The 139,029-nt window shown below is 31.4% G+C and overlaps 4 protein-coding genes across 16 annotated transcripts in view; 2 read left to right on the top strand and 2 right to left on the bottom strand.

The window, feature by feature from the left end:
• Positions 1 to 46,444: 46,444 nt before the first annotated feature.
• Positions 46,445 to 78,806, bottom strand: LOC139088449 (serine/threonine-protein phosphatase 2B catalytic subunit 2-like). Of its 5 annotated transcripts, none has more exons than XM_070637673.1 (11): positions 78,431 to 78,806; positions 73,036 to 73,571; positions 71,815 to 72,143; positions 71,618 to 71,729; positions 70,486 to 70,849; positions 70,315 to 70,408; positions 69,695 to 69,902; positions 64,394 to 64,426; positions 52,975 to 53,059; positions 52,608 to 52,705; positions 46,445 to 52,484 (listed from the first exon to the last, which is right to left on the bottom strand). In XM_070637673.1, the coding sequence occupies exons 2-11, from the start codon at positions 73,133 to 73,135 to the stop codon at positions 52,303 to 52,305; spliced, it is 1,605 nt and encodes a 534-aa protein (XP_070493774.1). In that variant the 5' UTR covers positions 73,136 to 73,571; positions 78,431 to 78,806; the 3' UTR covers positions 46,445 to 52,302. The 5 variants fall into 5 exon arrangements, with proteins under 5 accessions (XP_070493774.1, XP_070493776.1, XP_070493775.1 ...); XM_070637675.1 differs by having other exon boundaries at positions 52,975 to 53,050; XM_070637674.1 differs by lacking the exon at positions 78,431 to 78,806 and adding an exon at positions 77,461 to 77,640.
• Positions 78,807 to 79,448: 642 nt separating this feature from the next.
• On the top strand, positions 79,449 to 81,447 carry LOC139088453 (uncharacterized). Its single transcript, XM_070637686.1, has 3 exons — positions 79,449 to 79,592; positions 79,812 to 79,892; positions 80,016 to 81,447. Exons 1-3 carry the CDS (start codon positions 79,568 to 79,570, stop codon positions 80,498 to 80,500), a joined length of 591 nt encoding a protein of 196 aa, XP_070493787.1. The 5' UTR covers positions 79,449 to 79,567; the 3' UTR covers positions 80,501 to 81,447.
• Positions 81,448 to 83,369: 1,922 nt separating this feature from the next.
• tmod (tropomodulin) lies at positions 83,370 to 125,762 on the bottom strand. 9 transcript variants are annotated; one of them, XR_011544221.1, is made up of 10 exons: positions 125,180 to 125,762; positions 101,545 to 101,697; positions 100,760 to 101,074; positions 100,054 to 100,251; positions 99,567 to 99,818; positions 98,758 to 98,905; positions 97,340 to 97,387; positions 88,151 to 88,417; positions 86,564 to 86,933; positions 83,370 to 85,096 (listed from the first exon to the last, which is right to left on the bottom strand). XR_011544221.1 is itself a non-coding variant. In XM_070637630.1 (8 exons), the coding sequence occupies exons 1-8, from the start codon at positions 125,261 to 125,263 to the stop codon at positions 88,561 to 88,563; spliced, it is 1,218 nt and encodes a 405-aa protein (XP_070493731.1). In that variant the 5' UTR covers positions 125,264 to 125,762; the 3' UTR covers positions 88,546 to 88,560. The 9 variants fall into 9 exon arrangements, 2 of the variants coding, with proteins under 2 accessions (XP_070493731.1, XP_070493730.1); XR_011544218.1 differs by lacking the exon at positions 97,340 to 97,387 and adding an exon at positions 92,779 to 92,879; XR_011544220.1 differs by lacking the exons at positions 83,370 to 85,096; positions 86,564 to 86,933; positions 88,151 to 88,417; positions 125,180 to 125,762 and adding exons at positions 88,441 to 88,580; positions 110,315 to 110,625; positions 110,836 to 111,158 and having other exon boundaries at positions 96,931 to 97,387.
• A 7,547-nt stretch (positions 125,763 to 133,309) lies between these two features.
• The window catches only part of jdp (DnaJ domain-containing protein), a 19,572-nt gene continuing 13,852 nt past the window's right edge, over positions 133,310 to 139,029 (top strand). Inside the window, exon 1 of the mRNA XM_070637824.1 lies at positions 133,310 to 133,778. Within this exon, the coding sequence (XP_070493925.1) occupies positions 133,692 to 133,778 (87 nt within the window). The 5' untranslated portion in view covers positions 133,310 to 133,691. The remainder of the gene's footprint in view (positions 133,779 to 139,029) is intronic.

The raw sequence follows: 139,029 nt of genomic DNA, 5'->3' as shown, positions 1-139,029 counted from the left end.
AGTTCTTCTTGTTGTTTATCCTTTTTCCCAAAGATTCATCTAAATTTTTTTGTAAGCGAACACACAGTGGATGAGAGTAGTATGGCATCGAGAAATGATGATGGCAGAAAAGGGAGCACAAAAAATTTATTTCATTTTTCGATAGCACAAATAAACATTTTTCCTTTATGCTTATTTTTATGCTCAATTTTTGTGTAAACTTATATGCTGTTTGTCAGGTTGTCCCTTTAAGATTCTGTTTGTACGGTCAATTAGCATTCAATTGACTGAAATACGAACAAAATGCTTTTCATTTTCATCAATTGATGGGGTTTGTTGGCTTATTTATTGAGGATGTTGGCAGACAGTTAGGCAGACGGAAAAGTTTTTACAATGACCTGAGGCTGTATACAATTTGGAAGAGTCCATTTGATGACCCTTCAAATGATTTTATAATTTTTATATGGAGCCACTTGTATTGAGGCTGTTTGTGAAGGTTGTCTGTTAAATAATGGAGTTTCTTTGGCTAAGTCTATACAGGGGGGTAGCTGGACACATTCAGCCTGTGCACATGGTTGCCCCACTCCCCCTGCTCCCCTTGAATACGTTCTTGAATAGCCGTTTAGATACGCTATTTTAAGTAATAAGCCAGTAGTGGACAACTTCTGTGCCTCGGCACATTAGTGTACTGCTACAAATTTTTCGAAATCCAATGAACCGTATGCCATTTTTTGGTCGTGGTCAAGATGAGTCACCAAAACTTAAAGGTTGGCCATCACTGTAACAAGACAACAACCCCAAATGTGTCCATGCACAGCATTTTATAGCCAATTATTCCTCATCTCGCATTTACTCATTCATGATGCTACAAATATGATGAAGCACATAGACACATTTTAAGATCCTATATCATCAATTTTTCTCAAATCGAATGAGAAATCCCATAATATTTCACTCGTATAGTACGCAGGTGTACATTATATCATAAAAATGCGCTCAACTCATTCATTTATGAATACTTTAATATTCCTTGAACATTTATGCTGGCTTATTTTGCAGAAGCACCACGTACGTACATATTTATATTGTATATATGTCGAAAAAAAAGAAAATAACATAAAACCGAATGTGGCAGGTTTATGAGCATTCGAATATCAATGCGACGAACAGCAAAAAGGAGAAAGGAAGAAAGTGCCTGCTGCTATTCTTATCATTCTCCTCTCATCACCATGAATGAATGAATGAATGAGTAAATGGATAGATAGAAAATAGATGAGTATATCTATTTATCCATTACCACCTCACTCAATGAGTAGGATGTCATTCCCATCCCAACTCCCAACACTCTCTGAGTGTGTAATTGTTTTTTCTGTTCTGTTCCTTCTCCAAATGTTTATGATGCAGCTTATTATTTCATTTTGAACAATTTTTTTTTGCTTCGCATCGTCGTTGTCGTCGTCGTCATTCAGATCGCTTGGTTGTTTATAAATTTATTTCCACAAATAATTTTTATTTTTCTTCCTACTTCAAACAGCTCAAAAAAAAGGAGGAGGGTGGGTAGGATAGGGTGAGTGAAATTTATTGAAAACTCTTTCACTACGTGAGATGAATAAAATTATGAAAGAAAATGCTTATGAAGCAGCAAGCAACGGCAGTAGCATAAACACAAGTTGACAAAGGATGGTGTGAGTTTACGCGCGTGGGAAGTTGCTGATGATATTGGGCATGAGAAGTGGTGGTGGATAAAGTTTTAATGATCCTTTTAACATCATCGACGATATGAGATAGTGGAATGTATGCTGGAGCAAGCAAGCAAGCTTTATAACGTTCTTAACAAAAAAAAAAGAAAATATTTTCTGATAATGCGATGAAAAGAGATATGGAAGGCTTATGCACTATAATTTTTTATTAAGAAAATTCGAGAATTGGCAATAAATTGCTATAAATTGGAACTGAACACTACTTAAGTTACAGTCTGCAGCCTTTTTTATTACTAACATAGTGGACAAATGATCATTTAAAGTGGTTTTTGTGATAGTTTTATTGCAATTTGGTAGTTACAATTCGGTATCTTATGGCTACTGTGTGTTGAATTGTAATTTTCAATATTTGTTATTTAAGCACTAGATATCAGCGGATGTATTATGTTAGATGGTTTATTGGATGTTTAATAAATGCTATAGAATAGACAGCATGTGTGTGTTGGGAATATTGGAGATGACTTATTGAGTTTGTAAGTAAGGGAATGTGTCACTGTGAGAGTAAGGCTGCCAAGTGATGTTGCAACAGAGTAGATATTTTTGAGTATGGGTGTTGGTTCGATTCTCAGTAGAAGGTGATCTCTGAGGACTCACATATAATTCAAATATGGCATTTTACCATATAGTTGATTAGTCTCCAATAGCTCAGTGTAAGGAAAATTTAACCATACATCGTGGGACGTAGGTTTGAGTCCCAATCGGATCTACTATTCAAAATCAATATGTTGTCTGTTAGATCAACAACAGTACATGAATATCTCAAATATAGAAGGAAATACCAGAACCTAATTGTATTTCCACGTGGCTTTTAAATAGCTACTTACATGGACCATTGTGTCGCTCGAGATACTCTCATCACTCAAGTCCTTAATTCAATTAAATCCATCACTCCCGGATCTGAATTTTGTCAATAATAAGAGGAAATCACAACATTAAGCAAGATAAAAGCTGGCCTAAAAAATCCTTTGAAATCACAAAATAAGAGCTTCCATTTCCGAAAAAATAAGAAGCGCCGTACAACAAAGCATGAAATTTTTATCACAGCAAACATGAAACTTAAAGGAAGTTTTCCCTTCTTATTTCTGATCCTAACTGTTAAGTATCAACTTTGCTCTAACAACAATAAGTTTTCTTCACACAGCTACGAAATGTTTTAGAAGAAAAGTTTTACCTTTTCTTTGTACCTGCAGTGAGTGTGAGGAACTTATTATCGGGAATATTTTCAACTTCACATAATATTAAAGTGAGTAACTTTTGGTATATCTGCTTTAAAGTTTTGAATATCCAATATTCATAAATATCTAATAACCTCATTCCTCCTTTTTACATCTTCGCTTTCCATTTTTAAAGTCACCAATGTAATAAAATGGCAAATATAAATTCACAGTAAAAGGAATAAATAAATTCTGTAAGCATGCAGCATAAAAAAATATTTACAATGCATCCATTGGGAATATTTTTTGTGTATGCTGTATCCCTTTTGCTGTAACTCCCATGACTCTCTCTTTCCTCATGCTTTATAAATCAAGAGTAAGCTTTAATTTTAAAATTTTATTTCATCTTTTTTTCCCTTCAGTCTCGTGCCAAAAAAGCTCTCTGCGCTGCTTGTACATTATATTATTTCTCATTTTAACATCCATTTTACGAACAGCCTAGCGAGGAACTTTTCAGGATTTTAATTCTATTTTTTATGTAATAAAGAGAAATGAAATTCTTCCACTGGGAGCTTCCCGCGCTGTTTTCTTGACAGCATTTTGAGGAAGATCTGAGCTTTTGATATAGTTTTGTCTGTAGTTGACTGACATTTTGGATGAGGATGTTTAAAACTAAGTTACGTGAGTCTTGAGGGTAATTTTTACTGCTGATTACACATATCCTGAACAGTCCTAGCAGTCACTGTCCTGAACAGTACAGTTTATTTTCCAAGACCCCGCTATGATGCCGTATTAACGATAAAACTGAAGATTCAACGCAGCTCTGACACTAAGTCGATATGAAACTATTCTAAGGGTACTCTGTATCAACCCTATCCTGAAAAGACACTGAGTTGACCAATCTTATCCTGAGGATACCATCATATATTTTGACTTTTTGTCTATTAAGGTTGTATTTCATAATATTTCCCAATATCCCCATCAAAATCCAATGTCTTACTAAGATACCCCGACAAAAAAGCATATGAATTCCCGACCAAAGCCTATTCCATTCCTAACAAAAGCGCCTTCCACCACATTGAATGACCCACAAGTCATTCAAAATTCATTTCTTTTCTAAATTGTAAAATATTTCAAGCCATTTATTTACGTAATTTATAATGAGAAGTCCTCTTTAGAAAGTTGTAATATTCTCATAATATTCCATAAAATGAAAACAGCACAACAAGAACAAATAAACAAACGGAATACATAATACACAGTACAAAATGCAAATTAATATTCATTAACTTCTTCTTCTTTCTCTCTTTCCTTCATCTTTTTATTCTATTTTCAAAAAAAAAAAGCATACTTACTTGTAGCTTCATTCGTTAAATAATTCTCATGTTGCTCTTGTTGCTCCACTCCATGATGATCCATAATCGTAATGCTCCTTTGCTGAGTTTGAAGTGGAACATTATTAATTGTTGTCTGTTTGAGGATTAAATGAGAAAAAGAAGAAAGATGAAAAGGCGATAAAAAATGAATGGATGATGGGATTGTCCATAAATGACGTCCTACATGCATTGATCTTTCAAAACTACTAAAACATAGCCTAACCTAAGTCTGTACAAGAATCAGAGCTTGACGTCGACATGGAGCTTTTTCATACACAATTCGAGTCAACTTCGGGCTCTGCAATAAGCTACGTCATAGTTTGCAGACGAAAGACACAAGCCTGAAGTCTTGAACGAACTATAAGTCATTATCCAAAACTGTAGGCCTGTGCATCTAAAATTCAGGCTTGCATTTTGCAATGGACGTCATTACTGAACAAACCCCATGAAAACGTTGAATTTATAAATAAATTCTGTAAAGATTTTAAAGTTGAGCATATGCAGCACATTACTTTTCCTTTAATGATGCTTATCATGCTAATCTATATGAAAAGCATCAATAAAACTCATTTCAATGTAGACTTTATATTCATATTTTTAGAAGGTATCACCCTCTCGACATCAACATCCATAAAACTTTGAATGTCTAAACTTGTCAAAAAATTTAACACAAGTGACTGAGCGTCATGATATCTTTGGTATTTCTTGTCAAATTGATTTTCTCGGAATACTCAAATAACTGTCAAGCGAGTGACAGGATCTGAATGGCTGTCAAATAATATTCATAAAGTCAGCTATTGAATATTTTATCCCCTTTTAAATGAAAATCAATTTAATATCGATCCTTAAATGGATTCTCAAGAACTTCATTATCAAATGTAAATGAGACGATTAAGGCATAATTTAGTCATAAATTTCCAAGAATTAGAGAGGATTACAATCAATGAGAATATTGTGCAAATCATGTGGAAATTTGTTCCATTAAATTTAATTCCATTCTATAACAAGCATTGCTTCTGAGAATTATTCATAAAGTTAATTCAGCCATTCGTCACAGCAAAAGCAAATCACTGCGACTATCTATGAAACAATTTTTCATGCCTCGTATTTCCAGCCTTTGATTTTTCTCTCTCATTCGCAATAAAACTTTATTCACATATTACATTACATTATGACTATATGATACGTACGTAAGTACATAGAGCTTTTATGTTATGTCTACATGTAATGGATGACATGAATGGGTAAATGTACATTTATTTTGTTTCACTCATTTAAATGCGAACAAGTGCAGTATTTGCTTATTATTGCGGTGATTTATACAGCGCATTGCTCCTTTTATGGCTTTTGAGGTTGGCTTTTTTGTGTGTATGTACTTTTAAAAATCTGTGGGAATTGACCTTTTTGATGCTTTAGGGGTTATTTGTACTGTCTTTTGAGTATATGTATCCTAAATAGAAATGTGGAGCTTTTAATTTTTTAAACGGTAGGTATGCATATGCTGATTGAGATTTTAGCTGCTCTTTGAGCTTGTGCTTAATTGCCATATTAGCTTCTTATTTTGATTAGTTTGAAATAGACTAAAGATGCTATAAAATGACTCTACATTGAGTAAGATGACAGTTAGGGTGGTACCTTGTCAAAGCCATAGGCAGGAATTTAAAGGAAGGAAGGGGGATCAAGCACGCTGGGACATACCTTACAGAGTCTTCGAGACCTTTTCTGAAAAACCCCAACAAATTGAAGAATTTCTTTTCAAAAACGGAGGGAGGGGTAAGAGATGGGACCCCCAAAACCAAACCCCTCCTGAATACGTCCTTACAAGCACGTAACTCATCATCATCAATTTACCCCAATTGCCAATTCTGTATATATCTTAATATAAATCCAATCCAATTTAAAAAACCTATAAAAAAAACTTTTTATTTCATCAACTTCTATTGACTTTCCATTTGTAACTCCAACACAAGACAGAACAAAATCATTAAAAACTCATGTCCATCATATCATGCTCGAGTGAATTCGTTGAAAAAAGGCAAGCAACCGAGAGTCAACTTTTTTTTTTTAGTCAACTAATTTATTTCATTCATTTCGGGTATGTTTTATATTTATATTTAGGTATTTACTTTTTTTTGTATGGGCGCGACCTTTTATATATATGGACTAAAGTGAATGATCCTTTCTAGTTAATCAAAATTCACACACATAGAACAACTTACGATGTGTACATATTATTCTATTTTTTTGTGTGTACATTAAAGGGGAGCTATGTTAGACTATACTTTATATTTATTCATGTTTAATCAATATTTTATTACACTTTATGTCATCATATGTCTATAAAAATATGATAACATTAATGGGGGCTAGTCCTTTTGTTACGTAACGCTCTACGCACTAAGGCAGTGATAGACAAACTTTTATGTTTCGCGGCGTACCTTGATGGTAAGTCTCGACTGAAACCCCACATGACATACGATTTATGGCATTTGACCATGTGCCACGGCACATAGGTTGTCCACCACTGCACTAAGAACAAGCAGAGAGGGAGGGTTGAGAGATTATGTGACACTCTATACAACTGTTACCGAGAGTAGGTAGGAAGCATATGGTACTGTGGTTCATGCGTAACATAACAAGCAAACAACCCCCTAATCGTTATTATTAAGCATGAGGGAAATAAGATGTTAATAAAATTAAAATAGTAAATAATAATGGCAATAGCAATCATGTTAATAATTTTATTCAGTTCCCAATATGTGCATTTATTTGATGTTGTTAACACGAATGTTAATCAACATGTCAATGATAATGATGATGCTGATGAGAATGTATATATTTTTTTTTATATCCACACACAGACCGGAAATGGAAAATAAATGCGTCACATTCGTGAGGTCGTATGGTGCATTAATTTATTATGTTAATACGTTATGTCATATATGTGGAAAATGGCTATTTGAGAATGATCGAGGTAAAATCGATAACGAAATGAGACATTATCATAATAAGCAGGACGCAGGCAACTGTGAAGTAATAAATAAAGTTATGTGTCGTTAATAACCTTCTGTTGGCTATAAACTGTTCAAGTGATTAATTTATTGGAATGCTTTAGAATTTTTTGGTCTTTAAAAATTCAGCTGTAAACATCATTTGATGTATGAGTCCCCCTGGAGCTTAATTTGAGTCAGGAGTGTATCTAAATGGGAGTTTGGGATTAAAAAACTCGAATTTTTGACAAAATTCCTCAATTTGATATGAGATAAAGTAGACGTTGAGGACATAATGGCTTATAAGTATGAGTTTCTCATGACTACATCCCTGCCATCCTCACAAACTGTACATTAATATCTAACGACATTATTTCGCATCATAATTAAGATAATAAACATTTCTAATAGAATTGAATTCAAACTTCAAGCTTCACTGACTTTCCAACTAAAACATTTTGGATTTTGAATACCTAATGTGCCTAGAAACATTTATTGAGTATCAGGTAGATATAAAAAAAAATCAATATTCAATGCTTAAGGGCATGAAAATTTATAAAGAATAACAAATTATGTTGAGGTTAGAAAGGTTGAGATAAAGTTTTTTATGGAAATTTAGTTCAGAAACGCAATTTGATGTCATAATGGAAATTGATTCTGGGAATTGTGTTTACAGCTGCTGGATAGATATGAGGTTCTGTATTTATAAGGCTTTTTCTAAGATTTTACAGGACAAAAGTACGCTGCCCTCCAGCATAGCCCGAGTGGGACTCGAACTCGCGTCCTATGATTTGTGGTAGCATGTTCCTATCACTGAGCTACCGAGGAGCTGTTAGGGTGCGTAGCACAAAGCACACTTAAACCTTCATCCTCAATCTAGTGCTGATTTCACAGCTTTCATAATTGTATTGCACCACAGCACACATCCAACAATTGCCACGTGCAGGAAATGAATCTAGCTTTCAAACAGTAAACATCTCAAACTTGGACTTCCTAGAAGCCTGTTTTTGATATCAAAAATGCCATTCAAGTGAAAAATTCATGAAAATCTGACTCGACGTAGGCAGTTGTTCAGTTGTTGACATTTTTTCTAAAAACTGCAAAAAAGTATGTCTCTATTTAATGTGAGCAATTTTACACCAGACATGTTTTTTACATGAGACAGTCCTCTTTCTTATCCAAAATTCATTCGTGACTACCTAAATGGCATGCACTTTAAATCTAATTTCGATGTGACTTTACATGTCACAATATATACTACAACTATGTAACACACTTGTCATACATATCGCACATAAAAATTCAACTTATTCCTTTATGCATAAAACATGCAATCATGCAACATGTTATCAATTTAAAAAGTACTAAATTTATTATTCCAAATCATTAAAGTACAAGAAAATGCAATTAATTGTAAGGAATAAATGCAGATATGTAAATTTTTAAGCTACAAAAAAAATGCAATGAAAATTGCAAGTAAGCAGCAAGCGGCAGTAAATTAACTTAGCTTGAATTTATTAAGTCATAAGTTGATGTTTTCAGGAGAAATAGGAAAAAAAAGTGTAATTTATGGCTTTTCCAGCTATCGTGATACATAAAGTTATCCTCAAGACTGCTGTTGACAATTCTTACTGTATATTAGGACAAAGGTGTGAAAGGTGTTGTGTTTGTGCTGTGGTGTGGTCCAATGGAACGATAAGAGCTGTGTAGTGAGCACTGGATGGTGGTACAAGGTTTAAACCCGCCTTGTGCCACACTCCCTAACAACACTCGATAGCTCAGTTGTAAGAGCATGCGACCAGAAATTCTTGGATATAGGTCAGAGTCCCACTCGGGCTATGTTGAAAGGAAGTGTACTATTTGGTTCTCTAGAATCTTAGAAGTAGTAAGGTTCCGAACAAAAAACAGCTGTGACGACGGTCGACATAGAGAATGCTGAACAATGAGAGCTCGATATCAATTTCTAGTCACTATTCTGGTCAATCCAGCTCAACGTGTGCTAAAGATGCAAAAGTGATCAATCAGTGACCTTCTTCCACCCCCTCTCATAAGAGCATTACGTAATATCTTGGACTAAATCCCTTACAACCCATCAAACATGTATCCATAACAGTAACATAAGCACAAAACACCCAATGGAATTGAGAATCCGTGACACAATTTCAAGACAATGCCTAATTTAATCATAATAATAATATTCACCTGCCATCACTTATACTCATTAGCTTCCACCACTCTCATTTTCATAATTTTCACCCCCATTCGAATCCTGCCCCTTTTTTGCTCATTTATGTATATATCGTGCGTACATACATTTGTGCGTAACTTATGTATTCATACGACAATGCACATAATAATCATATCCACCAAATGTTCTCGCTTATTTGCTTTTTGCCAACATGAAATGGCTATTAAATATTTACTAATGCATTTTTCTAGCATGTATGTATGTATACACGCATGCATAGATATCCCTACGTAAATTTATGTCTTCAAAGAATTTTAATGGGAATCTGCTTATTCTTAATTATTATAAGATATAACAAAGCAAACATGATTAATGAAGGAATTATAAATTGATAATTGTGAGGATGTGTAATTAGACAGGAAACTTTGATAAGATTAAGAAGATCCACAAGTTTCTCATTTTAACGGCTTATATGAAATTTTAATTAAACCTCTTTGTCTTCTCTAATGCCTTATGAATTTATATTTCCCTATGGATTACTATTTTAGGATTTTCTGGTTTCTATTTCGATGGAAGATAATTCTGTTGCTGATGCTTATTTTTCGTCCTTTGTAGTTGGGGAGTCTATGGTTTGAAAAAATTTGTTTTGACAAGGATTGCTGTACAAATCATTTGTTATCCATGGCATGACGATTAAGGTTTTAACTTTTTCTTGTGTAATGCATGTTGATACACCATTAGACTGGGGCATAGCATGAGAGGATGATTTTTGGGATTTCCTTTGTATAAAACTCTAACAAATTGAACTAAACGAGGGTTATTAGGGGTTTGACCCCTAACCTCCTTCCCCTTGAACATAACATTACCATTAGACCTCTCATTCCTTACATCAGCAGATTCGCGATTATTAGTCCAAATATGCCATATTCATAATAGTCTCAATTATTCAAATAATGGACCCCCCTTAATATTAAATGAAATCTCATACAAATTTGCATTAACGATAACAGCTTCTCATGTATTTATGTTTTTTAAAAAAAAGAAACATTTTTTGTTTTTCTCATCCAGTGCTTGTTGTTCTTTAGGGTAGCATATTTCCTCTTCTCATTTCACAAACATAAAATTATTTGTTGAATTCAAATGATACCTTTACATAAAAAAAAGAAGGAAATGGAAATAAGAAAAACATTTTTTTTACATCGTCATGATTTTTCTGCTGTTTCCTTTGAGCTTTTTTTTTTTTTTTGCTTATGCCTACATGTCTCTCTTTTATTTATTATTGCCTTCATTTCAGCGTTCTTAGAAGAAAATTTGCTTTGCTCTTTTATTCTGTAAATATCAGCATATCGCATGCATATTAAATTAAAATTAATACATATTTCTGAATATTAAGGCTCATGAGAAAGTAAAAGGTTTTTTGCTTGATGGTATAAAATGGAAGGTAAAATGAGGGTTGAAAAGCATAAATAGATTATTAGTTTGAATTAATGATTATAATACGGTGATTGTTTATGAATATTTTAAGCCTTTTGAATTTAATGCCTACTTTTACTTTTAAGATCATTTTAATTTCTTAAGTAACGGTTTTTGGGGTTTTAAAGGGGATGAGTTGGAAGATTTTGAGATTTTTTAAATGTATTGTGATTTTTTGGTGTGTTTGTAAGGCACACAGTGTGGAAAATGACGAAAATACAGCACCAGACCAACGTGACTCTGGCTCAAAGCTAGATTCGTTGAAAATCGCTCACATACAAGTGTCAAGATGGTCTGGTCCCGGATTTTTGGGTTATTTTAATACCATGCGCTTTCCAGGTAGTGACTTCAATCCAGAACAGCACAACATACTCGCTAAAACACTGCTACTTCGACATATTAATGGTAATACACGAAGTTGCCTTAATGGTACCGTGACGGTTGATTTAAACCCATTTTTTATGGCAATATATGCAATTCATCGGATTAAGGCCCTCAGGACTGCAGCTTAAGATCAGCAAGTTCCACATTTTTATAATGTACCGCATTCACAATCATAAAATTTAGCATTATAGAAATGAATGCACAATAAACATGCAAAGATTTTGTTAATTAGTTTTAACAAAACACACATACAGCATGAAGCAAGCAGCTTAATTTTCCCCATTGCATACATCCTTACAAAAGCTGATGTTGAATCGCTAACAAAGTGGAAAGGACAAACTGTAAGACGTACTCGTGTAATAATTTTAATGGAAATTGTGCAGTCATAAAAGTAAGTTAAGCAATGAGAATGAATATTAAGTTCATATTGCCTTAACGAAAATTCTTTTAAAACATCAAAATTGAATTTTCCTCATTCTTCTTATTCAATTTGAAGTCGCAAAATTTGTTGTTGGTATGATCCGTACGTACAATATGAAAGTAATATACAGGTAAATAATGTACACATTGCTGCCTTTTTTTCCGTCCTCTCTTACTCTTTACGATGAGTTTATGAAAAAAAAAGCAGCAACAACATCAGGCACAGGATGAAATTGCTGAAAGATATGTATTTATATGCCAACATGTTTTTCTTTCTTATTCCATTTCATAATCAACGATGAGAAACAGCAACAACAGAAGCTTTTCATTTTTTTTTTGTTTAAAGCTGAGGCATTTAAAAAAAAGTTTTTGAGTATAACTTGTTCAGTTAGGAGGTGAAAAAATACAGTTGGAGAGAAAGAGAACGAACGTAACGGAATATTTTAAGCATGGCATGTAGAAACAAAAACCATTCTTGTTGAAGGCCTAAGGCGTATAATTTTCACATGAATTCGTTCGAAGTTAAATTATAACAATTTTTTTTTCTCTTTTTTCCTTCTTTTTCTCTTAGTTCCATGTTCCGAAAGAGGTTATGAACAGAGAAGAGGAGAGAGAACATGAGGACGTGAGGGTTTGGGTACTCAAGATTCCCGAAAGCGCATTTTTAAATGACTGAATTGAACCGTTGGAAATATTTCAAATTAACGGTAAAAAAATATTTGAAAAATAACGATTAAAAATTGTTCGATAATTAACGGTCAAAAAATATTTTGAAAAAACAACGGTCAATTTAAAATTGAAAAATAATGATCAATTTTGTATTGGAAAATAACGAACAAATCAACATTTGAAAATTGATTGGACAGACAGACAACTTATGAACAGAAAAGCCTACTCTCTTTCAATTGTTGCATTGTTTAAAATTATTAAGGTAGCGGTGAAGTTGTGTAATTAACAACAAGGAATATCGAGGAGAATTATTGTTCTATTTTTAGTTACTTTATGGATTCAATGAGATACTAACGATATATGTAGAAACATTTCATATGCAGATTTCTTTATGCTCGTTTACCTTTCCATATCATCTTCAACAAAAAAAGGGTCGATTCCCTCCTACCTTACCAGGAAAAAAAAAAAATAAAATTATTTTTTGTTTATCTTTTCATACATAATTTTCATTTCAAACGAGTCTCTGGTGACAACAGTAAAGAAAGAAATGAAACAGTAAGGAAAGGAAGACTTTTTTTTGTTGTATCCTAGAATGGCAATGGTTGTTATGTGAGGATAAACGAAAATGAGATGGAAAACATTTTCCTGTATTATACCCGAGGATATCTACGCAAGTGATGTTGTTTCTCGTTTAGAAATTGTTTACCGTACAATATTATTTTCAGACGATAATAGAAATATTAAGTGCTGCCGGGCAATTCTGCTTTTAAGAAAACAGTTATTGATTCTGTTAGAGCAACAGAATAAAAAAATATTTTCGTGTCTTTACTGTTGCTTATCATTTTAATTAGCTATTTAGAATATTCATTCCTCGCAGCTCATTTACTTTCAATTAGCTTAATTTTATAGACTCTGTAAAGTTTGGATAGTATTTATTTATATTGAGGTAGAAACTTTAAGGGCTTTTGTGGCTAACACACTTCGATGATTTTGGAATATACCATAAATTTAGGTGTCATCTGTGAAATTGAATCTTCTTGAACCCTTATAGAAAGAAGAGTCACAGACTGTCTTTTGCCTGTTCCTTAAGTGCAGTGTGTCGCTTGGGGTTAGATTAGTGGCTGGTTTCTTAACCTACCCGGAGGCATGACTATCCTAAGATGCTTCAACTATTCTATCATAGTTGACTAGGTTACCATACTCCACCCTAACCTAGGTACCCCAAGGCTGGCGTGATGTTAGGGTAGGTAGAGTATCCAAGGATATCCCTTCCAGCTCGGACAACCCGAGCAGAGGAGGATTAGGGTTTGCAGATTAGGCAAGAGACCCTATATTTGGCATGTAGGTGGAAATAATCATGTGCGAAACCATGACGAATGAAGGCTTCCACCGACATCTATAACTAGTGCAGTGGCGGGCAACCTGTGTGCTGAAGCATACTTGTTTTTTGGGTTGGGGTTTGTCAGGCTCAAACAGATTGCCCACCATTGAACCAATATCAAAGCTAAAGACTCTAGCATCACCGAGCCTTTGAGGTACTTAAACAAACCAACTTGTAAACAACCAACATCCACTAGCTATGATAAGCTATCCTTACATGCCATCAAATGCAAAATCAAGTCAACAAAGAAGAAAATTACCTTTTTAGACATTCATTGAATGTACACAAAACATTACCTGACTTAATAGTTCTCAACAGCATCATATAAAAAGTACCTGCTCTAGTCATAGTCATTCATCTTTATTTTTCATTTAGATATTCATAAGACGCGCTTAATTATTTTTTAATAGTGACTTATGACATTCATTATAATTCCTCACTCACTCATTCTCTCGCTTGATGCTGTGAAGTGGTGCTTGTAGTGTGAAAATACGACTGTGAATAAGACAAGAGCACTTAATGCAAGCTTGATGATTTTAAAAAGGGAATTTTTTTATATTCAAGATTAATTGAGATATATTCAGTTATTCAAGCTACTTTTTAATGTTGATGTTCAACTCATTCAGTCAACAACGTTATTAAGTCATTTAAATGTTTTCTTTTTTTATGCTTTGTTTTGTGCTTATGAATCATTTTTAGCTTGTACATAAATTATTCTAATTGTACGAGATATTGATTAAAAATGCTGCTTTTTTGTGCACATAGCTTGTTGTTATTATATTATTTTATTATTTTTCACGCACAAGTGGACTTGTTTAAACTTTTTTTAATGCTCAACAATTACGTAAACATAAAATTATCTGTTGTTTTAACATTTAAACTTTCGTTCGCTCAAGCTGTTATCAACAACTGCATCTTCCCACTTAGGGGTTATTTGTACTGTTGGGTATATCAACATACCCATAATATATTGACTTGTAAGATTCTTCTAGGTCGAATATCATTAATCGGTTGATTCAGTGTTGCTCAAACAATGTGTCGCGGCACTCTTTTGTGAAGTAGAACAAACTATTGACGACTTGGTGATTGTCGACTTGAAATTCTTCTAGTCAGATGCACAAATCGGTTAATTCAGTGTTGTTCAAACTGTGTGCTGCGGCACCCGAATTTCTCCAAGATTGTATGACAGGTTCGGTACGGTATAGGTCAACGGATAGTATGATACAAGGTGTACACATGGTATGGTAAAGAGGTATTTACTAGTCGTGGCGTACGGTACTCACCTTATAAAATGGGGTGTAATGAAGTGTATGCTTAGGGATCACAAAGTTTGTCATCTTTGCAACTTGTCACATAAGCTGTCTGACTCCCCACAATACTGTCTATATCAAATGCCTTTTTACATATATTCCATTTCCACCCTCATGATCTCTTGCCAATACATTGTCAACACATTGTAACTCAACATTCAAACTATCCCTAAAAAGATTAGTCATTATTCGGTACAGACTGAAAGCAATAATTTGCCCACTCGACAAAACCAGCAACATAATTTTCCTATTTTGTTTCTACTTGTTATGACTTGTTCTATATTTATTTTTTTCTAGTCTTCATGTTTTTCACTTGTACTTGTGCATGCACTATGGAATTATTCTCTCGAATTGTACATTCTAAAGTTTCTCACTTGATTAGCATAAAAAATGTTTTATTTAAAAATATCTCTTCACAAATGCAATAAATTTTGGAAAATTGGTAGTTATTGCTCCTTTTTGAATGAGCATTTTATGCTGTTGCAGTAGAACAACTCGAGTTTTTTTTAATTTAATTTGATGCATTAAGCTCTCTTAATTCTACATAAATTTGTTGAAGAACCATTGGGGAAATAATCAACAATGTTCTTATTCAGATGCTCGTGGCTTTTTTAATCAATTTCTAGCAAGCAGACTTAAAGTGTCCTAAATCATTTGCTCATTTAGGGGTCATTCACGAGTCCTGTTTGCCAAAAAATGGGATTTTTGACCCTCTGTTCCATCCTGTCAGGCAATTTGCATACTTTATGCTTCCTTACGCAGTGCCGCTCAAACTTTGTGCCGCGGCACACTAAGGTGTCACCAAACATGCCATGAATCTTATCTCGATTGCGGCTTCGGCAGAGGCTTACTACCAAGATGTGCAAAGTCGCAAAAAAGGTTACCCACCACTGCCTCAATAGAACCCCACAAAAAATTTCAATACTCAAGCATTTCCATTCTATTTCCGAAAGCTCTCACCTAAATCAATACGCATGAAATGTTCACAATCGTACATGTGACCATTCACATAAATTAAGGTCGAATGATTGTAATAAGGATGTAGTTACGGTAAATTAAGTCTTTAGTTTCGTTAATTGTCTACCGATTTTTGGTTACGTTACTTAATTTACCTTGAATTTTGTTGGATGCGTGTTTATTGAAATTTTGATGATGAACAATTATAAAGGTACGGGTCATTTACCTTCAAAATCGATAAATGTTGAATTATGTGTGGTTTTCAGATGATTAGTTCGGGTTTTATGGAAGGGAAATTAATTTTTGGTGTATTTATGTCATGAATTTAAAGTTTACAGCATTCGTATGTCTTTCATGTCCATTTGCTAGTTACAGGAACAATTCAAAACATTTCAATCAGAAAACATCATAAAGCTTCACATCAGTAATTCCAATGAAACATTAATCAGTTCAAGGAAATCTTCCTGTCTACATTAACTAATCAGCAGCTCATGTAAACATGAAATATTGATGAAATTTACTAAGAGTTTTATTCAAATCTGAATAATAAATACAGCATATGTAATAGGTGTAGTGTACAGTGTGAAAAATAACATACAGCCGATAGCTTACAATAATCGATCACCTAAAAGCCATGATTATAATTATTCCTAACATTTCCTGGTTAATCAATGAATAATTAGGAATGAATAAATAATGAAAAAAAAAAAAAATAAATAAAATTTGTAGGGAATATTCATCATGTGAATGCGCTTTGATGTTTTATGGATTAATGAATCAGGGGTGAAGTCAGGAACGGAAGCTCAAAACTTTTAGTTCGGGATTTTGAAGAATAAATGATTTTAAAAAATATTTATGGCCGACCGTAGCGAAACTGGCTCAAGCCCTTGAACCTCAACTCCCTCTCCTCCCCTCCCACTTCTTCCTGACTGCATTGAATAATGTTTTCTGAATTTTTATTGTTCATTTCTCGTTTTCCATTGCTCAATTTCACCACAATTGTCTAACAATTTCTCATTATGAATGCAATTACAGATTCAGCAGAAAAATGAACTCGTTCATGACTTTTTGTAATGTATTATTATAATTTGAGTTGTGCAGTTTGGGTGGATGTTGGTGTTTAATGGCTGTATTTTGCATATTTAGTGATTATAGGGAGTATTCAGGGGGTGGGTATAGGGGTCAAACCACTCTTTTTGTTATAAATAACTCCCATACCACCTTCCCCTTCAAATTCATTGCTTCATTTATAAGCGACTCAAGCAGTGCAACTCGAACCCCAGGCGACACTTGAGCAAATAGTGGAAGTAACATGGAAGCATCAATTTGGTTTACCGGATCCCTAAAAGCAACGTTTGTCTTGATATCAAATATAGTGCAATAATAACCTCCGGAAACAAGGCAATAAAGAAGTGATGGGCAATCCGTGAATGCACAACTAGAGCAATCTGGTCAGCCACCGTATGGGTAACCTGTCTGGATACACTTATGTGCCAAGAAAAATAAAAGGTTGTCCACCACTGCAATAAAGTGACAGAATATTTGTTCAACAACTCATAAATTCTCACTCTATAAATTACCATGCAATACTGCGCTATATCCACGAACTCAACTGCAATATCAATTTCAATTCAACTCTCCATTCGTCTCCAATTCACTCTTTATTTTCAGTCACAACTCTTTTGATTTAGTAGCATTCATTTATGAACTCATTTATTTGCTACAATTTTCCATACTTTTTATTTTATTTCCAGTTGCATGTTAAATTACCGCCATAAAAAATAAAGTCGTAAAATTTTTTTAATTCAATTTTTCCGAAAAAAAAAAAAAAAAATGAGAAATGGGAAAATGAAAGAAAACAAATAGAAATTGAGGAAAAGAAAGGAAGAATGCAACACATAAAGGGTAGAAAATTTACATTTTTTTATATATATATTTCAGAACTCTATTGAAATTCATAATAATAAAAGTAATGTTCTTTCACTCATGAAATGTAATAAAATATTTAACACAAAAATTTCTTCTATTTGACGTCATTAGCATTCACATCCCTCAAAAAAAAAGAAAGGAAAATAATAGAGTATAAAATGAAATTTCAGAAGTAAAAAAGCTTTTATTTACATTTTTTCTCTTTATTCTCTTTTGTATGCTGTGTGTTTTATGATAGAGAAGATCCATATTATGAGGCATAGAGGTATGATTGTGTATCTTTACGTGTTTCAAACAATTTTTTTTGTGTATCTTATGATCACCACAGGTTAGGTAAGTGATTAAGGCGCATTTTACTTTTGTGGTCATTCAGAAGTAATCCTAGGATGATATAGTGGTGAAAATCAAGCACTGGCAGAGACATACCCTGCATTGGCAGAAGAGGGGGTTGACCCTTAAACCTTCACCCCTGAACTACCCATGAAGTTAGTTTAAAGCCTGATTCAACTCTGAACTAGGGTTGGGCAAATATACGTATATATACGTATATATACGTATAAGAACAAAAAAATATACGTATATATACGTATATGTATACGTATACTGATTTTTCAAATCAGAAAAAATACGTTATTTATTTTGTTAAAAATGATCTTAACTGCTCAAATTAGAAGTCTAAAATGGTTATTACATTGTTTTCTCACATCCAGTAGCATTTAAATGTTCTTAAGTTATGATTTATGGTAAAAATTAATTAATTTTGTGAAAAAATAATTTTTGTCTGTTTACAAATTTCTGTTGTAAATTTGAATTTTTTCGACCGTTACAAAAATTTTACTTTTTGATAATTTTAAGCTTTCTATTAACATTTTATATGGAATACAACATTGTAACAGTTTAAATTTCATTGCTGTTCAATTTGTTACTAAAGTTATTGTTATAATTACCAATTTTTATGGCTTTTGATATGTAACGGAATTTTTTTGAAAAATCTGTATACGTATACATATACGTATATATACGTATAAAATATACGTATATTTGTATACGTATATATACGTATATGAATTTGCCCAACCCTACTCTGAACTGATACGTAGATTGATTTGTGTTTTCGAGACATACAAACTGTATCTAGCTGCATTGCATTACCATACCTTGGGTAATGCATCTGGAATGAGCATTCAAATATGAAAAGAAAATTGGAAGTGAAGGTAAGAAAGAGTCTCAGAATCCAACAAAAGGAACCATATTTGTCATGCATATATAGCAACAATGATTACAGCTTGAACATGTCAAATCAATTTTTCTAATGCAAAATTTTGACAAAATCAAGATCAAAGATTGAGCACAGATTCATGCTGTTTTTATAAAAGCTGTCTAGACTTTCGGTTTTACTGCTCATTTGAGCTTTATGCTAAACAAAAAAAAAAACTTTCCATTGATTTTACCCCAAATACGTCAAGTACATCCAAATTAAAGCATATGGCAGGGACAAAATGAATCTCCATCCACATTCAGGCATTATGTCAAAATACTCCCGAAAAAGGGTAAAGTTCTTGAACGATATGATTCTCATTCTCATACTCTATAAATTTTCCACAATATACATCCATATACATGCCATTGCCATCTATCCATCTAATAATTTAAACATATTCCCATAGCTATAAGAACATTTTCATGCTGTATGTGCATGGTTGTATGCTTTAAGGCACACAGTCTCTTTACCTTTTCACCATCACTTTCTCACTAACACATTCATTTCCACTTGCTTCTTTGTCTTTCCTCTCATTCTCTACATTTATTTTTCATTTAAGCAAATTTTCATGAAGCAAAGCACAGATTTAACCCTCATATTTAGGAACAAGAAATAAAAAAATTTTAGGCAACATCAAAATACACAAAGAGTATAAAGGAGAAAATAGTGAAAAAGGAGAGAGTACAAAGGATGATGGTGAAAATATATGAATATACACATATTTTTAGAGAAACTGTTAGCAAGTGGTTAGGGAGTAATTGTGCTCATTTTGGGTCATTTAATTTTTTTTTCTTTGCTTTGGTCTCTATGGCTTGTGATGTTTTTGTTGGATGTTGTATCATAGCTGTTAATTCTGATGTATTAGATGTTGGAAATAGAACTTTTTATTTGGTGATTTGTAGTGGACTGAAGTATGTAGGTCATTGGTGTAGTGGATCTTATTGCGTTGTGCTAAATGCTTTATTCGTACTCAATAGAACTGAGCTAATAAGGCTAGTTCGAATTCCATTATATTCTGTAGATCAAGATTTGAATCGGAGGTCTGATGAGAATGGTCATGTTATGAAGTGAAGCTTCCATGATGGCAACGTGACATTTACCAGAGGCGTATTCAGATCTTCAAAACTCAACCTCCCTTCCTTTTGAAAATTTCTGGTTACGCTATTGAGGCGGGAAAGGGAAAGAAATTGGTCAAAGATTATCGGAATTGGCACAAACCAGCCCCCCTCAGTTCTACCACCTTCCTCCATTACCACTATGGAATCCATCCATTACCACTATGGAATCCATCCTGTTGTTTACTTATTACGTTCGGTTTTAGAAGGGAGGGGGAAGTAGGGTCTGACGAGTGTTTCATTTCTTCAAAATGAAACAAGTCAAGCCTCAAATAATCAGCAATTCCTTATTTTTCTATACTTTTCACATTTTAGAATTCCTCAGTTAGATATCCTCCTTTTCGGAAATCCATTTTCCTCTCCAAAACAAAGCAAAGAATCTTTTTATATCAAAAAATGGAGCCTGAACAATAAAGCTTAGACTTATTTCCCGAGCGACAAATAATTGTTTCCATTACCCCCAATGCAATATCTAAGCTAATATTTTGATACCTTAAAATAGCATAGATTGGCATGCATGCATTCATTGTGTTTCTATAGCAACAACTTGATAGCCACAATTAATTCTCAGGAAAAACTCGGGAAAAGGAACAGCATCGAGAAACTCATTATGTGGAGAAGAAAAGAACACATTAGATTGAAATGAAGGAAAAAAGGAAAGTCAGTTTGGGGGTATTATATTGTTTTTGCATGGTTCTATTGCTATGTATGGCTTAAAAATCCCTATCGGAAGTTTCTTCTCCTTTCAAGTTTTTTTTTTTTTAATTTTTTATGAGAATGGAAAATTTTGTGCTTTGTTATAGAAAATTGGAATTTTTGTTGGGAACATTTTGGATCCCCTGAAGGGAATTTAGCTCTAAGAAGTTTTTAGATCTCATGAGAATCTAATTTGAAAGGGATGAAAAATTACAATTATTGCTTTGATGATAAATATATATATAAATTCGAATTATTTTGTGTTACTGCCTTCTCGGAAATTGCTTGCTGTTATATGAGCATATCATCAGATTAGAGATGAAATTCCTTTTTGAATGATGTTATTCTCGGCCAATAATTAACAAAAGTTTTGGATCTTTTCTTCGGAAGCTTTTTTGGAAATGGAAACAAATTTGATTAATAATGACAAGGATGATGTGCTGTGATTTATTAATTCTATTGCTTGTTAGAAATTTTTATTGGAATTCTTAATTAAATTAAGGATGTTTTCATATTCTCTTTACTGGATCTCAAAAAGGATTCATGTGGAAGTAGGGGAAGCAGGGGTGCATTTAGGGGGAAAGGATTGACAGGTTTAGGAATCAAACCCCATTTCCCTAATTGATAAAGAGCTTTCAAAGTGCTTTGTGGTGAAGGTACACCTATCTTAAGTTCAAGTTAGTTCCTTATGGCTGCTTCCTCTACTTTGTCTTATTCAAAAATCCTTTGTTCTCCACCATCCACCATTAACTTGTCAAACTATTACAATTCCCATTGAACAGCAGTTCCGCAAATATCATAGATACCGTAGAACTTAATACATTCTTGCCCTTAAGCAGCATATTATGAAAATAGGAAAGTAAAAATCTCACTGGGATTATAAGAAAAAGCAGAAACATATCATAGTATCATATATATGTAGCAGTTTAAGAATGGAACATTATACAGTACAACAAAGGATAAAGTATAAGTAAAGAGATATGATGAAACTATCGTGGTTATGAATGGATGTAACGTTTTTAAGAGTTATGTTGCAAAAGTTGCCATTTTTAAGTTTTGAAGGTTATGTTGCTTGTCTTTAGCAGCATGTGAATACTTTGAAGTTAAGGTTATACCTTACGGCATTTCTGGTTTGAGTGGATATGGCTTATGTGGTATTCCAAGAAATCATGAGCCCGAGTGACACACTCATCCATCAGAGCATCGTCATGGCATCACTAAGTCTCTGTAATGCTTCATTGTACGTAATGACACCATGATGACAACATTGCCCCAATCAAAAAAGCTCTAAACATCCCTCAAAGCCTAAACTGCTTCCCAAACCCACATTCATACCTAGAACTTGCGCTAAGCATTATTTGTGTCTGAAGGAAAAATAATTTTCTGTTCATAAATGAAAGAAATCTCTTCTTATTCTTACCCGACTCGTTTCATCCACTACTACTTTCTTGGCATGATATATAGTTGAAAATGGTTGCTGCTGCTGCTGGTTATTGTAGATATTTGGCAATGATTTAGCTTGCACTGCAGCAGTCTTTGTCGGTAGAATTGGAAGAATCAACATTGGACTTTGAAACATGCTCGATACTTTAATTGCTGATGAGAAGGACGTTTCTGTTTTTGTTGTTGATGATGGCACTGTATTCGTTCCTGTATTCGTCGGTTGCTGATTGCTTGTTTGCTTATTGCAATTTGTACATGACGTGCGTTCGTACGGTTGCGTTCGCTTCTTTATGTTTACTTTTTCTTTTCCATTCCACAGATTTAATGGAAATGCCGATAAAAGCACTACAGGCAGAATTTTTGATTTTGGTGATGACGATGTTGTTGAAATTGCTGTCGATGCATTCACTTTTGATGATTCCATTCGAATATGTGTCTGGTGTCTTGTCAATTTTTTTGATTCCCCTACTTCTTATTCTCGTTGATGTTGTTCTGTATTCTGTTCTGCTTTTTTATTATTTCTCCGTTTCGGTTCTGACTGAAAAAAGCTTATTAAATTTTCATTTCCAACTGCATTTTTTTTTACGATGATGAGAAGTTCTTCTTCATTTTCTGTTTGCACTTCTAGTTCTTTTTTTAATGGTAAAAGTTTCTCTTTTGTATTTCTGCCTCGCCACCTACCTTGTGTCTTCTGTACACTACTGCTATATATATATGTGTGGCGAATAGTGACGATGAACTGCAATAACACAAAAATATTAAATAAGTACATAAGTAACTCTCTCACTCACTGTCTACGGTATTATTAATGATGTAATTTCATGGAAAATGTGATATAAATATGAAAATGAAAGTTCATGAAATGGTAATATAAAATGGAGAGTAAGGAAGGCTTGTGGAAGCAGGACAATGTTTATGTTTATGCTGATCAAAGGATTCGTGGTTAAATCTAATAAAATTTTCTGTAATATGTTAACTGTCGTTTAAAATTCAAATTATATTTGCAGCTACAATTAGTTGATTTTCCCCTTCTATAGTTGTTGACCCCTTCATAAGTATATTTTAGTTTGATTTAGAATTTCATAGAATCCTCAAGGAAGTTCCTTTTATTATACTTATCAAAACAGTTACAGTTGCTTTATGTACAGCTTAATGAAGTAAGTCACTTTATAATTCGGGAAAATGTTTATTGTTTGACAATTAAAAACAATTAAACAATCATATGAAGGGGACTAACAACTTAACCAGTAAAAATTCAACTAATTGTGGTTGCTTAGATAATTTTGAAAAACAAATGACTGTTGACATTTTCTCAGTACACAACATAATTTCACATAATCACGTCGAGGTGTTGGAACTCTATAAAATCAATAAAAACAAAAATCTGATTATACTCAGCTGATATCCCATCCCCTTGAAAAAATAAACATTCAACACCAATCAAGGACAATTTGCATTAAAATTAAGCGAACAATAGCGACTAACAATGTTGCTGACAAAGCGTCTTTCTCCTTCATACAAAAAAAAAATACTGAATCCGTTCATAAATGTGAGAATGTTTCTCATTTCCACCACGCAAATTGCTGCTATTGTAATAAAATTTTAATTAGACTACATCTGGAATTGCTATAGCATTGCTTCATACTTGTTTCCATTTGCTTTGTTCTCGCGACCTGACGAAACAAATAAGCAAGGAGTTATATTATTGGTTGAAGCATACATGATGCAGAAAAGTTCAGTTGAAATTTCAAATTCATGGACAATTTTAGATGAGAAATTAGCAAAAAGAGAGAGCGATGTGCTGCATTTGATGTTAATTTTAAATGGAAATCCAGGTGGAAACTTTTAATGAAATGAATAGGATGCAGTCATTTGGAACGAGGATTTTGGATGTTTCTTTGAAAATTTTAAAGCTCACATTTGAAGTTTGAACTAATTGTGCTTTGAGGATTAATTATCCATGCACAACTTGAATTGAATTTGGTTTTGTAAGTTTGAATAGTTTATCCATTTACATGATCAAGGGCGGTGAGTGATTGACGTTGATGCTATGTTTTTCAGGATTGAATCATTGCATACCGACACAGCAATCACGGTTTCGAGACTAGGCATAGGTTAACTCCATCGTTATGCAGTCGTTAGCTCTGATACTCACTATCGCAGATCTGGATCTAAATAATCTAAATAGCTAAAAGTTTGAACCTCCCTGAATACACCCCAGTCCATGATCATCTCTTTATAGATAGCGTCCATATTGGACAACAACTCGGGTTCAACCATCAGCAGCACAGAAAAATAATAAAAATTAAAGCTTACACCTTGCTGTTTTGTCGTCAGCATTTCTGCTCATTTGTTATCTTTCGCATCATCTTTTTATAGCTGAGACACAACAATGTTTGTTGGCTATCCCCAAACGTAAATACAAAGTAAAGTAAAGAAGAAAACTAAATAAACTTTCAGCATCCATTGCAATAATAAAAGAAAGGAAGACGAAAAAGTGATTAAATGGATGATGGTAAAAGACATGACATGACGATAAGGTGTTTAATTAGTGACACAATTCCCTATTTAATAGAATTATGAAAGAAAGTAAAGATGAAAAAAAAGTGAAGGGAAGAAGTGTTGTTTGCTGCTCTAAGGGATGATTATAAGGGATCAAATTATTACAAAATGAGGCGAAGAAAGATGGAAACAAGGAAGAGAGGATTAATAGCAAGAAGATGTAAGCAAACACTTAAGGAAGCTGAAAGGAGATTAAATGAGATATTTTTTTTTCCAATTTCTCTGCCAAGTCAAGTAGTTTGCTACTTCCTATACACTGCACTATGATGGTGGACTTAATCCAGAAATCTTCACATGAGATCAAAACATTTGAGGAAGTTTGTACAGCTTGTAATACATTATCACTAATCTTTGATGAGATAATGGATGGAATATAAATTTTTTATGCTCAATGTCTTGGTGGATATGACACAAGTCTAAAATATTACACTGTGTTGGTGGATGGATGTAGGAGGCTGTGGGAAAGATCTAAAAGAAATAAATTCATTGGTTTCGATTTAGGTGGTTTTACATTTTTATATTTATAGACTTGAGACACCTGTAGACTTTCGCAGATCTGATTTCAATAAAGAAAAACAAAGCAAGGTACTTTTTATAACCCAAAGGTAAGAAGGATCTTAAAAATATCTTAAGATTTTAAGCAAAATAATGAGAAAATAATTTTTAATCTCTCTTCCTGGAAGTCTTGATTTTCCTCATTAGTGATGTTTCAGTTACTTTGCTGCATCAACAAAACTTTGTTGTGCACAGTCGACAGCTTTGGATGTTATTTATAGCATTACATAGTTTGAAGTTTTGTAATTTTAAAAGAATTTTTTGTTACTGTTTCCATTACACTGTCTAGAGCTATTTCAGTGCTGAGGATTAATGTAAGCCTTTTGCAGCTCTGATAGAAATTGTTTGGAAACTTACTTCTTTTATAGTTCTAGAGAAATAGGACATTTCCATAAAGTAAAGTACGAGTGGGACTTGTATCCTCGTTCTACGGTTGCTGGTCGCATGCTCCTACATGCCAGAGTTTGTGGCTTTACCCAAAAATTGGAAGTGGATATAATTGAAGAACTTTCTCCAAAAAGTGGAAGTGGGTGGGATGTTTGACCTCCAAACTCAACCTCCTCTAAATACTCTCCTATCCACAAAGCATCAAAAGAACCAAAAATCATAATTTTAAAGGAACTTTGTAGCCCCAAAAAAATTGCACAGTAATGACATAAATTAATTTATACGCGGTAGCAATTAATATGCTTTTCGTCAAATACATTAACATCAAACATTGAATCTAATAAGAATTAATTATCCCCGATGTAAATTGTAGGTAGATCCTTAAAAATAAGCCTCCATTTTTTCCAGGCAGTGTAACATGATTCGCTTTTAATGAATATGAATTTCTTTTTTTTTATTCAAAACAATATCTTGAAGCTGTGACTTACTCCTACATTAGAACTTGTTTTTGCATTGAAATTTACATTTTTAGAGATTAGACTTAACTCGTTGAGAAAGGATTTTGAGAATATCCAATTTGAATCCTTTTCTGTGAAATGCAATTTCGAATCAAGCTTAAACTTTGACAGATTTCAGAGGTTTTATGTTACTATGACTTTAAATGTCGAATAACTCGAGTAACGTCAATTTGGGGATGGAGTTATATTATGGGGATGCTCACTTACTACGTTCAGGGAAGAATAAGGAGGGGGATTGGTCTAGGTCCTGGTGTGTCTTCGTGTGCCTTGTGGGCAAAGTTGCAGCCCATGCCAAGAACTGCATAAGGCTAGGGTTTGTAGCCCAATTTGCACAATGAAGCCGAAGAGACAAGCAGCATCCTCATGAGTGAATATGCTAATCTATTAGGAGAAGCCGTCACATCAGCACGTTGACGATAAGACGTGAATATGCCTAATGGCTGATTTCAACTCATTTTTTTGTAGAAAAGTTAAATGTTGTCGCATCAAACTCTACTTGTGCCTTGAAAGCAACACAAATCCAATAAGTCCCATTCTTAGAAATAGCATGTCAAGTGACTTTTAGGAAGAATCTTGCAAAAACCTTAATTTTGGTCAACTAATGATTTTTCTCTAAATAGAATTAACTGGAATTAACACAGTCATTAGCCTATTTAGCCTAGCATGTCGACTAATAAAGTTCAATGTTGTAACGTCATAAACGATTAAAGGAATAGAAATAATTGAGCATAGAGCTATATAGGAACCATTTATTCAGATCACGCAATCCCGTCAAATCACTCGAATCTGTTTGCACAACTAAAAAAAGAAAGGAAAAGTGAGGATATGAAGGAGCAAAGAAGTCAGTAAAATATTCAAGCAAATTTGAAACAAAAATCCGAAATGTTTATGTATCACAACCCCACTAAATAAGAACGTCTCATCAAATATTAATCATCATGTTACAAAAGAGCGGAAAAATTGTTTTTCTTTTCTCGTGCTTATTTCTTTTATTTTTCCTTTCATGATGCTCAGCTAGGGCAGTGGTGGTCAACCTTTGTGCCACGGTCCTCTTTGCTGGTGATAAGCCTTGACCGAAGCAGCACATGGCATGCAGTTCATGAGACACACTAGAGTACCGCGGCACACAGGTTGCCCACCACTGAACTAGCTACAATAAGTAATGTTTTAAATATGAGGAGAGAAATTGTAAGAATCCTGGCGAGTCAAGCTGTCGGTTTAATATTCTATAAACACAATTTTGCTTATTCTTCTTGCTCTGCTTTTCATTTCCACTCACAAGACTATTCGCTTTGTACGAATATAGGAAGAGAACAATTGTTACTAGTCCATTGTTGTTGTAAGCTGATGAAAAAAATAGCTTTAAGCTTAGCAATAAGTGCCAGCATGTGATTTCATTTCCGCATTTTCTAAATAAATAAAAAAAAAATACAGCACAAAGCACAAAACTAGTTAGTGAACACAGTTAAAATTTTTGTGCTTTCTCTCTCGTCTTTTGTTTGTTTCAGAAGGAACTGCTTTTGGAACGGAAATGTGTTGTCATGCTGAATTTTTGTCTTGTAGTTATGTGAGGAATCCGATGCATTTGTCGTTTCAGTCTGATTGCAGTAATGATCGATGAGGTATGAGATGCTTTTGGAATTGGAATTGAGATTTATGTACTCATATGGGGTCTCTGAATCTTTATTGAATTCATTGGAATTGGCATAGCGTGAAATCAATTCCAGAGACTTAATCGATTGATGTTGATGAAGATAGACATCTGGCATAAGTGTGGATTGTTTATCTAACATCCAGAATAGGAGATTCATCAATTTCCAGTCAAAACCAAATTTAATACCCAAATGCGCTACTCCGAGACCACAGAAGCCTCAAAAAGCTTTCAAACTTCACTTCTCTCCGTATGTATATGCAATAGCTGCAGTGTTGCCCAACCTGTGTGTCGCGGCACATTAGTGTCTTTTATGGAAGCACATGAGCTTGCATGACTTGAGTAATTTCGATCATGGCTTACCACCAAGGTGTACCGTAGAACAAAAAAGGTTGAACAGCACTGGAATTTCAGGATAAATCCTTATAAACAGTCACTGCAGTAGTAGTTAAACAGCAAACAAGAGTTCTCTTTTACGATTTATAACTAAAACGTTTCCGCCTTTAAAACCACGTATGAATTCCTTTCTTGCTGCTGCTGCTACTGTTACTTGATATTTTAAAGTAAGATTATAATCGCGGTTGGGAGGGTTCTTGTTTTTGTGAACATAATGGCAGTACAAAAAAAAGTTTTTTTTTCCAGCTATAGCACCCGAAAAAAAAGCTCACTTGTCAGGTAGAAAGATATATTTGCGGCTTAGACAGCGAACGAAGGCTACAGAGAAATAAATAAATAAAAACAAAAAATAGAATAAACTGAGTGAGAAAAGAAGAAAAACAGTAAACTTTTTAGACAGAGCTTTGTTGCTGTACATTTCTTTAGGAAGGGCCTTTGTCGAAGGGAGGAGATGAGCTTCATGAACAAGAAACAATGTGCAAAAGGCAAAACTTCACATGACCATAAAACAATGCCTTAAAACATATTTAGCTCTTTTTTTAGAAAAACACAAAGGAACAAAGGATTCTTTATATCAAGTCTAGGATTCGTGGACTGCTTATAAGTTCCAACAATTGTAAATTGATATGGGATTTTAATGAGCATACTTGCTTAATTGTTTTTTAATGAGCTTTTCTGGAAAAATTCATTGAATCATATCCATGAATGGGATTTCAAAGGAAGCTGATTGTTATATTTTTTAACAATAACAGACCATTACTGAGACTTGTACACATCATAAAGGATTTTCACGAATTGTTTTGCTCGTTATTTGTTGTATGCTCTTTTGTTGTATCTGGCATCATGTTTCAGATTTAAGATATAGTAAACAGTGGTGCCTAACCTCAAAAAAATAAATTATTTCAATCTTAATTCACATGAAATGTTTTATGTCTGGAATTGAACACAATTGACATGAATATTGCTATCATGGCACACTACCGACGAGGAACTCGAGCGATTAGTAAAACGAAACTCTGAGTGAAACTAAAGCGAGACTTTAAACGAGCCTGGAGCACAGCTTTAAAATTTGAAGCAAAGCTTTAGACGAGACAGAACCGAGGCTTTGGTTTAATCTGAAGCGAATCTTTAGACGAATTTGGAGCGAGGCTTTAGACGAAACTAAAGCGAGACTTTAGACGAATCTGATTTGTGAAGCTTGACGAGCCAGAAGCGGAGCTTTTTATATGATCCTGAAGCGAGACTTTAGACGAGTCAAAGTAATTCAAGAAACGGAAATGCGCTTCATCGCAATCGCCTTAACATCATCTACACTTGAATCGTCTTGTCTTTTTTTCTTTAACAACAACCTGTAAACTTTTTTTTTCTTCCTTCTATTCTTCTTGTTTATCGATATGTAAAGTATTTCCGAAAAGCACAGGCAGAAAAAAAAATTAAATTTATTAGCACTCAATTTGTCACCACATTCAATTAATGCTACTTGCTGTTATTTTCATGTTAACTGCGGAAAATCGGGGGCGCATGAATACATAGAAAAAAAAAATAATAAAAAGGAAGGAAAATTGATAAGGATTATTAATGTAATTTGCTCGTTGATTAAACACTGTTGAATGAGGTTTGGGAATGGCTCATTAAGTTTGCTTGATTACAGAAAATGATGATCATGAATCAATGTAATGCCGTTCTTTTATTTCAAGGTGTATGTAATTATCATACATGTTTGTGGATTGAGGACATAGTCTGAATAGCTCAGATAAACAAGAATTTTTGGGAATTTTGATTTGATCAGTTGACATAAGGCGCATTCAGGTTTGACTTTAATAAGTGCCAAGAGTCCTGGGTACCCCTGGAGTGGAAGAGGGAGGGTTATGATGGTTTCTGACCATGTCTCTGCTCGATTCTATATCGAGCTATGACAAAATGAATCCAAATTTTTCAATTTCCACTGGATTATGCGCAACCCCAAAAATCTAATCAGCTTACAATAAAATGTAAATTAAAGTCATGAGAAGTAAATCAGGTAAATAATAAATGAAACAACAGATTGAGATAAGCCAAAAAATTAGGCAATAAATAACTCAAAAGTTGTAAGTTTTTCAATTCCAAATGTCCAGTTCAATCGACTTTGATATCCAGCAAATTAAGCCTGAATATTTCATAAAGCAGCTCCGCATTTCAGTTAATTTTCATAAATTTGTAATCAATCTAAATTCATAAAAAAATTGCCCTCCGCACTCGAGACAAATTGTTGCGAGCTCATCCCACACTCTTTCTCTCTGCTGTTAAATGCCACTCATTTATGTATCTGAATGCGTGTTGTGATTAATTTGCGCCTAATTAATTGTTTAATTGAGGATAATTGAAAGAAATTTGTTTGACAAATTTGTCATTTCGATGTTTACTGTTTTAAAAAATTAATCATTAAAAAAGAAAGGAAGGACTGACTGGCTGGATGTTGAGAGTGTTTGGCAGATGTTGTTTTGACAAATTCGAGGCTGAATATTCTCATTTAATCAAATATTTTAGTTTGGTAAATTAAATTTTATCTTTATGTCCTCAAAAAGCAGAGCCTATTCCGTTTCTATTTACATTGAATTAATTGTACCAAATTGCACACTTATCTCTTGCCGTATTATGCGTATATTGACACGTTTCTATTTATTTTACGGTGTTTATTTAGTGTTATTTCCTTTTACTAATTAATGATTCAGTTCGCTTTAATCGGTGATATTTTGGATTTTGTGTACAGTTCCGTCTGTTGTTTGCTCTTTTATTTCAAAAACAAATCTTGTTTACATTTCTTTTTCGATTTGCTTAGATCAGTGGTGTTCAACCTTGTATTTATCACGGCATACATTAGGGGTATTTCTAGACTGCAACCACTCACGGCATTCAATTTATGGAATTATCAGGAATTTTTGGCGGCACACGAATGTATCGCGGCATACAGGTTGCCCACCACTGGCTTATTCCACCCATTTCGGGTGCACGCATTCTGGACACACATTTTTTGTTATTGAGGCTACATTTTACCTCAAAGCAAACATGGAATTTTGAGCGGGAAGTATCGATGGAAATATTTTCAAAAGGATGGTTTGATCTACAAATTGTTTTGAAATTTCACATTGGATATGCTGTGGTTGAGATTGTTTGAATGATGCATGATGCAAAAATAGTCAAAAATTTCAATGCTTTACGACTAACCTCATCAAATTATTGCAACATTTCATCAAAACCAGACAAAATTTAACCCATTAATTTGCCTGGGGACTGTACAGTTATTACGTAGCGCACTTGAGGAGTGGGAGTAGGATTTAGATTCAAGCAATGACCTGCCTATTATTTGGCGGCGATGATGCCAATAAGTCAATTTCGTTCCATAATATGTGGACGTTCCCCATCCATAATATGCATGAATATCCATATTGCAATGGAATTCCATTTTAATCAAATACATTCTTGCAATAATTTACAATTACGATATACATTTGGCTTAATAACAAATGAATTTGTTAACAAACTTCATTGGGTTCCTACACAACTTCAATTTATTATTTGAAATATTGCTAAAGTTAAGGTAATTAAGACATCTTAATTGATTTTCTCTGCTATGTTGCTACGCCGATTTTATGTCTCTTACCTAAACTTTTTTTTTCTTGTAAGATAATTAGGAGGCTGTTGAATTAAATCAAATTAATGGAGCTGAAAATATGTGCATTTCATGTGGTTGTGGGGATTATGTGAAGTATTAAATGATGGAATTACAAAATGATTTCAGGAGGAACATTACAGAATCATTTCGGTGGTTTTAATTTGTCAATCAAAAAAATATTATGGTTGCATAAAAAAGTATATTCTTGAGAATTTAATGAAGGGAGTTTTATTGTTATTGCTGCGCATATTTCGATGTAAGTCAGGATTACATAAGAAAAGATTCAATATAATGATATGGATTCAGATGTATATGCATGATTATTAAGAATGAATTGACGCAGAACCAGGTAAGATGGAAAGGTATATTAGACAAGATATGGCAGTGATGGGAAACCTGAGTATGGAGGTACATCAAGTTTACACAAAATGACATCAAATCGCCTTAACACGTAAATTTGTTTGGAACCTTACTAATTTTATAAAGGATCTAGAACAGTGTTGTACAACCTTCTTGGCACACTTTTGATTGATAAGCCTCGACCGAGGTTGCATCAGAATACGGTTCATGACTTCCTGAAATTTTGACAGCACACAAGTTGCCCATCACTTTTCTAGAGAGTCTTCCACAACATGGACCAAGTGAGACTCGAACTCACGTTCTAAATATCGCAGTCGCATTCATCAACCACTGAGCTACCAGTAGTGGAGTTTGAGAACGTGGCACAAAGCGTACTTAAACTTTCTTACTCTATCCAGTGAGTACTAAGTTCCTATGATTATATTGAACTATGTGAAAAACCAGCTTGAAGACATAATGGACATAAAGGCCGGTCGCAATCAACATTCACAAAAATCCCACTCCAACATTCCAAAACATAAACAGATTTGACCTTGAACACGATTCATGCCTTATTTATAAATCTAAACTCTGTATCTGATAATTTACATCCCTAAAACATCAAACAACAATAAAAACTGCCATATCCAACAACAGAAGAATCTTTTAATTATGAAAATTGAAAAAAAAAAAAAAATATTCACTTCAGTATATCCATAAATCAGTTTGTAAAAGAATCTGAAAAATGTGTCCCATAAAGAACAAGCACAAGCAAAGAAGTATGCATAACAATTCAAGGGTAAAGTTTAAAACAGAATAATTCAAAGGGACATATAAAAGCAGCCCCCATATTTCACTTTGATTTTGAAATATTCTCATATTTCCATTTGATAAGAACGAGAGAATCCTTTGATCATTCATGGAAAAAATGTTAAATCAAAATTTTCTGGAATCAAGTTTCAGTTTATCGTTGGCATAAAAAAATATTTCATTCAACATGTTGTGACTTGAAAGGCACACAATAGAGTGAGAGAAAGAGAGCACTTAAGTCATTGAAGCAAGGAATGGAATAAAAAAAAGGTCGAGAAAGAGGCTCTCATCATAATATATTCAAGATAAAGAAGAACAATAATGCCCGATAAGCATAGACGGTGTATGTGTGTCTAGGTCTGTTTTGTGTTGCTTTCTATGTTCAAGTTCATTTCGGAAATGATTGTTTAGCCATACCTAGTCTCAATGTGGGAAAGCACCCTTCCGAAGATGTGCCATAGATAGGCTATAGCTCTATACTTTGACGGTCTTATCCCGGCACATAGCTCGATCTTCAGCGGTATGAGGGAATACCATAAGAAGGTAGAAGGTATGGAAGCGTCATGAGAAGGGATATCACACTTGACATTTTGTAAGTATCTAAATTAGTCAAAGGAAGGTCCAACCGATGTGTCGACACCAAACGAGTAACTAAACTAGAAGATCCAATTTGAAGCTTGTTAACGCTTAATTCTCATGACTCAATAGAATTCTATACTACCTCAAAGACAGCTCTACATCAATACAATATGTGCCTTTCGGGTCAAACAGAATAAATTCAAAATATTTATCTTATTCATATCATTGAATGATGTCTTTTATGGTTGACTCAACAACAACTCAAACAAGATCCATTGAAGAAAGAAAAAAATAAACAAATATTCAGCATGGGAAGTTATCACATAATTTCACTTACTTTACAATTATTCCATCAAGTTCACTTCACTTAAATAAAGGAAAATGTTTGGATGTTGATAAAAATCATAATTTTATGCTTGTTGTGAGGTCTCATCAACTTTTCATAATACAATATTCGAGCGCATTCGGTGCCTTTTTTTATTCTGTATATTTTGACTTTATACACAAGCCAATGCTTCTTTTTCACTTCACTTTAGCTTAAAATTCACGAAACATCCGCACAGGATCCTTATTAAAAATTCATTCGCCAGTTCTCTTCTTGCTCCTTGTCTTTAGCAGAAATATTTTTTTTGCCGCGTTCACTTTTCCTTTTTTTTGCTACTGTAGCTGTATATAACTATATACACATATTTTTGTTGCTGTTTCGGATATGGAAAGATTTTTTCTTATGCTGTATCGAAACACGAAAATACACAAAATTCACGTACATTCACTTGGTATATCAGAAAATACTGATTTTTTTCTACTCACTTCTTTCCATGCAGCACAACCATGAAGGAAATTTTTTTATTTCTTCTTTTTTTCATGCTTTTTTCCCTTTTTTTCTCCTTTCAATGAAAGTCAGCAACAGAGAAGCCGAATGGAAATTCGGAAAATTCATTCGGCTTCTCTTCTTCATTCTATGCTGCCACATGGCAATTGGGATATAGGAAAAAAGTACAAAGGCGGAGCTATTTGATAACTTATTGTTGAAAATTGGATGTTAAATTTGGGGTGCGGTTTAGATGATATTTTTGTTTGAATGCCTGGAAAGTGGATGTAAAAATTACTGGAAGTTCCAGAAAATGAATGAAATTTAATGAAAATTTCAAGTCATTGTCGGAATTTCCGTCAGCCCCAAAAGTTGTTTATTTTACGACGCCACTGCTCATTGAAAAATACGATACAAGACACGATACACGTGGTTTATTTACTGTTTCGTATAGCAAAGCATGAAAAGTGTGAGAGGAAAATAAAAATGTGAGTGGAACGAGCTGTCTTCCCTCATCTCAATTGTGCCTCAATGTCTTTCACATCTATGTCGAAATATTCCGTTTGACGTCTTTAAATATTTAAAGAAATGGCATCAGTTTTATTGTACAATTGTGCTGTCTATGTAAATGCCTTTTCATACACGCTTATTGAAATAATGTAAAAAAAAGGCATTTTGAAGGATGAAAGGCAGGCTCATACATAGTACTTCAATGCCAACGCGTATCCACAATGTACAACTGATGTTGTTGTCATGAACAAGAAAAGGCATCAGCAGCAATCAAGAATCTTTGTTGCTGTTAGTCACTGAAGCGACAACTTATCACATTACTTCATGCTGAATATCGCATTTAATTACAATCTTGCCTCCTTTACTTTCCTTTGTGTCAACCCGATGCCTTAATGTAAATTCGATATGTTTGAAGAATGCCTTTCGCTTTCAAATTCTTTTTTATTTCATTTAGCATGAATTTTTTATGGAATGTGACTTTAAAGGATGTATTGCTGCTTCTTTGGATGTTTGTACATGATTCAAATATTAATTGGAATTTTTTTTGCAATTTCAACTCGATATAAAAATTTGAAAATTGATCAGAGGAATTCAGCTTTAATAAGCAAATCCTGTGATGATGAAGACACTCCATTTCAAAGATTGCTGCTTTGATCAACTCAATTTCAAAATTTTCTAGGAACTTAATCTTTGTAAATTGAGTAATGAAAAAGCAATTGAGAATTCAAAAAAAAAATCTTCGTCGAAGGTAACTTTGGAAGAATTTCAGCTTTTAAGTTCACTGATTTGAAACATTGTTAGCGCATTAGGATTATGAATGGTTCTCAGAAGAAGTCATATCAATCATATTATTGTATCCTTTGATGATTTTGGATAAATTTTGAATTAGGAACTTCAAGGTTGATTTTTGATGAATTTTTTATTTAATTTAGATCCAGAAAGGAGTCTTGAAGGCTGAGAAAGTTAAATTTAGATACTAATGGTAAGCAATACACGTGCCTTGTGTCACAATCTCTAACACATCATCCCAATAGCTCAGTTGTAACAGGATTCAACTGGAAATCGTAGGATGTTGTTCCGAGTCCGACTCGAGCTTTGTTTTGACATTAATGGGAAGACTCCTCTATTCTTTATTTGACTACACCATGTGAAATCCGAATGACTGTCATATTTCCTTCAAATGTGAAAGTTGACTTCCATGCCTGTGGACTTAAGTCCCCTTATCTACAGTTTCATAAATCACAAATTTTATCGTATTTACCTCAAAACACTTAAAAATCCACACCAAATTAAAATTTTCTAATAAAAAAGCCAAAATAATTCAGCATGTAGCATATATTTTCATAATGTTAAAGAATGTTAAATCTCCACATTAAAAAATTTATGACACATTTCGTACTTACTTCTTATTTTTTATTATGTACTGTTCCACGAATTTTATTAACAATTTTACATAAGCGAAATTAAGGCATGAATCCGTTTCATGCAAAGGGTCGTTCACTTGTTACGTTTATGATTTACATATTGTAATACATAAGGAGCATGCGAACATATTAGTGAATAAGCACATAAACGTTACATTTTGGTGATGGCAAAAGAGCGCTAGGAAGGCCCTAGTAGTCATGTCCCAACCAATTTGTGCTATTTGGGATATCGTCGGCATGAAGCATGTCCTGTTAAATTAGACTCCAAAAGTGATTAAGTGACGCAATTTGTGATTACCCCCGCAGACAAAAATGAAAAATCGCGTTTGGGAGCAAAACTTTTCATTACGGACATCACAACAATAACTTCGTCGTGTATGTTGCTGACTGTAAAAGCTCATCAACTCCACAACATTTTACATAATTTTAAAATTAACTTTCATGCTAATTGTAAACTTTTTTTTTACGAGACACTTTCTTTTATTATGGAATATTTTTGTTCCTTTTTGTCGTTGGGCTTGTTATCTCTCTAGGGGAAGTACGAATGGGATTTTATTATAAATGGCTTTTTTATGAAATTAGATAATGTCGTTTAGTTAATTTATTTAGAGATATCCTTTTTATGGATAAACAGCTGTAAAAAGAGCACAAAATGTTTTAGATATTTTTCTATGCTGCAACAACAATGACAAGGCACAATGTAATTTATCAAACATTTTAAGGATTCTTGTTGAGAAGTTATTAATGGAAATAAAATGTTTTTTAAATGTTTGACGAATTTTCAAGGGAGTGCCTCTTCTTTGGCTAATAACTTGAGTGATGTACTTGACTGAAGGCCTTGTATTAACAAGTTTTGCTTCAGATTTTTCAAGAACTGAGCTAAATTTTTTTGGATAATAAGATACCCTGAGAAATACTTATATAACAATCTCGATCTTGAAATGTGTCATGAGAAGCTTTTATGCCCACGTGTAATCATGAATGTCTAGAGGTAAATTCAATTGGATTTTTGGGTGAAATTCGTAGGTTGAAATTCGATTTACTTACTTTGCTGGCTGTGCAGATCAATTGTCATTGCCTCTCTTAGATGGCGCCTATGCTGACTCTATCGCTTACTTCTATCAGCCAATCTCCAATGGCAAGTGTGATACTGTCTCTATGAACTCTAAACTTAAACCAGCAAGAAACTTAAAAATCCAACGAAAATAAAGAGCCATTGTGACTTTCCAAAATTTCTCAATTCAAACAAAAGAATCCTTAAAATTAAAAATGATTAATTGACTGAGAATTCCATCAAAATTTCAAAAAAATGAATCCATGTTAGCATCAAAGCATGCGAATGTCATTTTGAATCCTTTAATGTGACGTCAATTTTTCTTTCATTAAAGTCTACTCGGATTTAAATAAGATTCATCTATAGGACAGAAAAGATGAAACAGAAACAGAGAAAAAAAGTTAGTCTCGAATGTCAAGGAGAAATAATTAAGTAAAAAAGGATTAATTGAGTTTAGCGGAAAATTAATTTTCCTTAAAAACGAGACACAACGATGATGATGATGATAAAAAAAATTTAAAATTCAAAGATTGTCGATGAAGAAGCGGCAACGATGCTGAGGCTCATAAAATGACAGAACTTGAGATGAATTTTAAAGAAATTTTTATTCTTTTTACTTCCTTTGAAAAGTTGCCATCAAGATGATTAATTGATAAGAAAAACTTTCCTCATTCCTATTTACATTCAGCTCTAGCTGTAGATGTTTTTTGTGTGATGAGCTGAAAAACATCAAACAATTAGAAATGACAAATTAATTACATTTCCTTCTAATGACAAATTTACTTTTTTCATTTGCTTCTTCACGTCCCTTTTTAATACAAGCAACAAACAGCTTATTTTTCTTAATTTCATTTCCGTTCCATCTTATGTTCCTTTCTTTCTTTTTGGATCTTATTAATGCAAAACGTGGATGAAAATTTTCCTTCTTCAAGCTCATCTCTTTCATTGAATTTTAATGCATTTCATGAGCTCAGGAAATGTTTTTCTCCTTCTTCTTCTTATATTTGTTTACTGTTTATGCTTACCCACTTTTGGATCGGTGCATTTTGGTTAACAATTTATTTATTTATACTTCTTTAATGAAATTTTTTTCTTCATGGAAGGCTTTCGACTCTAATTCATTAGATATGGTTATGATAATATTGGACATTAGCAATGTTTTTCAAAAGAAATCTTTTACTGCAGTTTGAATGATAGTTGACAAAGTTTGTGTTGGAATCACTTCTGTAACTTGTAAATGTAAAGTAGGAACTTTGAATGTAATGAAGTTTGTAAACAAACTGAAGTAGGGGTCTAACAACCATAAAGGGGAAAATCTACTAAATTCAATTTAAATTTAAAATGACCGTTGACATACGTTTAGTTTTATTTAGAACAATGCAGGGTAAAATCAACCAAATTTTGTGGTATATATAATTTGAATTTAAATTAACCGTTGGCATATTTAGTTTGATTCAGGACAAGTTAGATATTGACCCTTGAAGTAGAGTATGCTCTTATGCACAACAGAAAGAACACTATGGTATCTAAAAGCGGTCTATTTGCAAGTCAAGGTGAATTGCCTACATTCTTGGCTCCACTTCAGTCACAGACGCATGAAACCTCAATAATATCCACAAAATATGCGCATCAAGGCACTTAATACTGAACAAATTTCATCCCAACTTGAAACCTTATTTCCTTTCATATCTTTAAGTAATGAAATTTTAAAACATCAAGAAAAAAGGAAAGGAAACGAAACAAAACTGAGGCATAAGGCAGTAAGAGAGAGGGAAAATAAATTTATAAATTATGAGGGGACCCCAAGATATGCCATCATCATAATCATTATCATGAAAATTATTCCGATCTAAAATAAACAAACGAAAAAAAAAAAAATGTTGTTTTTGCTCATTCGAAGGAACAGCTTCTAGTCCTGCTTATGTCTTACAAATGTTATGTGTCCTTTTCATTTCCCATTCATTCTCATTGAAAAATTGATGATGCAATTGTGATAAATAATTTAAGAGAACAAGAAAAAAATCTTCATTTCATGTCACAAGACGACGGCAACGATGTGATGCCATGTGCTAAGGCTGTTGATGCTGCTAATACACATGAACCGAAGATACTGCAGAAATATCTGAGAATTAATTCTCGTGTAAATTGGAAAATATTTTTATAACACAAACATTAACAATATACAACGTACATTAATATGATATTAACAGCTGAACACTAAAAATTCATTGCCTTGTACGGCAACAGAGCAAAATGTCACTCACACTCCTTTGACTTTTTCTTCATTTTTCACTCATCCTCCTGGGTTTTATTGCTGATTGTTGGCAATAGATGGCATTAGTTGCAACTGTGAGGGATGCTTCTATGAATCCTTGATGTAAGCTTTTGTGCTATGTGTCGAAAATAAAAATATTGATGTCGTTAAGGATATATCCATAATATTCAGATTAGCAAGGTTCATTAAGTCAACAGACCCCACAAATCCATTCTGAAAAATCGATTAAAACCTGCTGATCACCAAACTCATCCTAATTGATGGCATTTAATTAAAAAAATGCAAAGTTCAATCCCCAAAACAAAATTGAATCACGTTTCCGTTCATTAATAAATAAGCAATTAAAATGAAATCAATCAAAAAATTTTTACCATAAACTCCATCTTCATCTGTATGAGCCCTGAATTTTTTATCGGCATTGTAACGGCTTAGTCTACGTGACTTTACTCTCGTTTTAATTTCTCATAGTCCATTCAACCAACTTTTGCTTCTTTTATGTGTTGCTGTTTTTTTTTTTTGTATTTGTTGTGAGGAATTTTTGGATGGAAAAAATTTTGTACTTTTTGTTTATGTTTTGTCATTGAATCTTATTGACGCTCTTTGTGGTTTTTGGGGATGCTTGAATGAAGGGGTTCTAGATATGTAGGGATTCTAGGTGATGGTGATGCTGGAGTTTTGAAAATTGGTCAAGATTAATGATAAATTAGTCAAAATTGAAGCTCGGTCGGCACAAATTATTCATGGCATCCAAGTGGCTGCCATATGGTCTCCTAGTTGCTTCCATATAGTGTCCAAGGAACTGCCGGATGTCGTCCAAAAGGCTGCTTTATGATGTTCAAGTGATAATTTTCATGTTAACTGCCTGTCATGTGGTCGTTATATGGTTGATATGAGAAATTTGTGTCGATCGGGAAGAAATTCACATATTACTTACTTTCTCCACCTCTAATCCATTTCCCACTAATTTATTTGTTCCTTCATTACACCACAAAAAGTGAGCTGAAAATTGCTTCTGGAAAAAATTTCAAACACTTTAAACAAAAAGTTAAATGTCTCAGGATGAGCTGCTTGAACAACTCGATAATTGTGGGCAGAATACGCAAGTCGTAGAATATCCCTTGACTTTCCTCTCATTGTCTTGTTTATCTTCCTTTTCGTTAGACACATAAAAAAGTTTCATTTAACTTAACTTTTTCATTGAAAAGTCAATTTCATTTTCGAGAAATAGAACATGGAGGTTGGTGCTTTTTTTGTGCTGTTGAACGGAAAGTGGAAGTGAAGAAATTTAATTTTGGCTGTGATTTCTTTGTTTTATGGATTTCTGTGAATTTTTTTTTGTTGAGCTTTTCATCAATTTAAAATTAGATTTAGGCATTTGATACATCATTGAGAGCTTCCGCTCGACAATGTGGCATATAAGCCACAAAATTTAGATTCGTCAAAAAAACTGAAAATTACTGAGAAACTTTGTCGTGCTCTGAGAGACGTTCTAGCCTATTAAAGCTGCTTCTGCATGACTTTTGAACATTATCTGTTGGTTTTAAAGGAACATAAGCTTTTCCTACACACAACATCACGCAAAGCTGGAAGACAACTCAGATTCAATACAAAAATTAAGTCAACTTCGAGCTCTGCCTTGCTCGTCTTGAATCTCGAGTAAGCATCTAATCCACGTCCTGCAATTCTGGTCATATGCTTCTATCACTGAGCTATCAGGACTTCTTGGTGAAAAGCATCAGTTGCTCACTTTCGCTGCTGCTGTTTATTTTTGTCTTCAAAATATTCGCAAATGCTTGACCTTCGCAAGCCACCCAAACAGAGTTTTTGGGTCAATACATTCACATCCACAGTAAAATAAAAGAAATAACCAAACTTCAGATTTTTAAAATTTTTTATTTATTTTTCTTTATTTTTTTAAATTTTTCATCAAATAAAAAAAGATTTTCATTTCACAAACTGAACAAACTTGATTTTTTCCTCCTTTCACATCATGTTTTAAATGTTAATTCAATGTCTGTGTGTGTGTTTTTTCTTATATAATTTGATCATGCTTTATATTATGCTCCTTTTTTGATAGAAAGAACTTTCATTTTTCATTCAATATTTTTTAAAATAATTTTTTTTATATTTTTATCTTATCGATTAACCCGAAAAAACCTTTATTTTTTTAATTCTTAATATTTTTTTTCTCACATCAATAACCAATTTCTTTAAAAAAAAAGGATAAAAGTTTCACAATTCTCGTGGTATATCTCTCACTTTTTTTTTGTTTGAGTGAATTTTGTTGCTTATTATTCGTTATATCGAAATTATAAGAAGAATACAAATTCACACAAAGAACTTATAATAAAAAATCACTTAACTATCTTGAAATCTCTCTCAGTAGTTCTAAATTTCAAGTTTGATTTTTCTTTAATTCCTTCAGTTTTCAGCGTTTTTTTTGTTTGTGTAGATAATTCGATATTTTAATGATTTTTGGATGACAATTTAATTCAACTAAGCATTGCATTATTTTTTATAATTGATAAAAGAGACGCAAGATTCTTTTTTTTTTTCGACATTTATGTGTGGGTATATCCAAGGTTGGAGATTGTTTTACTTATTTCAATGTGTTTAGCAACAACTTATTTTGTTCTGGATTATTTGTAAGGTCGAGAGTCTCGAGTGTCACAAGCGAAGAAGGCTCTGCTACGGATCTTTAAGGCTCCATTAAACCTTGATGTGGAGCCATTAGGATGCCATTAAGAGGCATCTTCCATTTGGTGTTAGTAAAAGAAGTTTAGCGAAACCTTGAAAGCTCCTTATGGTAGACCAAACTTCATTTATGTCGATCGGGTGTCGACCGTTTGCCAAGTTTCAAACTGAACATACTAGTTACAGACTTGGCTAAACTACAAATAGGCTAAGATACACTCAACCATAGATGACATGCCTGATTAAGTCAATTATAAAACATGTCTGCAAATAGCTTTGCAATCTACGCTTCAAAATGAAAAATCTAGGTCAGTTGTGTTCAACCTGTCTGTTGTAGAGGAACCGAGATGTTCTGCGAAAAAGGATCTAAACCCCAATATCCAAGCTTCTCAGTTCCTCCTCCTATTTCTATTTTTTTCCCATAAGGCTACATACCTTGAGTCTGTATATCCATCAAACATATAGTCAGCACTCATTTTTCACCTATTTAAATAATAATAACTGAGAAGCTCAACCTTAAACTCCCACAAAAAAAAGGAAAAATAAAACTGTTGCTTACACAATCAAATAGGCATAAAAATTTCCATCCTTATAAATATTTTTGCTTCTAATGCTCTTGAAATAAAATTATAAATTTTGTTATCTTTCCATTATTTTTATATCCTACTATATTTACTTTATACTCATTTTATGTATAATTTTCACCATCATTATAGTAACTTCCTTATATATCATTTAGAGAGATAGGATGAGGTACAAGATATAGAAATAGAAAAATGGGATAGAAGAGATAGAAATTGAAAAATTTTATTAAGTTTTTTTTTTTTTTGAGTAAGAAGAGAAAAAATTTGTAGCTTCTTTGTAGGTTATTTAAGCTGTCTTAGATTTATTGACTAGCATGTGTACTCAGCGCAGGTTGAGTTATTATTTTTGTAGATATTTACTTTAAACTGAAGAGAAAACAAAGGTTGGACAGAGAGGGACTGAATAGAATTGAAACTCAAGAGGGTGTCCATGCTGATTTTTTTGAAATTTTAGATTACTTTGATCAAAATTTACTGCTCGAACAGCACAACGGGATTGTTAGGGCACCGTAATAGTGGTATGACGCGGAGTTGCTCTCACGGCACTTTTATGGCTTTTTTGAATCATTTCAACTCATTGTGCTGCTCAGGCTAGTTTCCTCAAAGACACCCTAGCAGGCGAAGAGCGTGTTCTCAAGAGCAGAGTAAGCTTAGAGCAATGCTCACGAGCATGCTCATTTAGTATATTTAAGGTGGGTTTTCAATTTGAGGAAACTCTCAATTGCACAGACACCAAATAGACTAAAGGATAAAGAAGATGCTAATTTCTCTCTTCTAGTAAAGACTGAATGCGATTTGAAAAAGGTATGAAGTAGAAATCTAAGAAAAAATCACTAGCACTAGAAGTTTCAGTCAGAATGGAATTGAATTTGTTAGAAATAGAAATTATTCATCATGACATATTCCTGATATATCATTGATGTGTATGAATACATTCATGACCAATCATTTTTTTAATATTTTTTTTTTTCTATAAGGCTTGAGAATTTTTTTTAGAATGTATAAGATGAATCTAGTAAGAAAAAGTTTCTGTCATGCATTTTTGTGGTTTTGGATATACTCTATATGTATGTGTGGCTTTTCTTTTGTTTATGTTGTGGTTAATTTTACTTTTCCTACATTCTACTGTCTGTCATGTCTTTTTTTTTTGTTGGGGCAGCTGACTTTTAGACATTCACATTTCCTTTTCCTGAATATCAATATTTGACACTTTTAGATTAAAAATTATCTCAATTATGCTGAAAATATGTAAATTACGGAATAGGAACCAACAACAAGCATGAATGACAATATATTCAAATGTAATCTGTTTTTACGACAGTTATTGAAGGCGTTTTTAGTTAAATTTTTTTCTGGCCCTACCCTTATGGACACTCCTAACAAAATAGAAATAATCATTTTTTATGGTAAAGTACATCCAAAAAAAATTTCAGATTCAAAATGGAAATAATGAAATGTCTAAAAGTGAGCGTCTCCAGCTTTTTTTTTGTAGAAATCAGAATATTTTATTGTTGGAAGATTGCTTATTTTTTAGTTCCAAGTCGTTGAAATTTAGAGAAGGACGTAACTGCGTTTTTTTTGACATTTTTTTCGGTTAATTGTGACTGCAATATCAAAATTTAATCAGTATAAGGAGTTGGAGGGTGACATGCTTTGAAAATTTGGGTTTTTTTTTTGACATTTTTTTCGGTTACACTGAACCCGAGCTAAAAATTTTAACCCGAGCTAAAAAATTGAATTTTTTGACATTTTTTTCGGTACATTGCTTGGGTACATCCGGTTTTATGAGGTGTCCTTGCAATGTGCAGTGCAATCAAGTGGTTTGGATCCCACTACCAGCTATAGGTCTAGAAGCTCAACTGATTAATAACTTGCCATAAACTATGTATGATGAACTTTTGTTCACTTGGCCTTTAATTTCCAAACTAACAAAATTTTCAAAGCATGCTACCCCCTCAATAAAAAATAGAACTTTTTATCAAAATTCAAAAATATCCAAAAAAAAAATAACCGTTAGAACTGTTTTTATGATTATTAAATGTGTGGCATTTATTTTCTTAAATTTCTTTTTCATTTGAGATTGAATTAGGTTTCATATGATAAAGTAATAAAGGTCAATTGTTATCTTGTAAATTTGATTTGATGTGAGGAATTGGAGTTAAGAATGAAGGAAAAATAGAAATAAATTGTTAATAATGATTAACTTTAGTTAATAAAAAGTTAAATTTAAACATTTTAAAGCGTATAGTTTTCGAATTTTTTTTCTCATTTTCATTCTTAAGATTTTTTGTTAATAAGGAAAAAGATTTCATTGCAAGAAAAGGTCAGTGGTTGAGTGTGCTTACGATTGCATATTTGCATAAGAATTGGTTGTGGATGTTAGTTTGATTGTATGATTTATGAGTTCATTGTCAAGTATATTAGTATGGAATGATTTTGAGTCGAGAATAGTGCTTGGCAAGGACATATTCGGGGGAGTGAATTGGTGGTCAAACACATGACTCCCAAATCTGATTCTAATCATTTGTTAGATTTGATAGAATTAGCTGAAAGTTCTCTTGAATGAAATTCTAGTTTCATGCGATATAGATTTTGGCTTTGAAGAGCCCGTTCCAGACATGAACGTAAGTTAGTATGTACCACTCGAGTAAATTCTAGACTAAAATCAACCATAACTCTCCAAAATTATCTAATTTTGTCCAAAACTAGACATAATAAATTAGATTAAACCTTAACACAAAGGACATCCTATCTTATTACGACACCATGATGATAAGCCTAGTACACACAGGGTGCCCATCACTGTCTTATCATAAGAAATGAATTGCTAACCTTGGAGTCGAGTCGACTATTCCATACAAAATCCGAGTCAATTTCGAGCTCCCTTGACAACTAAATGACAAATGACACATATGCGTAAATCGTGACCAATCTCAAACAATCACCAATCCTTGACAAGTGTTAGATTTTTTCATCATTGTTAGTCAGTAAAATTCAACCCTTTGGACGATTATTGTATGAAAAAATATTTAATAAGAATTTTCATTAATTTTTTTAGTGTTTTTGTTAAAATTTTCTTCATCATTTTTGAAAGTTCTCATTTTATATACCTTAATAACTAGCAGATAAATTTAAAATATTTTTTTTTGTTTCAATAATGATTTTTAAAAATGATTTATTTCGATTTTTTCTTTTTTTCTTGCATTAGTTTTGATACACAAATATTCATAAATTTTTTTTATATATCAATTGTTTTTGCTTGTTTCACTTTTTTTTTTATTACAATTTACTTGTTTTTTTGCCATGAAGATTTTATTTTAACTATACTCTTTGTTGTCAGGTTATTTGTGGTTTTTCATCATTATTCACTTGACATCATAAATTTAATTAATTTAATTAATATTCTCTTATTCATTTTGGAACAAAAATGAAGGAAAAAATATCTTTTTTTGTTCATTTATTCATAAATTTTTCATGCATTTGCTTTAATTCATTCATATTCATATATCTTTATGAAAGATTCGGGGTTCGGGAGTGGATTTTGGTGTGTGTTGGGGACTGAAGGAAGAAATCAACATCAATTTGTAAAAACTTTTTTGTGATTTTTTTTCCCTACAATTTCATTCATCACCTTTTTTGTGTGTCTATTAATCTTATTCTTCTTATCAATTAGCATTTGTTCGATTTTTCAATGTCTTGCACATATTTTTTAACAATTCACAATTGGCCTTAATCGATGCAGATTATTCTTGCATGCTTGAGATTGTTGCCTTTGAGATAAATTTAAAATAAATATTTTTAAAAAAAGAAAATTTCTTCAATTTTATTATGGATGAATTGGATGAAATGTAGGCCCGATTGATCACGTCTAGAGCGGTGTATATAACTAAATCTACTGTTTCCGCTCAGTAACGGGTTTAATTGAAATTTGATCGGTAAGCTCTGATTACTTACTTAAGTACTTAATCCATAAATAAACTATGTTTGGTTCTTTAAATAAGTTATGATTTAGGGGGTTCTAAGGATAACCTTTGAGGATGATTGTTGGAATTTACCCTTGACTACCCTTCGTGACACTTGAGGGCGATTGTTAAAATTTAGTCAAAATTATGCCAAGCTTACACTCGAGCAACCGACCCCTGAACCCCCATTAAATTTGAAAGATATGTCTTCAGCATTTCTAATTAATTTTAAACTTCCAATTCATCCAAAATAAAAATGTAAAAAATTTCCATAATTTCCTTACTAATTTTTTTGATTATAATTATTCACACTTAGAACGAATCCCAATAAAAACTTGAATGTTTTTTGAATTGATTGTTTCAGTATGTAAGCATGAAAATAGAGAGAGATCCTTCACTTTTTTTTTGTAGGTTGCTTCTTATTTTTTCATTATTAATTAATGCGACATCAATGAAATTGAAAGACTTTTTTTTTGTTTATTTTTGTTTGCATTTTTCTTAAACGTTATTATCATCTTTGTTTTATTATTTATATTCTTTATCATTATTATTCTTTACAAAATTGCACGTAAAAAGTAAATAACAAGTGACACCTAAGAGGGAAATAAATAGCGAAACAAAAACGAAAGAAAAATGTTTTTTAACAAAATTCCATTCAACGCAAATAATTGAAATGTAAGAGAATGGAAAGATATATCTTGTATTGGTGAGGTTGTGATTTTTGTTGATGTATGCTAAAGTAGCGAAAATTTGACATGTTTGTAGTTTGAATTGTTCTGGAATTTTGGGGAAAGATCGACAAATTTCAGGATGTTCATTCAATTTGCATATTCACTCTAATTTTGATTGTGATTTGAACAAGGAACTAAAATACAGTCGAACTACAAGGACATCTCGAACAGGACAACGTATTCGCTAAGGTACCGCTTCGTCGCCGTATTAACGGTTAGACACGAAGTTGCCCTGACGTTACCGTCATGGCGGATTTCAACCCATTTCTAAGGCGAAAAACGTGGGTCGCTTCATTGTTCTGATTCAGAGAAGTTCTGATTGAATTCGATCATTGACATGTTGAACGCATATTTCTAAGATACTTTAGTAAGACTCAGAGTTCGAAGTTGCCTTTGAGCTCTGATTAGCCCAAGTTATTACCTGACCAAACCCCAAAAAAATACCGGACACCTGATTACTCTTGGGTACCATGCCTGATTGGACTTCAAACTGAAAGACAGTAAAATTTCCGCTACTTTATCAAACTCATCACTGTAAAATAATTTATATGCATTAAATTTTGCTCCCCAAAAGTCGTCAGTATGACACAAAAAATCGCCAGCGAAATGAATTGATTCTTGTTTATTACTTTTTAAATATTCCATTATCATGTATATATTTTCTTTCTTTTTTGTTATGATTTTTTTTTTTCATTTTTTTTGTTTGTTTAAATTATTTTTATTTTCATTTATATTTAATTAGTTTTTTTCGTATAGCTAAAAACACAAAAAATTAAAATTAAACTTTTCTTTATGAACAAAAATAAGAGAAAAATATAAAAAAAAAAATTAAAACACATTTTTTCATTTTAGATGCAGAGACATCATTAATGTTAATGTTATTTTAATGTTATATTTAAAAAGGACTAGAATGGAGAAACAAAAAAACAAGACATTGAAATTTTTTACACCTTTAAATTAAAAATTATCTCTTTTTTCCTCTTTTTTTCATTTTTAAATTATTAGTTTATATACTTTTTTTTTGTTTTTTTTTCTTCATCTCTTTGAGGAACTTAATAAGTAAAAATTAATTATATAAATTTTAAATTTTTTTATTCTTTTTTTTTATCTCTTCTTTACAATTACAATTTTTTAAATTATTTTATTTTTTATTCTTCATTCTTGAAAATCTTTCAATTTAATTAATTAATTCTGAGAACATAAATAAATTGTGATAACAATACATTAAACTTTTAATCTTAACACTTTCATTCAATTTAATTTTTTTTTTGCTTTTTTTTTTTTGAAATCGAGAAAATTTGAGAAAATTCTAATTTGTTTTTTCGAGGTGAAAGGTGCAAGTCCGAAATTGATGTTGACAATTTTCAATAAAAATAGTCTCAAATTTCCCCAAGTCCAACGCGATATAATAAGTTTTTCATGCATCTTCACTTTAAGACTTTTTTCTTCATTTTGCTTATTTTTTATTTTGATGATAAATTTTTTTTTTTACCTTAATTTGCATGTAAATGTAATTTTCTTTTAGAAAAAATTTCGAGATGAATATTCTTCAATAAAAAAGAGAAGTTTGAGAGAGTGGGGAAAAAGGGAGGTTAGGAGGGAGGAGGGATGAACAATTGATGTGATCTTGAGTATGAAAAATATTTTTGCATGCGTGTGATTAAGAGAGTATGTATGTGTGTATTGTGAGTGAATTTTGAATGAAAAAAATCTTAGAAACGAAGAAAATGTTTTTTTTTTTTATCTTTTAATTTTTTTTACTTTCATAAATATTAGAAAAAAACGATATTTTTTAATTTAATAGTTTTTCATTAAACAACGATAACAATTTTTTTATTTTTTTCACTTTCATTCACCTTTTTTTTTAAATTTAATTTTTTTATTCTTAAAAACAGGGATTTTTTTATTCTTAAAAAGGAGGCAGAACAATAAATTTCTCATATCAACTTTAAGGATAGGGAGGATGAGAAAAAAAAGGACACGAGATAGAGATAGACAGTGAGAGAGAAAGAGAGATATAGAGAGATGTAGTAAGTCACGTCATGTGGCATTATCAGTAACAACAATTAAAGGTAAGGAAGATGAGAGAAATTTTTCACTTTATGTCTATTTTTATCCCAGCGATTCCATCCATTTGATATGTTTTAATGAATCGCCAGCAACAGCACACAATTTCTCTCTTCCACCGCCTCTCAATGTTGTCTATCACTTAAAAATAAATATCAAGAGAATGCCACATACACACATTTAACTGTGCTTCATCTAAATTTTATCTCTTTTTATCATCATTTAGCAGTTTTTGTTTGCTTGCTTCTTAAAACTTTTTCTTATAGTTTTGTCTCTATGCAAAATTATCATCCTATTTAACTTCTTTGCTCAATCATGGAATTAAATATAATTCTTTTGAAAATGAGATTGATAAGGAGGAAGTTTTATTTTCCTTTTTTTTTGTCCTCTTTTTCTTGAAATTAAAGACGCACAGATTTTCCCTTTTATCAGAGACAATTTAAAGACCGTAATTAAATGCTTTGAATTTTCAGGAAATTAATCCTTAATCAAGTTTGCAGCACATTAATTGAGTAATCTTATTGTGGCCTAGAAACCGTCATGAAGTGCTTTAACTGATTGATTGTTATCTTTATCAAAGGAACTATTAGCATAGCTATTACAAGTTTATAAGTGCAGCTATTACAAGACTGTTTTATGAATTTTAATTCTGATGTCAATCGATTGTAAGATCTTGATTAACATTGAATAATCAGCAATTTGTCCCGAACTAGCGTTCTTATGTACCCTCAAACATTGTTCTGGTATCATCAGTGATGCACTAAATTCAATTTTGATATCCATTACTTTTTGGATGGCAATACTCTTATTTATATCAACTTTCAATTAAATTTGCTCATTCATTTCTAGTTGACTAAGCTTCCATTACAGTTGAAAAAAAAAGTGGAAACGAATTTTCATTAAATTGTACTCTCATAAAAATTGAATCAATAAAAATAAAACCTTTGAGTGCAGCAGCAAAATTGAGTTTCAATTTCATATTAAGTTGCACATGAAATATGAACAAAAATCTACTGCAAAAAAATTATTTATTCCTTTTTTTGTGAGAAATAGTTGTCGCTTCGGGTGAATTGGCCATGAATACAGGTGGACATTTTTAGACTATGATAAATTTGACGTAGCTACCGTCTTCATAAAACTGCTCCAGCGTGCTCACATAAAAGCTTTAATCTTATTGAATAAAATCCTTTTTAAAGTTTTTTTTTAGATTGATTGAAAAACTTTTACTTGAAGCCTTTGAGAGAAGTGCTTCTCTATCATTGCACTTGTATAATTCATTACTATCATGTGTAGCAAAACAGGAGAGAAATCAATTACTAACTGTACTGAACGTTCATTACACTTGAAGCATCCATCGATTTTCTCCTCAATCTCATTTCAAAATTACTCTTTTTAATCCCATGCGATTAATTCAGAGATAAAAATAATTCAATTTCATTTCATCTGATCTTCTGTTTAAGGCTTGGTGCGAAAAATAGTCAGTTCTAGATCTAACTGATTTTAGCCAATTCATTCACATTCATTACTTACGCGATTCTGCAGTGCTGACAAAAAGTTAATAATTTTATTTTATTAAAATCAAATTAATTTTCATCCCTGACTTAATAACACTATTTTTTAAGCAGCATAAGAAAGTTAAACTTATCTTTTCACTCAATTAAAAACATTATGTTTATAGTAAATTTTTCACTTTTAAGTAACGGGGCAAATTCATCTTTCCTTAATAAAATTTTCATTTATCTCTTATAATAATAATGCGTGTGTGTAATGTTTAATGTTTATATGCTATATATCTTATGCAGGTTTTTTTCCTTCATTCTTAAATTTCTTTTTCTTGTATTATGTTTTTTTTTTTTATATAATTCATTCATCAGCATCATCATATCCTTATGTGTATGAGAGTTGATTCTTTTCTTGCTTGACTGTTATAGAAGGTGAGAGAGATGAGGCATGGATGGAACAAAGCGCATCATCATCCGGCGAAGAAGATTAGATTCTTATTTTTATAATATATTGTAATTCATTTTTTTTCTGCTTCATCTCGTAGAATTTTCATCATGTTGTTTGTAGTTGTTGGTTGTTGTTGTATATAATATGGGAGGAAAAATAGAAGTGGATGGTAATGGATGGAGAGAATGAGAGAGAAATTTCTTTTTGTTTTGTGTGTATGAGAGATAGAGAGATGAGGATTATTATATTCTTGATTCTTTCTCTTTCCTTGTTGCTCTATATCTATATGCCATCACTTTTTTGAATTTAAGAATGATTATTTGTTGTTTTCTCGCCCTTTATATCGACTTTAAGTGTTGATGATGGTTTCTCGTCCGTTGGTGTTGGTGGAGCATCTTTGCGTGGTGGCATGCGTTCATTAATCGCATCGAGACCTTTCGCTTCCGCAAATGATGTGATTTTATGATTCGGTGAGAAGCCTTGTAATGCTAGAAAAGGTAGATAAAAAGGAACACACGATAATGATGAAAGGTTAATTATCCATAATTGACATTTATCAATAAATTCATTAAGGAAGCAAAAGAGAGAGGGGAAAAAATGTTAATCTTTACCATTTTTAAGTGACGTCTTTCCACCAGACAACGCACCAAGTGGCAAAGCTCCAGTTGGTGTTAGTCCCTTCAATTGCAAAACAGATTCTGACTCCTCTCTGCGTGTGGTCGATAAGAAAAATGTACAAGACGTGAAAATTAATATTAAAATTTTATGTTATTTATAACAAATCATATTAAAATAATGCAAACGACGTAAAATTTTCCTACGGACGGTGGCAGCAGGTCGATAAGTCTTATGTAAAAGCATGAAAATTAATTAACACTCTATGGACTGTCTTAAAATACAATCTTTTTTATTTTCAACGAATCGAGACCATTAAACTGTCTGCCACTGAAAGATAGGAAAAATGCACGGCATACTCACCTTAACACAGAAAATACGCGTGCCATTTTACCGATTGCACGAATTTTATTTCTAATGACCTCTTTACGCAAATTAGCTGCATTACCTACACATTGAATGAGAGAATTGTAAAATTTATTATTAAGCTTGCAGTGCCTTTGTTTCAGACAAAAAAAAATCTTTTAAAAAAAATCAATTATTTTAGCATATTTTTTTCAATAATAAAAAAACACTTCAAAAGCTTTGAGCCTTTATCTTTTTTTTTAATCCTACATAATTACTTATTGTCTGCCATCAACCATAAAAGCTATGAAAATGAAACCAACTACTAAATAAACTAATTATCACCATCATACAACTTTTGAAGTGTGTTATGAAAATTAAAAAGGAAACACAAAAAATATATATTTATAATAATTAATATATTATTACTGTCATGTTATTACAAAAATTACATATATACAATTATTAGTACAAATATTGTTATGTAGGCCATTAGATTCTAAGGAATGCAAAAACAAAAAAATATTAATAAAATAAAAACATACGAAACATAAGAATATTGAAGGAATTAAAGTTACAAGCTTAAAAACAATTAAGGAATAAATAGAAAATTTGGGTGTAGGAGAAAAGGAAACAGTTAGATGTTTAAACATATTTTTTTAAAGCTATCAAAATTTACTTATGAATGATGATTCTTAAAATCAAGAAGCTGAATCTTTAACAAGACTTTTGTTCAACTCTTGATATTTATTTCAAGTGCTTAAAGCAATGATTGTTTTTGGGAATTATTCAGTGTGCCTAATTATCTAACCATAACCAGAAGGAAATTTACCGAAAAATCTTAAACAGATGTGTACTTAAGGGATATTGCTGAAAAGAGTCTTTCATGACCTTAGCAAATTCAGCCCCTAAATAAGACTCTGTTAAGAGCAATTAGCAAATTTATTTAATCTCATTTCAACTTTTAAGATGAAGTGTTTTGATTTTAAAAGGTAAAACCTTCTTTTAATTCAAGATGCTACACATTCTCTAATTTTCGATGAAATTATGCCTCTCAATCTGTGAGAGATAATAAATTTCACGAAAAATCTTCTTAATTATTGTATTATAAATTGTTTGTTGTGAAAATCAGTTAAAAGCTTCTTTTATGAAAAATAAATGCCTTTACCGAGAAGCTTTCAAGTTCAAATTTAGATCTTGAAATAGAAATCCTTGAGCATTATCAAATAAGAAATCATCATTTAAAGTAAATTTAAATATTTAGTATAAGCGACAATTAAGGAGGAGCTTTAGCAAACTTTAAATCTAAAGGAAACACATTATTTATTTTAAAACTTTAGTAACTGGTGAGAAGTTGAAGTAAAAAAATTCACAAAAACAAAGTTTATGTAAAGCAACGTGATGAAGGAACTGAAATGTCTGAAGCAATTAAAAGTTAAATTCACAAGGAGAATGAATAGAAAAATACAAAAAATATCAAAAATTTAAAAATGAAAAATTGCCATTTTTTAGCGCATTTTTGAAATTTTTTTCAAAAAGGTAGCTTAATAAGACACTTTGTTCGGTCGTTCGGTCGGCTGGAACGCGAGATCTCGAAAACTAGACATCGTAGAGAGCTCAGGTTTGTTTTAATAGCTTCGTTCTATCAAGTTATTGGGTTATCGGTCATTTAGAAGTTTCAAATCAACGCATAAATACTATAATTAACAGTTTTTCATTTTCATTTACAACAACAACAAAAACAACAACACGTTTTTTCATTGTTTTACAGTGTTTTTCAATGTTTGTTGATGTTTTTACAGTGTTTACTGAACCATGTTTGAATTTTTTTTGACCGTTATGAGGTTTGAATTATGAAAATCCGTTAAATGATGAAGTTCTTAAATTTTTGGAAGTTTTATATAAATCTTGTTTTTAAGATCTGGAAGTGACTTGGATCTTGGTTTTAGGCCTGGAAGTGACCTGGATCTTGATGTTTAGGTCTGGAAGTGACCTGGATTTTACTGGATCTTGTGTTTTAGTTCTGGAAGTGAACTGGATCTTACTGGATCTTGTGTTTTAGTTCTGGAAGTGACCTGGATCTTACTGGATCTTGTGTTTTACTTCTGGAAGTGACCTGGATCCTACTGGATCTTGTTTTTGAGGTCTGGAAGTGACTAATTATTCAATTACTGATCGCTGGGACAAAAATGCGCTTAAGTCCCTCGATCAATAACACGAGGACTTTTGTAATTTTTTAAAAAACTTTTGGCTCTTTTTGTGTATTTGCAGTGAAAAAAACTGACAAAAAATAAAATTTCGAAAACAATATTCAAATAAAAGATAGAAAAAAGTTTAAAAAATTATTTTTCATGTTGCCTATATTGCTTTTTATGTAACTGTATTTTGCAGAACATCATCATTACTATTATGTCCGCATAGTTGGTGGGAAAATACACAATTTATATTTATGGGAAACTATTATGAATGATAAATATATTTCTGGAGGGTGGGGATGTTTGGGGAGACACATAGAAATAAATATTTAATTCTATACTTTCAGATGTACACTAAAAAAACTAGTTTTATGATCTTTTTAAATATAGAGAATACAAATCTATACGAATACTTGGTTTGGCATTATACATTTAGCAGCGACATTTATGAAGCTTTTTTTGTTTTGTTTGTTCATCAGGCTTCTCATTTATTATTATTATGTATATATTTTTATGAGAGGAAATATAGTCTGTGATGGTAAATTTCTTCATTACTGATTATTATTTTTTTATATTCAATAATTTTTATTAAAGTTTATATCATGTGTTTGCTGTATCTTTATGTTATAACTGTGATCAGGGGTGCATTTAGTGCTTTTTATATGGATAAGGATTGGAATTAAAGTTATAGGAATTTTGAGGTTAGAATGACCAATGGAAAGAGATTAGGATATACACCCCTGACTGTGATTTAGTGATTCATTCTATATATTCATCATTCTTTTTAATATGAATGAACTAATAATATTAAAATATATAGAAATGCGGTATTTGTGTGTGATAATGTAGAATTTCTAAACAAAATGTCTTATCATTATTGTTTTGTGGCTCTAAACAAAAGACATGAGTGATACGACTTAGATTTATCGACAAAAGTTCATTTTAAAGTTCAAATTATATGCTTACTCTAAATAAATACGAATATTATTGATTGAGATTATTTATAACATGACGAATAACACTGTACACTGAGAATAATTTTCGTTGTGGGATTAAGCATATGCTGTAATATTTCATTTAATACATTGTCATGAGCATGAAGTTTGGTGCAATTTATTCCATAGCACGTAATTTAAATGAAACATTGCTTGAACAATAAATATAATAATTACGAATCTACATTCCAAAGTCTATTGTATCATTTTCGAGTGAGCTATCAATTAAACCGAGATAACTCTTTGTAGACTTACTTTGTACTTATCAGTTTAGTTTTAAATATTTTAATGCTTTATTAAAAATGTCATGACAAGTGATTTATATAGCTCGGAGCAAATTAAAGCTGTATTTTTTTTCCTACTGATGTATATTCATAGATAGGAAAATATGAAAAACAAGAGTGCAACTTTCCCTAATTACATTTATATTACGGAAAGTTCCGCTTTCGAGAAATGAGATCTGAAATTTCTCATGAGATTATATTGCATTGTGCTCCTTTTTCTTCATAGTATTAATGTTCTCGAGTTCAGTGTACAAGGTCATGCAACATTGAAATTTATTATAACAATGAAAGTCGGTCTTACTTTATTACTAGCAAAATCAAATTAGATCATATATTTTTTCAGAAATCATAAATCACACAAGTATGAACACTTCATGTTGCTATATGATTTCTCATTAAAATACAAATCATAATCGCCATTGTTTTAAATAATTTTTTCTTTAATGTGAGAAAAATTCCTTATTTATGAACGAAATAATGGAAAAGTTGAACATTCTGAATTAATAAGGAATGAGAAACTTGTGAAGAAATGGACTTGTGATCACAAGAGAGGGGTTTCTTATAAATAAATAATGACGAAATATTTTTTATTCATAAGCTTCTTTCCGAGAAACTTTGTTGATTTTTTTTTTCATAGTTTAATATTTTACTAGAGAGCTCGATATGTAATCATTATCAAAATAAGGAATTCAGTTTTGATAAATTAATGGGTTTTAATTTACAAGGATATTTAAGCTTTAAGAAAATTGGCAAATGACATTATATCTCATTTTAATGAGTTTATCGTTAATCAATTCAAATGTCCAAAGTTAAAAAGGATTGAATTGAATGTTCGTCGACTGAATATTCGTTAAATCTAAGCAGTATCCTCCCACACATCAAATGTATTTAAAATAACAGTAAAAAAACTAAAAGATAATCTATAACTATAACTATACAGAAAATAATAATATGTATTTCATTATTTATGGAATCATCTATAGATAACCTATTCTATGTAAGCGTCTCTAAATATAAGCGTTAAATTTATTACTCATTGTTGTTGTGGTCATTTTGAAAATAACACAAATAAAGAAGAAAATGAATACTTAAAAGAGGGATAGAAAATAAAAAATATGTTTGAAATGAAATAAGAAAATGGTTTTCATTTTTAAAAAACGAGAAGGCTTCTTAGTTGTGAAAGAAAGAAATAATGGAAAGAGATAACGTTCATAGAGAGAATATTAACAGAAAACAGGAAGTCATTAGTAATTAATTAAGTGAAAAGAAAGGCTAAGTACATTGAGAAGATTGGTAGGAAGCTGTTTTGGCTATTTTTTTCTTTTTTCTTTCCGTTTGAATTTTTCATCATCATCATTATCTCTTTGAAGAGATTTAAAGCTCATGCACGTCAAGTATTTTAGTCACATAATTATATTATTGAAAAACATATATCAATTCTCTCATATTTCAACCAAATAATGTGGGTAGATTGATGATCTACCGAAGTCAAAAGGGACAGTTTAGCTTTTCTTTAAGTTTGAAAATAAGGGTCACTCCTTCAACAGAGGAAGGATATATATATTTTCTATTGAATAAAAATATCAATTTCCAAACAAGTCTGTTAAATAGAATAAAGAAGAAATAAAGTCAAAATTTATATTAGACATTTAGAGAATTAAGCCAGACAAAAAAGAGAAAATTTAATAGAAAAGGAATCCGTTTAAAAAAGGGGGAAAAGCAAACAAACTTTCAATTTTAAATCTGTAGATGCAAAATTTAGACATTTACATATAAAAAAGATGACAGAGAGATGGAAAGAACAGAATTGATAGCGGGATAACAATTATTTGAAAGAATTTTTGTACGCATTTTTGCCTTTTTCACATTTTTACGTGGAATTCTCAACAAGGAAAAATTTAAATTTCAAATTTTCACACATTCGCATGCTTATTTACTTAATTTGACTTTGTTTACGTTTATTTATTTTTTCATCATTCAATGTATTCTAAAAGAGTAAACATGTCCTTTGTTTTGAATTTCGCTGCTAAATATAAACGAAGCGTCTGCATAACGTAATTCCTCTCCACAAAGTTTGTTGGATATGAAAATATTCCAAATTTTAATTGAATCTAAAGCTTTTGGAGGTAAATACACACAGTACGTATAAATTTTGATTCCATGATGAATATTATGTTGATACTTGAAATTAATTTTGGAATGTAAATATCCATTGATTTAATCAAACTATATAAATTATTAAAAGCTTTTAAAGAAGATTAAGAATTTTACAGAAATGAATTCATGTGTCAGTTATTTCTGTTTTAAAATATTTGGATTAAAATGTTATCTCATTCCATGATTGTTGAATTACGATTTTATCTCGGTAACTTTTCTGCTAGAATAAATTTCAAAAATCACTGTACCGAAAATTTTTATTTCATGATGATTTCATATTTATGATCAACTAGACAGAGCAGCAATTATAATTATGAGTTTTAGTTTTTCGCAGATTTTCCGACTTTAAATTACTCATTTCAAGTGGTTTCTACAGCTTTGATACTTGAATGCTCAAGTTAATTGATGTGATTATAACTATGAAGCAAAATATAAAATTCAAAATTTTTATTTAAATTCAAATGAATTCTAGGATATGAGAATTGTCAGGATTATCTGAATTATGTGAATATTTAAGGAGAAAATGGGATATTTGAGGAAATTCCTAGTGTCTACGTCTTAAATACTTGAGTTTTTGTGCATCATTAATGTTATGTTACTACAGTTCTCATTCACTAATATGAGAGGAATTCACAATTTAAGACATTTTTTTCATGAGGTACATGAGAGGATGTTGACATTTTTTTGTGCTTGTTTGTTGCCCCAAAGGTAGACAAAAACGTTGAATGTTAAAATTTCATTCTTATTTTTTAGGCTATTATCAAAAATGCAAGACATACCATTACCAAAATAAAATACATTGAAGGATGATTATTAGTATATTAAAAAAAAACATCAAAATCAGTTCTGCGGAAAATGTTAATGTGTACATACTGTGATATGTGCTTATTTGAAATTATCATTTTTTCCTTTTTTTCTTGTTTTATGATTTTACTCATACAAAAATATAATATAATTTTCTATCTACATGCAACTGGATGTTTTATAATCGGATTTTAGAAAATTCATTCTGTTACTTCTGACTGAATTGAAACCCTTCACCAGAAGAAAGTAAAGGAATCTTAAAATCAATACAAATATACATATATACGGATTGTATAATAAAATATTTAACAAGGGAAATATCAAAAAAATTCGAATCAAATTTACGCAACATACGAGACTCTTGTGCAATTAATTCACTTATTTAATCTCGTTTGTATATATGAATATTTTTTTTTTGTTCAGAAAATAAATTTTTTTTGAGGAAAGAGAGCGCAGGGAACATTACGATATCGAAATTGTAGTCAATTTCTTAAGGGAAGGTTTATAAAATAGGGTAAAATTACGTGGATAAGAAATAAAAAAAAAATCTTCACATTTATTAATTTCATGTGTGTATGTATTATATATATTTAATTTGAGCAGCACACCATGGGAAATTTCTATGATTTCTAAGGGAGCCTCTAACCAATTTATTTATATAAAAATGAAACATTGATGAATATCAAAAAAAAAAAAAAAAAAAAATTTCGATCAACACATATATAGATAATAAAAAAAAACATTTGTTTTGGGGGTTGGGTGGGGAACGAAATAAGTAAGACTATTTTAAATAAGTAGCCACTTTCCATAACCATTCCAAAAATAACTAAAAATTAATAATTCAAAGGATGAGGGAATATTGGAATGAGAAATTATATCTTCTAATAGCTTTGATGGACTTCAATTAATTCATTAAAAGCTTTGAGTCCATGAAATCAAGTAATTGGAAATCGAAAGGCATGAATTTCTCCAGATTATTGACCGTAAAGGCTAATTTAATGGAAATTTTACATATGAAATAGAATTAAGGGTGTTCATATAGAAATGGAAGTGAGGAATGATAATTTCATGAGCATAGAAATAGCAAAAATACTTTTTATTGGAAAATAATATCCAATAATGTTTAGTGAACTACAAATTGTGTGAATCAATTCGAAAACTATTTTTTATGTGGTGAGTATTGTTAATAGAAATGTGTTTTCATTCCAAAATTTCCTCTTCCTTTCATCCATGATTAAAAATCATAAAAAAATAAACTAAACCAAAACAAAAAACAAATTAAAAACACTTTAAGAAAATTTTGCTGTCATTTTCATAATATAAAAGAACTCATAATATACCAACAATGACGGGGGATGTTTCATATATTTATAGGAAATAAAAATGACTCTTATATATTTAATGAATAATACTAAAAAACATAAAGTACTTTTATATATAAGACATTAATATACAAAGGTCTCTTAAGTGTTTTTGTATTATAAGATTATTTTGCTTATAATTTTTTTTTGGTTACTTCAAGTATGTTTTTGATTTTTTTTTTCTGTTTTACTTGATTTACTTACCAGAATACATAACACGATATGGTTATTATTTGATAATCGCAAGGTTCATAAATAATTTCATTCAATATTATTTCATATTTTTTTATATTATTTATACGATTATATTTTGCGATTTTTTCCCCACCGAAAAAATTGTGTGTAGATAGGTGAAGTGATAATGGTGAATATCCAGAAGAAGAGGTAGAAGATCGTTGAATAATATCAAAATTATTGACAATAATTATATAATTGCGATTAAATTTTTGACATTTTTTGCAATTTGAAATTATTTTTTTTATATCGTAAAGAAAAAAGATAAAAAGAAGAAGAATGAAAAATAAAAAAGAAAAATAATTAAAAACAAAATCAAAAAGTATTCAATATGGTGCGATTAATTATTTTTATCATTATCATTATCATTATCATTATATTCAAAAAAGAAAGGTAAAAATTTTCTTCATTTTTGCTGCCTTTTAAGTGAGAAATGAAAAAAAAAGAAATTTAATTGAAATTTTAATGAAATTTTTTGGAATAGTTTCGCCTAAATCCAAAGCTCAAATTCCCATTTCGAGTGAAAAATTTCAAAAAATTTAGAATTTTACGATCTTTCCAATGAAAAATTCGTTCATTAAAATTTCAATCATATAAATGCACACTATCGTATAATTAAAAAAATTCAAACCATTTTAATGCATTATTGCATTTCGTTGTCAACAGCTGAATCCGAATGATTTTTTTTTGTGTATTTATATCTCAATTAAATGACTTTCATGTCTAAAATTTTAATTATACATTGAATTTTCATCTGACACGAGTCTTCAGCTATTGACATCGAAAATTTAATTTATTAACAATATAATTAAAAAAAAAAATCAAAAAAAAAACTTCACTCCTCGTTGCATTTAATAACAAATATAAATAAGATGGAAGTAATTTTAAAAATATCTCTTATATCACAAAATAAGAAACAAAAAAATAATCATCAATTTCAAACTTCATTATTTACAAAAATTAACTCAAAAAACAGGGAATATAAACGGTAAGGAATAAAGATTCGTGTGAGAGCTTTACAAATCGGTATAAAAAGAACACAAAAATAAAAAAATAATATTAACTCAACTAATTGGAATGTACAAAATCTTCCTTTACGAGACATTTCCGCTCGCCGAATTTCATAATTATGATTAATTTATTTTTCCTCGGTATTATAGTGGTGAGTATCTCTATCAAATATGTTTCTATTGGATCCTTTATTACATAGAAGGTCGTTCACTTATGACGTCTGGTTTTTAGGCAATTTAGAGATCTTAGATAAGTGAAATAAGGAGAACGTTTGAAATTTCTAGTTATAATCCTAGCATCTAGGATGACCATAATTTATGGATAATCCTAAGAGCTAAACGGCCTTGAAAATGATAACTGTGTGTGCTTCACACACACACATCTAACTTTAACTGACTTATTAATTTTCCTTTTCATAATCAATGAAAAAGTTTTTACTCACCATCAAAAAAAGAAGAAAAAAAAGGAAAACTTTCCTTTCATCCATCGACAAAGAAGGAAAAAAGAAATTGCTCTTGGGAAAAAGTGGGTGAAACATTTTTTTCGTTATGCTTTTTTATTGTTTCTTATTAATGTTCTTTTTCGGAATGCTGAACAAACAACGAAAATGTCTCGTTAAAAGAAAAAAACAAAAAATAATGGAGGAAAGAACAAAAAATCAACAGGCAATTAACTGGAGCAAATCATAACACAGTAACAGAACAAAAAAAAAGTTGTTGAGGGGGGTGGAATTTTATCGTTTTTAGTTTTATATGAAATTTTGTGTCCAATATTCAAAAAGATTTAATTATCTATTTCTAATAAAAAAATTTTGTAATTAGCGCTTTATAGCACAACACAAAGGATGTGATTCCTTTTTGTCTAGTTTTTTTTCTTCTTTTTAAACGAAAAAGAATTTCGCATCAAAAAAAGGGTTTTAAGCATTTTTTAGAGTTAAGGTTCACGAAATATGTCTTACTGAATAGAATATTATCTCATATTGTCAATCTCTATTTTAGTTTTTATTTTACTAAATAACCCACATTGTATTGTTCATTTTAAATAAATGTCTGTTCAAAAAAAAATACCCAGTTGCATATTTATGATGAAGATATACATTTAACATGTGTGCTTATAAGCATTTTTGTATGTATTTCTTCTTCTTCTAATTATTGTTATCATTTCATATTCTTGTTCCTTTTGAGAATTTCTTTCTTTCAGTTTTCATTTCATATTATTACTATTCTTTTTGTTGTGAAGTGAATGAGAAGGAAGAAAACACAGTTTTATGTTTGTTAAGCACAAAAAAAAACATTGGAAGAAAAGAAAAAAAAAATAAATTGACAAAGGTCGAGACTAGAGGTTCCAAAAATTGTGTTAATGGCCTTTTACTTAACTTTTGCGATAGTGTCTAGTCTATCAACAATTTGTAATGAATCTTGAAGGGATCTAGTCCTACAAAAGTCGTTTCATAATTGCTGTTAGGGTAGTTTAGTTTCAGAAAGCTATCAACTAATTATTTATTGATTTTTTTAACGCATTGCACCAATTCTCTTTATGTGATGAGCATTTTTGGATTGATGTATAGCAATTAATGTACTTCAAGAGTAATTAGCGTGGAAGGTGAATAATACAAAATATTGAGCATAGAGCATCTACTGAAGGAACTCGTTGTGTTATTATTTTTACGGGATACAAATTAAGCTTTTAAGCCAGAAGACTAGCTAGTGAAAGTATTTGGAACCTCTATTCACACGAGAAGATAGAAAAAGAGTAAGATGTATGCTGGTTTTTATTTTTCATAAATTTAATTCTTATAAAAAACGAGTTAATTAGAGAAATATAAAAATCTTCAACAGAAAGTAAAAAAAGTAAAACTGTCAAATTAACAAGAAGTAAAAACAAGGAAAGTGAGAAGAAAAGAAAAACACAAGAACTCAAAAACACAACCACAACAACATAAAAATATATGTTTTAATATTATTATTAAAAAATTTTGGAAGCTGCTTTAACAAATTTAATAATTTTTTTTTTTTTGCTTTCATTTATTCTTCAAATATTTGCAATTGTTTTTTTTTAAACTTTAAAAAATCAAAAGAATTTCAAAAATGGTCAAAAATTTTCCTTTTAAGAAAAATCTTTCAAAAGTAGTAAAAAAAACTTCATTCATGAAAAAAATATTGTGAATATTGCGAATATATGCTAGATATGTATATATATATAAAAATTCGAATTATGTATGTATAATATATATATTTAGATTATTAATATATCAATTAATTAATTTTGTGAACACAGTCAATCAAAAAAAAAAATCTTCCTAATCAAAATCAATTATATGTAAGTAAGTACTTTCATGTTGCTTTGATTTTAAGGTTTTTATAGTTTTTTGTAAGTTCTGAATGTTTTTCACTTACCCGTATTCACTAGATTCAAATTCTGTTTGATTTCTACATATTTTTTTAAAATATTTTTTCATATTGATTTAATATTTTTTTCATTCAGTTTTTCGTGATATGATTTTTTGTTTTCGCAAGCCATAATGTCATTATATACCGAAGACATTATTCATGCATTCACATTTTTTCAGTTTTTTTTTGCACAATTGTTCATTTTCATTTCATCAAAAGTCAATGTGAATTTAATAATTTTTTTTTGAATGAATTTTTGCGCGTCGTAAATAGCAGATAGGCACAGAAGAATTTATATTTAAATATTTGTAAGAAGAAGGATAAAAAGTAAAAGATTTTTTTTTGATATTTTTTGATGGTGGTAGGTGAAAGAAGAAGAAAAAGAAAGAAACAAATAAGTATAAATTGTAATTAAAAATTATAGGTAGGTTTTTAATACTTAAAGCATTAATTAAAGGTTTATTAAGTATATTGTATATAGAGAATATAATAAATATAATAATAATAAAGAGAGTAAAAATTAAAATCATCACTTTACGGACGATTTGTTCAAGTAAATATTAGGAATAAAATAAGAACTAGATTGCGAGTTTGCGGGGGGAAGAAAGAACATAATTGTGCAGTTCAAAGATAAAAGATCTTACGACTTCCTCCATTAACAAGTAAAGAGATAAAAATGAGATTTAAAAAGAAAAGCAACAAAAGCCGGATATAGAAAAATCATTAATCTTGTGCATTATTGCCTTTGAACTGTTAAAGGATTCTTGCTTCATAAGAATATTTCAGTGCTGATATCTGCTTTGCATTTACAGATCTGATAAGATTGCACAGCATCTAGCAGGATAAGTATATCCTGCGCACAGTCAACAGATCTTGTCACCTGTTTTAACAGCACTGTGATAATCTATAATTTATGCTATTACGAATATTTTAGAAGTAAAATTTATTTGAAAGCAGCTCGCATATATTTTTTAAAGCACAATCTTCATAGATGAAAATATAAAAAAATTTAATAAATCTCGAATTTAAAATTAAATCTGAGAAGATTTTAAACTCATAAATATTGTTTTTTTTTTCTTCGATATTTTATTTGTGCATGAAGAAAAATGCGCACTCACGTGTTTATTATCATTCTTTATAGCAATCAATAAAAAATATATATATACTGTTTCAAAAATGCGATAATTTTTGAAAAGAAAATGAAAAAAATTAGAATTTATAAATAAACTTAGTGATATAAGAAACAACGGAAGTATAATTGATAACTAAAAGAGAACAATTGAAAAATAACAAAAAAACGTAATCAATAAAGATAATAAAACGAGAAAAAAACACAATTTTGCTGTTTTTCAGCACTAAAAAATCGTTTAAAATGTAATATATAGAGAAGTGATAGAGACATTTATTGACTTGTAAATCATTCAGAGAATTGATGCTTTTTTTCAATCTTACATACAGAGATCGTGAAAGATTAAAAATAAATGCAAATTTATTTAATTAAGTAATTTACTTCCATCAAATTAATAATTTTTTTTATATATTTTTTCATAATTTTTTGGTCGATTTTTTTTAGAATATTGAACACATTAAAATTTCTAAAAACTTCTATTGCGTAGGTAAAAAGAAGGAATAAAGTAATGATTACATATATCATTTAATAATATATTTTTTATCCGAAAAATAACGTGTTTGCCTTTTTAGAGCTCATTTAAAAATAATCAATAATTATTACCGGATTAATATTATAATAAATTGTATACATTTTTATATATTTTTTTAAGAGAGAATTCATATAAATCAGAAAAGAAAAATTATACGTTTTTTTTATATTGTAATACATTTTAAGGGGAAAATAATTGAAAATTGGGGGGGAGAAATTGTACTAAAAAAAATAAATTTTTAAGCATTTGCAATCGAATTTTCATACATAAAATACCATTTTTTCACATTCAAAAAACGTTGTAGCGAATTTAGAGATGATTTATGAAGACACTAGTGCTGTCTAGAAGGAAAGACAAGACAGTTTTCATGAACTAATTTCTATAACCGCAATATCTCATAGGAAAAAAAAGAAACCTAAGCTCTCATATTAAAAATATACATTTTTTATGTAATTTAATGTGCACATGAGTCATGTTGACGACACTCATTGAACTTGTGAATGAAAATTGTCAATAAAATGTTTTTAATTACCAATAGACTGTAATTGACTTACTGTTGGAATTAAATTTCATTTTTATCGAACATTTTAATCGTTAAAGCTATCAAAAATTGATAAGAAAAGTTTATGCCGTAATTTAAAAAATAACTTTTGTGACTCATATCACGAGTATTTTATCAGTAAAGCACTTAAAACTCGAAAAAAAGAATCCATAAAAGAATTAAAGAAAATCCTCAAATAATGCGAAGTAAAATGTTATGAGACGGTATGAGACTAGTTTGAAAGATAAAACAATATAAATTTAACCGACTCTTTTAGTTCTTTGGACAATTTTTACACCATTGATAAATCAAAATGTCAATGAACATTTAAGAACCGTGTTACAAACCATAAAATTTCGGATGAAATCTTAAAAATTAATAAATTTTCATAGAATCTAATTATTCAAATTTAAATTTCCTTACGACGCCATTACCGATACAAAGTTTCTAATTTCATAATTGGAATATGAATAAGTCATAATCCTATTTAGCGGAGCTTAGTATATAACTGTTAATGACTCTCTATAGACGAATCAAAAAGGTATTTTACTCATAGAGAACAACAAAAAAAATGATTGTAAATGCTCAAAAATTTATGAATATTTTTAGATTATTTTAATCAGGGAATAAGAAATGTGAAATGTATACCGAGGGTAGGGAAGAGGGAAGATAAAGAAAAAATGAAAAGTAAAATAAGATAATTTTTTTTTGGTTTTCAGAATGAAAATTATGACAAAATAATAATAATCGTCGAGTAGATCGAGATAATTTACCGTAGATAAACAGGAAATAAAAGAATAAAGAAAAACAATAAATAAAATAATTTTCTGGCAAATCAATCTCAATTCACGAAATAAAATAAGAGAGAAACATATAATAAAAAAAATAAGAAAAATAGTGGAATTAAGAAGTAAGAGAGAAATGAAGAAATAATTTAAATATAACAACGAAAAGAGAAAGAAAAATGAAAATTTTTTTATATAAAAAATTGTATAGAAAGAAAATTAAAAAAATCCTTTCTCTCAATTTCACGAAGAATACTCGCTACGATAATAAAATTGTCAAATTGAAATAATTTCTTACCATCGGCTGCGGAATTGTTAACAATTTTTTCATATATCATTTTTTTGTGTTGTAAAAAATGCCGAATTCAATTTCATATACACAAAAATGTTTATTTTTTTGTGTGATATTTTTATACGAATAGAAAATGTTTTTTGCCAAAAAAAGGGAAGAGAGAAAAGAGAAAAAAATTTTGATGTTATAAAAAAAATTAATATTTTCGTTGTACATTTTTTTATTATTATTATTATGTATCGTAAAAAAAAAGAGGAAGAAAAGAAGAAAGAAAAAAAAAGTTTTTTTCCTTTCTTGTGTTATTAATGAAAATATTTCTCAATGAAAATAAATTATTAGGACAGATAATAGATGCAGAATATTAAATTAAATTAAGAAATTCTTTTTTGGCAGATAAATCTCATATTTTAATTCATTTTAAGGCTTATACACTCAGTTAAAATTCTTGAAACTTTTCCTCATCATTTGAATTAAATTTTTTTCATTCACATCACAAAATCTCTCAAAAAAATTTAAGAAGGGGTTAATGTCATGAAAATTTTCCACTGCTCTCATTTGTCATCACTTATTTTGAGAATTGAAACTAAGGCTATTGAATCTAGTCCATTCTTATATCATTGAGATTAAATTTAAATTGACCATAATACAGTTTACTCTATAAGCCCTACTAATGACAACTCATAAGCATCAAAGAAGACAAGCTTAAGGCAACGTTATCAGAAATCAAAGACAAATTCAAAAATTGTCCAAGTCAAGTTGATTAATTCTTGTCAATTACAGATGATTGATCTTTCTTCAACTTGATATTAATTTGATAACCAAATTAATTTAATTGCGCCTATCAAACTGATATGATATAATTATATTTATCAATCTGTAAACTTGATAAAAAAAAGTGGAGCAATAATAATATTATGAAATTCTATTTATGTAACCCGCTTAATTGTGATCATTCTAATGTCAATGACATCATAATTGGAATGTTTACATTCAAAACTTTATAGCAGATAGAAAATGTGTCTAGATTCAGTCAATTGATCATTCCAATTTGTTATTTCAATTATCAAGCTGATAACTTTCGAAAACATTATCAAAAAATTGTTACAATTCAATTTAAGCTGTTAAAGCTTTTGATGTGAACATAATAAATGGGCAATTTGACTAGAAACATTTCAAGAATTTCCTGTTTTTATGCATACACCTTAAAATGTCGTTAGATTGGCTAGTGTTGAAAAATCATTACGTGTGAGATGAAGACAATATCGCGGTGCGAATTATTAAATCAACTCTCGCGTGATCCTTTCATTATAACATTATCCATTAGTCTACTTGAGAAACTATAATTTTTTGTTTTTCTGTGAGAATAAAGCATTGGGTATGTAAATTTTTTATATATTTTTCTCGCGCGCGCGACAATTATTTTGCGTGATGTAATTAATAAACCAACGAGGTAGTAAATAGAAGCGAGCAAGAAAGAAAAATAAATATGAGAGATGAGAAAAAAAAAGTATTTTTGTTGTGTCGCTTTTGTACATAAAATGAGGAACATCACAAAATACACAGTTAAAAATATAATAATTTAAATTTCAATATATATACGTAGGCGATGAAAATTCATGAAGATAAAAAGGTGAGTTTTGAAACATCTATGATGTCCCCTCATTTGTACAGTCAAAATGAAATTATCAGTGAAAAAAACAACACTTTTAACATCGAAGTCAAGGGCAGTTTTGTGTCGTCACGACACACATTTCACTCACAGATAGATAGATTTGTAAAACGTATTAACTCATATGTGAGAGTTGTAAATAATATTGACATTACGAGTCGAATTAAGAAAATATTTGCCGAGAGGAATAATATTTTTTGCTTTCATTTTTTCATGGAGAGAAGGAAATAAATTATTATTATTATTATTATTTGCGGTGTATATAGAGATATGATTAATAAATGGAAAATATAAAATATAATCTATAAAAAGTGAATGAAAGAAGGAATTAAGAATAAAAAATAAATATGAACACTGACCTTCCTCTAATGTGTCATCGCTCTCACTCATCAATTCATCATCCGAGCATATGTTAAGTACATTAACCAGCATCTCTGTGACCTTTTCGCCCACAAATGGCAGCGACCAAGTAAATACATCCATAAAGTTTGGAAGCCAATAAGGATGTGGCGAACAGTTAAACTGTCTTATATTCATTACATTATTTTCATATTTAAGGACAGCAGCCTGTCATGTATACACATATTTGTGAATATGCGAAATGAAAGAAAGAAAGAAAAAAGAAGAATAAAAATAAGAAAACAAAAATCAATTTTTGTATCCATTTCTCCTGAGCTTATAATAAAACTATGGAGAAAATTACATAAAATGAGACACAGAGTGTGCGATAGAGATGGAAAGAACTAATAATCATATGATATTGACTCGTGGTTATTATCAGTTCCATTTTTATACATACAAATGGGGAGCATATTGTGAACATTTTGTCTAATATCATTTATAATCAAGTCAATATATATGAAAGCGCCGTAGGAACTGAATGCTACTGATATTATTCATGTATAGTAAGGAATATAATCATCGTTTCATTATCACATATGGGTATAGTCAGCATATGTACACACAAATATACACGTACCTTGTTATTATAAACATCCAAATAGTTAGGTGCTGAAAAAATTGTTATTAGAGATGGAAAACCGGTGGTAAGACTCTTTCGATACATTCGATATCTAAACAAATTGAATAAATAAATAGAAAATTATTAATACAATCTAATACGGTGGACACGAAAGCAAGCAATAATTACCCAGCATCTTGAGCCTCATGAGCACGAATGATAGATAACAAATTGTTATTTTGCAAAAAATCACAACACGCCCGATAACTATAAAAGTATGAACATCCACGAACGGTATTGTGTGAATAAAAGTCGGTATTTTTTTCATTGCCGAAATCCTCTAATGGATCACTCCATAATAAATCGCACATTGGCCCATATGCCGGTGGCTCTTTGAAACGATCAAGCTTTCTTATATCATCCAAATCCTGAATTTCCGGTGAAAGACCTCCGTGCACACACAAAAATTGTTGATTCATTAATGCAGCTAATGGCAAACAATCGAAAGCATCCATGCACGCATCGTAAACACGTTCTGAATATTTAATTTTACCTAAATTACAAATGACGAGAAAAAGAAACACAGAAGAGAAAATGAAATGGACGAGGGTGTTTAGGGAAATTAATGTCTCTAGTTCTGCGGAAAATGACCCTTGTCGTTTCTATCTCTCTCTTTTTCTCTCACTTTATCTGTCTGCATCGCATATAAGTGACAATATTAAGTTTGTCTTTAGCACAAAATTAATATAATTATCACAATCATCACGATCATTATTGAAAATATTTTTATTATCCTTCATGTCTTTCTTCATTCCACCTTATTATTATTTTGCTGTGCTTATCCGTGCTACAATTGCGTTGAGACAGAAAAAAAGTCTTACAATGCAATAAATAAAATTAGCGTTCATATAAATGTTTGCAGTAACTAGCAAAGCTGACATGTATGAATTAGAGCACGAAGAAAAATGAAGGAGAACAAGCAGTCATTAGTGATCATGAATATAATTTTTATGGTCTTTATTGTTTCTGTCATGTCTATAATCGTCGATATAAACTTTTTTTTTTGCTGGAAATTACTTCTACTACTTCAGCAGTCACAATAAGTTAGGAACCTCAGAATATTCCGTTCACAATCAATTCTATTGTGCAACAAGCCTAATCTTGTAATAATTTATCCGTAACGTAATTGACGTAGTAAAATGAAACACGAACGGAGTAGAAGAGAGAGGTAGAATTCAAGTATGTCTAATATAATAAAGCGTAAAAATGTTGTCACCTTAATAAATAGTTATATATGCATGTAATTAAATGCTCAACTTACATTCTTGCTTAAAAGTAAAATATTCAGTCAAATGCCGACATTCATGATTGCCCCGCAATAGAAATAATGTTGTTGGATAACAAATCTTCAGCGCCCATAAATAAAGTACGCACTGTGTAAAGGTAAAGAAAAAAAGGGGGGAAAAAATTGTCAGCTGTGTAAAGCACAAATAATAAATAAATCAATATTGAATGTACCTCTATGCTAAAATAGCCTCTGTCAACATAATCACCGAGAAATAGATATTTGGTCGTTGCTGGTGATCCGCCAACTTCAAATAACTTCATTAGATCGAAAAATTGACCGTGAATATCGCCGCATACAGTGACTGGAGCTTCAATATCAATCATTGTATTTTCAGCTTTTAATAATGTAGCGCCCTCTTGAATAATGCGCAATGCTGTCGTTTCATCCACTCTACCCTCTGCGATAAAATACTTTTTCAATAATTCTAAATTCGGCTGTCCATTTCGGCCAACAAACACCTCGGCGACAGTTAATTTATGTTTTGGTGGAAATTTAACGCCTAAAAAAGGAGAAAATGAGAAAAAGAACCAGTGAGTTGTTGTAGACGGAGCATATAAACAAACAATAGAATACGTCGACGATGATGAGCAAGGCAAGCTGTATAATAAGAAGAATCGAGTGTATTTAAACTACATGGATATATAGGAAGACAAGAAAGAAAAAAGCTCATAAAAGATAGACAGCATGACGATGAGCAGAGAATAAAAGGAATTTTAAATATGCACACTACATAATATGTTCTGCTCATAGTGGATTATGTTGGGATATATGAGCGTGAGAAAAAAATGGAATTTTTCGCATGCTTTCATTCTTTAAATCTTCTTTTTGTCACCTTAAATCTTCCGCAACTAACTAGCATGTGATTTTGAAAAGAAAATTGAAGCAATTTCAGAACATTACACGGGAAGTCCATGATTTATGGATTTTGTTGCAACGACGACAGATTAAGCACATCGATCTACAGAAAAACGTGAGTTTTTGGCACACAACAGAGAACTGCAGATATGACTGCAACGCAGATTTTTACAATTCTCATTTCATTTTTTCTGTGGATCAATTGTCAATGTCAATTTTGACAGCATGAAAAATTTTTGACTGATTTCCATATCTACACACATACAAGTGTGAGTATGTGAAGCAATTCTGTGAACAGCTTCGATCAATCACGATAATTTATCAGTCAAACATAATCCAATATAAGTTCTATTTCAGCATTAATTAACAAAATAGGGGATTTTTTTGTGCTCATTCGATTTCTTCTTATGCCATTTAGCTCAATTAAATTGTTTATCGACCATTTTATCTAATCTTTATTGGTTTTAGATTAGAGAAATTTCCTCTATAGCACATCCGATGCATGAACTTCGAGGAACTAAAAGAATAATACTTACTATCTACAACCCTATCCGTAGTTGATGGCTTAGGTTGTGGCGTTTCCGATTCATGTTGCTGTGTTTGGTCTAATGATTGTTCTTGCTTAACAGACGACATTTTAGCTATTTATTATGTATTTTTTTTATATTAATTAATAAGACTTTTTAGCGATTACACTGTGTTACTAAATTTTTTAAAATATTTTTCTTAATTTCCACTGTATTTAAATATGACTAATAATTATTAAATATTTTTTTTATATAAATATCCTGATTCTCCTTTCTTGTTCTCTTTTCTTGATTTGAATTAAACACACACAAATGACTTAAAATTCGGCTTTTTTACTTCTTGTTGTTTTGGGCTTTCTTAACTTTTATAATATTTAATTTTTTTTTTCTTGTATAACTTCGTAACTAATTTTTTTTTCTTCTTTAATATATTCTTTAATTTAATTTTTTAACACTATGACGATTTTTTTTTTCATATAATTATTAACTACACAAATGATGAAAGAGCAGGCAACAGCAGCAGTAGCACAGAACGATAAGAGATACTGCAATGAAAAAAGATAAAGATTTTAGTCTGCGTTAGAAATAAATTTTATGAATGAACAAAACGAAGAGGAAAAACTGGTTGAGAATTCAGCAATGATTGTGTGCAAAGTGGGCGCATTTTCAGATTTTACAGACAATTTCATGAATGTCTTTAAGAATGTCAATATTTTGCATTCTTGTGACCCAATTTTCGCATTGTGGAGAAGAAAATTTTTTTGTGCATAAACGACCTTGAGGCAAAAAAACAAAAAATGTTCTGAGTAGCTAAATAAGCATTTTATGTAATTTTCGATTATTGCGGCAATAAAAAAATGTCCCTTGTCATTATGAAATGACATACTTTATTGTCACAGTCATGACATGACCGTCTTAACTTCTTTGATTTCAAATAATAATATTAAAATTTATTAGCCTAAGTGAGCTCATAAAAATCAATAAAATTGGCACTTTATTCCTATCGATTCATTAAAACTCACAGCAGATTAAGTGAAAATGTTTGTTAAAGCTTAATGTGGCGTAAAGACAGCCACGTCACATGAATTTGTTATGCATGTTTTTTATTCATAGTCTAGATTCCGTGTCTGTCGAACTCTTGTGTCATGGAAATAGCTTCTGATATAAATTATATGAAAAAGTTCAATGCTGACAATTATTTGACGGCTGTTCCGCAATATTTCTGATCAAACCGCAGACAACAAGTTTGGCAGACACTAGTCTAGCTACGTCGCATCAACGTGATATTCTTAATGTTTCACTCGGAAATTCCAAAGTACGTAATATTCGGGAGTCTAATTATAATACATTTCACGCTCATATCAAAGTTCATTCCATTCAATTGAATAAAAACACATTTGAACTCTTGAAAAGAGATATTAAAGATTCTAGCACTTAAAATTGGTTCTTCAAAACATAACAAAAGCTTTAAATTCTTTGTTCTTATTGCTGAGCTTTTGCTCTCTCAGAACATATCTCCAGGCACTAATTTCATGTCTGCAACATGAACTGTTATTCTTGATTGTACTTGTTTTAATTGCCATTTCATCCATTTTTTGTAGAAACATTCATGGACCGAAATACTGCTGGAGAGCTCCAAGCATGGTAATCCACATAAAAACTTATTTAAAGTTGGTAAAAAAAGCGCTAAAAATGAAAATAAAATTAATGAAATGAACAGCGCTGAGCAATGAGGGAGGAGAGTGAGAAGAAAATTGCACAGTGGCACAACCAAAGAAAAAATGTTCCTTGAAAATAGCACTGCCAACGTGAAAAACTGTTAGATGGTAATGGATACGCTCGAGATAATGCTAGTCTCAAAATCGTGATAAAACAATTTAAAAACAAATTAAATTTTTTGAATATCTTAAATTATTCAAGTCAGTATCAACTTCAGATTTTGTTTTCTCTTTATGATCACTTATTTCTTTTCTTTATTTTCACGAATATATAAACACAGGTTTTTTAGAAACACAAGAATTGTGCTTTGCTTATGTGTCTCTCACATCTTCTTCTTGTTTCTTTTTGGGTGTCTTACTGTTTTTTTTTTTCTAGTGTAGTAAATTAGTGTGATTTTCTAAAAAAAGATTTTATTCGGCATTCACTCTTTTTTATAATTTTTTTTCTTTTCTCTATATGAGACGAGATATTCTTTCATACTACCATGCGATTCATTTGATACTATGTGTGTAGAACCGGTCTGATTAAAAAATTTTTTGTGAATTTTAATTCAAATGCTCAATCACGTAATTCATTTTAGATCCTCAAGCTTAGCTGTTGTTTATTGATGATATCCAATAGATTTTGATTATATTAAGTCATAGATTGCTTATTAGCATATGAGAAGAATAGCCAGAATATGAAAAGAATAAACCTCATTTGACAAGATCCCCAAGATTGTTGTGATTTCTAGCAAATGCCAGTTCTTTAGCTAATTTACATTTGAATGGAAATAAAATGTACGGAAACGAGTCACATTTAACAGCCAAGTGAGATGTCAAATGTATGCACATAAAAAAAGCGATAAGAAAAACAAAAAAATCAATTCTTTCTTAGAATTTTAGAAAATGTCAAACATAATATTTATATGCTTTTTGTGCTGTGCTGTATGTGTCCTTCACAAACTTAATTGCTTCCAAATTATTTAAAATATTTACTACAAAATGCATATGAACATGGAAGTACTTTGAAAGTTTTCCGAAAAAAAAAGTTTTCCTGTTGCAAACCCAGATTCATAAGGTGGTTGTTATAGGCATGTATATCGCATGGTAGTTCATGACCTTCACTCGTTAAGCATGTTTTTATTTTTTATATATTTTTCTTTTCACTTCGATCATTTTCAGATCTTCAGATGGGAGAAATCCTCTCAGTACATTCCGACACACATTATCGCTCTTTTTCAAATGAAAGTGTCTATACAAATATTCACAGAAACAAAAAAGAATTTATTGAGGGGCGGATAGCCGACACAAAAAAAATATCTCATGACTTTTTAATTAGGAAAAATAAATTTCGTTTCATTTTCACCACAAAAAAAAAAAAAATCAACTTGTTACTCATAACTTTTGTGTCTATTTTGTATTTTTTTCATGATTTGGTTATCTACTTGCAAGAATAAGTTATCTTTTAGTACATTTTTATTTTTAATTATCACCATTAAAATCAATAATCAAATATTTATGTATATATCAGCACCAATAGCATGTATCACACTCATACACACACATTTTCTCCCTCATATTCAGTTCTTTATATTATTTTCTCTCCGTGGATACATATATATATGCACATATTGTATTTAGGTATAGATTTTCAGTAGCACAATTTACTTCTCAATATACTCGTATCGTTTATATTTGCCTCGACCCCGTACGTACACACTTTATTAGAGTTTGTTGAATTTAGTTTTTTTTTTTCAAAATTGTTTGCTTTTTCGTTACTTGCTACTTTATGATTAAAAAGCAATGCGACATGCAATTAATTTAATTAAACAGAAGAAGAGAGAGAGTGAGCAAAAAAGGGAGAAAGAAGTATAAAACAAAGTTGAAAAGTTGTTGTTGTCCTCGTCGTCGATTAAATAAAAGTGCATTTTCTATTCTCCTAATCTAACCTCTCATTATTGACCTGATTAAGTATCATATTCCAAGGATTGATTTGTTATTTATACATTCACAAAATACTCATGACAAAAAAAAATAATATAATAATAAAAGTATATACTTTATGGTCTCTAACTTGATGATCTCATGTAAACCAAAATAAACTCAAATTAGCCTCACTAATTGAATCCGCTTGTGTTAATTGTATGAAAATATTTGAGCTAATTTAATTGAATTAGACTTATCAACATCGTTATTATTAGCAACTCTTCGTTGAGCTTTTCTTTGAAGTTATATGAGTCAAAAGACTTCATTTTATAATTGTGAAAGGAATTGAAGAGTTCTAACAGCTTGAAGAACAATTGTATGGTTTTTAGAGTAATCAAAACATTTGCAATGCTCCATGACACTTATTGTGAATTTCGAAGAACGTGAAACTTCAATAATAAATGACGGAAAATCAAGAATTTTCCATTAAATCATAAAAATGTTTTTAATTATGAATGAAAGCTTGAATTTTTTAATGAACTAAACTGTCAAATTTTAATGACTTGATTAATTTTTGAAGAGCAATTTAATAATTAAACTCTTGCATGTCTGCATTGGTTCTCTGGAGCTAGCATTAAGCCAGTCAGTCAGGGGAAATATACAAGCGCATATTTATCCACAAAAGTGCACCAAAAAAGAAAGAAAGAAAAACTTTTTTGTGTCTCAACTTTTCTTTCCTTCCTTTTTTTCTTCTCCCATGAAGGATTTTCTCGCAATTTTCTTTTTTCCTATATTTTTTTTCATTTACTTGTATATTTTATTTTTTATTATTATCACCACATTATGATTTCACTTTGCTTTTTTTACAGTTTTTAATTGCTTTATACTTTTCCTCATGTATGTTAACTTTATTATTATTCTCTTTATATTTTATATATATATCTATATATTTTTTTTGTGTTTCGCCTCTTTTGAGAAAAATCAATATGTTTACATTGTGCGCAGCTAGAGCAGAATGAGGGAAAAAAGATTTTTCAACATTTTTCAGCTAAAAAAAATTTCCTCTCTTTTTCACTTTCTCTCGTTTCTCTCTCTCTCTCACTCACTTCTTCTTTTTCTTCTCGGGTGCTGCAGGAAAATTGAAAAATTAAAAAAAAAATGATTTTCTTTTCCCACTGTATTTTTTTGATAATAGATGAAACACTAAGTGCACGGCCAAAGGAAAAATGAATGAGACGAGATTTTGTAAAGGGAAAAAGTACAAAAAAATTTCTCGCTTTTTTGAATGAGCTTTCGACTAGCTGATCTCTCTAACAACCCCCGAGAAAAGCGACCATTCCTTGACAGTTCTCGGAAAAAAGCTCTTCATTTATGGATTTTTTTTAATGAAAAATTTCTGTACGGGATGCGTTATCCAGTTTTGTGTACGTCGTTGTTTTTCCTCTCTCTCTTTCTCATTTTTTTTCACTAGCATTTTCTTCTCTATTCCATTTATCACACAAAAAATATATATATCATGCAAATTGCATTATGCTTTTGCTACTGTATCATAAAATTTTTCCTTACAATTTCCTTTTTTTTAGTGCGATTTTTTTTCCCGAGAAATTTAATTTGTGAAAATGCACTTGAGAGCTTTAATGACTTAAAAGCTCATTCATGTCAAGGACTTTAATTAATTGTTCACATTAAAAATACACAATTCACTGTGCACGACGATCCTCAACCAGTTCTTTAGACGCCATTTTTTTCATACATTGTCCTCGATTTTTTTTTCTTACCTACTGAAATGTGTGAACCACTTTTTTTACAATCACTCGTAAATCCTTGAACTTTTTATTCGCACCGTTGCAATTAGATTAAGTTATGTTACTATGATAAAACTATTCACGATATCCGATAATCTTATTAAAATTAATGTTTTTTAGATGAAAAATTTCAATATTTTTCACAATTTTCTTTTTTTCTGCTCACTAAAATATTTTTGCACTCATGTTTCACAGATATTTGTTGTCCCGTTACTTAAACTATTTTATTTAACTTATCAATAGTCCAGCCAAGTTGTTTTCATAAAAACACTGCAAAATTTCACTAATTGGCATTCAAATAACTATTAATTCATTTTTTCGCTTGATCTTCTATCTTTCTCTTCTTTTTTTTCGGGGCTAACTTTGCGACATTCCGAAATTCAAATATTTAGTTCAAAACCGTTAAACTCATAGCCGTCTTTACATGTTTTAAATTGATTTTGACCGTTAAAGAGAAAAACTGGAATTTTCACTGGAAAATCATGAAAAACTCACTTTTACTCAATTACTGACTTAGTTTGCTGTGCAGTAAGCTTAATTTCTTATTGGAAAAAGCTTTAACTAAAGATTCTTATTAGAATATAGATTTTTGTAGAAAAATTACTCACTCAATGCTTATAAATCTTCAATTCCATGCGTGTTCATTGATTTGATAATAAAACTGATTGCACAATAATTTATTTAAAATGTTTGCTTAGTTAAATTAACCATTAAAATTCAGATTTACAATTGAACTTTTTCATACATCACCGATATTGGATTTTTCAACAGAAAACTCATATTGACGAGCAATTGTTGTTATTTTGTCTGACTGTCTCATTTTTGAACTTAACAAAGTATACATTTTAAATTTTGAACTTCCGGTAAAGAAAAGTAACCAAAAAATTTACTCATTAAAGTTTAATTAATTTTAATAGTTTATACAGCACAAACAAATGCGCAGATGCACAAACAAGGCGGATAGCAGGCATTTCTACTTGTTCTTCAAGCTTCAATGAAAATTGCATCAAGAGAAAAAATCTTATTTGAATTTATTGTGAAAATGCAATTTTCTTAAGCTCATAAATTCGTCTTTTTTGCGTGCATAATGTAAGAATATTGAAATTTAGGATGTCTTCATCGAACGCAACGAAAAGTAAGTATAATTCAGTAAAATACAGACAACTTAGTCGGCAAAAAATATTAAGCCGACAAAAATGAAGAATTTGTAAAAATTTCCATTAATCCAGTCGAATTAATCATGAAAATGTTAAGTTACACACGATTGATTGACTTTACAATGGAATAGAGTTGATTAATGTACAAAAAGTGTGAATATAATTAACATATATACCCAAATCATCCATTTTTGTAGGTCGTCGACGAACTTTTTCGGAAGATTCTCACAAACTTATAGTAAAGAGTGACGAAGTAGTAGGAGCGTTGAAGAAAAGTCGTAAGTTAATCATATTTTTATGTCTTTATTAAAATAAGTAATAGTAGAAAATAAAGTACAAATTTGTATATATATGACTGTATACGTTATCACTTATTGTCTTTATTCTACTTACATTCACAGTATCATCAACCTTAGAATTACCCATATCAAAGAATGATTTATCAACGGGAAGCTACGATGATTCATTAGAAGACTTATTTAATAACGCAATGACAATGCCACTAAAAGTTGCAAATACAAGACATTACTATTGTGATATATTCTCTCGTCAATCAGTTGGATCCGAGGAAGGTAATTCGAGTAGTCCCGATATCGATGATGAGTGCATAAATTTTCTTGCGAGCATTCCGCACGGCTGTGAAATAATTCAACTTATACCAAAAAAACCTACTGCTGTCATTCCAAATGCAATGTATCAGCCAGAATGTACAAATATACAAAAAATATTGAAATCATCATGCTCTGCATTCCGAGATATTTCGGAAATTAATAAAATTACAAAATCACAGACTGACAACGATGATGATGTAGATGATAATGGTAAAAAGGAGGAAGATGAGAGGAAGGAAACTGTCGATGGTGCAAGTTCATCTAGTCACGTTTGAAAAATGGGAATAATCACACATTCAAAAATTAATAATCAATATAAATACAGACGACACAAACACACACACAATACACATAAATACAACTATCTTCTTTAAAATACACACAAACAAAGTGATACCTGAGATCATTTCAAATCTAATCATTCATCATCAATCATTCTAAGAATGAAGTTTAATAAGATATTAAATTTAAACACAACATGTAACGAAGAGGCTTAAGACATGAGGTAATAAGAAAATGAATTTGAGAAACTCAAAATTTTCTTCTTTTTAAAAAGGAACAAAAACGACATAAAGTCACTGCTAGTCAGGGACTTGAGCGCATTTTTATCGAAGTACGGATCATTTAGGATCTCATGTTAATTAAAAAAAATTACTATTTTGAATCTTAGAATATAAATCAATTGGTATGTCCATCAAAATTTGTTTTAAAGATGGAACAATAACAAAAAAAATCAAAATTTAACTAAATTAAATTACTAGAAATTTGATGACTAGAATATGTGAAAAATTGATGGTCGAAATCTAGGTGTACAGATAAAAAAAATGTTTTGGATATTCCTTAAATTAGATAAAAAAAAGTTTTCGAATAGCAGCATCAGCCATACTCCGAGAAAAATGCGCTAAATCATAAGCAATTGCACTTTCAGAATCGTAATTATCGAAGTGAATGCATGTACGTCTAGGAAGTAATTGGCTTTTGAAAGTGCGACTGCTCATAAATCTTTAGGCAAAAAATTATTTTTTTACATTTTCTAATAAGTAAGGACATATAAAATATGAGAAATAAGTACGACTGACTGTCAAAGAATAATAAAAAAAAATCGTGAATTTCATTTTATTCGTGTATGTATAACAAAAAAAAAATGTAGTAAATGATCAAAATTTTATATTGAAATGAAGTTAAAGTAAAAAATGAGAGAATAAATTAAAAAATTCTTTTTCGGAAACTTTTAGAAAATTTAGAAACAAAAAAAACACAGCTTTTTTGTTTGCATTCCGCTTTTGTTCATCTCATGTAAATCATTTTCAGATGCTGAAAGGCATGACACATCAAAAGAAAATTTTTCATGAAGGTAGATAATAGGGGTAGAGAGGATTTTGCCAAAAAAGAAGTCTTTGTGGAATCATTCAAAATTCATGTCTACTCAAGAAGTGGAAGAGTCAGCTGCAGGCGGCATTTCAAGGGGGTCATGGATTGCAATTGATCTGTACGATTGTTAGACTGCGAGGGACAGTGACTGTTGATAAAGACAGTGTCCCATATGATACTAGTAATTGACAAAGTACAGCCAGTTATAGAGCTAGCTTCAGACGTACACCGTGGATGAGGCCATGTCCTGACCAGCCACCGAAGTAAGAGGTAAGTAAATATTTTAAATTTTTGAAATGCCTAAAGGATGCTTTGATGGTTCCATAACGACTTTATAAAACCATTTGATTATAATCACCCAATCTAGTCACTCAGCTATTCCAACCCCCATTAGACATCAAAACCTAACAACCCCCCATCGTAAGATATTGCATTGAAATGAGACTCATCTCATTTCCAGCTTTTTAATTTCCATCTACACATGTAGATACGAATCATGTAATTATTTATGTATTCGGTATGCACAGTCATTGAAATGTTTCAAAATTAATGATGAATGAAAATGATTAAGATGAAAATTATGCAAAGCATGAAATTTTTTTTTTCTTTTCCTTCATTCAACGCAAATTTCTTTGGAAATTAATTCTTCTCGTTAGGTAAGTAGGTTAACAGCACATCATTTAAAACAAGCCATAATCACAAAATTCTCATTTTTGTGACTTTTTTTTAAATAGGGATTTATGTAATTGAGCGGGTTAAAAGCTGTTTTAGAAAATGCCTTTTTTAAAAGCCTTGCTTTGAGCTCTTTCGAAACTTTTAAAGACTGATTCTTTCGACTTTCTATAGCTTCAATTGCTTGACAACTGTTCATCTTTAGTGAATTAATACTTGATGAATGAGGCAGAATCGATGTTACTATAATTACTAAGGGTTGGAGTTGTTGGTAGATTGGAAAGGAGTTTCAGGATCTCTAAAAAAAACAGACCTCAATTGTCTGTCGATGAAGCTTTAAAAGTATGAATTTGGAGCTCTAGGTAACAGTGGATTAGGGGACGTGTTGAGAATTTGAATTTGGGTTTGTCCGACGTTGCAGAGTCTGCAGAAGTTTCTTTGCCGAACCCAAACTTGCACTGTTGCACAAAATATCGAAACGAAAGAGCTATAAACCTTGCTTTATGAATGCATACATTCAGATAAAGATTCGAATAAGCGGGAATAAGCATACCCACATAAGAAAAAGGAGTATGTATTCAAAGAAAAACTTGATTTTAAACCACAAATATTACAGAATCTAAAATTAAATCTTGCAAATCCTACTAGTGTTCTCCTTCCATAGAAACTCATATTACCAAGTCAATCCATCTCATCAACATTTCTACTTAAACATGCCGCAACCGAAGGCGGTAAGAATTTTCGGAGTTGAATAACACTTGACAACCTTTTCATCGTTAAGAAGGAAATAATCCTGAAAGAAAATGTACAAGTGTATATTTCAGAATACTTACATAAAATTTCTCTTTTTTTCCCAAGTTCAACAGCATTAAGCAAGTGTCACTGAAAATTCAATGCTCCATTAAGAGAAAAAAAGGCATTTAGAATTGCTTACATTTTATAGGCTTCTTTCATTTATTTACGATATCTGCTCTTTGTCATAAATAATTTTGAATGAACAATCTTCATAAAATTCATTTTTATATGCAATGCTTAACTATTAAGGATTATAAATCTAAATGAAATAAGAAAGAAAAAAAAAATGAACAAATTTTTTTCCAAAATTAAAAGACGAAAGTGATGTGTATGTGATATATAAAATATAATTTTTTTTTTCTCAAATAACAGCAAAAATTAATTAAAATTATAGGTGATGAATATTTTTTTTTTAAATTTTTATAAATATAATTTTTGGGATTCCAATCATCTTTTTTGCTTAAAATATAATTTTTTTTTTCATCAATATACAAATTTCTATACAATCCAAAAGCTTTATATTTTTTAAATTTTTTTTTGTGTAATTTTTGCTAGGTTTAAACTTTCAAGCGAACAGTGAAACTAGTTTATATATTTATACTTTTTTCATTTATTTCTGGTCTTTGATGGATGAGTTGCTATGCAATTGATTGTACTGGGTTTGATAGGTACTTGATTCGAGTAGAGTTGAAGAGACTAGTTAACCTTAGTGATTTTGATATGACTGCTAGTATTTTTCGATGTTAGTGGGTAGTTGTATATTCAAATAGACGAGTTAATGTCCAGTTATTCTGTAGTTCTAATCAGGAGCGAAGTCATGAAGGGTTTCTGGATTGTCTGTTCTTTAAGTTGAGTTTATGAGGATTCTGGATTCGACATGACTTAGCTGGATGGATGGATCTTGAGCTTTCTCCAATATTCTTGGGGTTGAAATCTTAACTATCTAAAATTGAGCAGTTGACTCTTAATTTACGTACTCAAAAATGAATATGAGTTCGAGACGGAGCATAGTTGATTGAAATCATCAACCTAGTCACAAGAATTGACTGTAATATAGCCCATTACTCCTTAAATAATGATTTGTATCCAAAACGTCAAGAATTTCTTAAAAAATTCTGAACTTTTTTCAATCCAAACCATTAGCTAAAGATACCAAGTCTCCCAAATTTTGAAAAGACAGTCGTAGCCATCAAGTAGCGATATTGACTCCCACTTAGTATAACCAAAACAAGTCATCAAATTGTACCTTATATCTCTTCAACTTTCACCTTTTCTAAAGGTTATCAAAAAGTAGATGAAAGCTTCTTTCAAGACAGAAGCCGTACTCATCTCTCACGTTTTTTTCTTTCTTTTAAATCCCAGATAACAACTCCACCTTGAGGAATTTTCTTTTTTTCTTTCTTTTACTTCAATTAATTTTTCATTTAGATTTTCTTTTTAAAAGCCGAGAAGAAAAATGAAAAACAATAGATAAGAAAGAAAAGCAGATTAACATACCGAGCTGATGTAAATTCATTGAGGATTGCTAATATTGATGCATATTTTTATATGTGAAAATTGTCACTAATTCAGCATCAAAAAAATTGTCATTTTAGGTTACTAAGCAATAATCTTCAATATTTATGATTTAGCACATCGTTCGGGTCGGATGGATGAAAAAAACAAATAAAAATTGATGATAAAAAGTCATCCATTCGTAATTCTTGCTTGTATTTAAAATGGAAAAGAAGAGTCACTACATCCTATATAAAATCACGAATAAATCTTTTTTCATTTGAATTGGATATAAATTTTTTTACGGCATAAAATAAAAAAAAAAAATTCGCGTGGAAGGGACGGGGGGAATCCATAAGAATTAATAAATATTGTTACTGCTGCTGTTTGTATGTGATGTAAAGAAGAAGCTGTCTAGAGGCGCTGCACTAAATGCTAAAATATTTAAGCTGCTCTTTATGATGTGTATATGACAGTATAATAAGTAAATCCAATAGTGCGACTACTCAGAGAAAGTCCAATGCGGGCTTGCCGAAAGACTAAAAATGAAAAAAAAAAGAAAGAATAAAAAAAGGAAGAAGGTCTTATTAAAAAATCATCAAAAGGAAATATCTCATGTTTTATGTAAGAATTTCGGAAGGAGAAGTAGAATAAGAAGAGAAGTAGCAAGTAACAATGTTGGGTGGAAAATTTGCATGACAATCAATGGAAAGCCTTGAATTGTGTACACAACAAAGTTTTTCATTAATTGGCTGCTTCTGTTTGCTATTTAAATTCTAAATGGATTAATTAAGTTTTAGCGAGGAACTGAGAGTGAGTTACAAGACATTTCGGATGGATTTATGAGTTGCTGTTTGTCACAGAATTTCCATGAATTTTCCTACGTGTAAATTTAGATCTAGCGCACTGCACTCATCCATCCTCAATGACTCCTTACTTGTTTCTCTTATTGCTCGCGTATCTCGATTTGAATTTCAATTTTGTGAGGATTTCTGTTTACTTCTTTCGTACTCGAGTGGGATTGAAAATTCAATTCATTTGTCATCGTTTTTATGGATTTGAATGAGATATTTTTGCTGAGCTTTACACGAATCTTAAGCAGTTCGTAAATATATCACAAGAAGACATAGAAAGTTATACATTTATGTCAATCAATCTGTAGCTTCAAGACACTTGTAAATAAATAACTCGAGATTTTAAAAAAGTTGTTCATGAAAAATTAAATGCAATTTTTTATCGCATGAAAAAATAAATACAGACAAAACTAGTGGAAAGTTTTCCATTTTCTCACGTATAGTTTCTCATCATGTCTTTTTATTAATTTTTTAAGAGCTATATGTAAATTGCAAAAATTTATTTTCATAACAGAACTTTGCTCGTAAATTGTTGAATTCTAATTTCAATAAAAATGTCAAGTGAATTTAATCGAGTTTGAGAAATCCCATTGTGGGGACTGTAAATTGACATATTGCAGTAAAGTTGCAACAGATGGAATGGAAAGTTTTTTGAATTGGATTGATTTAATAGACTTGAACTTTAATCCTTAAATTGGCTAGGATTACCGAAAGTTAGTTTTGCAAACTTTTGTTGTGACAGAATGACACATTATGATGAGCTACTCTGAGTGACGGAATGCTTGGTCATGTAAAATTGACTATATTAGTTCAATTATTCAGAATCTTATCAAACGTTAATTTGAGATTTGAATAATATTTATTGTACATAGTTGAAGACCCCTTTTCATACAATATGTTCAGTCTGTATTTGAACTCCGATGAATAATCATCCATTTAGTCCAATCTAAATGTCTAAGGGTAACTTTCTATGTGTTAAGCTAGTCCAATCACCTAGATCAGTCTGAGACAGTTCAAGCCTATAATTGAGGCCAGAAAAATCCATAATTCCAAATGTCAACATCCTCACAAAATAAAAATCCATAAAATGGAATAAGAAATAAACATCTTTAAGGAGAAAGAAAAGTATAAAGGAAAACTAAATAATCTTACACTTAATTCCATCGCTTTAATGCTGTTTTTATGCTATGAACAATATTTTTTTTGTTTATTTGAATGATTTTTTTATTGTTGATGTTGAATTATGAAAAAAAGTAGACGAAAGAACATAAAATAGCTACGCAAAAATAAATGTGTTGATCCACACTGACATGATGAACTGATTAAGGATAACAGATGATGACAGGCAGCAGGCTATGATGAACTTTTTTTTATATTTTGTTGTTGTTTGTGATGAGACGCGTAAAAATTATTAATTTTTTTTTTATTGAATACATGCATTCATGAATTTGATTGGTATATATATGCACGGCATGTTTATTTGTTTACTTTGCATTACGTTTACTTAAGCGTGATTGACGAACTGAAAAGGAAGAGACAGAGAAATTATTATAAATAATTCATTAATCACAATTAATCATAGTTCGTTGGGCTTATTTTTTTACTAAGACAATCACTAGACACGCATTTATTTTAGTTAGAGATTCCAAATGCCTTTTTGGATTATTTATAATATTCAGAGAGAGAGTTTTGGTTCATTAATATTTTATTTGGGACATTTTCATGTCACGTACGATAATAATTTCTTATTGTTCAAGACTCTTGAAAATAGTAGTTCTGTAGCTCTTCAAGTTTATCAGATCTGATCATCATCTTGGTATACACTGACCTTAGAATAGAAGGGATAGGTGCATATCCAGATATCAGCTCAAATAACTCGAGAACCTTAGTCTCGTCTCTGAATAATATTGGAACCTCTAATCTTATTTTTCTATCAGTTTGTTAATTTACTTCATAAGTTTATATTATTATTAATGTTCATCCATTGGTTAATTTGATAATATTGATAATTAATCAATTAGTTATACAGAAATAAATTTGCAATCCAGATTAATTAGGTTCATAGTTGTTAATTATTATGGAAGATATAACGACAAAAATATTATGTGACATTCTTCACTGACTTAATTAGTTTAGACAAACAAGTTAGATGATGTTTTTACTAGATCAGCTTATTTTATTGATTACTGAGCGGAATAAGATGGACTTCCTTTCATTATAATGAAGTATTAATGCAGAGTTGTTGCTGATGTTGACCTATCTCAATATAAATGTTGTGAATTGATTGAGTTTGTTATTTGATGGATAAAAGGGGAACGAAAGACTGTCTTAAAGTAGGATTAAGTTAAATCAAGTGGATAATTATTGGATTAATTGATTATCAGATAAGGATTCATTAGCAAAGTCTGAATTTGACGAGGATTTTGGATGAAAAAAATAACTCAGTTGAATATCTAATTGAGAGTAGCAAGGAAATGTTTTGAATGGGGCAATTAAGATTTTTCAGGGGTTCGGCAGAGTTTTTGTTCATTTTCTGTCCGCAGATTCAATCAACAACTCTGATAATATAGTTCATAAAATGGCATTCAGGACAACATCCTGTACGTCTGTGTGTGCAAAACCTCACAACGATTCTGACATGGTTAATTCATTCTCATGTTAATTAATGTACAACACGCATGAACACAAAAACAAGAGGAAGAGGCAGCATATCGAACAATAACATTATCATGTACTAACTTTTATACTTCCTTCTTTGATGAGATAAATTTGCGATCAAATAGATTTTTTTTGAGGATAGAAATTTGATTCTGTTTTGTGTATATTTATGTGGGTGTGGGTTCGGTGTATGTTTAGCTTTCATTATAATAATTTTTTTTAACAAAAAATGTAATTAGTTTTACAAACTATTCGTTGATGATTCTTTTTTTTTTTGTAAATTTAAAAAATAATTTTTTAAGTCGTAACGAATTTGATTTTTTTTTTGTGAATATTATTTTTTTTATCCTGTTTATATACACAACAATAACGATAGTTGATAGATGATTAACAATAGATTACAAAAAAATATGTCAAAAATAATAAATAAAATGTGATAAAGAGAAGAAAAAAATAGTAACAAGTTAATTAAATGTCTGCTTTAGGTGCAATTAATGTCTATTATTATTACCTATAAAAAAAGATAGAGATAAGAAAATATAAAAAAAGATTAGAAAATCATCACCAAAAATGATATCCATAAAAATAATAAATTAGGGTTAATAAAAAAAGTGAAAAAATTTTTGTTATTTACAAAAGAAAAAGAAAAGAAAATTTCAAATGAATGACAGTAAATGTTCGTGTGTGTATGTAAATGTAAACAGCATCAGCAAGTAGCGACATTAACTGATATGTAATGAGTGTTTATGTAAAGAAAACAGTAAAAGCAATTACATCAATTAATTAAAGCTTAATTAAGATTTTAAGAAAAAAAGGCAGTCACAAAAATATGAAAAAGATTTTCGCAAATATTTGCGCAGAGAAAACAAAAAATTAGTTTTAAAAGCTTTTGTGGATCTGTGGGTTAGAGCGCAGTTTTTGTAGGAATTTTGTGAATGAAATTTTAGAATTTGTGATGAAATTTTTAAATTTTTTGACGTAACTTGTGGGATTAACAAAGTATCTATTAATTCCTATCTTCCTTAAGAGCATCCCATCCCCCGTAATAGCATCTCTTTCCTCTAAGAGCGTTCCTTTTCTCTAGAATTCTTCAAACTTATAGACTATTAAATAATCATTAACAAGTAATTCTCTTATATTCTTGTACTACAAGCTACCCATTACATCCCAAACCACTCCTTAAGGTCTATTACTCTACTAAGCATCACTAATCGCATATATCCCATAAGTAAATATAAACACACATTAGACAAAGTGTCAACAACCTTAATCCCTTAAAAGTTCTCCTGTAAAAATATCCCTCAGTAAGATTTATTATGTACAATGAATGGGAATGTCACAGCACAAGTATAAAATATCGTAGAAAAATGGGTTGCGGCTTTATGAACAGAAGTAAAAAGAAAAAAAAGTCCATCGAAATTTTATCGAGACTAATAAATTTTCTTAATAGATGCTGTGACCTTATTTTTCTCTATTAGAAAATTTTGTTATTTTAAATGAAATTATCTGTTATAATTAACGAGAATTCCTCACCACAGATACGAGTCTACATTCTGTGTAAATCTGCAGCCATGACAAAGAAAAATGAAAGAGTTTTTGCCATTTTCATAGTTTGAGATAAGCATTCAGCAGAACCTAATTTTCTTCAAGTTAGTATGAGATTTGATCTCTTCTTGTCAGAGATTTAATCTACCATAAAAGAAAAATGACTTGACTGTATGGCATTTACCCTAAAAAAATTTCATCTTGTAGCTATTTAAAGTGAATAATCGCCTTCATTGTCACATGATCCACTGCCATAGATTCTTATTTTTCTCTGCACAAAAATAATTAAACTTCTCATCAGGAAAATTCCGCAGTGCTAGTGGCAATGTAAATAAAAGCTTGTTACTGACTAGTGCAGTATTGTTCAAACTGTGTGATGCAGTACTCAAAACATGGAAATGCCATGAATTCCATGAATGATGGTTTCCCACTACGATGTACCGTCGCACTTAAAACTTTGAACATCACTGGACTAGTGCATCCTGCAAAAATTTTCCTCATTTGACTCAATTTAATATGCATCATATGATGACAATTTGTGTGATTAATTACAAAACAACCGATTAATTAAAATTTCATGTAAGTTAATGTCAACATTGAGGAAGCAAATTTACAAAACATCAAGCTCGACCAACAATTTTATTTTTACCAAACAACATCATTGCCACTAAAAATTGTGTATCCATTGATAACAGTATCAAGTTTTTTTTGGCTAATTAAATGCAATTTTCATGTCCAACTTGACATGATTATGGGATTACGTTGTGTAATGTACAGATCAAATGCTGTATATGTCAGCAGACTTGCAATGCTGAGTAATGCTTGCCTTGAGTGACAAAATTCTGTCTCATTATTCTTGAGAAAAAATTTTCCAACATCCAATTTCAACCCTTTCATTTCAAGATCATGCCACAAGCAATTTTCATCTTTTGAACAATAACTGACTCATCGTTCCATGTATTTTAATGCTGACATTCGGTCTCTGTCATTTATTCCACAATCAATTATTCAGAAATTCTTCATGTTAAGCAAACAATGTTTTGAATTTTAAACTTTCTAGCCTTAAGGCATAGGACCCCAAAGCAACATTAAATATTGACTCTAAACATTAACGTCCGACTACCATAAAAATTCATTTCTTTTGCAAAAATGAAATTGTTACGCGAACTGAATTAAATTAAAGTCACCAGATGAAAGACCTTTTAATTAACTCATATATAATTCCATGTTTATCTTTTCCAACATCTGACTTATATTTTTTACATGTTCAGTTTGTATAAACTCCTCGTACATGGCATTTTAATTTTGGAAAACTTCTGACATTTCCCATGTAGCGAGAAAAAAAAAAGTTTCAATGTATGAGGAAGAGCAATAAGCATTCCAAAATGTGTTTTTATGGACGTAAGCAAGTAGAATGGTAATTTGGAGTGAAAATAAGAAGATGCATTTGGATGTTCATAAATGATTTGGTGTAATTGGATGATTGTTGTGCTTAAGGGGATCTAAGATGGTTTGAACATCTTTAAAAAAAATAATTTGTGGGCTTAATCCCTACTTAGAGTGCATGAATGTCGACAAGGATAACTTAACATGCTCAATTCCCATAAACTCATCTCTAATAAAGTCAAGTGCATTTAACTCTTATTTTATTGTGAAATTGATATTAATCATGCACAGCTTGCTCATGTATCTAATAGACACGTAGACAAATTACACAATATCACATTTCACTATGCGGAATAAAATTGCTTTTTGTGGACCATACATGGAATAAACAAGATTTGTTGAGTTGATAATTAAGTTAAATAACATTTGTTGTTGCACACCATGTCGGAGATCAGATTGTGCAATATGAGTATACAGCGTGACGACTCAACAGTTACACTTTTTACGAGGAAGTCGCTATTAATCAATGAAAATGTTTAAACTTGTCAATCGGCATTTAAAGCTATCAATCAATACACGCACGAGAGAGAAACAAAACAAAAAATTGGGATTAATGCGAAGCCACTTAACGTGACCGTAAAACTGTGTCAAATTTGAGATCAAAAAATTAGCCACAAGTCAATCGCTTCGTGATTGATTAAGACTCATTTTGATCTTTACTTTCTCTCTCGTTAATTTTTGGTTGGCATGAGTAAATTGTTAGGTAAATAATTGAAGTCTGTGAATGATGAAAAAATTAGTCAAAAATTCCACAATAAAAAAAAGCAACAAAAACAAACAGCACAAAAAACAAAGAATTCCAACAAAAAAATGACAAGTTATGCAAGGAACACATGATATTCATAAAAAAAAATTTATATGGCTCGTGTACGAACAATGCGGAATACAGAAATAATTTCAGCTTCTTCTTCAATCTTTCGCTATGGATGTTTTCATCCACAACACATTAATCATACGAGACTCTAAGCGACACAAATTCATGTCAGGGAAAAAATGTTAGAAATTTTTCTTCGCTTTTTTCACAAATGCTCACTACTAATGAAAAAAATATAATTTCGAATGCAGATCTGTTTTATTGTATTATTGGATATTATCAATCAGCATTAGTTGAATTATTTGAGAGAAGCAGGGAAAATTGATGCTTAGATAGAATTATTTTTCAATCGCCTTCAAAGTGTGAATTATTGCTATTTGGGAAGTTTATTAGAGAGAATTAAAAAGATTTAGAAGAAAAATCCCTATTATGTGGATTAGCTTGAGGGTCGTTCACAAATTAGGTTCAGTTTTTAAGGTTTCTGAAGGTATAAAAGGTTAAGAATACTGTACAATATACTTGAATAGACAGGATAATATTGAATTAGTGAAATGTCTAATTCTAAGGATGAAAAATCCCTGACTTCCTTTTAATTAGACATGAATCTATTCAAATGACGCCTGTCCCTTCAGTATAAGCATTTGTTTAGACCAGTGTTGTCCATACTGTGTCGCAGCACACTGTGCAATTTCGATCATGTCTTACTGGCACCAAAAATCTGGACAACACTATTTTAGACAGTTTAAAATTTCATTCTGATGAACATCATTTGTGAACAGCCACCAATCAATCCACCAAAAAAGTTAGATGTGTTAGACTAGCAACAGCAATTGCTGAGTAGTTTAGATGTTACGTTTAAATTTGGTATGTTTTTTGAATTTGATTTTGTATCTGATACCTTTACCGAGATAGTGAGTGAGTAAGTATATTATTGTATCATAGTCCCTGTTTTCCTATGTAGATTAAAAAATCTGAATTGAAGGCGTAATTCTAGATCTTTCCTTACTGGAAACATAACAGAAAATAATATGGACAATGTTTTTAGTTGGTTTTGTGTTTTGATTTGTAAAAATTTGTAATTTTTTTTAATTAATTTTTTAGATTTGCACATTTTTAGAACGTCGTTGTTATTAATATTAATAAATTTTAAGAGATATGATCTGTATTTTTTAAGATGAAAGTACATTTCATCGCTACTAATAAGATTATTTACGTCAAATAAATAAAATATTAACAAGTCTATTTAATAATTGCTACGACGACAACAATAATGAGTAGACTTTTTTTTTTTTTGTTGAGTAGACTTCTAATTTTAACTAAGTGAGTTGGCATGAAATTTCAATGCGCAAAATGTCTTCTGTTTGATATTCAAAATGATTTCTGTGGATCAAAACTTTCTTTCAAGATTGCTGAAAGTTTGGCATGGGAAACTTTTTTTGTTGAACTAATTTACAGGAAATTGAGTGTGAATTTTGAGATAATTGGCTTTAATTGACCGTAGCTAAACTTGCTATTAACCTCCGTTTAGACAACTTTGATGCAACTTTTGACAGTCTTGATTAGTAGACCAGTGTTGCTCAAACTATGGTTTGTGACAAGCAATACATGATCAGTAGATAGTCTATAACTAATCAGAATCTAAGCTACATACTAAGTCATAATAACCTAATCAGAGCATCTATTCCAATGGATGTAATTTTAATTATAGACAGTCACGGTTTGTGACTGTGTACCGCGGCACACCGCATGTATGAACTACATGCCGTGCGCGGTCGCAGCTTCCCATCAAGTTGTGCCATAGCACAAACAAGTATAGACAACACTGAACTGTAACTAAGCAAATTCAACCTTATAAAAGGCATTAGCACTTTACACACAAGGTGAAGTTCATCAACACCCAAAAATAGATCAAAAAGATCTCCCCAATACCATAAATATTATTTTTATTGCCAATGTTCAACATGCATATAAATTCAAACAACCAGAAATTGTGCCCTGGAGACACATAAATTCAAATTCTCATGACTATCGTCCGTTGACATCATGAAAAAAAAAATCATTTTCATTGAATTTCCATACCATCTCCATTAACTTCTATTACAACATCGATAGTAAAAATATCTTTTTATAAACAATTATATCACGTTTTTCGCTAGAATATCAAAATGCAAAAAAAAGAATCAGTATTGGAATCTATCTAAATATAGACAATAAACAGAATCATCTGTCTCGTGATCTGTTTTTTTTTGTTTTCGTTCATAGTAGGATCCATACATTCGCTACCACATTGATGTACAAAAAATTAAAAAAAAAAAAACTTTGTATTTGTGTATGATTATTTGCTAATAATATTATATAGTGTAAAAAAAAGTGTTTTAAAAATAGACTCAAAAAATCATAATGACAATGAAATTGAAAACAAAAATATCTTTCGGGGGGAGTAAGAAAAAAAATATCAAAAAATCATTTTTTTGAGAGCAAAAAAATTCACAAAAAAAAATTCTCACGTAAAAGTTTTTAAAGTAAGTAAGAGCGAGATGAAAAAACCAGCTGAATTTGACTTGTGTTTGTGTATAAAAATGTGCGTGGGTGAAGAAGATGGGTGAGCAATGTGTTTGTCCGATTTTTCAATCGCTTATTGAAACATTCTTCTTTTATATACAAAAGAAATTGGCTTGAATGTATTCAACTCTTGTGCTTGGGTTCGAAAAAAAAATCCTGAGATTCTTATTCCAATACAATGGATATTGAAAACTGAATGAAAGGTTTATAGTCAGAACTGACACAGATAATAAAAAGGAAGGCAAACAATTAATTTCCACCTTTCGTGGCTGATATCGATTAATGTTTTTTTTGGATCGTAGCTGATAATTATTGAGATGATTATAGTCATTGGAAGCGCTAAGCCACATTCCGCAAAAAGGGTGGATTTTAGCACCTTTGAAAAATGTTTGTCAGGTGTGCATCAGATGGAAAAATTTAGAAACGTCCTTGACTATTTCTCGCAAGCAATACCAATAAAGGTCATTGTCTATTTGGGACTTGTTTTCTTCTGCTCGTTTCCGTCAACCTTCAATCTTGTAACTTAATAATTAACGTCTCTTAAATATCCCATAAATTGGCCTTTAATCAGAGTCTTTCAAATTAATGGCAATGACTGTTTTTTTAGGAATTTCTTTTAAAATGTCTTTTTTTGAATATCATGAATTTGCTTTTATGTACAGCTTATTAGATTATACCAATAACATTATTTTAAGCCACAAACATAGCATACAGCACGAAATCTAATTAATTATTAAATTTAGAGGGTGAGTGATCTCTGAGTGATATAAATTGTGTTGCCAAACTGATGGTTTTTGAATGAAATAAAGGATAAAAAAAAGTCTTGCTGGGGAAATAATGTAAAGCTTTGAAAACTGTCTGTTTAAGGAAATTGTGGCGAAAGCTCATAAATCAAACTAAATTTAAGTTACAACTGCATGTTTTATGATTGACAGTTGCTGCTTCTACCATGCAATGAAAAAAATATTCTTCAGTACCTGTTGGTTGCCACTTAATATTTAACATATACAAGAGAGTCAGGGATTTTGTGGTCGCAACAGCAACAGCCATTTGACATTCTTAGTTATAAAAACCATAGTGCTGCTAAATTGACAGTTTTCAATGCTTAACGTCACTCAAAGCCAACAAATATCGCTCAGAGTTCACACTTCTTTGCTGCTGTTTATGTTGGATGGCAACAAGTTCATGTCAATTGTCATCAAACAAATAAAGCACTTGTTCACATTGTTGACCATAAACACAGGAACAAAAAGTATAAAAAAACCAAAAGAAATAACAAAAAAATAGTCACAAAAAGGAAACAGAAACAAATCCACAAATTATAGTGTGAAGTTAGGATTAGATTTCATGCTGGCGATATGTATCAAAAGGCTTCAAGAAATCAAGATTAAGCAGAAGTATTGGATATTTTTGAGTGGCCAAAATACACACTCGTGTGAAATAAAGAAATAGTAATGAAAAGTGTCATTGTCGACAGACTTTTGTTTCTTTTTTTCTGCTGATGTAGTAATAAAAGTATTTTTTAAATAGAAATTTAAAACAAAAATAATAATAATGATGAGTAGTAGGTGCGTTAAGTTTTTTTTTCTGTCTCAAACGATTTAAAAAATCTGTCATCAATTTGTTTTATTTCAAATCATTCGAGACGAAGAGTAGAAATTTTTTGTTTTTGTTTAGGTGTGTTTGAATTTGGTTTAGAAAAATAAGTAGAGAAAATTTTTGAGGAACGACTTCGCTGAAGTGGATAATCTTTAAGATTTGCATTCAATGTTATTCAAACCGTAATGTGAAAGTTATGCTGAATTATGTCGAATTTTAGGAGATAGATCATTGACATTTAGTGTATCATGCAACTATATGCCACTTTAGTGAATATTGAAGATCATGTCCTTATTATTTTTCCCTAACATACATTGAGTATAATATGGACATACTCATTTTTGGGGGTACCATTATTACGTTAAGTGCTAGAAATAGTTAATTTTAAAAGACAGTGATTCTTAAACTGTGTGCCGTGGTATACAACTATGAGTGTTAAGGGTGTATCCAGAACATTTCGGGGATTTTGGCATTATAATTAGGTTTGTTTGTCCTTAAAAATCATGGGTAGTCAAGATAATTTATACCTATATATCGATGAATTAGCTACATCATCTCGAAATAGATCGAGCTCTAAGGATTACCGATGCTACGACCAAATCTTCCCGGTCTCCGGTGTCAAGACCAAGAGTTCAGGAAATTCGCTTGTAGTCTCGCTCTTGGTTCTGATTTCAAGAATTTTACAATATCGAGACTCCGCGAAACACTATTCACATCAGCAATACATCAAATACATATTTACAATGACATATTCAACCCATAAGGTTCACAAGGACAATCCACTTCAACAAAATCGATCCATAGAATAAACTTAAGTCAATTATGATGAGTTACGAGATTAATTATAATACAATTAAAATTATGAGAAAAAATAATGTATAAAAATGAGACTCACATATTAAATAACAGAACAGAACTTTTTTCATTTCTAAGAAAATATACATAAACTCTCAATATTTATATGATATTTTTTTTTTTTGGCTAAACGCATCAGCTTCTATTCTAATATAACATAATGTAGTGTGATAACTTGCAGTAGTTGTAATAATGATGTGCATAAGCGGCAGTTGCTTGCGTTTGAATTTATTTTTTTTATAAGACAGTATTAATTATAATTTTTTCTGATATTTTATGACTTATTATAGAGTTTTGTTCCTCATTTAGAGTTTTTCATTCTAATTTCGATTTTTTTGATGACATTATGAAGACGAGGACGAATGAGAAATTTATTTGAAATAGTGAATGTGGCATTATAATCATTAATTCATTATTTTAATCGTCATCTTCGCTGTCTGATCGCTCACCTCTGATCACTTGATTATCGGGATCAAATTCAAGTCGCTCTATACGAACTGTAGGGAAGTATAACAATGAAGAAGGAATAGTTGATCATGAGATTCATTTTTATATACACAAATGATATTTCATTTTATAAAAAAATATAACTTCTTACTTATAAATAAAATTAATTAACTTAATCCTTAACGCATCTATTTTTGTGGTAGTCACAAAAAAGATTAAAATTCCCTCAACACAAAGTAACAACAAATAATTGTTTTATATACTCAACGGCAACCATATAAATTCAAACATCGGTTATTTTACGAATACGCTTTTATTTTAATTAGAATTTTGACTGAACTTTTCGAATGGATTTCCAATTTTTTTGATTCTTTCATCTGTTTATCTATTGAAATTTGCCTCAAATACCCTTCCAATTTTGCAAACTATGAACTAAACATAATAGTTCATAATAATTCCCTAAGTAGTAAGACAATGATCTTGCTCATCTAAATGAGCTTGTTTATGAGTATAACCGGAAGACACACGACGAAAATTTAGTACCAGGCCAAAATGACTCTTGATCTAGATCAGATTCGATGAAATCTGGCCTCTGGCCAGAGTCAAGTTGACCTGTAGACATTTCTAAACAATTCGCAATTAAAATTGCATGTCAACAAAAATATCCCAATTAAAAATGGTAACCCAATTTATTTACAAACAGATAAACAGACAAATAAATCAGATGTCCCGCAAGACAGTTAAAGTAAAATAAAAGCGTGTGAAATAAAAAACTGACATGAAACAAAGGAGTGAACGAAGAAAGAAAATTTTTCTTTCTTATTATTTACTTTAGTTAGATTATCGGAATTTTTACGTGTACAAAATGATGGACACGAGGAGGAAGAATTTTTCACATTCATATAACAAAACGTGATTACCTCATCATACTGTATATTTTATGCAATGTGGCTCGTGGTATATAGAAGAAGTAGAAAAGGGGGGAAAAAAGTTATTGAAATTTATGAGATTTCAAAAAAAAAAATGCTTTATGTGCAGGATGTGAGTGAGATTCATTCATCTTAATTATTCACATGGTGGTGGTGATGCATGATAATCTTTTGTGATAATAAATTCCTTTTCGTTTGTATTTTTATCAATGATTGTTGCAATTTTTGTGCGAGGGTGCTTAATGAATATATATGTCTTTCCACCGACATCTGTTAATACGTCCGTTGCCTCATCTGAGATTATATTTATAGTTTTTAAAAGATTATTCTCCTTCTCGATTGTCTATTATTATCGACTATATTCTTAATTCCTAGTTTTTTTCTTTAATCTCAAGATTTATTTTTAAATTTAAACTTAATTTTTTCATGTGCTTTTTCAAGTCGTTTTAAAAATATCAATTTAAAGTCATTTAGGAATAGGTAATACTCACTTCTATCAATGTTACGTTGCAAATGGGCAGCGACTCTGTGTCTAGCATCATTAAACTCTAAATGAAGACCTAATCTTAGTAATGTGGAATTCTTTTCCACTAATTCTGTTATTTCCATTTCGATCTTGTTGCCTAACACAGTTGATCGCTAAAAGAATACGAGATGTAAAGAGAAAAAAAGAATAAAAGTGAAATGAAGATGAGAGTGAACAGAAATAATAATTTTTGTATTTTCATCATCTCATTGTATGCAGTCGGTAGACAGTTTATATTTACTAATAAAGAAAGTGAAAGTGCGAAATAATAACTTTTTTTTTTGATGTAATTACGATGAGATTTTAATGAATTTTCATTCAGATAATGCGATTCACTTATTCACTTGGGAGGTATGGCATATATTGTTGTAATTGCCACTTAAAAATTCATTGTTTAACTCGCAGTAATTCGCAAAATATTTTCTAATCATGAAATATTGAAGTTATGATAAAAATTACAGCTAATTACTGTAAATTTGGTATTTATTACCACAATCCATGAATTTTTAAGATAATTGAGAGAAATCTGAAGCAGGGCTGTTAATCCGGTGTGGTATCTGAGTTGAGTGGCATCGGAGATGTCGAGCTATTGGATGAACTATGAGGTATAGCCAAATACTCCAGGCTTATGATTCTAAAAGGCAGGAAATGCTGAACAATGGATATTGGCCGAGCCTTACTAACCACACATGGTCTTTCAGTGTTAAAATCCACGACTCCCATACCAAACTGCTACAATGATCAGATTCATAAATTTCAAAAAGATCTACCAACCTGATTTGAGGCTCGGAACTCCTCAACGCTCATATTCTGCAGGAGGGCTTTCACTAAAACGACAATCACTGGCGGACTTATGAAATTTGTTTCCACATTCAATACACGAAGTGTTGTATTCTTCTCAACTGCCTCGGCAAGCATCAACGCTGTGCGATCAGTAAGTCCTACATTCGTCAATGAGAGTGCCTCCAATTTGTTATTATTTTTCAATCCCGCAAAAAGTTGCTCAAATCTCTCATCCGAAATATTCTACAAAAATAGTTAAAAGTAACGAGGGAATCCAAAATTAGAAAGTTGTTTTTGTTGGATATGATATTGCGCTATTGCAATCTATTTAATGCATTAATTATTACATAATTAGAGAAATATTTTTGCAAGTGCACTACTTGCTATGAACTCATTTTTCGACTCCATTAAGTCTCAAGTTGTGGTTAAATATTTCTCTAAGTACACACAGGAAATGCATGCAAAGTCAAATACTTACTTTAATGTTATTCCAATTCAAATCAGTCAATTTATGATCGTTGTCTTTTACACGTTTAATTGAATCCTCAACATCAGTTGTGTTTGGCTTCTCAGGTGGATAAACTTTTGGTGTTGATGCTTTTGTTATACCATCCCAACCAAGACCGGCTGGTTGATGCTTATTCAGCAGTGATGCATGATATTGATCTTGATTCATCTGTAATATAAAATGTCGTTATTAATATCATGTAATTGTTCATGATTTTATTTTATGCATGCACAAATTTTTATGGGAATATAAATGCACTAGACTTCGTTTTGGCTTGAGTGAGTAATGCATGATATTTTTAATTTATGAAGTGTTTCCCTAATGAATAAAACATATTTTTATATTTGTTTAAAAACTATCTCAGTGGTAGGTAACCATTCAACCATTTTTGTGCTACAACACACTTTGTTGGCAAGTCCACCCACGACATGCGGTTCATGACATTCCCAAACCAATTGTGCGGCACACAAGTTGCACTGAACGATCCTCTATGAAGGCATGAAATGCACTTCAGTCAACAACCTTTAATAGATTTATCTTACTACCCATGCACTGACATTAGTCATTATTTAAAAATAAATGCAGTTATTTATTTGCGTGACTATGCATGTTCATTGCGACAAGAAGATGCAGCAGCAGTCAGCAAAAAAAAAAAAATTAATGAGTTGACATTTACCATTTGATGAAATCCGAGAATAGCAGCTAAATCAATAATTTCCTCTTGAGTTGCATCTGTCAATGCCTGCTCGTACTCATCACCCAAATCAATTGCGATTTGCTCTTCAGCCGCTTGCATTCTTGCTTCTTGTGGTGGCGGAATCCATTTTTTACCGCGAACCACTCCAGCTACAAAAGGTTCCAATTCTGGTATGTCTGGTGTCTCTAGTGCCTGTTTATTGATGTGCTCAATTAATTTTTTACGATCTAATGGACCCGTTGGTTCCTTTTCACATTCATAACTGGTACGTTGATGTGGTGGTAAAAATGAATCCTATTAAAATGAAATTAAAGAGACACAGCATGAATTAAAAGAAGTATTAGATTTTGATTGCTAATTAGCGGTCTATAAAAACTAAGAAATAACTGTGCAACAACATGACTGTACTTGTTTTTTTGATTCTGCAAATTGGTCGCTTTCGCTCAACGAATTAATCATAATTTCAAGTCATAATTTTGTGTCTGTGCCTCATTAGATTTGTTTTTATTTGAATTTACAAAGTTGTGCCTTTTCTACACGAGTTTTTATTCAACTTGTAAGTATTCAGATGTATTTTTGTACAACAGTAGCACAACTCAGTGTAATAGCTTGTATGTTGTCAAAGTTTGTTGGTATTTCACGATTATTGACTCGTACTTTATGATCTCTGACACTTCTATGTAGGCACAACACGTTTTTTTTCACTTTCTGATGGCATTAGTCGTTGCACAAACATTTCTAAATTGAATTATTAAGCTACTTACATCAGGATCCACTTCTTTAGCTAAAATATTAATCTCCTCAGGTGACAATTGGGCTAGGAGTGCATCTACATCAACGTCATCATATTCACTTAAATCTTTACCATATAATTTTGCTGGTGTCGTCATGGTTGTTGTTTTTGTGGATGATGATGTCTGTAAAAATAAAGGCATTGAAGGTAAGTAATGATTATATAAATACCCAGAGCATGTTAAGTGTTCAATGATAAAGCCTGCACGGCACAGTTTATGCTTGGAATGTCAATCTTGTTTATGCATACTGAGAGTCGTTATTATGATTAATAATTTTTTATAGCCTGCAGAAAATTATTATTTTTATTAATTTGACCCTTGATACTCAATGTGACAGCTACAGAACAAGCTGATTTCATCACTTAGAAATTCTTTCTAGTTGATAATTCAAATTAGATGCGTTCAGCATGACTAGTTCAATCACAAGGTCATTACATCAACATAGATTTTACATTCCAACAACACTATTAACTGTTCAGGCTATTTATTCTGTTATTTAATGTCCAATCCATACAAATTCATTGTCTTCTTGATCCATTGTTTGTGTCTAGTTATTTAACAAATTTTAATTTAACTCTTCGATGTAAATTGCTTGACTATTGACAGTGAAATAAACTAAACAAAAATCTTCTCTAATTGAGAGTATACAATTTTTTTGTCTAATAATAATTACACGAAATTGCACAGTAATAACCGAAAAATAATATAAAATTATTAATAAATAGACATCGATTATTGTCAATAGACAGCACAAAATATTAGTCGAGATGAGATTTTTTTATTTGTAGTCGTCTAATTGAGAGCAATAGACTAAATTGAAGTGAATAAAAGGCAAATGATTGTTCAATTTTAGAAGCAAATCTGTGTCTTATTTTTGGAGTGGATAAATATATCAACGACAAATTCACGTTTCTAAAATGTAATCAAACATTTTTAGATGTTTTTAGATAATACTTGATTTTGTTGCGCATTTTTTGGCAGAATTAGTGTGGCATACTAATTTGCCACCGAAATGACATGAACCATATGTCATATGCCTTTTCGGTTGAGGCTTACCACCTAGGTGTACCGTAGCGCAAAAAAGGTTGGAATACACTGGATTAGAGTCACTTTGAAAATATTTTGGATATCATGAACGATTTAATAATTAACTGGAAGTATGTTGATATATTTGAAATTGGCTTATTGATGTAAGCTAGTAGCTTGAGGCTGTCAGAGGTATATTATGGAATATTCTTAGGAACTTCACTTCTTGAGGACCAGTGGTGGGTAACCTTTTATTTTTCGCTGCATACTTTTTGAGTAATCCTCGACCGGCACACGCTTCAAGTCATTTCCAAAAATTATTGTCCCAACACTAGGTTGCCCTCTACTAATTTAACGCTTAATTTCCCCCAAAATGCACCTCTGCACATCACTTTTATCACTGAAATCGACTTCCCAAAGCCACATTTGCCTTATCCACAAAATAGTATCATTTTCCCACAAAACAAAAAAAATTGTTTTGCCGATATTTCTGTTTTGTTTTTTCTGTTATCGTATCCGATGAGTGAGCACATACATTTATAGACAATCTTTTTTTTCAAATTCAATGCGAATTTAAACGTGCACAATTTAAATGATGAAATAAACTTCTGCTTTTAATTGAATTTGATAAAGCGTGTACAATATTAGGTAAACCGACAGACTGTTGTTGCTGCTGTTGCCAATGCCTTTTAATTAAATTGTAACAATCACAATAAGAAACACACCTCTGCATTGTGTGTACTCGTTGTTGTGCCTCTTTTTCTATCTCTCATTTTTTTCTGTACATTTACATTATGCTTCGTCGAGTTTAAAATAAATTATATTACTTTTATTATGCTCTGTATTTTTTTGTGTGTAATGAAAATGTACATAAGTTCATGTATAGAGAAAAAAAATAATATCATACAAGAGACTCCGCGAGTTGTAGTCATGCTTCTTACTTTATTAGCACTTTTTTCTAATAATGCTTGAGAAAAAAGCTGATTTCTAATGTGTGGCTTGGCATTTTGTCCATTTATCAGTAATTTTATTTTCATTTATTTATCTACACACGTGCAAAGCTATTCAAGGACAATGTATTGATGATCTTAATGGATGTTTGGTATGGACTTAATCTGAGTCATTTTAGAGAGTTATTGTCTAGATGAATAGTGATGAAGTCAATGATTTAGTGACTTGCAGATGTTTGGATGAAGAAGTAAATTGAGTGGCTTATGGAAATGTTAGTTCCTCAAGTCAAACCCGAGTAGAACAGGCTATGATTAGTCGATCATTTATTTAGCTATAAACTTGACATTTTCGGAACTAGTCTAGAATTGTCATGTTTATAACTAGATTTACGGTTGACAAATCGAAGCCTGTTCCACTCAGGAAAGTCAAATCCTAATGGACCTTAAGGCAACCTTAGATACTCCGAACTCGGAGCAACTTCCAAATCAGAACAATATCAAGCCTTGTGTTAACCGGGAAATAATTTATTGATTTAAATTCACTAGAGAATCTATGAAATGAGAATTTGTTTACTGTTTCCATTTACAGCTACATGTCCAACATGCAATTAGTAGGAAGATTCTAATAAGTATCTGAATTCATCATACTAAGTACGTATACTGTATACACAACCAGTTTATTTTTAAATAAATTCACAATCTTAATCCAGTTTATTTTATCGCGGAATCGAGTATAATCCTCATTTATTCAGGATAGAAACTAAACAAGTCCATTTTTTTTTAAAGTCAATAACCAGCTTAGCCACAAACTATATAAACAAGAACTTCAGCATCGATCAATATGTGAGCGAATCATAGGAAATGGATATTCATTTCAAACTTCTTATCCAAAAGACTTCAAGCATTACTAAACGCAATATTTCATCCAATGTTTACAAATTCTCTTTCATTCATTTTAATGCATTCCATTAATGTTACTGACATATCAAATAGAGGAAAAAATATTTGATATTTATATTGGAAGCAGTAACAATTCTAATTGAAAATGCGCTGTCGTGACTTGATTTCAATTACTTTTCACTTCAATGTTTCCTTCTTATTTCTTTTGTTTTTTTTTTTTTATTGCCACACAATGTAGATTTCGGTTTTATGCTTTATGAAGAGAGCAGTTAAGTAAAGAAGGAAATAGACGAAATGTAACTTAAAGTTTCCCATTGAGGAAAGATACATATCGGTATATGTTTTATTCACAACAATTGTTTTCGCTAATGAATCAACATTTTTTCTTGATCTTCTGCACCGCGAAAAAAACATGGAGTGTCTTTCAACTTTTTCCTCTGAGGATGACATCATGCCTCACGATATACACAATACACAATTTTTTTTTATGAATATCCAAGGTTGTTTTCAACATACAGAACCATTCATATTTATCTTCTCTTCATCACTCGTATTATTATTAATCAATGGGTGGTGGTTTTTTTTGGTGAAATGTAAATATTAATTCAACTGGCTATGCTTCATCACATAGATAAATAAATCCTATTGATAACTTACACGAGACTTAAAGTTTTGCACAAAAATAAATGTTTACAGCTATGCTTGTATTTTGCGGATATTTTTTTAATGTTACACTGTGTGACTCACGAAATGAAACTGAAATCGTCGCAAAGTAAATGCAATCGATAATTGGAATAAGAAGAAGCAAAACAATTTTTTAGCTGGAGAAATTTGAAAATTTTGATGCCGTTGGATGTGGATACAAGTTAGGGCGGGGATTTTCATATTTTTATGATATTGACGTGTGAATTGAATAAATAGTTAGACATTCAGATTTAATGCCTATATGCAGCATTAAGTTTTTGAAATTTAGGCATTAAATGCATGTAAGCATCACGACAGTAAATTTTTTATGCCTTTTTAACGGCTTTTTTTACACATTTTAATTTATTTTCGATGCTAAATTTTCTATGCTAAAATAGAAATCGTCGAATTTGAATTTGTGTCATTTATTCATGTTTACAGCTCACAAAATTGAGATAAATTAGCACTAATCATTTATATTTCATAAAGTCATTACTCATATTTTGGCGAGAATAAGTATTTCCCATTATTTCGGAAATAATTTTTGAGGCTTTTGTATGTGTTGGTGAGTTTTTGTTTACAGCCATAGATTTAAAAAATATTTATACGTTATGGCTATTAAGGAAATCATTCAAGGCTGCATCTTATTAGATTTTATTGTCTTATAAGATTTTATAATCTTACAAGACTTTTATAACTAAATAAATCCTAGAGATCCTTAATAAATTTTGAATAATATGATTTAATTTTGCAATAGGAACAGTTGAAATGAAGCAAGTGCTCTGTGTAATATAAATTTATTTATTCAGATGATATTTTCAAAAAATTTATTTTTAGTTAGCCAGAAGTGTGTACAATTTAAGTTTAGTTAAATTTCTTTTAATAAATGATTTGAAAAAATTTATTAAAAAATTTTGTTTTTGAAGAATTTTAATTACTTTATTTATTTATTCCTAACTCTTTTTAGAGGATTTTAGGCAATGGGACATGATAGAGTATATACTCAAAAAGCACACGAGCTGAAAATGGCAAAAAAAAAATCCAATTTCAGGATGACTTGGCTCTGAATTTAGTCCAGATGTCATCAAGTCTGATCTGGAACTAGATAAAGGACTCTCTCGGAAAGCACAAACATAAGAATTTGCATTAAATTAAGAACCCGGTATTCAGCTGTCTACATGCTACATTATGTGTTGAATCTCGATTTGAATTGATCAGATTCGACATAAACTGTAAATTTTCCTTATAAAATACAATCTTATAAGGATTTTTCAGAAAACTCAATAGCTTTTCTCATCGAAGTCTTTATGTACTTAAACTAATTTTAGCCCTGTCGGAAGGTCAGACCGGCTTTTAAAACATTAATGAATGTAATCTTGTTACATTTTCTCACAATTGGATATCATAAGCTCAAGGTCAGTGGTGGGCAATCTATATGTCGCGACATATTAATGTGTCGCCAAATATTCTTTGGAAATGCCTTGAACCGCGTTCAGTTTCGGCCGTGAATTATCACTATAGGGTGTCTTGGAATATAAAGGTTACCTTCCTGTATTCTATGAAAAGGATCATAACTTATCTAGACAGTCTATTGTCTTATGCATCGAGATCCTTCCTCTAAAAAATAAAAATATAACAACTGAACGTCCACTTGGGGTAAATCACATGATAATCTAGAAAAATCATCACAATCTTCAAATTCACTATGCTAATTTTAACCCCATCTATTCATAATCCTTGATCTTGTTCAGCATACACTTCCATGATCTCTAAAATTTGTTGAAAAGATATGAAGGTTAATGCCGTTATAAATGTGTCTACAAAAATACATCCTGAGAATAACAATAGACGAAAAAAATAATATATATTAATTTGAATACAATCACAAATCAGCAAAAAATGCTAACAATGATACCCACGTAATCAACCTCATTCATTGTGAAAAATACGTTCGAAGGAGCAAGAAGATCGTTGTTATCTTTAGCTTCGCTCATCATAAAAAATACGTTCAATATTTTTCTAAAGTTATTTTCTTTCTCGCAAAAAACCCCGAAGATAAAAGAGCAATAAAAAGTTAAAAAAAAAAAGGCAACAAAAAATTTTTCCAAAAATTATTTCTTAGCCGCATTAAAGAAATAGAGAAGGAAAAAAATGGAAGCATGAAGAAGACCAGAGATGAATTAAGAAGAAGATGAATTATCAATGAGTGTGTTTTCCAATTTTTCTCTCTCTTTTCTTGCCTCTCCGTTTACACAAATACAAGACAAATTTTCATCTTAGCTTATTTTTGTTGAAGAAAAGCCGGCTGATTGATTCGTATGAATGACTGACTGATGTGTATGTTGATATGATGGTAGACTAGAATGGAACATTGTGCATATTTGGTCGGAATTTTGTCATGATTTTAAATTTGACTTTAGTATGACTAACTTTTCAGTTTTGTATCATTTAAACCGCGATTCCTGACCCAACTGCTCTGAATTTATGCCAATTTTTTCCATACTATCAGAAATGAAGCAAATCAGATTTTATCAATGATTAACTATCATGCTTGCAAATAAAACTTAATCCCCAAATTCCTACATTCTCAGCAGTTACTAAAATAATTTTTAAAATTCCCTCAATCGACTAAAAAACCTCGAATAATCCCACTTTATACATTTTCATCGATTCATTTGGAACTGAATGTAAAATTGTAAGCTCAATTACGTCAATTACTGCATCATTCATCTCCGAATAGTTCAAGTAGATTTTTTTAATTTTTCCATTGCACAAAATGCGCATCAAATTTCCATTTTGACATCACAAGTAGCTTTCTAACTAGATCTTTTTTAATTTTTCTCTTCTCCCTCTAGTGCTGCTTCTCGGTTGGCAACGATCCAACGATCTATAATTGGAGATTGGAAGGAAAGCTATTCACTTTTTTCTCAAGGATTTCATAGAAAGTGACGTCGCGATTTTTTTTTTACATCTTCTGTATTTATTTTCATTTCTTTGCCGGAAGCGCATATGACTTAGACATGAGATGTAGTTTGATGGTGTATTTTGGGAGCAAGTAATAAATATTTTTTGAAAATTATTAAATGCCATGTGTGGGCAATTAATTGTATGAAACTGTGTTAATACATTTATTAAGCTTGTTCATCAATTAACTACAGAGTCTAGAGATTCACATCATTTTAAAGTATGCCACATGCCTCACTCCTTCTACCTACAAACGTGAATCGTTATTTTATTTCATGTGATCGTCGCTGCTTCCCATTCACATCATTTAAAAGTGGTTTAGATGCTTGTACAAATATCATTAATACATATGGCCATAAATCCAATAAATTTTCACTTTCCTTTATGCTTTCATCCTTGGCATTGTAAAAAAATCGAGAGAATGAATATTTTTTTTTGTCGGTTCGGCATTACTAATCGTTGCGGCACGCGAAAATATGAAGGGCGTGAAGTGATCTTTTTTTACGTTCCTATATATTTTTGATTTAAGATGGGAAATAGTTTTGGCTTTTGATACACTTAAGGGAGGGTTTACGAGTCAAATGACATTCATGCAAATTTCATTCAGCTATGGCGAGAGTTATGGTTATTGTCTATATGAAAGCTGACATGTTTGTCGCCTTTTATTCTTCTTTAATCTTTCTATTCAATATTTAACCATAAATTTATTGCCTTTTGGCACGCAAGTGGCTATTTTGGGGGGAAAACATGTTATTGTATCTTAAATCGCTGCTTATGTGCTGCTGCTGCTGATAATTTGAGAACGAGAATATTCTTCAATTAACAGACAATTTACTTAATGACTTTTGCTGATTTCAAGCAATATTCATGAAAGAAATGTGCACATTTTGTGGTTGCATAACTTTTCGCAATCTACAGCAACTTTGAATGAGTGGAAAGGCGAAAAAGAATGATGAGGCTCGTTTGTTCACGAAAATTTCTATAAAAATATTTATCTTGTTTGCGAATCTCTCAGTGGTTTTCCATAAGAAAACTTTTTAAAGCTGACAAATCTTAATTTTTTTTCTTCAAATGTCAAGAGTGATCTGCCTTTATTTTCTGAATTTGGCTGCTCTTAACTTTTAGACTAACAAATTTTCAATGCTAGATGTAATCGAGTGCGGCTTGTGTAGAGTCAGATCTTTCAAAAATACTGTCTGAAATTGTTTTCTGGCGGGAACAGAAGTCCCGGAAATTTTCATGCTTTATTCAAACGACACAAAATGGCAAGAGCTTTAAGGAACAGTCGAAAACTGTAAGTTTGCGCATCTAACAGAATCCACTTAAGTTCTTCATGACTTCTAAATTGATTCATGAAATGTTGAGTCGCTTAAGTTTGAATCATTAACTTCTTCTGGATGTACCTCGTAAAGAGTTTTGCCAGATCGGCACATGTTGGAAGATTGCTTATTATACATCGAAGCTTTCGCTTGACCGTATTCTTGCCCATTCGATGGTCTAACTATGCTCCCTAGTGAAACAGTCTGTAATCAGTCGACCATATGTCAGATTATAAAGTTAGCATTTGTGTACCTTGCCATAAAATGTCAAGTTTATAACTAAACATATGTTTGAGTAATCACAGTCTGTTCCACTTTGAATTGCTTACAATTCTGCTGTGTGAACAATTTTTTTTCGAAAACCTTTACCGAGGTATCACTATTATGATGAGAGTTGAAAAAATAATTTAAATCTAACTTAATTCGATCGGTATTCGTAAGATGTGGACCCGAGTTCCACACAGATTATACTGTGGAGATTTTGTATTCATTAAGAGAGAGTCACTTTAGTAATATTCATATTCAGTCTTAGCAACGTCATAAAAATTAAATGCGACCCCACATTTCAAGCACAATCCAGCTAGACGTCAAATAGAGTGCAAACTACCTGCTTGCAAACTAGAAATCTGTCAACACGTAAATATATGAATCTGTAAACACGTAAATAAATCTTCAACTTTGTTACACTTTGAATATATATTTTAAGAACGTACATCGTATCAGAGTGTTTGTTTATGAAGCGCCAGCGAATTCGCACAAATAAGGAATACCAAAAATATCTCGCATTCCGACATTTTGTTTACAATTGCGAGGATATTTTATGGCTTTATAAAGGCCGTTTCTCAATCAAGTTATGTGACTATTGCACTTAAAGTCTTTGTATGCTGTTGCCATTACCTTTGTCGTCTTTCTCCTCGTGATGTACGTCTCCTCAATCTCCTCGTGATAGTAATCCATTTTTGTGGTTTAATTAATGTGCAGATTTTTTAAATTATTTCGTGTAAAATTTACAGCCCTTATTATTACTTTTTATTTATTTTTTTCGGGTATTTTAATTTATTTCTTCACTCACTGACTATAAACTTTTTCCTACTCAGAAAATATTTTTTTACGCGAGTGCTCTTGATTCGCATTTTCTATTGTGAAAGAATTTGTTTTTATAAAAAAAATTTAATTAAAATGAAAAATTTTCTTTTTTTTATTTTCCTCTAAAAATTTGAAAGAAAAAATAAGGATGGCCCGATCAGCACAAATCTTCATGGCAGTTAAGTGGCTTCCACATGGTATCCAAGTGGTCAACTCCCATAAAGATTGTCACTTATTCGACAAGTGGCAGCCACTTGACTGCCATGAAAAGCTTGTGCTGATCGGAAAATATTCCACTGATTCCACACAGTCGCTATCACTTTTTTAATTACTCTTATTTAGTGGATCATCATCCAGTGATATTTTAATGCTCATTTAAGGAACTTTTTAGTGACATTAATTATTTTTTTCACAGCTCACTACAAGGATACTCTTTAATTTTGAGAGAAGCTTCCTTAATCCTTTGTAAGGACAGCAATTAACCCTCCCAAGGAGTCCACAGAACAGTATTCACCGAATTTTTCACTAGTCTACTCGTTCGTTTTTTGGAAATTCAACTAAAAATCGAATGAAAATTTTCAATTTTTCTTCCTCTTTTTCTTCTATTTTTCCGCGTTTTTTACGATCTTGCAAGTAGACAGTTTCACTCCAAATACTTAACTAAAGGAGCACCGAAGCTTGGTTATTCTATCCAATATTTCAATAACGTTATTTTTTATATACTTTATATACATCTATCTTATATTTTTTCTTTCCTTCTCTTCTCACTAACCAAGACAGTAAGACCGGCAAGTAGGAGAAACTGAGTATCAAATGATATTGTTAATGATCTGTGGAAGCGCAGTTGTTTTTGTGCTAATTGAGCTTTGATGTTGAATGATTACGATAATTTATAACGAGACAGTTGGACAAATTGTGATTGATTTATTGATGACATATTGTCATTGATAACAAAGTAGTCACAACATATTGTGACAATTAAAGACATATTGATGTAGGTTGGAATTCAGAATGTATCTCAGAATCGGCAATAGAGACAAAGGAAGAATAAACTTTTCTTAATGTGGATTGTGACCTTGTATGCCTCAATGTCAGAGTCAGAATATTCATGAATTAACTATTATAATCTTCTATTGAGAGAATGTGTGCTGAGTGGCTTACAACCCTGTCGAGGGCACACGGGTGATCATTGATAAACTAAGAGATCCAGACTAAAATCCAGGTCTGCAACTCTTGACCGTAATCAATAAAGTCCCTTAGATCGCGATTTATCTTTGGTTACTGCTTAACGATTATCAATGCTAAGTGTCGTTAGCATAAGAATAATGTGTTGGCATACAGGAGCGTGAAACTCAGTGAGGTTGGGGGTATAGCCAATAATAGGAAGAAAATTCCAACCTCCCCTCACTCTCTGTGGTTTAGATTATAGAAAATTCTTACGTCAAAAACATGATTTGTCCCTAAAACTCCTTCCGAACTACTCCAAGGCTAATATTGTACAGCACTCCAGTAAGCCATAAATCTCTCAAAAATTAAGTATTTATATAAAGAAAAACTCATTCAAGGACAGTCTGGCAGACAAATGCAAGGAATAAACAATGTCACAGTCATTCCGTGAAAAAATAAGCTATTAAGAAAAAAGAAATAAAAAAATTTCCATCTCAAAAGATGTATTTTGGCGCTTGTGAAAAATTGAGATTGTCATCAAAAAACATTTTTTATTATGTAGGAAATTTTTAATTTCTTTACGGCTTGCTCACTCTCATGAAAGATTTTTCTTCTTCCTTTTTTACTTTAAATGTCCGCATTTTCATCAAAAATAATTAATAAAGTCACAGATATGATTTTTTAAAAGACGAATCCATTTCTTCGTTTTGGATGCTTTGTTAGTGACACATCGCATGTAAAATAATTCCTGACTGGATTTATGCGAGAAAATTCGACCGCAAAATTATAATTTTTATCGTCCGAGAGAGTATGAGATTAGGAGAGTCTTAATATCAATGTAAATGGGGCATATATAGTCACCATCAAGGTGTTGGTAGGAAAAATTTGCATTTGTGTTTATTTTACACCTTCGGCTAATTTTGCTTTTTATTCCATGAAAAGACCACACTTAAGAAATTATTCTCTCAAAAATTTAAATCAGGTTTTTCTTTCTACAAACAACCAGCAGTTAGAAGCATCAGCAGACAAACAAACAATTGGAATAAGAAGAATGATGATGAAAAGCTTCTTGTGTTTTTCTATCGCATGAAGAAGTAAACGAGCAAAATTGTTGAGATTGTTATGCTTGCTAAGCCCACTCTTGATGTTATTTTCAACAGTCTTGTTGCAAATTTCAACCGAAATTAATTAGGTTTTGTAGCTTAAAATACATTAAATTAGCAAAAGTTCGTTAAAGTCTTGAAATGTGGGTTAAAATCATTTTTAAGATTGATGCTGAACTAATGGGATTTTAAAAATATCGATTATTTCATTTCTTGAGGAAGTAATTGAGTTTTAGTATAGTCTAAGTGAACTGAAAGTTTTATTAACTGCCAAAAATACAATCAATAAATTGTGAACAGAAATATTTCTTTAAGTAGCTGCTTGTAGATCTTACAACATATTAAAAAGACTAGTCATCGATTTTTGGTCAAACAGAGCCGTTCTTGAACCCCCTCTTACTAAAAGCGTTACTTAATAATTGAGAGTCCCGATTTTGTCAGGACACTTCCATATCGTACTGACGCTTTGCCATCATCACGACAACCCAACGTATCCCTAGTGACTACGCTGTAACTCTCAATTACCTTTATTCTAGTAATTGTTACTTTGGGTGTCATTTTAGATGTGAAGGCTTGCAGCTTTTAATATGTAACTTATAGTTCGTTTAAGACTGAAAGTCTGCATTTTTTGGTCTGCAGTCCTGTAAGTTTGAACGAACACTACATCAGAGTATTGAGGTAGACTAAAGTTGAAGATACTCGTACCTTTTGAGGAAACCTAAAAGTCTTTAGAATTCGCCCTCTAGTCTCAAGTATTGGAGGGTAAACCCAAAAAAGAGTCTACAACAGCTATCTGTTTCAAAAAAATAAATCAATGGCGCTTTTACCTTTTTTTTCTTCCTATAGCAACGAAACCCCCAAAAAGTTTAGATTAAAGGTTAAATCTCTGTTTGTCAGTTTTTAACACTCCAAGATTCTCAAAACAATTAAAAAGCAAAGCAAACTTTAATTAATCACGTTTTCCAAAATGTTTACTTAGACAATTAATCTTCTTATTTTATTGCGAAATTTTAGATTAAAATTTTTATTGCAAAAAAAGATCTCATTTTGTTCTATTTTTAGACATTATTTTATTGCATTTTTCGGTCGATAAAAACGAATCATTGAGGCAAGTCTATGAATTATTAGATGAAGAACGTGATTCCGATGGAAATGAGTTCACTTCATTGCTTTATTGAAGACCACAAGCAGCAGTGTTTGATAAGCAATCAATAAAGGTAAGAAGAATGAACAAAAAAAATATTGATTAATTCCGTTCAATAAAGGTACGGTATGTGACTTTTGTGCAAATCAGATCTATGTCGCATGAGATTAAACCTCCTCAATCTCAAGTCTACGCTGATTTAATTGAATTTCCAATAATCTACTCCAATTCAATTCTCACAAACAAAAATAATCCAAGCTCATATTAGAGAACAGTAATAAGATAGCACGTGAAGCTGCTTATATAAATGAGATTTTCGGTTAAATACCAAAATTATTTTCGCTTTCTATCCATTACACAAGAAAAAGTATCAAAAAGAAAAGATTTAAAGTTTTCAACAAAGCATCATCATTTAATGTCTATTAAGTCTTACAAAAAAAAAATGATTATGATGATGAAGCATAAATATAGAAAATAGACGATGCGGAAGCAGAAAATTAATCTTTATCGAAATATTTTCACAATTTCACTAACTTTTCAATTTGTTCATCATATTTTGTTAGCTTGATGTGAGTAAAACAGATCAGATCATTAGAGTAGTGTAGTGGGGTATAATAACAAAATATATAAATATGCGATATCTGGAAATAGATGGTCGGGGATGTGTGGATGTGATGTCTAATTTAAAGAGCATTTCCTTCTAGTCAGGGGCAAAGTCAGAGTTTTGAGGGGAGTCTGGTTTTAAATTGCTTATTATGGATAATCCAATAATGAGGCAACAGGGGGATTGACACCCAAATCTACACACCTTAAATGCGCTCGACCTTTAGTCAAGTCCAGCTGGTGAGGGGTCTTAGAGAGTAGAGAGGGGTGGTGTCGGATGAGCCAGAAGTCTAACGTCGACACTGTACTGGCATTATTCACGTAATTAGCTTAATGTCACATTTAACTCCGCAGTATGAATCCCAAATCCATTCCCTAAACAAACATCATTTACAAACGACCCCCCATAAATTGGATGTATCATCAGCGTCTTCAATTACTAATGAAAAAACATCACATCCAATATTTTTTAAAACTAAAATATAATTTTTTTTATGGCCACATTTTCGATTTCGCATTAAAAAAACTTATGGGGAAACCAGAATACTTCCGATCGTATCTCAGAAGATGTTTTTTAGGAAAACAAAAATTTTTCTCTAAATTTTTAATATTTTTTCTAAAAATATTTTCTCTTCATTGCATGTACATTGAAGCTACGTAAGGAAATAAACAAGTAAATAAGGCAGTGAATTTATTGAGCTTTCAAATTTGCATTGACATCACATAAATTATAAGTGAGTGACACGTTATGACGTGTTGAGATTTTATAGTGATTTTTCATCAGCAGTAATAAATTGGAAGCAACAATTTGTAACAAGATTCTATCCAACAACCTGTTTTAGATTTTAGGTCAGTTGATTATTAGGTCAAATGGCTATTAGTAGATGTTAGGAACATTACATGAAATGTTCCGCCTCCCAAACTGACAACACATCCAACATTCATCATTTGTAAAGGCTTAAATCAATACAAGTAGCATAATTCAAGATTTCTACCAAATCTGGTTGAGTTTCTCCAAATTTAGACGCATGGATGAACTCTTTTCCTTATTTTACATCTTGTTGAATAAAAGGAAAGACGCAGAAGGTTTTCAATTCATACCCTTGAGGTTCTCGAATGTGGAAAAATATTAAAATATTAAATCGAATTTACTTCTTTCTTTTTTTTGCTTATAGCTTAGGATTGAGGCAAAAAACGATGAATTCAGATGGATTCATTTCCATATAAATTTTTGGATGATGGAATTAAAGCCTACATAAAATTAATCTTGTGAATTTTAACAAATGTTTTAAAGTTTTTATGGGAATCAAATTTATGTAAATTAGTTTTGGAGATTCCGAAAGTTTTTCTTAGCTAATTGTTATCGTTCTTAACAGGATGGAAGGTGTAAAACACAATTTGTTTGGATAATAACATGAAACTTTGAATATTTTGAAGGACAAAGAACCAAAAAATGCTTAAATTTGCAAATCCGTGAGGATTTTGGCATGCTATGTCTCAGAGGAGTAGCCGGAAATCCTAGCAAATTGAATAAAAGAGAGGAACACTCTTGACCTCCATACCACCCCTCCCCCACCTACTGTAAACGCCCTTATAATGTCTTATTTCCTGACTCACCATCCAATTCATAAGATTGTGTCTCAAAAAAGGTTAAGCTTGAGTTCATACTAAGCACTAAACGAAATTAAATCCAAACAATAAATTCAAGACCTCCCAGAATCCACAAACCTCAATATCCAATATTTACTTTCTCAAATACATTGAATTTCAAAACAACTTCCTTGAAGGCATTCTCGAAAAAAACATTCTCAGAATCATCAACTTGCTATTTATTCAATACCGTTTTCATTTTTATGTCACTTAAAATAACACTTTTAAGTATTCAAGCAACAAAAATTTCGGACCCAATGTCACTCAAAATAATTTATTCCTTTACAAATATTTTCAAAACGAAAATCAAGCCAAATCTCTATGAATATAGTCAGATTTGTTTGGATTACTATTTTATTGACAGCATGCCATGTGTGAAATTATTTGCATCCCAATATTCATGGCTGTGTCTTGATTGAGAAAAGGGGCGTATGCAGAGGTATTTTGGGGGTCATTTCCCTCCTTTTTTGAAAAAAAATCTTCAATTTGTTAGGGCTGCTCGTGAGAATTTGTTAGGGCTCCCAACCTACACCTCTGATCAAGAAGCTCCTCAACAAAATGTATTTCTTAATCGAACATTTGTCTATTGAAAATGTGTTGAAAGTTGTTGGAGCAATGAACTCTTTAAGTCAATTACAATGTATTATGTAATGTAAGTGATTTCAACTGATGATCTTGGTGGGCTGTTCGCAAATGATGTCATGTAATGCATGATACATAAATATCACAATGTTACCTAAGAGTGGTCTCGGCGATGCAAAATGAGTTTGGATTTCCATAATATCTTGATCCCAAGATAGGATTGAGAAAGCACCTAATTCTTTGATGGTCATAACTTGTGAATGACACTCAAAGCAAATAAGTAAGTAAATATTTAGACAAACGAAAGATTCAATGCTCTTTTCAAAAAATTATGCACGTGAACATGTTTAAACATTGAATGTATGTTTTTACAGCTTCAAACTTTACGAAATTTATTGGAATTTTTGAGAATTAGGAAAACTATTCATCTACAAGTTCATTCATGCAATAAAATCGAATTGGAGGTGTATTGTGAAATTGCATCGTGATGTCTTAATAGACAACTTAAATGGACGTGTTTTTGAGTATACTCAAGCAACATAATTGAGCGTGCTCACTTTTAGGAGTATACTCATGATTACATACATTTGTAAGTAGCATACACTTGTTAGTATGTGTTATCAACTCTAAATCATTCCAAACCCCCTAAAAACAAGTCTAATCCGATTAAGGATGTAGAAGTAATCTGTAAAATCCACATTTCCGGATGAATAGAACCATGTTTTCCCATGGTCATTAATACATCCAACAAATGGTACACAAATTCATTAACTTAATTAAATACAAAGATTTTATCAATTTCATATCCCATTATCCATCCAGTAAATGAATTAAAGCCGTTTTTAATACCCAATATTGCATCGTCCATTTCCAGTGCTCGCTAAAAGCTTAAATGCAAAAAAAAAAATCAATTATCATGAATCATCGGTGACGAGTTTCCATTTTGTCGTGTGAAACAGAATAAATAGCCTGAAGCTTCAATTTATATGATGTGTAAATCCTGTATAATAATTCAATTCATACTCAAATATGAGGAATGAGAGGAGAGAACATGCTGAATATTTATTTTTTTCCAATCAATTAAATTCTATCGCTGTGAAAAAAGTTAATTTAATTCTGATAAAATTTTTATATTCCAGGAACAAAATTTAAGAAGCTTTAAAAGTAGCATCAGCACCTGTTACACAGTACGAAAAATAGAACGACACATAAATTGTGAAAATTTACTTTCAATTTTAAATTCAAAAGATTTTTTCTTTTAAAGCATATTTATGAGGCAATATATTTGAATTTTCGTTCCGAGCATGCCATTATCCCCAAGTCATTATCTTATAAATTATCGTTATATCGGTTATTATTGTATGTTAGCTGAGTTTATGGCTCTATTTTCTAGTTATGGTCAATAAATTTACACAATCATTCTATTTTTAGATCAAACGAGAATGCTTCCATTAATATTTAATGGAAAATAATTGTCATTATTTTCCAGTGGTGCGGAACCTTTGAACCACGACACAATTTGCTGGTAAGCCTTGATTGAAACCGCTCAAGATATAAAAATTCAAAGAACTTTTGGTGTCAGACTAGTGTACCGTAATACAAAGGTTCCCTACCCCTGCATCAAGTCTTCTTGCCTTCATTCATGAAAAAAGTTTTTGCAAAATTGCCATAAAATTCATATAATAAAAAGGGAAACATAATTTTTAGTCCCTTAATTAATGCGCTGTAAAATCTGTAATGAGTTTGTTGAAAAGGTCACAATATAGTATAATATTTTTCCCATTTATTATGATGACTTTAAAGAGAGTTCGACAAAGTTCAAGGACGTATAATTTTTAACAAATTTTTCATGTGAAGGTCAAGGATGTGTGAATGATGGAAATTAAACTTTTGAACTGTAACTTAATAAATTTCTTCAATTTGATTAAATGTCGGATATGTAGGCGTCCATTTATTAGTCATGCTCTTAAGAAGGGGTGGGTAAAAAGAAGCTTAGCAAAATAGTTTATGAACAAGATTTTTACCTTATGCATGACAGAATTTTCTACAGCATTAGACCATATCCCAAGTCTAAATGCCACTTCCAATGATTATTTCCCATTAATCCCCAAAGATTCGTCACCCAAAATGTCAATTTTTAACGACCCTAAAATAAATTCACAAATTCAAACAGCCATAAACAGCAATATCCTCCCAAGTCTATCGAAATCTCCAATTAAAAGTCAATATTTAAATCGCAATAGCCTGAACGACATTTAAAAAAAGACCAGAATCTCATCTGCCTTTGATTTCTGAATAGAAACATCTTGTAACTCAAGTGAGGATCACGCGAAACAGCTCATTAAGAATCAAATACAAAGACTAGAGAGCAAGCAAAAAAATAACAAAAATTCCAAGCTTGAAAATGATTTTTGGCTCAATGCTATAATAAATGATTTGTTTTGATGACAAAAAGGCATAGAGCCAAAACAAATAGACATGAAAATTTAAAGATAATGAAATACGAGATAGGAATGTGTCAATTTTCCAACATTATCTACTAATTTGGAGTCTCGGATGTAAATTAGTTGACATTACATTATTTAAATGAGATTAAGTTTCGGAATTAAAAGGAAATGTCTAGACTGAATAGTTTACATTGTTGTTGGGAAGCAGAGGATTGTGATTTAAGGGTTTGTGGATGTGCTGTCACATTGGTGACCAAACTGTTGATTCCAAGCAAATACGAAGCGTTTTGTTTTGTGTTTTGTCAAGCCTAGTAGAATTACTGATGAATTGAGGCTTAAGAAGAGAGTCCACCTTAAAGACAAATTTCATCGATACCACGCCATGTGCCTTCCGGAACTTGAGAAAAATGAGATTATTGACAACATGTATAAACATTCATATTGTTAAAACCACACAGTCATGTCCTTGATCACTTTAATGTTCATATCGGAAAAAAATCCTGTCAATTTCGATTATCTCCATTCTTCTGAACTAATTGATTGTGAGAGCTCAAGGGCACTTCTCATTCAATTTGATTCTTAAAAGAAATTTTCTGTAATAATGCTTTAATTTTAGGGGTCGTTTACTTATTATGTTATGCAAATATGCAAAATACGATTTTTATTGAGGATGTCACTTTAGGATTCAAGGAACTTACGATTAGCATTTAAGATGTCAGTTAACCTTAAGGATTCAAGTAGTCAGATGTATCTTAGATTAAACACTTGTGAAGGCAAAGTCTAGGGGTCTATCTTGAGATCAGTTGGTCGCCTATCTTAAGTAATGGCTTATCTTGGGATGGGAGGGACATATTCACGGGGGCGGGGTGCGTGGTGTCCTAGAGCCCTCTTTTTATCAATCGATGTTAATTCATATTCGACGTAAAATAAGCTCTAAGTTAACAAGTCTTAGCCCTGATGCAGCAACTTTTTTGAACTTTTTAGCATCATGTGCCATTCTAGCCTTAACCCCCAGAGCTTTAAGGGGATTCCTTCAACGCTTAAAAAGTGATCGACCCTTCAAGATTCGCATTGAATTCTGCATTCAATCTTAATAATTATTCATTACGATTTTTCATTACTCTGCTATTTCCTTTCATTCATTGTTCACTCCTTCCATCCGATGAATTATTTATTTTCCATTCAAACCTTATTCATTATTTTTTTCATCCCTTTCAAGCTTGTATTTTTATTTTATTTTATTTTTTTGCAATAATTCAGAGAAGCAAACAAGCATAAAAAATTCACAAGATGAAATACAGATCTAACAAAAGTATTATTAATTAATATTTCATGCTCGAATGCTTAGGCTTCTTGACTTTGATAAAGATAATTTTTCATTTCCTTCTTTTTTTATAGAATTCAAAAAAATATATAGCAAATCCATCTTGATGAGCTTTTGTGTTTTTTACTTCAAAATTTGACACTTGAAAGAATTTTGTTCGACTTTTTTCGTGCAGAACTTTTTCATTGCCAATTTGAATTAAGCTTGAAAGGAAAAGGACTTGAAATAATATTTTTCTTAGACGATAAAGACTTCTTTGTAGACATTAAGAAAGACCTTGGCATTACCTTTCACGTGCTTAATTCTACCTTAATATTTCAGAGAGCTTTAAGACTCTCTTCAGGGAATTTTCACGTCAAGAATCCTTTCTGATAAATTAACAGTACTAGCTGCTTCTTACAGAGAATCATCTTGGATAGAGTAAAATGAATTGTGCCTCATAAGAATGAAATATTTTTGAATTTTTATTAAATTTTTTGTTTAAAAACATCTCGAGGAGCTCAGAATTTAAAATGATGATGATGAGGCAGGGGTGGGCAACCTTTTATGGACAAAATCCTCGATCGAAACCTTACACAGCATCTTGTTCATGACAGTTTTGGCGGCGCACTAGTGTACTGTGGTACATAGGTTGTCCACAACTGGGAGGAGGTATGAATCCCATTGAATTTACTTGATATCAATCATTTCAGATGTAAGTTACGGATTCTATCATACTCAACTACCCGAACAGCATACCGTGCTCGCTAGAGCGCCACTTCGTCGCCATATTAACGTTAAGATTCGAATTTATCCTGGCAGCACCAAGTCGGCAGATATGGACCCATGTCACCACATTATGCTACTCGGGCTAGAAACTCTAAAACTTTCCATTCCCATCATTTTAAAAGCAAAACTTTAATTAAAGCAAAATGGCAGTCGACTGTCAATCAACTCATGTCTACTTTGACGTTATAAAGTTTTTCTTTTTATTATTTTTAAAAGAGATAAACATCCTTTTTCCATTTAGAGATGTTGAAGATGTACAGCATTTTATGAGGATTTGAGTGATAAAATGAAGGTAAATACATTTAAGTACTATTGGAACTAACAATATTATTCTTTAGAAAATACAATTTTATATCCATGTTTGGTCATGAGTTGGATAGAAAATAAGAAGGCATTTGCAAAATATTCTTTTTCTTTGTCGATTTTGGGGTAATGGACGGAGCACATGTTGGTGAAAAATGTGTTCATTTTAGGAATGATTCACAAATTTAGTACAGAAGTCAGATCCAACAAACATTAGCCAGTTTCAGGCTTCATCTAAGGAAGGGGATGAACTAGAATCTTGGAATGGGCTAATGATAGAGACAGTATTGTACTTGTTACTAGTAACTGACAGGCCAACGATAGAACCAGCTTTAGGCATCAGCTGATGGAGGCAATGGATCACATTTGATCTGCAAGGCCAACTAAGGAATCATGTCAGTTAAGAGTTGAATGACATCTCATACAAAAGAATAAAGGCACAATAGCGCAAATCTCAAAATTTCCACATTTACGTCATCTATAAACAATCCCAAAAATCTACACCAAACTAACTGTTATCGCCGTAATTTTCATATAACAATTCACAAGCAACTAAGCTCATGTCCATAAAACAGTCAAAAAAAGTTAATATCATCGCCAATCAAAGAGAGAATGACTAACAATCCAAAATAATATTTGATGTGCATAATTATGAACTTTTTTTTGGTACATCACGAAACATCTGTGTTCATTCATTAACCGCTCATGTACATATATACACCATTAAGCTGCCAAAGACTCTCAAATTCGTCTTATGTACTGTGCAAGTCTGTAGAAATGTAATTATATTATCATTTTTATGAAATTAAGTTTCATACACCTTATGCTGAATTGCTTAGTATGAAAAATTATGCAGACATGACACACATTAATGGGAAATTTTGCTTTGAATTAACTAAGTAACATTGTAGATGACAACAATTCCTTAGTGCTGTGAAACTTTTTCTTTCTCTTAATTGCATATTTTAATTTAAATAAAGAAAATGCATTTTAAAGATTGAAGACAAAATAAACTTTTGTGTAAAGTCAGTAAAACAAATTTGCGTCACCTGCTAGACATCAGAATGTTGGAAGAGATGACTTTTCTACTCATTCTGTGATTTTGTGTGCAGAAAAGAAAGAAAAAAAATATTCGTGATGAGTAGTTGTTATATATTTTTTTTTTGCATGACTGACTGAATGAATGCTTTACGTCAAATCGCTTCCTTTGAGCTGTTTTTAAAGAAAATTTTTATTTTTTTCTCCTTCGATTTTGGATTGACAAAATGTAATAAGGAAATTTTTCTTGATTTGAGCGCGTTTTTAATTGAATTGAATGGCAAGGGACACAGCAGTAAGAGTTAAAAGTACAGTGGTGTTCTGACAAAATATAGTAGAACGCAGTACTATGAAAAGTCTTAAATATACTCAATGTCGAACGAATTTATTAATAATATTAGAAGTTCTTATAAGAGAGCTATGTAAATGATAAATCAAAAGGTTCAATTCCTACTGTTTAGAATTATGTTAAAGAGTTTTCGTGTGAGTGAGGTATTTTGCTGAAATCCTTTTTTGCATTATTTATTTTTTTTCTTCAAAACTGCACAAATGATATTTTGAATAGACCTGATTTGTTCGATCAGCAAAGTAAGTGAGCTGAAGTAATATTTACTGTTACTGAAGGCACAAGGCTCTATATGACAGTCGCCTGATTTGTCTCAGTATTTAGAATATTTTCAATTTGGTTTTTAATTTTTTTCTTCATTATTGTCTTTTAATATCATCAACTGTTTGAAATTAGACATCAAAAGTACTATTTCATATGAATGGAACTAGTCATCAAATTCAGACTTTCACAAAATATGAATCAACAGTAATTTAAATTGTCAAACTTAATCACGGTTCAAATAATATGATATTGGTGTATAACGAATAGCTAAGGATATTATTGCTACTTCACACCAGGGGAGGAAGGTTCGATTCCTATGACATAGAATCAAAATCTAATAACCAATTATTTTAAATATTTTTTTTTGCATATTTCATCAGAATTGCTTCATTTTTATTCAAATTCATAAATCCTCTATAATTTTTATTTCCACTTTAATATCTCAAGGATAGATGCGCTAAATATTCAGCTTACGACAGTCACCCACTTGATCATCATAGAATTGTGGATATAAAAAAAAATATTTATCGAAGATTAATATTTTCCAATATTTTCCTCATATATTTCATTCAAAAACATATGCTCTAATCCAGGGATTGAAGTCGACTTGATCGATTAAAAATAACGGTTAAATTTTGAAAAAAAAATTACCGAAAAATTTATCGATCAAAAATACACATTGAAAATTTTTTCGACAAATTTTTCATCAAAAAATCAAGTTAAAAATTTGTCGATTAAAATTTACATGAAAAATTTGTTGATCGACAAATAATTTACTGAGAAATTTTCAACTGCGTGAATATGAAATGGAGAATTTTACAAGGCTACAATTGATTGACAGTACTTTTTTGTCTTTAACAGAATGTATTCCTTAAATACAGCCCGAAAAGATCCAGAAATATTACGGAACTGCTGATTTTTCGTACAAAATCACTATATTTTCGATAAGATTCTGTATTTTTTAATTAACTATGCTTACTTAGCCTGTTTTGTTCCATCTTCAGCCTTTACTTACTGTATTAATTCTCTAAATCAACAAATGTTCCTTTTTTTTCTTTAAAATTCCAATAAACTCCATGTTTTCCTAATTATTTCTCAATTGCTTCAATTATTATTGTTCCAGTAAGCTTGCTGAGTCTTCTTTTATGTCCAAATTAACTAAACGTTTGATTTAATTCAACTACAATAATTTTTTAAAAAAAATTGTAAACAAACAATTTTTTCGATAAAAAAACAAATTTGTCGATAAAAAAAATCGTTTCGATAAATTTATCGGTAAAAATTTTCGATAAATTTTTTATCGACTTTTGATCGACAAATTTTTCATTGAATTTTTTTTAATCGATCAAGAAATTTATTGAAAAAATGTGATCAACTTCAACCCCTGCTCTAATCTAATATTCTCTCAATAGATATATATAAATATATATATGTGATATATATAATATATATAATATTTTCGAAATGTACATATTTTCCATCTCAACCGCTCTTTTTTCTTCTTTCCTCAAAAAAAGATTTTTCTATAATTATATGCTGATAAAAATAACTTTATTTTGTGTTTAAAGGGAAGAGAACGTAAATAATGTCTAATAGAAAATGAGCAGTGCTTTATGGCATTTCTTAACAAAAATTTCCACTACAAAAGATCATTGAGAATGTGTAACATCAACTCCTATCTGCGTCTATATTGCTGATGTTCGAGATTTTTTTCTTTCTTTCTACATCGCTTCCTTGTAAATATGGGCGGCGAATGTTAGAATTGAGTGACATTTGTGTTTATTCAAATAAATCGTGCATAATCAGTGCACATTTTTTTTAAGGATTTGATGACTTTTGGAGGATTGAAGCTACAAATTTTATGACAAATTTCATATCATGTGTTTGTGTGTGTATATGTGTGTGTGTGTGTGTGTGTGTGTGTGTAATCTACTCACTTCCTCAATTTTAATGCTCCTTTTGACGGTCTTTTTTCGGACCGTCGTGGTTTCGAAAGTTTCTTCCACTTCAATCTCTGCCATAATTTTGTTGTTGTGTGTAAGGCTGCTGTGAAGTTATAACTTTTTTATGTATGTATATATATATATTTATGTAACGTCACAAAATTTCCTTTGCCAGATTTTTCACTGATCACAACTTTTTTTTTCTCTTCTTCTTCTTTCTTATTTCAGCTTCTTCTTTTGTATTACTTGTGCTGTATATTTATATTTCTTTTCTTTCTTTCACTGCAATATCATCAATTATTATTAAATTTTATGATATTCTTTACTTCACTTTAAATAATAATAAATTTTGCCACTCATTCGTTGACTTTTTGCCTCCTTTAAAAACTTTTAATTTCATTCACACGCGGCGCTTGGCTGAGCAAGGAAAATTTTTTTTTTATTTTTCTTTTACAGTGGAACTAGAACCGATAAAAAAATATATATTCGCTTCTCTTTACTTTAATATTGTACAAAATAGTTGTCTAAACTATACTGCAGCACATTCATGCTCACTAGCTGTAGGCAACTGACACGAAAGATTATTTTCTCAATTTTTTTGTGTATATTTTGAGGCACATACTTGCTTATATTCATATTCATCACTGTATTTCTTTGTGTATGGATATTATTTCCCCCAAAATAAGACCATCAACATCATCATGCGATGCGGGAAGAAAGAGTCATGATGAATAAATATTAACTCTCATGTTAAATGTGTATTTGTAGCAGAGATGATCGCGTAGCCCGAGAATGTTTCGTCGGCAGCCAGCTCAACTGCTATTTTTCTTTTCTCAATCAGATATCTTTTTTTTTTTGCTGCTTTTTTCCTCCTCAACGACATGAAAATTGACGGGAACAGAAAAGAAAAAAAAATATGAATTGAGGAAAAGTTTTTTTTCTTTCTTGCTTTTCTACTCGGTTGTGTGCGTCGACTGCCTTCAAAAGAATTTTTTATACAAAAACAAAATATGTATACATAAGACTTTACTTTTATATTTTTAGCACATTTCTTTGGATGATGATTTTAAAGTATCAAGAAGATTTGTCTAGTTTGTCTGGTTTTTAGGAGGTCCACGATGGGGGCTACTCAAGACACATTGCTGCCTAATTTTGCCTTCTTCTTAATTGAATTAAAATTCAGCTGAGACTTTTTCTAGTTTCTAGTCGTCTCTAGGCGTCTTTAGTCATATTTGTTCATCTTTAGTCATCTTTAGTCGTCTCTTTATCGTCTCTAGTCGTCTCTAGTCGTCTCTAGTCGTCTTTAATCGTGTTTAATCGTCTCGAGTCATATCTAGTCGTCTCCAGTCATCTCTGGTTGTCTCTAGTTGTCTCTAGTCTCTTATCACTGGTCTCAGTTTCTAGTTTCGAGGGTCAAACTCCTTTCTTCTCTCTAAAACATTTCTGACACTGTTGTATTGACTATGATCGCATTTCAAGACGGATCTAGCTTTATATTGAATTTGACACCAGTCTGGCACTGGATTTGCTCAATTCATTCTCATTTTCTAGTGAAATATTCAATTACATCAAGACATTCCATAAAAATTTATACATTTGACATTCCCTATGCACACCTTGTCTGTTACAGCTCCATTAAACTTACAAAATTTTAAGATCTCTCAACTTTTCTACAGCTAGGTCCATTAAACTTTACAATTTACTGCTGTCATCCAACACTTTATTGCAACCCATCACTCTCAACATCATCCAACCTACAATTCAAACTTCCATAACTTCATAACAGAAACTCATCTAAAACTGTCAAAACATCATGAAAATTTTATCACTTTAGAATGCACCATAAGTCATCCACATGCTCATCAATTTATAACTCGACATTATTTTATACTTCTTTTTTTGTGAGATGCTCTCGAAAGAAAAAAGAAAAGAAATGAAAAGTTTGACGACTCAAATCAATGGGTGAGTAAATAGAAAAGGAAGGAATGATTTGAAAGTCATTTTTGCGAATAAAAAAAGGAACGAAAAATTATTAATTTCTGTCTTGACAGAGAAAATGAACATTGAGGAGCAACAAGAATGTCGGGATTGAAAAGTTTTTTTTCTTTTATTAATGAATAAAAAATTTTTTTGTTTGGTTTTTGTGGCGCAATATTTGAGAAAAATGAGAAATAAAGGAACACAGCATTATTATGAGGTTGTTGAATGTGAAGCCTCGGAAGTAAACTCATGAATTAAGCTTTATGTGCAAAACGAGAATCCTTGAAATATGAGGAAAAATTAATTAAAGTAATTGAGGATAATAGCTGCGGAATTTCCACGTGCTGTACTCTTTGTTTGACTTGATTTATGACTTTTATGTCCCATTGTGACAGTTTCAAATGGAAAACAACTATTTGTACAATGATTTTGCGTCTTAAGTATCATATATCACTGGTACAGGCATAACATGTACACAGCATGCAAAAGATAAATGAGACTGGACGTTTAACATTTATGCAGACAAAACTCCTACGTACTTGATGTGTTAAATGGAAAAGATAATTGAAAATAAGTAGCTTCTAACTTTTGTGTGCTGTTCATAGACACATCCTGAACCATATGTAAGTATAGCCTGGAGGATTTTGTGTTTGTTGTGAATTCTTGGAATAAAGGATTTTTTTTTGGTGGTGTATTCAGGGAGTCGGGGGCTCGTTTGGGGTTCTTGCTAGGCCAAAGTTAGAGCCTCGGTACCTCACAGTACGTAATCAGTTTGGACTAAGTCTAAGGTCATGTCCTTTACTAAACCACATCCTCCAAACACCTAACCCTCTTTTTGACAGCCATTTGGGATTCCAAATACAGTATAGAGACCACTAGAAGCCTGCATGACTTTTATTTCGATTCCTTCCGCTACTTTATCTAGCTCAAGTTCCCATAAGTTCCCTTGAATGTCACTTTAAATGATTTTATTACCATTTAGTCCTTAAAATATAATTTCAAGGCAAAGGGAATAATAAACTTCTAAGTAGTAAAAGTCACTCATTGTCTTCCTTCATCACATAGTACGTACATTGTTGCAGACTAAGATGAAAAATTTCTTACAAAGGTCAAAGAAATTAAATGAAGGAAAAAGATGAAAATATTGACGATGTAGAAGAAGTTATGTGCCGAAATTTTCATATCCTACATACTCTGTACTCTGTCTCCAATACTCCTCATGTCGTACAAGTCAATGACAGTTTTCGCGAAATTGTCAAGAAACAAAAAGCGAGCGAGTAATTCGTGTTACTGTAAATGTTTATTTTAACAACCACACGTACGCATTTTGCCATATGATGATGACTGCGAAAGATCACGACGATGACACCAATGACTGTCAAAGCTGTCAAGTGATAAGAAATTCGACTTAATGGACGATTAAGTGAAATGTGAGTCATTGACTAACCCATTTTTGATTTTCGAGAAATTTTATAGCATTTTCGAGATCTTCTATTTTAAATTTATGACATAAAATATGATCAACATGTGTGGAATAATTTGGAGAAAAATCTGGTCATTGAAATGAATTATGAATCATCCGTTTGATCTAATTTAACTAGCTCATGAAAAATAACGGTCAATTTTTTTTGAAAATTAACGGTCAATTAAAATTCAAATTTTTGACGAGTGGAAAATTTCCAAGAATTTTGTAAATAATTTGGAAATTTTGGAAAAAAAATCATTAATTAAAGCATTTAGAGATAATTTTAAGCTGCTGGACCAAACGATAAACCAGTAACTCAATAAGTTGGAGCAAATGCTTCAAATCCAAGCTCTCTACGATATCTGGTTGCCGAGATTTCGCTCCTTATCTAATTACCCAGCCAACCAGCCATTCAAACAACAAACCAGCCCGCCAGCAGCTCATATAAGTGTCTTTCAATTTCCAACCCTTGACCACAGAACATCAAACATCATAAATTGCCTCCTTTCATCCATAAACTTCATTTGTCTTTTGTATGCTTTCAAACCACATCAAATCAACTGGAAATCAACATTCTCAATAGATATCAAAATTACATTAAGACATTAATTACCGGCCAATTGAATTCTGATTAATCTCTAAATCCCATAACAATTTGGCAAATTCCCATTCCCAATTCCATTCCATTTAATTTGCCATTCATGTGTTGGAAAATTTCATTGTAAGGATTTTGCAGCCAGTCAACAATGATTGACTATTTCATCCCAACATAGATCATATTTTTGGGCAATTTACTTTTTTGCAGTATAAAAATATTTTTTCAATAGACGTGATGGGAATTTTATTATTTTATGGATGGACTGAATGTGTGCTTAACACAATGTCTGTATTACTACAAAGTATTTTGAAAAAATATTTTATGTCAATATTTTGTTTAAGTATTCCTGCTGCTTTTTCAATATTGCGTTTTGTGAGTTACTTCCGTCAAGTGCTAGATAATTTATTCATGTTTAAGTTTGAGGATCATGCTCAAATGACGTCCATATCTGAGATTTAGTTTGGAAACCTTACCACTGAGCTACAGAGGGTTGTTATGGAATGTAGCACATAGCACTATTAAACCTTCATTCTCTATCCAGTGCTCATAACGCAGCCCTTGCCATTTTATTCGACCACTACACAATTTCCATTTCACCATCGGTTCTGCCTCAAATATTCAAATCGAATTAGAGTTCTCAGCCTTCCAAAATCTTCATTTTTTTTAATGTTAGACCTGATGCATAAAAAAATCCCCCAACTCATGTATTTAGGACAACTAATAAATTTTACAGCAAGCATTGAATAATTGTCAATCAATTGTCACATGAATGTCACTCAATTGATGAATGGCACTTAAAATCTGTTACTTTAAACTATCGAAAAAATTGTCAATAATGTAGCAACATTTCCTATGTAGTAAGAGACCTTTTGGCTATTCAGATCATTGAGATTCTGGACTGTGCTAGGGCTCTGGACTCTGATTCGAAGAATGGCAATACTCTCGAACATATGACCGCAAGCTATTGCAATAATTAGGTACCGAAGTACTAAACCATTCCGTCACTGGGCTACTTCGCTTTACTTTATAAGAATGTGCTATATTCAGAACATGCAGCATACTATAGCCCATTTCCCTAGTTATTCATCTATAAAATGTAACTTTACAATTCATCCACAACTGTTCTGACAATTGCAATTTATTAATTTCACTCATCCATCAAGGAACTCGATCCATTCTACATTTCAAGAAAAATTTATCAACGAGGAGTTCCAACAACAAAAAAAAAATTTCATTTTCATCACCGTATTAATTAACGAAAATTAAAAAGTCAACACTCAATCTTTTTTTGTGTGCTCTTCCTTTTTTCACAACCTTCCGTGAGATCTATTACATCATCAGTCTTATGCATGGCAACGTATATTTATCATCATCAAACAAAATTTTCTCAAATCTGTCAGCAATATGCAACCATCGTGGCTCGTTTTGTCAGAAAATTTGTCAAAGACCGAGAAATAATGAATTTTTTCGCGGTGATGAACAGGTAGTCTGGCATATGCTGATGTAAGTGGCATTGACGGCTTCCTGATTGTAATGAGATTTTTACTTATTTTAGTCGCAAGTTTCGAATGGAAAGTTTTTGCATTTGAAACGGAATCAATGGATTTCTACTGAATTTGGCAACACACGGTCCAGTGGTGGACAACCTGTGGGCTGTGGTACACGGGATATTTCATGAACCTAAAAGCGTGTGCTGCCAGTGTGGCGCGAAAAACAAAAGGTTGTTCAATACTGCACCAGTGTATCATGGCTCTTAGGTTGCCCACCACTGCATCAAACCATCAAGTCAATCTGCGATACCCAAATCCACCACCAACTCTGAATTCCGAACCATTGCAGCTCGGTCATAAAATGCATTTTCTTCTAGACGAAGAAAGCGTTGCTAAGCTAAAAATAATCAGACAGAAATCATGTTGATGGACGCATTAATCTCCGATATCTATTAAACAAAAAAAAAACATCTTGTACACATGCTATGTATATCCAACAAGAATCATATATCTGAGATTCTTGAGAACATTCTCTCTTACTTACTCAAATATTGAATGAAAAAAGTAACAGCATATTGAGAGTAAGAGAATAGTGAGCAACAACTGAGGGCTGTGTACGGTGAGGTTGAAGGAAGGGCATGAGTAGCAATAAAGATTGAGAGTTAAGAAGAAAAGCAACATTTTTATGAGACTTTCAATTTCATTGTCTCATGGATAAATGTAAAGAAGATATCTGCAAATTTAATTTCCATGTTATGCACAGGAAAACTGCGTGGATTGTTGTAAGCGAGGATTATAATGATGCAGGAGGTATTGTCATTTCTTATGTGAAATGAGAGTTCGTGATATAACGATTTTTTGAATAATATAAAAATTACAATTATTTGATACCGAGAATTCCAGCATTCTTAATATTGAAATTGTGCCTACCTTGTGCCTTTGACTGACATTTGACTTTTCCATTCAAGAATCCCAGGAAAAGATGCTTCGTTTTTTCGTGAATTAAGGAAATGATTTTGTTGCGTTCTACTGCGTTATAAGTCAGTTCTTGGAAACTTTTGATAGGTAAATTGAAAGCACTGTGGTAGAGATTAAAGTAAAGCTTAACTTCAGAGCTAATGGACTGAAAAGTACACAGAAAGAAAACAATAAACTGAAATTTTGAGAAATGTTGACTAAGTTTTCGTTTAACAAAAGGCTTTTATGACTATGGATTGCAAAATAAACTTTTGAAACTAAAATTAATATTAAGCATGTTAATGCATAGAGCATGGATATGTGCATATGAAGTAGTTTCAATCTGAATTATAAATCAGAAGAACAAAGACTGAATTAGCAAGGATAAATGATATTAATCGAAGAAGCTCGGTAGTGTGTTGGATTCGTTCTTCGTTACTTAATCATTGCACACTGATCCATTGATCATGGGTTCGTGACTCGACATGGGAATTTGTCCTTTTTCGAATTTTACGCACTGGCGGCTAACAGTCTCGTTTCGAACGGTACAGACAGTAAAATCAACAAAGAAGTGATTCTAATTCCATTCAAAACTATAGGGCCTGGTTGTGAGTATGATTGTGTGGCAAACCAACACTTGGTAATCTACTTATAGCCCCTGAAGCTCTGGATCTTTAAGAATTTTTGATTAAAATTTTGGAATTCTATGTGGTTTTGGAAATGATAGTATGTTAATCTAGCCTGTCTTGAGGCTGTGATCAGATTTTTGACGCTTTTTCGTTGTCAGCCTTCAGATTAGTTTTTAATCTGTCGTTAGTATCAGTTAAGTATCTAAGCCTTGGTCATCGGTGGGACTGTTCTTTTATTGTCTTTATTTGACTGTCTTCATAGTAAGATTTCAACACTCTAAAACATTCAAATGATAGTAACTAAACAACCTTAGCTGATCTTCAAGACATAAAATTTGTATTTCTACGACAACAACACGTTTTAATGCGCTCAAGTCAACAAATCCATAAAAAAATCTGAGGAAATGTATAACGCGAGGTATTTTTAAAGAGAAAAAAGTCTTATAAAATATTATGAGTATGTATGACAATTTATATTAAGACATACTGAACAGATTCCTCGTTCTTCTCATCTTGTTATCAGTATGCGGATACGCGAAATTTCCATTTCATAAGATACATCCGATGCATGTGAATTTTCATCATAAAAATTAGACAAAATTAATTTCTTTTTTTGCCTTCCTTCCTCAAGTCACAGATTGAGGAAATTCGATGTAAAAATATAAAGAATTCCTCAATTTGACAAGCTTGAATGATTCTGATGACAATTTAAATTGAATATTTTTCTTGCTGTTCAGCTTGTTATTATTTCATCTCGGCCTTTTCCTTTATATTTTTTATAAGAAAATTTTCATCTTCCATATGTTCATTCATATCTAAAAATATCATCGCAACCATCACATGCCGATATCCGATTTTATTTTTAATCGAATGACATGCTTAGCGTCTTTTTACATAACACAATAACTGACTCTCTCACTCTCTCGAAACAACAAGATTTACTCTCACGGGTAATGCATGGAATTTTTGAGCTTTTTTTCTACATGAAAGGTTGTCTCGAGATACAGTTTTGCTGTGTTTTGCACAAAGTCTCGTCTCTCTCAGTGTTACATTTTACGTCGAGTTTGACTGACCTTAAATAATCTGACTTAACACAAAAAAATAATAAACTCATAATTTTAATTCTTTCTTTATTATTTGCTGTGTCAAAAAAGAGAATAAAGTTCATCCTCAGTGCATATAATAAATTTGCTTATTTTTAATCATCAAGGCAAAGAATAAAAGAAGAATTAAATAAGTAAACAAGAAGTGGAATTTACATCCAAAATCATTAAAATTCCAAATTAATTAATTTTGTGTGATATAAAGCATAGTGAACGGCAGTCACTGAGTTAATTCTGTAATCGATTAAGTGAGAAGGTTGAAAAAAAAAGGAATTCCTGAAAAAATGAGTGGTGTTGATGAAATTTTGAGCTACAAGAAAAATCCGGATGAGGATTTCTATGCTTTATTAAACTGCGACGAAAGCTCATCGGTAAGTCTGGTGGCAAAAATGGAATAATAAGAAATTGTTGCTGCTGTTGATGATTTTTTTGAGTACGGCAAGATACTTCACATGCTGGCCTGGGTTCTTTCATATCGATTGTTTTACCAGTCATTCATCCCGAAATAATTTAATCAATTCATCGAGTCAGTGACTAAATAATTCATCATCATCCACCTCATTCATCAATTTTGTGCCTTGAATAATGGATAATTTACTATACACATCTATCAATGAGTCCTTTGCTGATTATAGAACAGCACAAAATAATTTTTTGGAACCTCTCTTGAAATAATTCACAATCCCATTAAATGTCGATCATAACCCGTGAACGACCCACAATTCTATCCATTTTTAGCACCGTTTTGTCTGTTCTTGCCTGGGATATGCTGGAACTAGGTCATACATGAATTTTGTATTTTTTTTTTTGATCGCATAGATAAACCCTTGTTGACTTTTGTGTCTATAAATAGCATAAAGTGGCATAAACCTTTGATAATCGTCATTGCTTATTGTCTTGTTTGACCGACTTTCCTGTTGATCTTATCAGCTCTAAATATAGTCTTACAATATGACAATGCTGATCAGAGTAGCACAATATAATCAGAAAGGCACTAGTAAGTTGCTGTATTGACGGAATGGCATGAAGTTGAACAAAATATGCATTTGCCCCTCGATTTCATTTGGACTCAATGCTCAATGCTATGCACTGGAATGCATTAGCTTAAATTTTGCACAAATACCGCAGTGGCCAACGAATATGAGCTTTGCAATGAAGTCAATATTCGGTGTCATAACTTGCGGTTTTGATTGATAAATATCAATTACAGATAGATTTGCAAAACTGCCAATTCTATGACTGACAATAGCTGTTGATTTCCATTTTCACAAGCGCTCGCGTGTAGCCAATAGACGTCATTTTTTCCACTCGATTCTTGATTGGATTGAACGTAAATGATGTCAATGTAATTTGGAGTTATGGACCTGTCTGTTGCAGAAGGTCTGAATAGTTTAGAGTTTGAAAATCCAATAGACATTAATGCATCAAATTCGAGTCAATTACGAATGCCCTTCGAGAATAGTGAGTCATCATCTATGAATTCCCCCATTTGTACTAGTTTGTTGAATTTAATGATCTGGGGATTTTGTCATATTCCATGCAACTGAGTCATCATACCTCGCATCGCAGTTTGTTTGAATATAAATTCAATGTACACAAATCGAGGCATAAATGAAGGATTTGTCAGCATAAAGCAATGGATGTAGGAAACATAAACGGTAGAACTTTTATGCTTAAAATGAATGAAAAAAAAAAATGCTTCAAGTCGCAATTTCATTTCCACTTCTTCCTTTATGTTGTGCTTATAGCATTAATTCCGCTCCTTAGCGAAGGTCGCGTAAATATTTTTCTATCAAATATATACACGCAGGAACTTTTTTTTTTATCCTTATTGCAAAAAATTTCCTCATCTTTCACAGGCAATGCTTGTTCGTTCCTTGATTAGAATCTTTCATCCTTTTGCTTTTTGAAAAGGTTCAAATAATTTTTTTTCTTTATTCAGTTACAGAGAATATGGGTTTGGTATGGATGTTTTTGTGGAGCTTTTTGTCCATTTTTGGGGTATTTTAAATATTTTTTGTGGGGAGTCCGTCCGTCAATGCTGTACCTGTATTAGAAATCTACGTCGTATGTGAACGTAACCAACAATTTCAGTCGAAATTGATACCTAAATGAAGGTTAAACAGAAAAAGGTATAATTCCGAATAACATGATTCTGAGTGGGATTCGAACCTATGTCCTACGATTTCAGGTCGCATGTTACTTCCACTGAGCTATTGGGGATTATTCCAATATATGGCAAAGTGACAATCACAAATTTAATCTCAGTTACTCTAAAGCAGCTCTCCCAATAATCTTAAAGTGCATACACACATCATACCAAGTACTTTATTTAACCTCCTTATTCTGTGCCTATCTCAACTTCAAAATGTATTCTCATCAATCATTTGATGTCAACAGATGCGCCTACAGTTCACCGTCAACAAATGACTTTCAATTTGATCTAATTAACTGATTCGTTATGATCATCAATCCTCCCCGTGCCTGCTTGCCTTATGAACATCCTTCATTCCATTCATACTCGACATAAAAAACCATTCGCATAATAAAAAAGAGAGTAGGTTGAATTTTTGGCGGAAGGAATGTCATAAAAAATTATTTCTTTTTGCGTTCTATTCCTTTCTCAAAGCAGCAGCCACTGTTTCGGAAGGTCATTGAGATGAGATTGGGTTGCGATGTGGAACCGAAAATATGTTTCGTGTGTTATTATTTCTTTCACTTTCATTCTGTTGCTACTTTTTGTTGGCCAATTTTATGACACAACCTTATATGAGTCCATGAAGGTCATGTTATTACGACTTTTAGATTGTAAATGATGCAAGAAGCAGCAAACTATGTAGAATTGTGGAAAAAATTATTAAAAGAATTTCACTTTTAATGGGCGTGTCGAGATTTTCTTTGAATGAACTGTAAAGCTAGCGGTAATTTCCATACTGGTTTTGTAGCTTGAACTTGAAATGTTTTTCATTTTAATGGGGTCTGTTCACTTGTTACGTAACGCTAGAAATCGACTGTTTGAATACTCTCTCCTCCTATTCCGTAACAAATTCTTAACCCCCTTCCTCCTCTCCCTTCTCTCCCTAAGAGCGACCATTCCGTAATATGTGAACGACCCCCATACCCAAATGATGAGCAGCATCAAGCACAGGTCGAAGTCGGTGTTAGTCGACTATAGTCGACTAAAGTTTGTTTAGTCGACTAAAGCCGACTAAATAATTTCCTCCTCTCCGGCTAAAGCCGACTAAGAGACTAAAATGAAATTTTTACCATTTCATCCGTAATATGAAAAATTCACGAAAAATCCGAAATTTGTCTCGAATTTCTTCACGTTTTTCACCCCAAATAAGATAATTCAGACAAAACTTCAAATTTTCGACAGTTTTTCATCCAAAAATTAGAAATGCGAGACAAACTTCGGATTTCTCTTGAATTTTTCACGTTTTAATAAGAAAATCTTTGCAAAATCGATGAGCAGCAGCTTTAGCCGGTTTTATCGGCTTTAGTCGACTAAACTTTAGCATCAAATCAAATGCCATTGAACCCAAACAAACTGCATTCTCCGTTACAACAAGCCGTGTCTAACACCTGAGATACCGAACATTTGAATCACTAATTCAAGCAGAAAAACCTGTTTGCTTATGACTGTTTACAAGAGAGTTTGAAGCTGCTATACATAATTAGTAGATGCAGCTATTGAGAGTATAAATGTAAGGTTATACAACTCTCATGATTATGCTGTTGTTAAACAATGTTCTGAGTGAATAATCCCAGTATTTAACGATTTTTTAGTGCTTGTTTGTTGTGTACATGCGAATAATATCCAGCCATTATCCAACCGTACTAGGATAGTTCAGCTTCTCTCATTTCAGACATAAATCTTTCTTGATGAAATTGAATTTTTGTTTGTATCCATTTTCATCACTCTTTTGTTACTCTTTCGACAAGATAAATTGGAATTGAAAAAATAAAAATTAAGGCAGGAGCTTAACTCCAATATATTACATGAGAAATGGATTGAAGGCATTTTCAGACATGTTTTTGTTTTATACAAAATTTTCTCGGATTTTCACTTCATATCTGACTGTATGAAAATTATGTTTATAATCTCTTCCGTTGTTGTTTGTGAAGTAATGTCTGGATCAATATCTTTAGACTTTATATACTCTCTGAAAAGTTCAAATGTTAATCTATAGAATTTGTAATTAATTAACTTTGACTTGCTTTTTGGGTTTCAAAATGGAGAGCATGGCGGATGAAGGTTAAATCCTTATTGGAAGTCGAGACTATATATTCTGGATTTTTGAGTTTAGGGTCAGAAACAATTGAACTAGGTGACTGCTACTTGTAGATAGTGATAAAATAGTCAAGTAAACATTCCTTGATTCAGTGGACATGCAGCTAGTCAGAGACCAACTCTGGATGTATATGTGCATGTCAGAGACTTGATCAGACGCTTTTGGGGGATTTCGGAATTTTTTTCCATGAAAGTGAAGAATGTTCCCAATCAGGGAGAAGGGGGTCTTTAACATCCTGAATCGCCCTTCTCCTCTTCTTTCCTCTTCTCACCTCCTCAATACACCTGAACATGAGAACACATGAACTGCGTCATCACTTGTTGCCACTACCACTAAATCCAAAAAAAAATCAAAAATCATCCAAATTCCTGCCATGTCACTCAATCGGATAACATTTTTCATGAAAACATAATCCCGGGTTTCAGTTGCATTGAAATAAAACTTTGCAATTTATTGATTAAAACAGCTTTTATGTCTGTTGATTTAATTTTGTGATTCCTTTTATCAATGTATTTTTCATCCCCACTTTCGCCGAATGGATCGAATTAATTGAATTTAATTTTAATCGATCGCTGTGAAAATGAGCGAATGAAGAGGAGGATGGGAAGCAATAAACAGTATTCATAGATCAAAATGACACTGAGTTGGGAAGATAAAGGAGCTTTATTCCTCTTTTCAATCATCAGCTTTGTAATAATGGAAGGGAATTGAATAGAAAAATAAGCAATTTTATACAAAGGGATTGTTATGCTGCTTAAATCACCTTTCAAGATTAATTTAAAGGTGATGGTAGGATTTCTGATTGGATATGACAGCTTTAATTTTGAGCTAGTGGATGATTTTAATGGTGGGTTGAGATATGAGCTGTGTCTTTACAGTTGACAGACTTTTTGGGTCTTAATGGGGCTCTGAGGGGGAGGTGTAGAGGTTTGAAAGTCGGTCTGTTTAATGTCTTACCAACTATTATCATGTTCTCATGTGCTACATATTCGAAAAAGACCTTCAATCTGATGCTGTTGCCAACTGTATCACCTAGTTTGTACAAATTCTCTGTCCACACGATAAGCATTGATTCTTTTATCTCTGTTTTCCTTCATGTAGCTTTAAAAGCAACAGGACGTCTTTTCCTTTGTGAATTTCCTCTAATAACAATTCAACAAACTTGTGTTGCTGTCCTATACATGCTATTTGTCTTCTTTATGACTTATTTCAAGCCATCCCGTATTTAGTTTTAGTCTAATACAGACATAACCAACAAATAGCCATTCAAATAGAATCTACAGGTACAACTACAACTATTAATACAGGACATAAACACATGCAAGGG

The sequence above is a fragment of the Chironomus tepperi genome, unplaced genomic scaffold, assembly GCF_022539635.2.
Source record: "Chironomus tepperi strain 1889 unplaced genomic scaffold, CSIRO-AGI_Ctep_v1 contig_163, whole genome shotgun sequence".
In the NCBI taxonomy this organism is placed as follows: domain Eukaryota; kingdom Metazoa; phylum Arthropoda; class Insecta; order Diptera; family Chironomidae; genus Chironomus; species Chironomus tepperi.
The sequence above is the reverse complement of the archived record's forward strand: the minus strand, read 5'-3'. Positions and strand labels throughout refer to the sequence as shown.

Coding starts and splice junctions, on each gene's coding strand:
- LOC139088453 (XM_070637686.1), top strand. CDS start 79,568: ATGTCTTCATCGAACGCAACGAAAA. Junction 79,593..79,811: donor TTCATCGAACGCAACGAAAA/GTAAGTATAATT, acceptor CCATTTTTGTAG/GTCGTCGACGAACTTTTTCG. Junction 79,893..80,015: donor AGGAGCGTTGAAGAAAAGTC/GTAAGTTAATCA, acceptor TTACATTCACAG/TATCATCAACCTTAGAATTA.
- LOC139088449 (XM_070637673.1), bottom strand. CDS start 73,135: ATGTCGTCTGTTAAGCAAGAACAATCATTAGACCAAACACAGCAACAT. Junction 69,903..70,314: donor TGGATGTTTATAATAACAAG/GTACGTGTATAT, acceptor TATACATGACAG/GCTGCTGTCCTTAAATATGA. Junction 52,706..52,974: donor CGCGTATTTTCTGTGTTAAG/GTGAGTATGCCG, acceptor GACCACACGCAG/AGAGGAGTCAGAATCTGTTT.
- tmod (XM_070637629.1), bottom strand. CDS start 125,263: ATGGCAGAGATTGAAGTGGAAGAAACTTTCGAAACCACGACGGTCCGA. Junction 101,075..101,544: donor CTAAAGAAGTGGATCCTGAT/GTAAGTAGCTTA, acceptor TCATTTTAATAG/GATTCATTTTTACCACCACA. Junction 92,880..98,757: donor GCAACGTAACATTGATAGAA/GTGAGTATTACC, acceptor TTATGTTTCCAG/TAAGGAAAGATCTAGAATTA.